This window comes from Mesocricetus auratus, unplaced genomic scaffold (genome assembly GCF_017639785.1).
Source record: "Mesocricetus auratus isolate SY011 unplaced genomic scaffold, BCM_Maur_2.0 Super-Scaffold_15014, whole genome shotgun sequence".
Taxonomy (NCBI): Eukaryota; Metazoa; Chordata; class Mammalia; order Rodentia; family Cricetidae; genus Mesocricetus; species Mesocricetus auratus.
In genome coordinates, this window is record NW_024429186.1 from 32041424 (window position 1) to 32159101 (window position 117678).

The 117678-nt window shown below is 41.1% G+C and overlaps 2 protein-coding genes across 5 annotated transcripts; one reads left to right on the forward strand and one right to left on the reverse strand.

Annotated features, from left to right (window-relative positions):
• The first annotated feature begins 4675 nt into the window (after positions 1 to 4675).
• Prox2 (prospero homeobox 2) lies at positions 4676 to 13960 on the forward strand. 2 transcript variants are annotated; one of them, XM_021223230.2, is made up of 4 exons: positions 4676 to 5968; positions 11028 to 11135; positions 12326 to 12520; positions 13730 to 13960. In XM_021223230.2, the coding sequence occupies exons 1-4, from the start codon at positions 4676 to 4678 to the stop codon at positions 13913 to 13915; spliced, it is 1782 nt and encodes a 593-aa protein (XP_021078889.1). In that variant the 3' UTR covers positions 13916 to 13960. The 2 variants fall into 2 exon arrangements, with proteins under 2 accessions (XP_021078889.1, XP_005086460.1); XM_005086403.3 differs by having other exon boundaries at positions 4676 to 5921; positions 10981 to 11135.
• A 16097-nt stretch (positions 13961 to 30057) lies between these two features.
• On the reverse strand, positions 30058 to 104590 carry Ylpm1 (YLP motif containing 1). Of its 3 annotated transcripts, XM_040742749.1 has the most exons (21): positions 103555 to 104587; positions 88143 to 88379; positions 86446 to 86625; positions 84728 to 85692; positions 68304 to 70406; positions 65578 to 65695; positions 58839 to 59256; positions 57786 to 57878; positions 57386 to 57575; positions 56569 to 56687; positions 55300 to 55454; positions 50524 to 50586; positions 50132 to 50251; positions 49561 to 49737; positions 49395 to 49478; positions 49037 to 49120; positions 45150 to 45230; positions 42135 to 42186; positions 37412 to 37542; positions 30721 to 30902; positions 30058 to 30423 (listed from the first exon to the last, which is right to left on the reverse strand). In XM_040742749.1, exons 1-20 carry the CDS (start codon positions 104422 to 104424, stop codon positions 30756 to 30758), a joined length of 6387 nt encoding a protein of 2128 aa, XP_040598683.1. In that variant the 5' UTR covers positions 104425 to 104587; the 3' UTR covers positions 30058 to 30423; positions 30721 to 30755. The 3 variants fall into 3 exon arrangements, 2 of the variants coding, with proteins under 2 accessions (XP_040598683.1, XP_040598684.1); XM_040742750.1 differs by lacking the exon at positions 68304 to 70406 and having other exon boundaries at positions 103555 to 104585; XR_005876210.1 differs by lacking the exons at positions 30058 to 30423; positions 42135 to 42186 and having other exon boundaries at positions 30764 to 30902; positions 103555 to 104590.
• Positions 104591 to 117678: the final 13088 nt, after the last annotated feature.

The following is a 117678-nucleotide window of genomic DNA, read 5'->3' on the forward strand; positions in this document are numbered from 1 at the left end:
CCCATTCTCCTGTTTCTGCCCCCCTCACACATGGCAGCTCACAACTGGCTGTAACTCCAGTTCCACAGGCCCTAATGATCTCTTTTGACCTCCACAGGCACCAGGCAGGTATATGGCACACAGACAAAACACTCAGACACATAAAATTAAATACATCTAAAAATAAAAAATGTTAAAGCTAGGCGCAGTGACTCAGGACTTTAATCCTAGAACTGGGGAGGCAGAAGCAGGTGGATCTCTGTGAGTTCGAGGCCAACCTGGTCTACAGAACTAGTTCCAGGGAAGGCTCCAAAGCTACAGAGAAACCCTGTCTCAAAGCCCACCCTCCACAAGAGAGAGAACTTAAAAATAAATTATATTAACACGTTTTATTAACATATAATATTCATTATATGTAACTAATATATAATTACCATCAGCTTCTGTGGTATTGTTGAAATTGGTGTTAATTAGCATGAAAGAGGAAAAGGGAGGCTACAGAATTATATCTGTACTACCATTTTGATTTTCAAAATGACACTATTATAAGAGATGTATGCAAATTTCTCATACACAGGGAAAATAGTTTGGGGGGAAAACCGAAGCACATCCAAATGGTCATGGTGGATTTTCTTCAAGAGACAACAAGTCCTTTACTTTTCTTCCTGATACTTTTCTATATTTGGGGAGTAAGATGAGCTCCCATTTTTCACAATCTCGGGAGAGCAACGAGGCTGTTTCTGAGGTCGTGATGACTGCATCTGTTGCGGTGCCATTACATATTACTATTAGTTAATTTTCAAACAAACAGCATCAATGTTTCAGCTGTGCTCAGCCAGACAGAGGCTCTGGACGGCACTCTGGACTTGGCCCAAGGCCGCTAGTTTCTCAGCACACACAGATGTCTTGTTTCCATGCACACACAGATGTCCTGTTGCCCTGACGGTCCTGCAGATGTGGCTGTGAACATCTCTGACCATCTGACCATATAGAGCCTAGCTGGGTTTCCGGTTTTCGGCCTCAGAGTGTCTCTGTTCCCTGTTGCTTCACTAAACACACTCTGGCCTTGGGCTGATGGTTGAGTAGGCAAAGAGCTTGCTGCTAAGCCTGGTGATCAGAGTTCAATCCCCAAGAGCCACTCGGTGGAAGGAGAGAGCTGACTCCTTTGAGCTGTCCTCTGACTTTCATTGTGTGCCATTGAATGCTCCTTTCCTCCCACCCCAATAAATGAACAAATGCTTAAAAAAAACCACTGTGTCCCAGTGTGGAGGTGCACTCCTTTAATCCCAGCATGGGAGGTATCAGCAGGTGGATGTCTTGTGAGTTCAAAGCCGGCCTGCTGTACATAGCAAGTTCCAGGCTAGCTAGAGTAACATAGTGAGAGTCTGTCTCAAAACAAACAAAAAAATCAAAAGCAAAACAAAATGCATATGCACACGAAACCAACCAACCTGTTTCCATGTTGCTGTCCTTTACCCTAGTAGTGCCTTGGGGAGCATACAGACAGACGCCTGGGACCTCAGGAGCGATACAGCACTTTAAGTACACCATGAAGAGATTTGGCAAAGGCTGTGTACAGTTCTCTGCTCAGTTAATCCATCTATCTGTCTTCAGCTTTCTGCTAATTTTCCAAGTCATCTATTTTTATTTTTTTTAATATTTACCACAGCATACGAATAAACTTTGGGAGCCCATTCCACATGAAGGGATGCTCTCTCGGTCTGGACACATGGGGGAGGGCCTAGGCGCTGCCCTGGATGACATGACAGACCCTGGAGATTCCCCATGGAGGGCCTCACCCTCCCTGGAGAACGGTGTGGAGATTGGGTGAGGGACTGGGGGGCTGGTGGAGGGGCAAGGGAGGAAGGGAGGGAGAGGGAGCTAGGATTGACATGTGAAGCAAGCTTGTTTCTGTGAGTTTGAGGCCAGCCTTGTCTACAGAGCGAGTTCCAGGACAGCTAGAGCTGTTACACAGAGAAACCCTGTCTTGAAAAACAAAAACAACAACAACAAAAGTTTTTTTTGTTTTTGTTTGTTTGTTTGTTTTTTTTTTAGATAGGGTCTCACATATAACCCTGGCTAGCCTGGAACTCATTATGCAGATCAGAGTGGCCTGTCTCTGCATCTCACATGCTGGGATTAAAGGCTTGCTTTGTTTCATGAACAGGGCTCTGTGACAGGTGCTTAAAGGAGCTGGAAAAAGCACAGTCATCCTTTGGTGTCTGAAGGGCCTGGTCCTGAGCCTCTCACTGGCAGGTACCAGAATCCTGAGATCCTCACACCGCTTATGTCTGTCATATGCTTACAAAATACACACACTAAACATAAACTTAAATCCTCTTTAGATTGCTTACAGTTCATAAAACAATATGAACACCATGTGGACAGTTGTGTGTGTGCGTGCATGTACGTGCATGCATGATTGAACCTGGAGTTCACAGTTTCAGCTAGACTGGCTGGCCAGCCAGGTTCTCCAATTCCTCCTGTCTCTGCCTCCCCAGGGGTGGGATTATATACACCACCGTAACTGGATTTTATGTGAGTATTTGGGGGTCCTCGTGCTTGTGTAGTGAGAACTTTACAGCTGAGCCATCTCTTCAAGCCCCTTCGGCCAGTATGTGGTTCTGAGCCATCTCTTCAGCCAGTATGTGGTTCAAGCTCCCTTCTTATCTCTTCTCCCAATTTCTGCTCTTTTCCTGATTTCTTCACAGCAGGTTTCACACCAGAAGCAGACTTCTGCTCTCCTTTCTAGAGCGACAGGTTCCTGAGCACAGACTATCAGTTGTCTAGAAGTTTAGCAGAATCACTATCTGTTTTTTTTTTTAAAAGAAGTCCTTTGACCTTGAAGAAACCTTGTGGAAAACAGTGATTGTTTTGCTGAAGGGGCTTTACAGCCATCCCATGACATTGATGTCTCAGGCTCACCTGAGGCTCTTGTATTATTGTGTATTGCAAACCGTACACGATAAAGACTAGAGTCATGGGGCATGTGATGCCCTCCTTTAGTAAGACTTGTAAATTAGCTTAGGGGCCTTGGTATGAGCAAATCCTTTGTGTAACACTTAATAAATACACCTGTGTAAGGCTGTTCGGGTTCAGTCCATCAGAAGAGACTGGACCTTCCTGCTGCTACACAGACTTAAATTTTCATCTTGGAGTGTCTTCTTTCTTCAACCGACCCTCGATACACGGTGCAACCCGACAGCCAGCCTTCCAGCCCTTCCACTCCCTGAAGGCCTGATACAAGCAGGCGCTTCATAAGTAGTTGGGGAGTAGTTAAGCTAAAAACACACCATCTGGTCTCAATGCAGGGCAGCATTTCATTAAAATTCAATGACTCAAACTTGTTTCAAATAAGATTCTTGGGTTCAGGTGTAGTAGCTCTCAATACTTGGGCACTTGAAGCAGCAGGATTTCAGGATCAAGGGCAGCATGAACTATAGTGAGACACTGTCTCAAAAGCCAAACAAGGCCGGGCGTTGGTGGCGCACGCCTTTAATCCCAGCACTCGGGAGGCAGAGGCAGGCAGATCTCTGTGAGTTCGAGGCCAGGCTGGACTGACAGCCTCGAAAACAATACAGAGAAACCCTGTCTCAAAAAACCACAAAAAAAAAAAAAAGCCAAACAAATCCCAAATCCGGGGGTGTAACTTAGTTGGTATAGGGCACACATATAGTCTCAGCATTCTAGAGATAGAGGCAAGAGGATCAGAAGTCCAGAGTCACTCTCAGCTACATAGTAAGTTCAAAGCTAGTCTGGGCTACTTTAGATTCACTGCTTGGGTCCTTATTGGTCTGTTGTTATTTTAAAAGATGTTTATTTATTGTGAACATAGTGTTCATTCTGCCTTTATGTATGCCTGCAGGCTAGAAAAGGGCACCAGATCTCATTATAGATGGTTGTCAGCCACCATGTAAACACTCAGGACCTCTGGAAGAGCAGCCAGTACTCTTAACCTCTGAGCCATCTCTCCAGCCGCCCCCTCAACCCCGGTGCTATTTTAAATGAGTTCCCAGGTGACTCTGTTGCTCTTGCTCATTCTGGATCTGACCAGGCTTAGTTTGACTTCAACCTGTGTATAATCTGGCCAAGACCTCGGCCAGGAGAAGCTGGCCTCCATCATCACCACTTGGCAGGGTCTCACTTTGTGGCTCTGGCTGTCCTGGCACTCATGTAGACCAGACTGGGTTATAATTCACACAGATCCATATGCCTCTCCCTCGTGAGCACTGAGATTAAGTGTGTACACCACCACATTCCTACTATCACTATTATTCTGCCCAACAGATACTCCCTGCCCCCAGGACTTTCACTTTTGGGAACTTCTCAAAGTGGGGCCCTAGTGAATATGTCTGGGAGCCAGTTGGAAACTCGGAATCCCTGGCCTGTTCCAGATTGGCTGAACTGAAATCTGTGCTTTTTCAAGCTTCCAAGGTGATTTCTTTGCATATTCAATTTGAAAAGCATCACTGCAGTTGGTGTCTGTTGTTTTCCTCCTGTCTTTCATTTCAGGAGTCTGCAGCAGAGGTTCTGTGGCCCTGGCCTTCCTGAATCGCCAGCTGACTCTCTCCCCTCTGAGTGTGAGACAGAACCTTCAACACGGTCTGGCACACCTCTGGCTGCTCAATTCAGCAACGCTCTTAAAGGCCCCGAGCTCCTTCGGGGAGCTGTGCACAAGCAGCCGGGCAGGCAGGGGATGGATCTACCTCCCGTCTTGCTTTCTCCTCAGTCCCAGACCTGCACCCACCTGGCAGAAACCTGCATGGAACGCGAGAGAAGCCCACCCACAGCAGAGCTGGGCAGAGACTCCTTTCCCAGTGGTCAGCTGCCCAGCTCCAGTCTCGCTGATGCCGACTGGTTTTGGGATGAGCACATCCAGGCAAAGAGGGCCAGAGTAGAGACGATTGTCCGAGGCATGTGTCTCTCTCCTAGCCCCGTGGTGCCAGGCAGTGCACGAGCCAGGGAGAGCTCATGCTGTCCTGAAAAAGCCCGGGAGCGGAAGAGGAAGCAGAGCCTTCCCACGCACCAGGGTCCCCTGAAATCAGGTCCTGCCTGGGATCGCGGGCCCAAAAAGAGGGGAACCCGGGTGAAGGAACAGCTCCATCTATTGAAGCAACAGCTAAGACATCTGCAGGAACATGTCCTACAGGCCACTGAATCCAGAGCACCAGCGCAGGGCCCGGGAGATACTGAGCAGAGAAGCCCCCCAAGGGCAAAGCAGAGGAACAGCTTCCTGTCTAGCCCCTGGACAGTGGAGATAAAACCCCACCAGAGTTCTAGCAAGGACGTCTATGGAGCAGTAAAGCCCAGAACCGCTGAGGTTCAACAGCAGGCGGAGGAACCCATGCTCCATCCTTCTGGACCTCGGGCTTTAGTGGAGACTCTAAGGAAAGAACTAAACAGGGCCGTGTCCCAGGCTGTGGACTCAGTATTACAACAGGTTCTACTGGACCCACCAGACCACCTGACCCGGCAGGAACAGAGCTGCCAGGGGCTAGCCTCAGAGGGCAGAAGCCAGCCTTCACCTCCAGGGAGAAGTGCCCATAGGGAACCATTAGCTCTTGCCACCCTGCCTAGGAGGGTCCAGCCGCAAGCGGGGGCTCCCTTGGGCAATTCATCACTGGCTACGCCTCTAGATTCTCCTATGTGTCCTGTCTCTCCAAGAGCAGTTCCCAAACCATATCAGAGCCCCCTAGCAAACTGTCCGCTGACAGCCGTGCCTTCCCACATGTGGGAAAATCAGATTCTTAGCCAGCTTCTGGGTCGTGGGCCCGATGGCCATTGGAGTGGCAGCCCTCCCCAGGACGTTTCGTCCCAAAGTCGCCCCTCCCCAGAGTCCGCCCAGCAACCTTGGGTTTTGAGTCAGCAGCAGCCCGCCCTGTCTTTCACCTCTGTCCACCTGGAAAGCCGGCCTCTCCTACCCCCTGTGAAGATGGAGCAGGGTGTGCTGCAGGGCATGGCTGACATGATTTCTTTCTCTTCCATCCACATATCCTTTACTGGTCGTTAATGCGTCACCACCCAGAGAAACAGGAAAAGCAGAATATGAGGAGGAAGTGGGGGACAAATATCCATGTTATACAGGAAATGGCCTGGAACTCACAATATACTCCATCTGGCCTTGAATCTTGGCAGTTCTCCTGCTATAGCCTCCAAAGTGGTAGGATTAAAAGTATGAGCTATCATGCCTGGTTCTCAGGGTTTACTTAATATGCTTTTGGCTTTTCTTCCTTGTGCCTCAAAGCCTATTAGTTTGTTTTGTTTTTTTTTTGGGTTTTTACGAGACAGAGTTTCTCTGTATTGTTTTGGAGGCTGTTGGTCAAGCCTGGCCCCGAACTCACAGAGATCCGCCTGCCTCTGCCTCCTGAGTGCTGGGATTAAAGGCGTGGGCCACCACCGCCCGGCGCCTATTAGTTTTATAACCAAGTGGAAACCATATTCTAGGATTTAGATATGATAGGACAGTTCATTTACTTTATGAAACATCAGATTCTGCCATAACTGACTTGTACCTTTGGGTCTGACATGGTTTTGTTTGCTTGCTTATAAGCTCAATTGGACTTCCAAAACAAAGAGAAATGCCCCCACAGAAGGCAGAACACTATATAACTGGGCTACCAGCTGCCATTCTCCCAGGCAGAGAGGGTCAAAGGAGTAACCTCATCTGAGGTATGGCCTCCCCAAACCTCCTAGTCCTAAACACAGAAGGTCTGCATAGCCCAGATAGTCATGATACATAAGGGACCAAGAACTAAGGGGTGAAAGGATAATTTCCCTCAGAGAATCAACCCCTCAGAAGCAGCTGGAAGGATGAGAAACTTTCAGCTTAAGAGAAAGCTGTCACCTATGTCCCAGCACTTGGACACAGAGGCAGGTGGATCTCTGAGTTCAAGGCCAGTCTGAATCTTTCTGTACTATGTTTATGATTATCAGGAGAGGCCCCCCTTTCTTTTTATTTTTCTTTCTTTTATTTTCTGTTTTGGTTTTGGAAGACAGTGTTTCTCAGTATAGCTCTGGGTGTAGTCACTCTGTAGACCAGACTGGCCTTGAAATAAAAGCTTCACACCTGCCTCTGCCTCCAGAGTGGAGATTTTCTGCCCAGCTGGAAATTGTTAAGTTAGAAGAAAATGTAGCTCAGGTAACTACTTGGTTCTTTTCTTTTCCTTTCTCTCTCTTTCTTTGTTTTTCGAGACAGGGTTTCTCTGTGTGGCTCCTGGTTAGTTTCTTAACTGTGTGATTTCCCAGAGCTTTTATTATGCTCAAGTCAGAAGTAAAGCTTCTCTTAGGGGTTTAGAACCTTTTCCAGCAAGCATCTTGGAGGACCAGTGTACCAGAAAGCAGATTTTGGATGTTACTTTTAGCAAGCTGTGGGTGGGAAGCTTCTCACTGACCTCGTGAAGCCTTCAGGTTACTGGATCTGAAGCCCTATGTTCAGGTGTGAACAATCCTGTCTGCCTGGTGGCTTCAAGGCTCTAAGCCCTGGGGGCCAGCGCCAGCCCTTGTGTCTTAAGTGCTATGAGTGCCCCCTGCTGGTTCATTGTGGTAGGAACACCCCAAAGCTCAGGTTTCCCTGGAAGGCAGAGAAACACTAAAGCAATGTTAAGAAACATTTTATTCTTCACCACTCCCTCTTTGTTTGGGTTATAAGGATATTTTTATCCAGACTAGAAATGGTAAATTCTACCTGTTGGGTCTTTGATAAGTTATCACTGGCTTAGGCTCCGTATTAAAAAAATTTTTTTTGAGACAGGGTTTCTCTGTGACTTTGGAGCCTGTCCTGAAACTCACTCTGTAGACCAGGATGGACTGGAACTCAAAGAGATCTGCCTGCCTCTGCCTCCCAAGTGCTGCGATTAAAGGTGTGAGCCACCACCACCAGGCCTCCGATCCTTCTTTTTTATTTTTAATTTTTGGTTTTTCAAGACAGGGCTTCTTTGTGTAGCACGGGCTATCCTGGAACTAGCTCTGTAGACCATGCTAGCCTTGAATTCAAAGATGTCCACCTGCCTCTGCTTCCCAGGTGCTGGCAGTAAAGGTGTGTGCCACCACCTGGGGACAGACCCTTCTTAAGAAGACTGGTTCTTGGGACTGGATAGATGGCTCAGTGGGTAGGAGTGCTTGCTTCTCAAACATGAGGCCTGAGTTGTAGTTTCCAGCCTACACACACACACACACACACACACACACACACACACACACACACACACACACACACACACACACACAGAGACAGACACAGAGTCAGGCAGGGCTGCAGGTGCCTGTAAGTCAATGGCAGAGACAGGTGGACCCTGCTTGAGAGCTTGCAGGCCAGCTGCCCTGGCTGAAATGGCGAGCTTCTGTTTCAATGGGAAAACTTCAACCCCAGCAGAAGACAGTCCTCAGATCACTAATACTTTTAGGCACCTACATATGCTTGTCCCTGCCTGGGGACATGAGGACGAACTTTAAGTTTGGGGTCCTACCCAGCAGCCCAGTTCTGACTCTGCTGTCAAAGCACAGTGGATGCACTTTGCAATGACCAGGGGCTCCCAGGGAGCGTCCTGTCACCCTCTCCTTCAATTGTCTCCTGCCCTTGCTGCCTGTAGTATGCACTGTTGCTCTCTATGGGCCATGAAAGTCACACAAAGTAGGCTTCTTTAAAAGGAAGTGTGCACAGCACCATACATCCCTAGCAGCCAGGCAGGGTAATAACGATTGGCAATATTCGAAGGCTTTCTCTGTGGCAGGTAGATCACACAAACATGCCCACAATCACACCATGCCACACCCAAATGCTCCATGGTCAATCGAATATTGCTTGGTGGCACAACTTATTGGAGGCTATTTATAGACTTTCTCCCATTCAGCCCCTGCTGCCATATTAGCCTCTTTTGTTTACATTTTATGTGAATTGATATTTTTCATGCATGCATGTCTGCATGAGGGTGTTAGATTCCCTGTAACTGGAGTTACAGACAGTTGTGAGCTGCCATGTGGGTGCTGGGAGTTGAACCCTGGTCTCTGAAGAGCAGTCAGTGCTCTTAACTGTTGAGCCATCTCCCCAGCCCTACATTAACCCTTTATAAAATGAACTCACGCCGGGCGGTGGTGGCGCATGCCTTTAATCAAAGCACTCGGGAGGCAGAGGCAGGCGGATCTCTGTGAGTTCGAGGCTAGGCTGGACCGACAGCCTCCAAAACAATACAAAGAAACCCTGTCTTGAAAAACCAAAAAAAAAAAAAAAAAAAAAAAAAGAACTCACAACTCCATTTGGCCCTGTGTCTCACATAAGGGCTATGGCTGAAGATCAGGTATCTGAAAGGCAGGAGCAAGGAGAAACTTGTCCAACGTCACAAAACAGGCAAGTGAGGATGCAGGTTCCATACCCTGGATCTAATGGCCAAACAGTTTTTAACCACTGTACATTTTAGAAAGGAACCCCAGAGAAGGTAGGTGACTTACCCTGGATCATACAGCTAATAGGTGACCAAATCAATACCATAATTTAGGATTTTGGGTTCCCAAATCCAGAATTATTTTCACAGCCTTTATGAACCAATGGGGCAAGGGATGGAGGCCTTCACATAGACTAGCCACCTGGGCCATCTACATTCAGTAGATATGGTTTCTTTTGTATAACCAGATTTTTCTTACTGTGATTGCTGTCCTACAGCTACAAGGTTACTCGTGGGATGCTCCTTAGCAGTCTTAGGACCGTCCCTGCTAACTTAGACACTCATGTGTGCTAGAGGGCAGCACCACAGGACCCGCTATTGTTAGAGCAGCAAATCCACCTTCGGGGGAAGGGTGGCTTGGAGAATAATTTCCACATGTATGTTGGATCTAATGTTGACCATCCACTCACTCCTTGAACCTGAATCTACTGGACATCTGCTGTGATCCTGGCACTGGGGTGCACATGTGGGACAGAGATAAGATCAAGCCCTTGCCCTCAGGGAGCTCACAGTCTCAGTGGGGAAGACAATACTTGTAGTAAAAGTTGTAATAGGGGTTTGTACAGTGGCTGAGCAAGACCTAATTCTGTAAGGAAAGGTACCGTAGGAAACCAAGCTTCTGAGATGCAGCTTAGCAGACAACGGTAAGTTCTGCCAGGTGCCAGGTGCCAGGTGGGGCGCAGATGTAGCCCAGGACACAGACTTGTCTTCAGAGAAGGGCGTGGTGGGAGCTGACACTTTGCCTGGCTAGCCAGGAGACTGAGGTGACTGCTCTCTTATTAGATAGGAAATTGAACGCAAGTCCCTACCCGAGGTTTCCAAGTGCTTTGTCTGTGGCAGAGCTGTCTTCTCCCATCCCGTTCTGAAAAAGCACGCAGGCTACAGGATACTGTACTGTACCATACAAGCCATGAGATGTGACTTTCATATACCAAGATGCTTGAAAATTGTGCAACTTAACGATGCAGATGGCTTCCAGCTTATCCTATCTGTTTCCAGAAAAGAAAAATACAGCAAATTCCCCATTCAATCAAGAAAAAAAGAAAACTAAAACAGAAACCACAGAGAACAGGCAATCGTTACTTGGAAAATCTGGCAGAATCATTTGATTAACAGGTTTATTATTATTATCTGGAAACAGGGTCTCATGAATTCCCCAGGCTGGGTGACCCTGAACTCCTGATCCTCCTGTCTCCACTTCCCAATTACTGAGGTTACAATTGTGCATCTATAACTTCATGATTTTCTCTTAACAAAATCAGCTTAGACTGGGGTCACTTGGCCATTTATTGCCTTCCCAACCAAAACGCTCACATCTCTTAGAGGCCATCATTGGCTTGGCTCTGCAGATAGGTTCAGTATAATCTTTAAGGTAGTTTTAGTGGAAGGGCTTAGGCTGCTCCCCCTCACCCCTGGCACAAAGGTTGCTTTCCCTGGGTAGATGGAGAATCCCTGCTTCTACAGTCCCGTGTCACTCTGTAGGGCTTGTGCTTACCACGTCTTGGAGAAAGTCTGGTGAGTTTTACAAGTGTTTCCCATGTTTGTGGATGTGCCATCAGCACAGAAGGCAAGCTGGTGTTTTCAGATGCTCTTTTCCTTGACACAAAGCACATCCAGGAAGGCCTAAGCCCTGGTCACTTGAAGAAGGCCAAACTCATGTTTTTCTTCACGCGGTACCCCAGTTCCAACCTCCTGAAAGCTTACTTCCCTGATGTTCAGGTAAAGTCACACATTGTGTCTCAGCCTCTCTATAACTCCGCAGTCGCTGTGTGTTTTGCCCAGTGTGAGGCAAGTCCTAGGTCTTCACTGCCCTTCACGCTATTGATGGAACTGGTGCTATTTCCAGTTCTGAGACTGTCTGGAAAAGTCATGGCTCTCCTTATACTATGAAAAGGTTGGGGGTTCCAGAATGCTTAGCCTTTGAGCAGTAGATAACCCAGAAGCGCATGGCAAGCTTGGGGGGGGGGATGATAGTATTGAGTGGACTCTTTGGTCTAGTAATTACTCTTTGGTGGGGACCTTTGAGAAATAATAAATGGGGCTGGAGGGATGGCATTGCTCCTGGAGTAGATCCAGATTTGGGTCCCTGCACCTGCATGGCAGCTCACTGCCATCTCTAATTCTGGTGCAGGGGACCTGATGCCCTCTTCTGGCCTCTGCAGGCACACATGCATGTGGTACACAGACATACATGCAGGTAAAACACTCACGCATAAATAAAAATACGTTTTTTAAAACTGGGGGTTGAACCCAGGGCCTTGGGCCTGGAAGGCAAGAGTTCTACCACTGGACTATTGCCCTAACCTAAATCTTTTTTTTTAAAGAATGAAAATAGTAAGGAAATAGGTACAGTGGTGCAGCACATGTCTAGTATGCATAAAGACATGGGTTTGATCCCCATTCAAAATATGTATAAGACATCAAACTTACATCCAGACCAAGTGTGCTGGTAAGGAAAATCAATCTGCATGTTGGAAGCAAACCCTGCCTGTACCACAGGTGGTTTCTGAGATCCACTACTCTAAGTTGTGAGGTAGGGGCTCTTAATACTTTGGATAAACCTCAAGCATGTAAATCCCCACGGCAGACACTGATTCAGATTTCCAGTTGTCAGGAATCTGCTCTCTGATCTACACCTTTACCATCCATTCCCCTTTGGACCCTTACTCTTCCTGGCTCTGGGGCCCAACCCAAAGTCATGCTTAGACACATGGACAATAGCCTAAAAGTCTAGTACATAAACTCTATTTTCTAGTGAGTGTAGGAGTTTTGAGTCTAACTGCACAGTGTTGGCCAGCACCTGTGGCTCCCTTTTCTGAAGGAGAAATGGTTGATGATTGAAGCCATTCACATTAGATTGTGAGCACCCATGACAAATGTGTGACCTGATGAACTCCTTGTTCACACAGTTCAACCGCTGCATCACCTCCCAGATGATCAAGTGGTTCAGCAACTTCCGAGAGTTTTATTACATCCAGATGGAGAAGTATGCGCGGCAAGCAATTTCAGATGGTGTCACAAACCCCAAAATGCTGGCGGTTCTTCGTGACTCAGAGATTTTTCGAGTTCTCAATACACACTATAACAAGGGGAATGACTTTGAGGTAAGATGATTTCTCTGAATGGTCAGCTCTCTGAAAGCATGCCCTGTGTGTCCTTAAGTCACTTAGAATTACAGCAGCCAGAGAGCAATGTCCGCATCACCAACAAAGATTCTAGCCTCCTAATCGTCCTCCAAGCAACAGGTGGATGAAACAAACACAGCCAGCCTGATCAAATCCTGGTTGGCCAGGATTTTACCATCCTGGACTCTGTAATCACCAAGTTACAGAGACTGTTGACCTTTTTGCCTCCATGCCAGGCGGTGTAGCACCAATTGCTGGGCTGTGGTGTAGCATCTACTTTTCACCTGGGTTTTCTGACAATTTCTGGCCTTACTAACACATGGCTCTTGAATTCTCTCAGTTCTTTATGTGTGGCAAATTCAAATTCTTTCTGGATATAACAAGGCTGAAGAATTCCAAACTCTTGGAGCCTCCATGAAGGTGCATGGTGGTGCCTTAGAGCCTAAGTGTCAAGTGGCATGGGTAGGCTCGTAGGCGGCTGGTGGCAGGTGTCCAGTGTGTCTGGTCACAGGCTGCTTTTCTTTCTTCTTGCTTTTCTCACTGTGATCACAGGAGTTTATTGATTCCTTCAAGAATCAATAACTGGTTTCCGTTTGGAAACTGAAGCCTATCTATGGGAGAGGAAAGGGTTAGAGACAGTGTGAGGTCGCAGCACTGTTCTATCCTTCCATGTGGGGATGATCATTTGTAGGCAGTGGCAGCAATTCCCCACCCAAGCTGCATCTGGAAGACCTGTGGGACATCCTATCTCCTATGGTGCCAGTTTGGGTGAAGGTCCTGGACCAGTCCCTTCAAATGGCTTTGGAAACAGGGATTTAAGCCCTTGGGGTCTGAGCCCTACAGGATGGTGGGGTAGGGAATGGCAGTCAGAAGCTCTTTCTCACAGCAGGTCCAGGGAAAAGAACGCTCCAGCCTCTCATTTCCCTCCGATTCATTCCTGCTTAGTTACTAAAACATGCCTAATTGGTGGAATGAGTAACTCCTGTAAGTCTCCAGTACTTTGCTCCCAAGACTGTCTCTCTAGATGGTCATCTAAGGTCTGTGCTTCACAAGAGAACAGGGCCGTCTTGGGCTGCAGAGCAGGGATACTCTAAGCCAGCAACAGGCATCGTTGCCAGAGGGCTTGCCTGGTGCCGGTACTTCCAGCCTCATTTCCTCCTTTTCTTGGGGGTGTCTTTGGGGATGCAGGTCCCAGACTGCTTCTTGGAAATTGCCACCTTGACATTACAGGAGTTCTTCAAGGCTGTCTCCGCAGGGAAAGACACAGATCCTTCCTGGAAGAAACCCATTTACAAAATTATTTCAAAACTGGACAGTGACATCCCAGAGATACTCAAATCTTCCAACTATCCCCAGGAACTGTTTCGAAGTTAAGAGAAAAAAAAATGAGGCCAAGTACAATGTCCTGTAATTTCAATCCTTGGGAGGTGGAGGCAGGAGGATGAGGAATTGGGCAGCCTTGGCTACACAGACGATCAAATAAAATGAGCAGACTGGCCCAGGATGGCCCAAGATCTGTCATAACTGACAGTCTAGCTGCAGTCATGTAAGCGGTCGGGCACAAGAGGACCCCCTCCCATGGATATAATCACCATTTTGAATACTCGTTTCCTTATCTAGAATCATCAAAGACTTAACCTTAACCACAGTGAATTAACTATGCCCATTGGTGTGCTAGTCGTATACTGGCAAAAAACCACAAGTTTGGCATCAGAAGACTTAAAACCAATGCCATTGTCATCAAGTGCTCTGACGATGATAATTTCTGGTATTTCTGCAACTCTAAAAGGAGATTCAGCCAGGTGGTGGTGGCACCCAGGAGGTAGAGAGTAACCTAGTCTACAGTTCCAGGTTAACCAAGGCTACACAGAGAAACCCTGCCTCGAAAAGCCAAAAACCAAATACATAAAACCAAGAAATTTTGAACCGTGGTAACTCACTGATCCTTCCGCCAGGGAACTGGATTGGTCAGGAGTGTGGAGGAACCCATGACCATGTAAGCTGAACTTGTGCTGCCACTCAGGATCTCAAACAGGAAGAAGTCACACCAACAGGGCACCCGCAAAGTGGCACTGTCACCTGGCAACTGTGGCACTCAGGAGTGCCAGCACCAACTTCTTAGGGGACCGTGGCACTGCTGTTGTTTGCATCTGTCTGCTGGGACAGTATGTCAGCAGCAATCCTGACAGTCCTACCTGACTATGTAACCATGTCCCAGCTGCCTGTGATAGAAAAAAGATGGAACTTCATGATGAGAAAGCCACAAAGGGCCCTTGCAGATCAGCTGGTCTATCATGTGTAACTCGTGGAAGAAACAGGTGATCACAGGCTGTACAGGACCTCACAGACCATGAATGGCACGGTTTGGACAAATGAAGAAATGGAGGTTTTCCTACTCCAAAATGATTATAGTCCATGACAGAACTCCCACAGATGAACAAATATCACCCATCTTTTTTCCCTATGGGTGTAATACAGTTTGAGACTCTGGTGTCTAGGCAAGGCGCCTATAAAGCTGAACCCAGTGGGGAAGCGCTGAAGGTGGACAGGGTGGAGGTTACTTCAGGTTTCATAGTGCTGAATAAGGGGCAACTGTGCCTGCAGTAGCTCCCTTCCCTGCCACCAATACAGAGCAAACTCCCCACCTAGCTACTCTACCTTCATGACTTTATGGACAGGGTGCTGACGATTGCTAGACATGTCAGAATGCACTGGTATGAAAAATGACTTTCCTCTGAATTTTCTGTTCACATAGTGGAGAAAAGAAACAAAACATACTTCACCAAAATTAATCCTTACAGATTCGGAAGGTTTTGGGTGTTTGTTTTCCTGGATCTTGAACCTAAGGCCTCCTTCCCTCTTGCTAAGCACATGCTTTATCATTGAACTACACTCCCTCCTGAGAATTTTGTGTATATGATCTTTCGAGACAGGGTCTATGTAGTCCTGGCTGTCCTTGACCTCCCAGAGATCTGCCTGCCTCTGCCTCCAGAGTGCTGGGATTAACGGTGTGCACCACAGCTGGCAAGTCTTAATTGAAATGGCCCTCAATATACCTAATTGTATACAACCACTGCTCTAATTTCTTACGGACTTCACAAGGCTCCCCTTGATCAAAATCAAGGACTTTGGCAAACCTGTTTTGAACATCAGCAAGCACTGAGTAGGCTGTGCAAGGGCATCAGTTGTTTGGAAACAGAATGGCCCTCTCTCTAGAGCAATATTACACAGCTATTAAGACATTCATAGGAAACAACTCCAAGTCCATATGCTTGTCCCTGTCCCAAACCCGAACTTCATTTGTCTGTCTTTAAACCTTGAGTCAAGCCATCTCTGGGGCATTGAACTTTATTTATCCTGAATTCTAATTGGAAGAAAAGCACACTAGCTCAAATGGAAAACATTTGTGCACTGCAGTCATGCCAGGAAGCCTTCTCTAACCACTGAGCTGCACACAGAAGAATGTATAAATATGTATGCTCTGCCAGCCCAAGAATTCTTAGTCCACTTTTCTGTTTCTCTCAAGTTTTTTGTCAGTGTTTGGAACTTATTGTGAGTGTGAGCTGAGCCAGTTGTAATGTTCTTTCGGCAGTCATAACATTGCCAAAGGTCTGGTCATTTTTTCCATTAAGGTATATGTGGGTGCTGATCTATCTCCAGTCAGACACACTCAAGAGTCTGGTCAAGGGCTGCACAATGCTGTGATCTTTCAGTGGCTGACAACAGGCGTGGGCTGTGGGCTGTGCTGCATTACCTATGGAGAGTAGGCAGTTCTCTGGCATTCCACACATAAAAGGTACACTAGGGACCTTCTTGTTTATGCTAAATTACCTATGAAGAGCAGGCAGTTCTCTGGCATTCCACACATTAAAGGTACACCAGGGGCCTTCTTGTTTATGCTGAGGCAAGTCTGTGGAGTCCTGGTTGGCCTAGAGTAAGTCACATAGAACAAGCTGGCTTCAAACGTGCAAGGCTTCTCCTGCCTCTCTGCAGTGGGGGTTATAGGCATGCACCACCCTGCCTGACATCAGAGCCTTTATTTCAAACATTTTCATATAAAAATTCCAGACCAGATTCAAACAGTAGGAAGCCAAAGGCACCTCCTGAGCATATAAGTGCCTGATTCATATTTATTTTTTATCAAAGTAAGGGCAGAACATAAATGGCAGAGATAAAACAATATTCTTTAATAAAGGGCTATACCCTGACTTTACTATGGACATGCTATTTCCAGAAAGGGTCTTATTGTGTAACCCTGGCTAGCCTGGAACTATTTAATGCCTTCCAAGCTCTGGGATTAAAGTGTGCACCACTATGCTTAGCTTGGATGTCCATTTTCAGAACAGTGTCAGGGATGAGAACAGCTCAATTGAAATGTGCTTGTCCAGCATGTACAAGGCCCTGGGTCCCAGCACAGGTTTGCACACACCTGGAAATCCCAGCACTTGAGAATCAGAAGGATCGTAAATTCAAGGCCACTCTTGGCTGCATAGTAAGTTGGAGGCCAGTCTGGGCAAGTTCCAGACCAGCCTGAGCTATGTTAAGTTCTTGTCTCCAGCTGGGCAGTGGTGGTACACACCTTTATTTCTAGCACTCAGGAGGCCAGCCTGAACAAATTCCAGGACAGACCCTCAAGCCACAGAGAAACCCTGTCTCAAAAAACGAAACAAACAGAAAAAAAGAAATAAGTATTTTCTCCTCCTGTTTCCTGGCCTCTGTGGTTCACTCCTCTCTTCAGATTTATTTGTCTAATACAAGAACATGTCTCTCCCTTTGCCACCTACTTTCCTCCTCAGGGGTTTGACTTAATGCTGTCCCTCTTCTTTCATTTTCTCACTCAGTATCTCTCCTTGGAAGACTATGCCCGGGTACCTACCAACCACAGCCTTGTAGCTTACCTACTGTCTTGGCATCAGCTTTGCCATTTATTAAGGGAACTCCTAGTACTGCCTGCCTTAGGTTTGGGGAAAACATTGCATGTGACATATTTAACACCCCGGTGCATGATATGTTCCCAGCAAATGTCAGCGATGTTGTCATTCAGCTGTGAGTAAAATCACACATTCGCACTGCTTTCCATGGCAAAGAAGTGAGTGGCACACATATGTGGAAGCCCAGTGTTAGTGTATCTATGACGTAACATGTACTAATGTGTTCTATGCAGTGTAAAACTTGGCTTTGAACAAATGTCAATACATTGTAAGGGTGAAGAAACTGCTAAAGCCACGCATTGCAAACTTCATGAATGCTTTCACGTTTCCTTATTTCAACCCTATATTGTGCTTGTCATGTTTGCTAGCTCATTTCTAAAACTTATCTTTTATATATAGAACAATATAACCCACTGAATAGCTGACATCCTTTTAATTATAGGCTTAGTGTATTTCTAAGATTATATATAGTGGCTGGGGAGATGGCTCAGTGGTTAAGAGATGTGAATGATCTTCCAGAGGACCTGGGTGCAATTCCCAGCACCCACATGTTGGCTCACAACTGTCTGCAACTACAGTTCTAGGGGCTCTGATACCCTTTCACAGGCAAAACACCAATCACATAACAATAAAATTAAAAAAATAAATCCACCTTTAATAAGGTCCATTGAGTAGACTTTTTTTTTTCAAAACAGGATTTCTCTGTGTAGCCTTAGCTCTCCTGGTCTGGAACTCAAAGATCCACCTGCCTCTGCTTCCCAAGTGATGGATTAAAGGTGTAAATAGACTGTTTTTAACTTGAATGGTTCCCTGGTTAACTTCTGTAGATATTCACAACAAGTGCACAGTTATTTTACTCTAAAAAGCTGTATCTTTTTAAAAAAGTATTTCTTTCTTTTGAGACAGGGTCAGTCTATGTAGTCCCAACTGGCTTCAAACTCATCTGCCTTTGCCACCCAAGCACTGGAATTAAAGGCATGTGCCATCATGCTGGCTTATGGAAGGCATTTTTAATCTTGGTTTTTTGTGTCCCCACCTCCAAGTCTGATTCTCCCTGTGCATAAGCTCTTTTGGGACATGAAGTATATCTGGAATCTGACTCTTGGATAATAAGTGAACCTTAAACTTTTGTTTTTCTGAGACAGGGTTTCTCTGTGTAGCTTTGTATACCAGGCTTGTCTCGAACTCACAGAGATTCACCTGCCTCTGCCTCCCAAGTGTTGGGACTAAAGGCATGTGCCTCCACCACCCGGCTAAAACATTTTTTCTTTTAAAGGTTTATATTTTAAAATTTATTTTTATGAGCACTGACATTTTTGCCTGCATGTATGTCTGTGCAAGGGTACCAGGCAGTTGTGAGCTGCCATGTGGGTGCTGGGAATTGAACCTGAGCCCTCTGGAAGAGTAGTTGGTGTGGTGCTCTTAACCACTGAGCCATCTCTCCAGCCCCCAACATTTATTTGTTGAAACAAAATTTCAGGTAGTTCTCAAATTTACAATGTAGCTGGGATGGGCCTTGAACTCCTTATCCCCCTACAGTGGCCTCTCAAGTACTGAGACTATAGGCATGCACTGCCACACACATACAGCTTATCTTACACATTTGGAATCTGGCAGTGGTACAGATCTGGGACTTCGGCAATTGTTTTTAATGAACACATTCTAACTTAGAGATTAAAAAAAAAAACCTCCTTTTCAAGTGTCAAATTCAGCCGCAGTTTAGACCTACCTTGGGATCTTTAAAACTTGTTAATATGCCAGGTACAGAGGCTTAAGCTTATAACCCTAGGACTCAGGGGACTAAGGTAGAAAGATTGTGAGTCTGAGGTCAGCCTGGACTACAAAGTGAAATTCTTAACCAAACCAGAAACAAAGAACAACAACAAAAATCCACAACCAACAACAACAAACCAACCAAACAAAAAACCCCAAACCAAAACCAAATCAAGGGTGGTGAGAGGGTTAAGGTCAAAGACATTTGCCACTTAGCCTGATGACATGTTGAGATTGATGCTTAGAACTGACATCATGGGGAGCACCAACTCCTACAAGTTGTCCTCTGACCTTACACACTCACTGTGGCATCCATGTGCCCACATATACACACACACACATACACCACATAAAATTGTTTTTAAAAATTACCAAAGCAGAGGCCGCATGTACAATGCAAGGCTGTAATTCAAGCCCTTAGCAGGCTGAACTAGAAAGCCAGCCTGGTCTACACATTGAGACAAACAAGTAAATAAAAATTATAAATATCTGGGTCCCACCCTAAATTCTGATATGCAATTATGAGGTACATCCAGTCTTATTCCCCAGAATCAATTTTTTTCACATGACATACTCTTCTTTTTCACTATCCCTCCAAATAGGCACAGAGAAATGAATTAATTATGTACTTAGTTTACTGACTCTGAGAAAGCTTCCCAGCATGACCTAATGGGTACACAACCCCGAGACTTCATTAATCCGTTGCTCCCCTGAACTCACGAAGATCCACCTGCCTTTGCCTCCTGAGATTTGGGATTAAAGGTGTAAACCACCATCATCTGGCACATGTTCTCTTAATAAAGTTTTTTTTTTTTAGATTTACTTACTATGTGTACAAAAGGGCACCATGTGGTTGCTGGAAATTAAACTTAGTAGCTCTGGAAGAGCAAGCAGTGCTCTTAACCTCTGAGCCATCTTTCCAGCCCTTAATAAAAAGTTTACTGTCCCCAGAAAGTTCCCGAATTTACTACATGAGGTGGAAAGGTTTTAGGGGTTGAACCCAGAGCCTGACACTTGCAAAGAATATGCTCTACCAGTGAACTATATCTTCAGTCCCAGCACTATTTAAAAGTGATACAAAATGATGGTTCCAGCGTCAAACTAATATTGAAGAGGTATGATGTTAAACACTTCCATAGCAACTGAAGTTCACTTGTGACTGCAAAGGAGACAGTGATGGGGAAAAGTTCATGATTATGAGAGATTATCTTCTCAACTGGCATTTGCTTTCCCCATAATTGAAGCACAACACATACTTTAAAAGCTTATTAATTTTGAACTATGGCTAGTATTCTGAACCTATTTTATATACCTATTCAGTCTCTCTCTCTCTATACATATGTATGTGTATGTGTATGTATATATATAAAAATCTACACATATATTCACCTATATGAAGTACACACACACACACACACGATTTAAATAAGGGCAGCATATAAAATTGTTTTGTTTGAGACAACTGTGTAGTTCTGGAACTCATGTACATCAAGTACACCTTTAACTCAGAGATCCACCTGCTTTTGCTTCCTGAGTGCTGGGACTAAAGATAGGCATCACCATGCCCAGCTATATTTTTATTTTAAAATTATGTATACTGAGAGTATGGGCATATGTGAGTGCAGTGCCTTAACCCCCCCCCAAAAAAAAAGAATCCAGAAGAGGTATTGAATCCCCTGGAGTTGGAGTTACAGGCACTAACCCCAGCTCCCCTGCAAGAGCACTACACACATCTACATGCTAAGTCATAACTCCAGTCCAAAACTGGTATTCTAAAGTATCAAGGCAACTGGGATGGTGAGATAGCTCAGTGGGTAAAGGTGCCTGTTGCCAAGCTTCATAACTTCAGTTTGATTCCCAGGACTCATAGCATGGAGAACAGATCCTGCAGGTTGTCCTCTGACCCCTCTCCCCAATGCATTTCAAAATTGTAAAAATGACAGAAAAAGGTGTTCTAAGCAAATGAGATCAGAAAATGAATAGATGCCACCACTGTGGGGGAACACCCCCCAAAAACCCCTCAAATATTGTTAGGACTGTGTCTAAAACATAATTACCAGGAAGAGGTAAAACAGAAATTATTTCCCTGTGGCCCAATATTTAGGTTTGTCTCTATCACTGGGAAAATTTGAACATACACATAAGGAACATTTGCAAGGATGGGATTCATCAAAAAGTAAAAACTGTATGTGTGTGTATGGAATGCACACATGTATGTATGCACACATAAAAAATACAGGGACAAAGGCTGGATATGGTGTCACATCCCTTCACTTTTAATCCTAAAGGAAAGTAGAGGCAGGCAGATCTTTCAGACTGCAGTGAGCCTGGACTACACAGTGAGTTCTAGGATAGCCAGGGTTAAAGTGAGACCCTCCCTGGAAAAAAAAACAAGCAAACAAGAAAAATACCCAGGAATATATATGTACCCATGATAAATGTGTATCCAAGACAGTATACGTACAGAATGTGTAAGGACTATTACACACGTTAAAAAAACTGTATACTTAAAGGTACATATACATTTGTACCTTAAAACACTTGGAAAAAAAATCAACCTTCAAAGGGCATCACTAAATACTTTTAAGATTTAATTTGAATTTAAGGAGGGGTGTGAATATTGATAAATTTTGGTTGTAATATTTAATAATTAAAATAAATTCATATCTTGTGTCTGGAATAAACACCTAAAAAAAAAAGGCCAAACACTCTTAAGAAACGAAACATCAAGTCATACCCACCTTGATGGTGACAGGCGCTAACAAGGCAGCTTTAATGACTCATCCTTCCCCAGTGGAAACAGAAAGCAGTATTTACAGCAGAAACTCTGGTCAAATTCACCAGTTCAACACAGCCATTCAGACGCTCCACTGAGCCCAAGAGCATTCTCGATGGCTCCTCTTTCGATGGCATACCACTAGAGGACATGCAGAGTGTTTACCTCTATCGTTGATACCCTGGGCCCTGGGTAAAGATAAGCCTACTGTAAATTCACTATTAGTGAATTATATTGCCTTGTTCAGGGAAAACAACTACTTTTCCAAAACATCAGAAAAAAGTGATCATAAATTTATATATGTAGCTTTATGACATAGCCTTTCCTAATGTTGTTGCCTTTCAGAATTGTCACCATTCCTTAGGATATATATCAGAAATTCCAAGATTATGGTGGGTAGTATGTGACCTCCATATGTGTGATGTTTTTTTTTCCCCCCGAGACAGGGTTTCTCTGTGGCTTTGGAGGCTATTCTGGAATAGCTCTGTAGTCCAGTCTGGCCTCAAACTCACAGAGATCCACCTGCCTCTGCCTCCAGAGTGCTGGGATTAAAGGTGTGCGCCACCACTGCCCGGCATATGTGATCTCTTTTGCTTCTAGAAGTTTCTATGTTATTTTGGAAAAAAAAAAAGAAACCAAAAACCAAAAAAACTTCACATAAAAATCCAGATTTCTGCTGGGCAATGGTGGGACACACATTTAATCCCAGCACTCAGTAAGCAGAGGCAGGTGAATCTCTGTGAGTTCAAGGCCAGCCTGGCCTTCAAATTGAATGGCAGGACAGCTATTTTGAAAACACACACACACACACACACACACACACACACACACACACACACACACACACACACACACACACAGCCCTCCTCTTCCAGGTATCTTTATCTGGTAATGGTGGTACAATGTGCACTCTGTAGCATGGTGCCCCCTACCATGTCATGCCTCTTTGCTCCCAACAGGCAGAAGGGTCAACTGCCATGTGTCCCTCTACCTCAGGTGAGGCTTTTCCTCTCAGTAGAGCTAAGAGACAATACTTGTATTTATGTCTCTCTCCAAGTGAGAAAAATAAAGCAGTCTCTACTGTTTCAAGGGAAAGAAAAAGAGGACATTTTTCCATGAGAATATTCCCATATGGCTAATTGAAATCATGTTTTTTGCTGAAAAAAATACACTAAATGTTATCCTTCTGTATTGGCCAAGTCTCTCATTTATATTGCTTTCCTATGCTCTGAAGACATTTGAACTCACAATGCCTGATTTATATAAAGTGTCTTGCCATCAACGACAAGACACAGAGGCAGTGAGAAGGCAACCACAAAATTTGGCTTTGTAAACTGCGCATATATTGACCTACATTAATTAACTTCATATATAAGTCTCCAGCATCAATGCTGAGCACCAACTGTAAAGGGTTGATGGGAGGATGGAGTAAACAGTTCTTACCTTCTAAGAGCCTGCTCTTAGGACTTGGAGAGGATGTGAAGACAAGACAGACAGGTGTCTGGTTACTCAACTACAAAAGCAAATCAAGAACACATGCATGAGAGCTGGGAGGAGGGCCAAGATGAGGATCAGTTCAACATGTGAACTGGGCCTTCAGATAATTATACTTCATAAAGACAGAAAGAGAGCACACAGGAACACCAGAGCCGAGTCCGTGTCCCTGCAGCACAGTGCTGGGAGGAGGCTGGGACTGGTGCTCTGCATCTGGTCCCTAACAGACTTCTAATGCTCAGTGGATGGGCCTGTCCTGAATAAGATGCTCAGTGGTGAATTGTCAAGTAATTAGATAAGATGCTGATGAGTAGAGATAAAGAAATAGGCTACTTACATACAAAATTACAAAGAATTATTCTTATATGCTAGCTTCATAAATGGTTTTCCCTACCATGAAAGAAAACCCCATTGATTTTGCACCATAATCAAATTAAGACTGTTATTTTTTGATAAATACATATGTTTATTTTTCAACATTCTGGAGGCTAGAAGTCTGAGCTTAGGAAGCCAGTGACATTGGTTATCCAGTAGCTGTATCGTCATGTAGAAATCCACATCAGGACACCAATCTCATCTGATAAAACTATCATTATGCATCCATTTAATATTTGATATCTTCTCAAGCTTCTGCTAATGACTTAATTTTAAAAGCTGTAAAAAGAAAAAATATCTAAGACACAATAATTATTTATGGGAGATCCTAGGTGTACAGCTCCTCTACAATTAAGAGAATTCAGGAATACCTTAAAGTGTTTGGTATTGTTCCTGAAAGAAAAATGCTGGATTACAGAACACCAGGAAACCCAAACTCCAGCCTTCTAATCACTGTAGGAAGTTAAGCAAGTCTCTTTGTTTTGCTCATCTGGGGGGGGGGGGAGAAGAGAAAGAGAGGGGGGAAGCGGAAGTGGGGTGCATGTGGCTAGAATGAACCCAAAGGTTCCTCTCATCTGGTAAATGTCAAGTGTTTCCAAGTGGTAGCCCTTGAATCAGATGAGGCAGGCAGGCTGTGAGCTAAGGCACTTAGAACCCACCCACTTCCCAAAGCAAAGTTCTTGTTGCTGAAACGCTGAAATTCTCATGTTTAAAAAAATATGAAATCAAATAAATGAAACTGTGGAAGAGGGGGTGGAAAGGTGTAGGGGCTGGAGGATGGGTCAGAGCGCTGTGAAACGCTGTCTTCTGAACATGTCGGAAGTGTACTCCTGAACTCAAGTAGCTATAGTTACCTGCACACCACCAAACCAGCAAGATTAACCCTGCACCAAGCAGCATGAAATGGAATGGGTGGATTACAAAGCAACAAAAGGAGAGGACAGATCTACCGTGCTATCCAGTGCACTACAATCAGTAACCTCTGCCTCAGGTGTCACCTGTCAATTTTATGTCAGTCTGTGATTCCTGCACATACACAAGAAGCATCCCCTGTTATTTACTCACGATACAGACTTAGCTAAATGCTGTGAAAGGAAAAACAAACGAACAAACAAAAAATATGTGAGAACACCCAATCTATTTTATGGATTAACATGTTGTCCAACTCTAGTCCAGCAACTAAAAAACTTAAAAGAAATGTTTAATTTGTGGTAATTTTGTGACAATTCTGGCAAGCACACAAAGGGACCCAAGGCCCTCTGCTGACTCTTTTTACTCATCATTCTGAGGCTCCTTGTCTTTCTTGTGAAGCCATAAAGGTCCCAAGAAAAGGGAAAGAGGGAGGGGGGAGAAGGGGGAAGGAAGGAGGGCAGGGAGAATATTTCACAAACATCATTCCTAGTCAGGAAGTAGAGTCTCACCAAAATAATAGACCTTAGTGGGACTTTAAAAGACAATGGGAGGGATTGTTTCTATTCCTCAATATTAAGATTTTTTTATTACTATCTATGATTTACCATCAAAATCAAGACTTTGGATATTTGGCAGGAAATTAAAATTTCTTAAGTGGAAGACTCAAAGTTAAGCTTTACCTACATCATAAAAGCATTAAGTTTCCAGGTTCCCTGTGGAATCCCAAATGCAAAGCACCGCTGGAATGCCATCCATCATTGCAGCAGGGCTCCTGACCTTTGGTCAGCTGTGAAAGAGCTGTCAGGTTCACTCCTTGAGGTACAGGTGCATATAAACATCCAGGCTCCAAGGACAGTGGCCTAAGGTGTCAACTCTCAAATGAAGTATGGATCAGGAGTCTCTGGCCATTCTGGTCCTCAATGGTATACTCCGATTCCTTGTTTTGTCATAATTCAATCCTGAAGGATTCTCTAGGAAAAAGTCTGCTGTTGTCACCTCATTATCGTCATGATTCCTTGATAGTTCACCACTGCGCCGTGCTTGCATGAGTGTCATCCTTTGAGGAAATCTGCTCAAAGGATACCATTGATACTGTTCCTTCATTGCTAGAAATTAGGTAGGTGCAGGAAGGCAGAGGGATTGAATATATAGGAAATTCACAATTTATAATAGCAAAAGACATTAGGAGTACCCAATAATAGAGACCTTGTAAGTAAATTTTTGTAACAATACAGACTATATGATACAGTCACAAGGGATCTAATGCTAGTTAGCAATAAAAAGAAACAAATAACTGATACACATGACAATTTGAATGAGTCCCAAAGGAATATGCCAAATGACAAAAGCTAAACACCAGTCCCAAAGGACTATATAATGCACTTTACATATATACCATCCTTTCAGTGACAATACTATACAAATAGAAAATAGAATGATGGTTGCTTTGAATCAGAAATACAGAAGGGGCTCTATTCAAGCCTACAGATGATAAAACCTTAACAGCTGTACCACAGGTTTAATGACATGATAAGAACATTAACATAGCTAAAACTATTTCTTAAAGCTTTCAGAAAACACCCATATAATAAAATGTTACCTTTGGAAAACTAAAGAGAGATAGCCAGATATTTATGTATGATTTGAATGACCACTAAGACACACTGTTAAAGGAATACAAGTAGCAAACAAAGGCCATTAGCAAAGTTAATACTTAAAGCTAACCCACAATTAAAAAAAAGACTTGTTTTATGTGCATTTGTGTTTTGCCTGCATGTTATGTCTGTGAGGGTGTCAGACAGTTATGAGCTGCCAGTGTTGGTGCTGGTAATTGAAAGAAAGTCCTTCGGAAGAGCAGTCAGTGATCATAACCACTGACCACCTCTCCAGTCCACAAATTTTTCTTAAAACTAACTTTTAATGCTGGTTACAAGCAGAGCAGTGGGAATCTGAGGGGGGACAGATGGCAGTGACTTTAATATAGACATCTTGACCCTTTCCAATTTTATACACGAGAATGTAACAATATACTCACAAAACACCTTGACTGTGTTTGAGTATGTAATGCTTTGCTCATGCCTGCAGTCTGGCAATTCAATTCTGGCATGACTCCTGCCCTTATAGGGATCCAATCAGCTTTTGCTCAAGTCTCTCAAGCCTCCATGCTGGTCCTGAACACAGGGGCCACCAGCTTCCAGAGAATGCTGGAAATGATCACTCTTCCACCTCCCCACACCCTGGGTGGCTCCTGTGACTTGGTTCCATCTAGAGCAGCTGACTACATGAGGTGGCAGCAAGTACTATCTTCAGGACAGTTGGAAACTGAGTTCAAAAGCTTGTGGGAATAAGTTAAGAAGTAACTTATTACTGATTTTTAGCTTCTATGTGGCAGGTACTACTGTGACAGCAGCAGCGTACATTATTCCGATTTAACCTCAAAACAAATCTAAGGGTTTTCACTACAGCCCATACCATGCCAACAGGTGTTTATTATTTTAATTTCTACAGACGAGGAAACTGGCGCTCAGACAGGTTCAGAAGTCATTTGAGGTCACACAGGTTCTGAGAGAGGAAGTGGAGTTCAAAACAAAAACAAAGAATCATTCTCCTTTGGTCTGCCAAAATACTTCAATTAAAAATCTAAAATCCAACTGCAACAGCTATGTGGTCTGTTTGTATCTGGGACCTTGCTGTTTTTACAGTCCTGGCAGATAAGCCAGGTTCTAGATGCCCATTAACAAGTATATGTAACTTGCAGTTACCAGGGTAAAAACACAAACACCGAGGGCCTCCAAACCAAGGAAACCTAAATAGAAAATTAGTCAATCCAGTCGGGCTGTGGTGGCGCACGCCTTTAATCTCAGCACTTGGGAGGCAGAGGCAGGTGGATCTCTGAGTTTGAGACCAGCCTGTTCTACAAGAGCTAGCTCCAAGATAAGCTCAAGAGTTACACAGAATACACTTCTTGAAAGGAACAAAAGAAAAAAAAAAGGAATTTAGTTAATCCAATTATAAATGTATGCTTTGACTCTGGATAGGCTGGTAGCCTCTGTGATTTGCTCTTACCATCACAAGAGAAATAAATCCAGCCAGAAAATTTTCCTGGGTTATTCACTAATATCTGAACCAGATGTAAACTGTTAGAAAACTGGGTCAAAAGTAAAGTTTACATACTGAGAACACAGCTTGGTTGGTCTGACACTTGCCCATCATACATGCGGCTCTGGGACTGATCCCGAGCACTGCAGGGTGAGAGAAGAAAAGTAAAAAGACCAGCTTCTGTGTACTGCTGGTATCTTATGATTGCTGCAAGAAGTCACTAGAATATTAGAAATATTCCAATTTAATTTTAAATAAATGACTCTCAAATGGGAAATCTTCTATACCTCATCTACCAAGTTCCTTGTACAGGAAGTTCACAAGTAGACCTGAATCCCTGAAATGAAAAATGTTACAGATGGCTTAAAATAGCCGAAGCATTTTCTAACATCAGACTATTTTGTATCAAGATACGAGAAACCAAAATGCATTAAAATAAAACTAATGATTTAACTACAAATGCAAAAGCACACCCAATCGCTTTCTGGAATAAGAAACACAGCATTAATAGAGCTTAAAAATACTAGCAAATGCATGGATGCTAGGTTTGGTACTATAACTTGATTTGCCTTATTAAAGAATGTTTACACAACCCAAATTTTCCCAACATATCACTGGTGGAGTTTCTATTTGGTTGCTTCTGGTGATAATAAAAGCTTAAGTATTTCTTAACAGTTTGCCATTGGTCTAGCAGAATCAAATATTAATAGGTATCTCTCTTACTGCTTTCCGGTTCCTTATCTTTTCATGACTGTCTGTACAAGGAGGTTGTTACACCCAGTTCCTAAACCAGGCAGCTCTATGTTCATCCCTGCGGCTGCACTAATTACTTCTGAAAACTGGCACAGGCCATGGCTGATGCTGTTAATTCTCCCTCCAGCTCCTGCTATGACAGCAAGACCCGTGATTTATGGGTAACCACCATTCATCTCATGGGTTTTCAAATGCCACAGAAAGGTTAAGAGTAACTGAAGAACAAAGAGGTCTTCCTTTCTTCTCAAGCAGGGAATATACTTTAGAAGACTTGCTTTGGTGAGAAAAGACTAGGGGTGGGAGTGGGGGTAGGGAAGAGGTTGGGGGAGGCTGCTCTAAGAAGTAGTAAATAAGTCTGTACAACAACAATTCTATTTGATTATCTTGCCTGCTATCTTTTTCCAGTATAATAAAGGTAGCCCATATGGGTCAGTATGTAGAAATGTGTTACAGGCCTTAGCCACTAAAATAGCTTATTAAACACTGAAAATAGTAGAAACCACTTAATGAAGCAAATTATACATTCAGTATTAATTTGTTAATGAACCTAGTCTTTTGGCTTGAACATTCCGAATTTCAAGGAAGATACTAAAGTACAGGAAGTTGTTGCAGTTTGCATTGGTGCCTTCATTCTGGTAAGATCTTTATTGAACCCAAGGTGACACTCCTAAACTGTTAGGAAGTATTAGCTCTAGGCATAGTATTTAATGTAGGTTGAAAAACTAGATTTCCATCCATGACACAATGCTGAGGTCTTCAGTGAACAGGTTCACAAGTTGCTGAACTGGCTTACAGGGAACTACAAATGGGTTTTGAGGACGAACGTTCATCTTTATCTTCCTTCATGTTAGAAAAATGACTTTTTAATTTTCAGACTGTAATAAGGGAAAGAGCCCCCTTTCTAGATTTAAAGGAGAATGCCATCTGAGTTTTAGCTCTGCTTCTGGTTGGGATTATCCACGACAGATGAAATTCTACGAAGAAGACCACCCTTTCCAATAATGAGCAATCTGGCAAGAACCTGAAAAGTGACAAGCTCACAGGCTGCTTGTCAGAGGGCTGTGCACTTCCCTCCATCCTGACTTAAAAAGCAACAATTCAAGGTCAAAGTAAGGCAGCTGCTTGAGTTGTGGCGCATATTAGTTCTGTTCACCTGAAAACAGCTAAGGAAAAGTAAGACATGAAAAAAAAATCAGCTAAAAAGTAAAGGTGAATATTTTGATTATTACTGAACCTTGAGTTTTATAATGTGCTATATAAACAGTTGTGCTAATTATTCAATAGGAAAGAAATTGAGTGTGTTCACGCAAGTAATCAGGACATACTGCATTTAAATAGCAATAAAAACAAATTTAAGAAAATAAGAGAAAAGGGCCCATGCTGTACAGCCCATGAATCCCATCGGCTTTATCATGAAAGTTTATTGTTTTTAATCCCAGTACAATCAACTACCAGTCACATACAGTAAAAAACAAAAACAACCACAAAGCAATGATGATAGTCTGTGACACTGTACAGTGGAGGAAATATTCTGTTGGAATCCTCCTGAGGATCCCCACCAGACTTCAACAGTTAAGCTAACCCTCCCTCCCCAAATTAGTTAAAAAGAAAAATTAACATCTTGCTTGGGTACAGCAAGATTCTAAAATTTCTTGGGGATACTGGGTAACTTTTAAAAATGAAAGTGGTAGAAACAAAACAAAATTGAAACGTGGAAACACAAGAAGCTTCATGAGGTCTTGGCTTCAGGTCACCTCAAAGCGAACCACCTGGAAAGAAAAGAAAACGGGGTCACTCCAGGAATTGGGACACAGAAGACTCAGTAGACTTCAGTATCTATCCTACCACAACTCCACCCTCCCCAAGAAGAGAAGCCAAGCTTTTCTTAAGTCTTTTCCAAGGTTACAAAAGCCTGCTTTCTTTTCTAAAGTCATTATTGTCAATGTTAGTACTAGTACATACTTACTTGTTCAGAACTAGAAAAATGATTTTTAGTAAAGCATGCTGTCCTCAATATTTTCGAAGCAACCACAAAATAGGCTATTTATGCGGCTGGGTACCCTTACCTTAGAGGAATAATGCTCCATTCAAAAACTAAGTCTCATATATATTTGGTTCGATTGAGGGCTTTTTCAGCCAGGTGACCACTTTCATCTGTGATCTTCTCCCAATCAGTCTGTCCGACCACAAAACCTATGGCCCTTTTCCTATCTGCGTCCTTCTTCTCTTCTAGGTCTGCCCATCTCACCTAAAGAGAAAAATGCATTAGTCTGGGTTGTTTGAAAGCAGGGAAGGAACCCCAAAGGTGCCCTCTTTGGATAATTTAGTGGGTAGATTAACAGACTTAAAAATTACAAGTAAAAGAACTCTGCCACAGTGGCCTTCTTAAATACCTTCTTGTGATGCTCACCGGTTTCAAACTTTTCCCCAACTATAAAGCCAAGTTCTAACACTAAAGCCCTCTTGCTGTGTCCTGTGAGCTCCACGGCATCTGTGGCCAGCACCAAAGGCATTTTACACAGCAATACACTTTCTTCTAGTTCTCATTTTACAGCTCTGAGCCCTGTCTACCTAGAGTCTGTCTAGACACCCTTCCCCACTTTATCCTTTGCAATTAACCACTGTTTCCCTAGGCTTGTCTGGAACTTAGCATACCTACTTTTGAATTTCCATACTGAAGGATGACTATCCATTTATAGAAACATATTATATATGAACTTTAAACAACTTAAGTTTTATCTCTGCCTAATAGCTATTTCTTGAAATTTAATCAAAGAAAAACTAGGGGGCTATAATGTCATTTTCATTCATAAGTTACCAGAGACTACTGCTTCAAATGTTACTATGGCAAGATTTCAACTGCAGATATATGGGTTCTGGAATATTCCCTATTGGTACTTTTTTTTTTAACGGTGGATTTATAAGCTGAGATATATTTATAGCATATATCTCATATTCTATAAGAATAAAAATATTTAAGGAGAGATTATGATACTGTTGCTTATACTGCACACATAATACCAAAGCATATACTATAGTGAAATATGCTATACTTTAATTAATTTTTTGTGAATTATTATGTCCCAAATATAGAGCATTGGAATTCTGTGCTCTTTACACTGGTCATGGAAATACATTATTGCTTTAAAGTATACTGACTTTCTTTTTTAACATTTGCAAGACTGACTGAAATGACTAGGCTTCTAACACATGGTCAGAGGGAATATATAAAGTAGTAGCAGGGAAAACTGGTTAACACTTGAGTCTTTAAAAACATTATTTATTTATGTATGTATATATATACACACATACATACATACATACACACACACATATATATATATATATATATTTTTTTTTTTTTTGGTTTTTTACGAGACAGGGTTTCTCTGTATTGTTTTGGAGGCTGTCGGACCAGCCGGCCTCGAACTCACAGAGATCTGCCTGCCTCTGCCTCACGAGTGCTGGGATTAAAGACATGTGCCACCACTGCCCAGCATGTATTTATATTTTATATGCATGTATGTCTGTGTAAGGGTATTGGATCCCTTGGAATTGGAGTTAAACAGTTCTGAGATGTCATATGGATGCTGGGAATTGAATCCAGATCCTCTGGAAGAATAGTCAGTGCTCTTAACTACTGAACCATCTCTCCAGCCCCCCATTTTTATTTCCACTTTTGTCGTGCATGTATACACAACTGTGGTATGTGTGCATACATGTGCACTGGTGTACACATACCTGTGAGTGTGGAGGCTAGCAGCTGATCTCTGGTGTCTTCCTCTATTGCTCTCCACCTTATATATTGAGGCAGAATCTCAGACTTGTACCAAGAGCTCTAAGAGGCCATTAGCACAGTTAGCCAGTTTGCTCTGGGACTCCTTGTTTCCATATGCTGGGATTACAGGCAGGCCACCACACCCACCTGACTTCTGATCTGGGGATCTAAACTCTGACTCTGGTCCTCACACTTGTACAGCAAGCACTTTATCCACTAAAGCCATCTCCCTAGTCCCACATTTGAATCTTCTTAAAATAGTTTATTCTTGAGCCAAATATGAATGGCCGTGGCATCAAATAACATCCTCCAACGTGGAAGCAATTTCACAAGTTTTTTATGGGAAGAGAACAAAAATAAATTATAAATTTTTCAGATGTACTGGTGGGAATTAACAAATTTGGCGTTCTCCTCTTCCCTGGCTACTTCAAACACCCATCTTCTTTTTTTGGTGGTATTGGAGATGAAACCCAGGGCCCTGTACGTTAGGCAAGTCTCTTACTATTGAGCTTTATGCCCAAAAAATATGTACTATGAGTAATTCATACATACTCATACTTGCATTTAGGAACAAAGGCACATATTTTACTGTAATGTTACTACTGTTAATGATGGATGGGCAGACGTTCAATGGCCACTGAATAAAGAAAAGATTAACTCAGCTCACAGTAAATTTAAATGCCCAGAGCATCCTCAATATTTAAGTACAGAGTAATTGTATCTAGCTACTTGAAAAAATTCTTTCTACCCTGTGTATGGGCTTTTTGCCTGTATGTATGTATGTACGCCTCATGCGTGCAATATTCTTGGCCAGAAGAGGGCATCAGATTCTCTGGAACTGGAATTAAGACAGTTCTAAGTTACCTTGTAGGTGCTGGGAACCCAACTTGGGTCTTCTTCAAGAGCAGCAAGTGCTCTTAACTGCTGAGCCACCCCTCCAGTCCTACATTTTTTAAGCTGGAGTTTAGACTCTAAACTTCAAAACTTAGACAAAATATAATTTTTACTTATTAAAGATTATATTTAGGAGAGAGGGCAGGTGGGATGGGGGTGGATTGGGATATATTTATTTATTATTTTTTAAAGAAAACATTGATTTTAAGCCAGTGGTGGTGCACACCTTTAGTCCCAGCACTTAGGAGGCACAGGCAGGCAGATCTCAGTGAGTTTGAGGCCAGCCTGATCTAGAAAGCAAATTCCAGGACATCTAGGTCTGTTACATATAGAAACCCTGTCTCAAAAAAAGGAAACAATTCTAGTGTTAGTGGTCACTGAAATGGCTGGCTAGGTTTTTGCTGTTGTTTTGTCAGCTTGACACAACTAGAATCATTTGGAAAGAGGGACCCTCAACTGAGAAAATGACTCTATCAGATTGGCCTATTGGCAAGTCTGTGGAGCATTTTCTTGATTAATGTGAGTGATGTCGCCTTGGGCGGGTGGTCCTGAGACGTGTAAGGAAGCAAGCTGAGTAAGCCATAGGGAACAAGCCAACAAGCAGCTTCATCCAGTTTCTGCTTTAGCTCTTATCTCCAAGTTTCTGCCTTGAGTTCCTGCCCTGACTTCCCTCGGGGATTGAGTGTGACCCAAGCTGCTTCTGTTGATGGTATTTTATCACAGCAATAGAAGTACTAACTAAGATAATGGGTAAAAGTGTCTGCCACGAAGCCTAACCATGTGCCCGTGGCCCCTGGGACCCATGTAAAGGTGGAAGAACAGAACCAAGTCCTCAGACTTGTTCTCTGATCTACACACACACACACACACACACACACACACACACACACACACACACACACACACACACACACACACACACGGTGGCATGTACACATACTCAGGACACACAGACATAAATTAAAAATACAACGTTGATTTAGCATAAATAACTGAATTTTAAAACATAGTTTTTTGCTGGGTGTGGTGCATTTCTGGGTTTGAGAATATCTTGGCCTACAGAGTGAGTTCCAGAACAGTCAGGCTACACAGAGAAACCTTGTCTTGAAAAACCAAACCAGCCTGGCTGTGGTGGCACATGCTTTTCATCCCAGCTCTCAGGAGGCAGAGGCAGAAGCAGGTGGATCTCTGAGTTAGAGGACAGCCTGATCTACAAAGAGAGTTCTAGGATAGCCACAGCAGTTACACAGAGAAACCCTGTCTCGACAAACAAACAACAACAAAAAAGGGAAGAAACAAAAATAAAATAAAACCCAAAACCAAACCAAAATGAACAAACAAAAGCCAAAAAACTGTGCTATTATTAGTGCTTGTGTGAAAGCATGCATGCACACACAGGCATGTACGTGTCGCAGCATGTGGAGAGTCAGAGAGTCAGACTCTCTGTGTTTTCTCATCCCACTTTTCTTGCGGGTTCTGGGGATCAAACCCAGGTAATCAGGCTTGTACCACTGGGCAGCAGGCACTTTCACCTCTGAGCTGTCTGCTGGCCAATGACTACTGATTTTTTTTCTTTTTCTTTTTTTTCTGAGATAGGGTTTCTCTGTGGCTTTGGAGGCTGTCCTGGAACTAGCTCTGTAGACCAGGCTGGTCTTGAACTCACCAAGATCAGCCTGCTTCTGCCTCACAAGTGCTGAGATTAAAGGCATGTGCCAGAGAAAGTTAATACTTAGAAACTACTGTATTTCATGCATATCTCTAATGAAACTTATCCTCTTAAAGTCAGTTATTTATTATTATTATTACAGACCTTACACATTCAAGTTTCAGAATGAATAAACTACCGTGAAAACACTAAAAATCAATTACAAGGGGGGAAAAATAACTTTGGTCAGAAACTGGTTCTTAAATGTCCAATTTCCTTCTAATTTTCCTAAAGGTACTTTTGAGATTTATATCATCATGTCTTTTTTTTGGGGGGCCATTTAACTGTAAAAAAATGTATCTAGGGGAGGGCAGGAGGGATGGAGGATGGGAGGGATGGAGGGGAAATTGCTGTCAGGATTTATTGAAAACAAAAAATTAGAAAGGAAATCATACAGAATAATTTTTGCTGACCTCAAAGGTTTGAGGTAAAGAAAAAAAAGATGACCACTTGGAATTGGATAATCCACCAGGATTCTTATCCCTGGAGAAGCCTCATTTTAGCCCTCTTAACAGTCAGTAGTTGTCGATGGCTCTTCACCTGGGGGAGACTCGGTGAACCCAGCATATTGTACTCATATGTATATATACATTAATAATTAAGGAAGAAAACATCATGAATTGAGGGGTACACACAGGAAAAACTGGAGTGGGGAGAGAGTTGGTTACAAGTGTTATAAATACAACACTCAAAAAATAATTAAAAACAAAATGACAAAAAGTTAAAAAAAATCATACAGAAAAAACTTTACTGACACGCAAAGGTTGGAGGTACATGTGTTTCCCATCCATTGCCATCCAAATATTTTTTTTAATTTATTCATTTAATGTGCATTGGTGTTTTGCCAAGGGTATTAGATCACCTGGAACAGAAGTTAAATACAGGTGTGATCTGCCATGAACTGGGAATTGAACTTAGCTTCTGGGAAGTGAACTCAGGTTCTATGCTGAGAATTGAACTCAGCTTCCCTGGAAGAGCAGTCAATGCTCCAACCGCTAAGCTATCTCTTTAGCCTGTCATTCAAATATTTCTAAGAAAGTAAAATTACTTGAAGATCAACCACTTTCTAACTCTTTAAAGAGGCACTAAATACTGCCTCTTGACACTGCTCTTTCTAATTTATGTGTGAGGAAATACAACTCCTGTTAAGAATAAAGTCATAAATAGTATTTTTGAAATTTTATTCATTTATTTGTGAAACTGGGGATGGATCCCAGAACCTGACAAACAATGCAAGTGCTTAAACACTGAGTTACACACTCAACACGAATGATATTTGAAAGCATAGTCATTTCTAATGCGACCCATTCTACAGAATCACCTTTTGAAGACAGTCATAGTTATTTGAGTAAAAACAGAAAAACAGTTCTCATTTCCAATTATTCATTGTCACCAGAGCTGTAACCCACAAGTCAGGTCCTGAGGAGAGCCACTCCTACTGTTCTTTGTGTTTTGTGAGACTGGGTCTCACTCAGCAGCCCAGGCTGGTCTCAAATCATAGGCAACCTTCCTGCTTTTATTCATTCCCAAGATGCTAAGACTGCAGGGATCCACCACCATGCCTAGCTTGAGCCAATTCCACTTTGGTTGGCCTCAGTCCTTGCATGTGGCTGGGCATAAGTGAAAGGCCATTAATGGGATTTCCTTTTCCCATCCCCTCAAACTACGCAGACAAGAGTGGGTTTACTCTATATCTTCAGTATTTGAACTTTTTTGGTTTCCCAAGACAAAGCCAGCCTGCAACTCACTGCTGCCTCTGTCTTTTTAGTGATGGAATTAAAGGTGAACCATCATACTTCACTTCTCTGCAGTTTATCAATGAGCTTTGAAATATGGATTCTTTGAAATGACAGACACCATGATGATAATCTACTAACATTTTTATTCTCTCATATTAAAATACTGTCTAATAGTCAAACACTAAGAAAATTAATTAATTAATTTAAAAGAAATACAAAGAAGGTTTAGAGAGATAATTCAGGAGTTAAGAGCACTTACTGCTCTTGCAGAGGACCCAGATTTGATCTCAAAAGTATTTGGCAGCTTATACGTATCTGTAACTCCATTTCCAGGAGGTCCAATATTCCTTCTGGTCTCTGCAGGCACCAGGTATTCTTATGGCATATATAACATACATGTAGGTAACAATCATACCAATAAAATAAAAATAAATAAATTTTCAAAAATTGACTCATCTGTGCTGAAAGGGTAGGTGTGCCTGTTAACTGCAGCCCCTTTTGTCTTTATTGGGAGCTAGAGACTGAACTTGGGTCCTTATACTTGCATGACAAGCACTTTACTGACAGGCATTTCTCCATTCCCAACTTTCTAAACACCAAATGCTATTTGGATGAGTCTTCACATTTCAGCCGTCTCTTACCCTTTTCTTCCCGGGCTCAGAAGCACGAGTTTCATAGTCATCAGGAAGCTGTAGGTAGTCCTCCATCCTGCTGGCAATCGCCTCCCAGTCACGTTTCCGCTTAGTGCCAGTCCTCAAGCCATCCAACTTGTCTGAGGGACAAACACAGAGCCACAGCATTAACAGTGTGTGAATCAGCACCCAGCACAAAAAGAAAAAGGAGGGCGAGATTGTTTCCAGAGGGCACACCCACATTTTTCAATGCAGCATCATTTTCAGATCCAAACTATCTTCTTGGCTAAGAAAATACCAAATTTTGTGTGATTCCCACGTCTGTTTGATGTTTTACAGGATAATATGTATATTTTGATGGTTTTAGCAATAAATATGGGTAAGTCTAAAAAAGACCGTCCCATCCTCAGGAAAAAAAAATCATACTTCAGCTCTTATGTTCTAAAAAGAAAAATAAAACAAACAAAAAGCCAGTTCTCTTTAAAAATAATTATTTTTTTCTTTAACATGGGGTTAATACCACTTAGTTGATCTATAATGATGTGTGATACTGTATCATATGACAATTAGATAGCAACAAGATAGTAACAAGATAATGTTTAAGGATGTGATTTTGATTATGATTTTGGCTAAGAACACTCATGAGTAGTATTTATGAGTAAGCTGACTATATGAGACCTCCTCTTTGAGCATACTGTAAAGTACTGTTGACTCACCATGCTATGGACTGGTATATCAGCCCAAGTGACTAGATCTGGTTATTTCTTTCTTAATCTTAAATCTGAAAGGTGCTGGCCTCCCAACAACTCACTATTATCAAATAAACAACACATTTAGGATTTATGAGATATGAGGTTAGGTGTCTTAAATAACATGCAATGAGAATGTGTTGTGTCTTTTTTATTTGTTGTTAATATTGATTTTGAATAAAGATGTGGATTATTACGAGTTATGTACATCTGAGCTACAGTGACGCACTTACACCCCCGAGGTTATCCAAACACACTATTGTTAAAGTGAGCTAATAAAGGAAAGCTTAACTGCTTCAGAAACAAATAACAAACATTCAAACTCCATAAAGGATGCAAAATGTGTACACTAGAAATCTTTAAGGCACCGAGTTGGAAAGAATTTTATATGGACAGTACAATGAAAGCGGTGGCAAGGAGGGAGAAGTTATGCTTTTTAATATTCAAACTCCACACCCAACTACTTGTATACAAGCTTTAAGAAGCCATTAAGATTTTGCATAACTGGCAAAGGGTTTAGGTCTCATACCCTTACCTCACAAAAGCAATTATCATTGAAAAATCAGTTATGTAATGACAACAATTTACAAACTCTAGAAAATTGTTTCATCTTTTTTCAACAAAATTTCCCTGAGACGGGCTGCACAGAACCAATCTTCTACTTCTTTTGTGGATATAATGCTGTACCAAATGGCTCTACAGACAGGTAAAGAACCTTTGGCCACATAGGGACACAATATATGGTATCAGAAAACCCAAAATATCCCATAAGTAGTAAAACACCTTAGTTCAAAACCTTAGAAACACAGTGTCTTACCAGAGAGTAAGAAGCTCCAGTACACTCATTAAATAAACTTCAAGGATTTCCAAACTTAGAACAATTGATTTGCATGAACATACTCTGAAGGGAACGTTTCACATTTTAATTCTAACAACAGAGCACGGCCAGGCAGCATTGCAGAAAGGCAGGTGGAAACTGCAAGAGTATTTCCTTGTCCACTAGGTAATGGCAGGAGGTACAGATCATGTGTTCTGTATTTGCAACTTGAAGCCCCCAAGCCTGCATTTCTAGTCAGAGCACCCTTATTTGAAACTTTTGATTTGAAATTTTATTGTACAAGCATGTTTAAAGTTTCTTTTGAGTGCTGAAGAAAGGCTGAACACTCATCCACACACATACTAGAATCCCAAACACTTGGGTGGCATAAAGTAAGAGAAGAGGAATCTGGGTGTTGGTTACAGAAGAAAGACAGGTGTCCACTTCACTTACACATCAGAGGCCTGGGTTGCAAAAGATGATGTTTTAAGAGGATGAATTTGATCCAACTTGGTGGGTCACAGAATTTGCCCACATCTTTAAAACACTGCTCATTACTATAGCGCAACAGAAAAATTCCATAGATACATCTGTATATTTTCTAAATATAAATGGTATTTGAAAACTTGTTCAAGGTGAACATACAAGAGTTATGTGCCTACACAAATAACAATTACACCTCAACTGTGAAAATATGATTCAGTTTGTCTGATGAGTAGAAGGCTAAAATACAGCTCCTAAGTACAGAAAGTGACATTAAGATGACAAAAGCAGAAACCTATTAGGATGATAACAGTCTCAAACATACTAGGTCATACAAGTGTGAGAAACTAAAACTCAACATTACTAGAATTGAAGTAGGTGTAGTACTAAATCCTAGCAGACCATGTCTATTTCCCAGTTAAGAAAGAGCAGTCAGGTATAACTAACACTGGTCATTCAATCCGATGCCAGATACAACTTAGGCCAATAACTTTTAAACTGATGTTGCTTCCGATTTAACAGACACACACAGGCTGACCTGTATATTAAGCACAAATAAAGATTTTGCAATGAATTCTGGTCAGCGGCTTGGAAGAGTAAGTAGAAAAGTGTTTTCTTACTGGGAGACTCATTTAAAAATCAAACCCTCAGCTTTGTCTCAGTTTTTTCAGCTCAGTGTGTAACACAGATAAAGCTTGTTATGCTTCCACCTCAACATAATCATGTTGCTTATAGAAATTTCAGAATGCTGGTAGAATACTCAGAGAAGTAAATTGCACCTGGTAACCAAACATTAAATCTGATGAGATATGAAAGGCAACACAAATAGGCTATTTCTCAGATGACGCTCATGAGTGAGAGGCCAATTTCAAAAGGAGTAAGCACTTTGATAAAGCTTACACTCAATTTTTCTTCTTCCCAGGCTGGATTAACTTTCAAGATAATCCAGCAGTGTCAGATGCTAGGTTCTTATACAAAACATCACAGTCACCCCTTTTACAATGAAGTGAATTTCCCTTTCTAGATTGATTACTAGTGCCATTACTGAAAAGATTTATGATAAACCCACTTCTGCAATTCACTGTGTAATGTCTTTAAAATTGACAGACTGTATAAGACACATTTCTGAGAAATAAGAGAAAAGTCATATTTCCCAGAAATCAGTACAAACATTAATAACATTTTTCTTGAACAGTCATCACGGCTATGTTCCATTTTCTTTTCTCCTCTAAAACTAGAAAGGAAAATAGAAAATGAAATGGCTCATTTTTTAAAAAGCACAATCCCACATCATGTATTACATAACACCTTGGGAGAATATTTGCTAAAATAATCATCACTCTTACAATGCCCTTATTTTTATGATCACTCTTTGACACGGAAGCTCATCACTAAATAAAGCACCAGCAGAAACAAATGATCTTCTAGTCTTAAGGGTATTTAAAAAGTACAACACTTCAAACAGAGTCAACCTAATTCAAAAGAAGTAAAACTAAGATATCATTCTTTTAAAAATGTAAGCTGCGGTTACTATTTTCTTAAATATTTAACTGCATTTAAGCAAAAAAGTATGTGTGGGAAGAGAGCTGATTACTGTTAAGTTTCTCAGAGGAAAGATTTGCAGACGAATATGATAGTCACAAACCATTTTTACTTGACACATGCTAAATTTTTTAGATTTTATAGTAAGCACCTATTCACATGATAGTTCCCATAATACTACAGTTTATGGACCTATCTTTTAAGACACAACCTAGTCAAAATCAACTGCTATCTCTAACCCAAGTGAGCCACTTTACTTCCCTTTGATGTAAAGGTCACATGACCTCAGCAGCAAAAGTGCTGCATAGCCAAAGTCAGTATATGGACTTAGGTCACTGAGACGGTTGCTTAGTTCTGGAATAACAGTCCATCACAGGAAAACTGTAGTTACCTTTCCTATCAGTAAGTCCTGGCATGGTTCCTTTAATTTCTACTGACACAGAAATTGACATGTTAAATTGGTCTCTTTAAGTGAAGAAAAAAAGACTGAAAAAAAACATCACCTTACATTATCACACTATAATACTTCAGGAATCCACTTAATACATACAATTTTTTTACTTGACTAAATCAGGCAACTCTAAGCTTTGATTTAAACAATCATTCAAACCGGTTTACCTTGTAACTTGGGACTAAAAACAGAATGAATGAAATTTTAAATGGCGTCTTCTTAAATATTTCAATTATGTATTTACTTTGAAACACAGAAACTCGAATTTATTACACAAGATATCTTCTTTTTAATCCCTAGTATTTATTATAATTATTACTAAAGTACTCACAAACAAGTTCAACTTTGGGTTACAGGCAAATATTCTTTTAAAAAAGAAATGTTAGGAGCACATTTCTAATTAATACTAAATATGAATGTTAGAAGTGACAGCATGTTACTATGCTTATCAAATATTTCTAATTATCCTAAAAACTTCGAATGATATCAAAAGCATTGTTTTTTTGTAAAAAAAACAAAAAACAAAACCCAACTTTTTACTCTGTCACAGACCTAAGTAGCCAAGGCAAAAGCTAGTGAAATGACTGAGGATGTAAGCAGAAGTTTCTGCCTTTACTCTGTGCAGTGGAGCACTCTATGACCATGACCTTCAGGTATCACATATAAAAACAGGAAAAAGGAAATACCCACCTAGCTTTGCCTCAGAAGTGTCCATCTCCCATTTGCTTTTCGGAATGTAACCCTAAATCGTACACAGAGAGAAGCTCGAAGGGTTAGAAAGAGACACATACATGCATAACACGTTTGAATTGGAAAAGCATTAAAACTGGGAATGGATTCAGTTGCCACTCACTAGTTATAAATATATCCTATGGAAAATATAACTTTATTATCCTTGAAGAAAGTTAAGTGACCAAATTCACCAAACTTGACTGCACATTTCAGAGCAGTCATCATGACAGGATCATGAAGGCACTTTGAGGCAGTGTGCTAAGGACTCAACTGTAGCCTCAACACCAGATGTGCAGCAATTATGGCAAATATGTACAAATAGTTACTGAGCCAGGATCAATATCACTCAGAAAATTTATAAACTAGCAAGTTTACTTTCTAAGTACAACTGCTATTCTCAAGTAATTGAAGCCATGATGTCCAAAAGTGTTCTTCAAGATAGCATTTCAGTGTCATTTTAAGAGGAAAAGAAAAACTGGTATTTGAACCCAACTACCCCATTATCAAGTTCACACTCATTTTAAAATGACTCAATCCATGTACCAGTTAGATCTTACACAGGCTAATTTTATTGAATTAACTTCAGAGCAGATTTCTTTCACCAGATGAAAATAAAATTATTTTTGATAGCTTCTAATTTTTATGTTTTCCTGTTATGTGATAAACCAGAAATTACCACAAGCAATTTACAGCTTACATAAGATAACTGAGTAATTTATTTTAAACAAATTCCCCAAACATTTTCCAATGTCCCAGGGTGCCTACAACTATGTAGTAATTCCTTCTGTTTATTCCTCTAGTCAGTTTATCCCATGTCATTTATTACGATTCATCTTTTCCTTTATTTGGACTGCGGTTTCAATTAGATCCCATTATACAGAAATGTTACTATTAGGACCTAGTGAACCAGACAAATTCATTGAAGATTTGTCTCCTAGGAGTCATCTCTCTACTGTTGAGAATGTTCAAGGTCATAGAGCAGACTGCCACACAGCTGCCTTGAAAACATGTTGAAGACATCGTAACAATCTCTACAGGAGAGTCGCCTGAGCATCATAATCCAGGAAACCTTTGCATTTATACATTGCTTGTCTATCAGAACTAAGAATTACTAGGTAGTTTTTCAGATTATAAATTACATTTTTTTTTTTTGAAAAACAGATCAAACCAAGAAAAGGCTGTGCTGATGTGATGGTGTTCAAAGTTAAATACTGAGGAAATGTGTACAAGTGTTACCTCAAAAACCCCTAAAATCACAAGCATCACTAGAGTAGCATACTTATAGACTCTGAACCACATGTACTAGGTTTGCAAAAGCACTAAAGGCAGGAATCTACCTCACCAACAATCCCTAAGGATTCTTTTACCTAAGAAAAGTTTGGATTTCATGAAGTACAGAACTGAAAATGTAGTTTACTGAGAATTCTGTTAAAGTGGTCTGAATGACATAAAACTCATTCATATAACCTTGGTTAGTATTCTCCAGGAATCTTTTACCCTTGGGATAGATTCCAAAAGTAAAAGAGCTGGATTCTGCTATGTGACTGGGTACTTAGAGTAAAGTATATTTATTTTCCCCTGCTGGGAACCATCCTGGTCATCCTTTAAACCATCATCCTTTAGCTTCTTAAAGTGGTAGGCCACATGGAAATAAAACAGTCCAGCAGAGTAGAATTTTAAGGCTTCCTTACCAGGTCTCTGATGCAAAACTAGTGTTACAAATGTGTTTCCCCTTTAAAAAGTAACTGTACATTTAATTAAAAGCTCTAGGTTGACTACATTTAAGCAAGTGAGATAAAGCATATCCTGAAATAAAACTACCACAAAAGGTGGAGTTCCAAAAGCTAATAATTGTGGATTTCTTTAACTCACTTTCTAGTACACACTACAAGTAGCTAGTGAGGTTATTAACTGCTATCCAGAACAGTGTGGGCCTTTAAATAAATTTCCTACTCACATTTTAGAGTATGTATGTCAAAATGCAACCTGATTAAGCAAAATAAGACTATTAAAAACCATACTGAGACTCAATTATCATTAACTTTAAAGCTTATTTTTTAATACACATTAAAAAAAATCTAGGAATGTAGAGGTCAACACCAGTGCTATATAAACACAGATTCTATCAAGAGTCTTCTATGTCACACATTCCTTGTAGACTATGTTTTAGGGGACAGGAATCAGGAATCTCTGTACATTTTCATTAAGAGAAGTATGAGAAGTAACTTTAGCAAGAGCTGAAATATCAAATAAAGCAAGTAATACTGTGGATTTAAGAAGCAATACTATCCAAAGGCATTGTTAATCTCTGTACCTCATTGGCCAACACTAAAACGTCAGTAATTGTATAGGTTTCAATTCTTGAGTGACAGGGTAAGGCAAACATCTCCAGAGGCATAATCAAAAACATTTATAGGAGGTACACAGAACTTTAAACCCACATTATTTTCTCATCAGCCTTGGTAAAAATCCATTGCCTACACAGTCATTTTTGCCATCACGTAACAAGACAAAACAAGAACAAATCCAGCAGCCAGTGGCAGCCCTTCCCCTCTTCATTCAATAAGTTCTTCTGCCTTAGGTGACAGAACTCAATTTTGAGATCTTATAGCAAAGAAGAGACAAATATGTATATAATGGATAGACTATACCACATACCTGCTGGAATGGAAAAAAATGCCCTTTCATATGTAATGTACTTTCTCGAAAGTATATTCTCTTACCACCACCCACAGCTAGCTGAGTACAAAGATGAGTTTCTTAGCACTCTTATAAATTTTTCTTTACACCACAAAGCTTTTTTGGACTAGGGAAAAATAAAAAGGATCTAAAGTCTCCATGAGGATGATTACGGAAAGTTTTACTATAAAAAGTGTGTCTCAACACTAGTGATCTAACTACAGATCTGAACATAAACACTCCTTAAGAATAACAAAGAGACACTTTGTTCAAAGTGGTTGGTCTGTCTCCTACCAGTTCGCTTTCCTCTTCTTCTGCATCTTTCTTTTCTTCCTTCTGTTCTTCAATATTTGCATCAAAATCTTCCATCTCTACCTACAATATGCCAATACTCATTTTTAAAAAGGATTGCATTAGCATTTTAAGGAAACATTGATTAACTAGGATCTGCAATAAGGACAAGACAGCCCAGGCTCCTCTGTCCCGCTTGATGTGGGACTAAGAAAACCACAGAAAGATGTTCCTGGAATTTTCATCTTTATCCTTGTAAAGTTAGGCAAAATATTTTACTCCAAGTAGATGGGTACCTGTTTTTCATACTCAAGAGATTACAGACTTTTAAAAGCCTTTAACAAGTTTTATCTAATCAAATTTCAAAATAAGAGAGACAGGGGAGGGGCACAATTACAGATATGAGAGCACAGAGATGTGAGATGTACTAGAAGGTAAAAGCATAGAAGAACATAACTAACATGCCTGAGGGAGACCATCAAAGCTGGTACAAGGAAGAGTACAACAGTGTTTCCAACATGGTGGTTCCTCCTAAAGAGACAGCAGATGCTGGAGGAGAAGCATAGTCAGGAATTCAGGCTACACTAACAAGGAATGTTTTGGCTGGGTGGTGGTGGCGCACGCCTTTAATCCCAGCACTCGGGAGGCAGAGGCAGGCGGATCTCTGTGAGTTGGAGGCCGGGCTGGACCCACAGCCTCCAAAACAATACAGAAAAACCCTGTCTCGTAAAACAAAACAAAACAAAAAAACAAAACAAGAAATGTTTTGGGGAGACTTCTGAAAATAATCATAGAAAGAATTTAAGGCACCCCATTAAAAACTGTTAGCTCTTTTTATCTTTTTTGGACAGGATCTGGTTACATAGACCAGTCTGGCTTCAAATTCACAGAGAACTACCTGCCTCTCCCTCCTAAGCACTGGGATTAAAAGCACCATCAGTCCTCATCAAAATTGTTACTTTTAAGGTAGTGATGTAAATATAACAGATGCCAGTGTTTATAAGATACATAAGAGATAATCTAGGAAGCTAGTATGGACATAAAACTTATAATCTCAGAAAGACTGTTTTCATGTGCAAAGTAAAAACTGAGCTAAGGCTGGGCAATGGTGGCACATTCCTTTAATTCCAGCACTTGAGAAGCAGAGGCAGGTGGATCTCTGTGAGTTTGAGCCAGCCTGGTCTATAGAATGAGTTCTAGGACAGCCAGGGCCACACAGAGAAACCTTGTCTTAAAAACAAAAAAATAAAAATAAACAAACAAACAACTGAGCTAAGGACAGAGTTCTATGTGATTTCTTAAGGTCTGGAAAGGCTAAGTCAGAAAAGGAAACCATGCTGAGATGATATGGAGAGAACTGGAAAGCCAGAATATAGACTCATGAAAGCCAGGAAAAGAAGAGTATGCTTTTAGAAGGTGGCATGATCAATTCTATCACCTGTGGCTATAAACTTGGGCAAAAGGAGTGTCTGTTCCCAAGCCTCAGAATCACACATTAAAAACTGCACTATTCAAAGAACAAAGTCAAACAAAACAGAAGTACACAAATCATTGAGACAGAAATTCATTCTCTGTTCATGATAAAAACTTTCTTCCACCAAACTAATAACTACCATCAAAAGTTAGCAATGGGGGTTGGAGAGATAGCTCAGTGATTAAGAACACGGACTGCTCTTCAATTCCCAGCACCCACAAGGCAGCTCACAACTGTCTGTAACTCCAGTTCCAGGGGACCAGACACCCATGACAAAACACTAATGCACATAAAGTAGAAATAAAAAAAAAAGAGTTAGAAATGAGTGAAAATGTGTTGGAAAAAAATTAACTAATAGATATTTATAGATTACTTATTACAAATTGAAAAAAGGAGAAAAACTCGATATAACCCTGGTGCCAAGGTTCAGACCAACACCTTAATCACAATGAGGTAAACTGACATTTCAAATGATGAGAACCAAATGTGAGGCACCTAGAACAGATAATTTGTGCAGCATTCCTGCCAAAGTTTTGTTTTTATACATTCATTCATTTACTTGTGTGAACATAGACATGTGTCCATTGCCCTGGCGCACAACAGGACGTCAGAGAGCAATTTGCAGGAGTTAATTCCCACTCAGCCATCTCCCCAGCCCCGTCTACTATTAATTTAAACTAATGGAAACAGACAACTCAAACTTATGGGCACTCTACAGAACAACTGGTCTATATACATAAAAATTGTTTTTATGGTAGGCTGAGAAATTACATTTTATAATGTAAGTCTGAATCTGGGATTTTTTTTTCTTTCTTTTTTCTTTTTTTTCCCAGACAGGATTTCTCTGTATTGTTTTCAAGGCTGTCCTGGAACATTCTCTGTAGACCAGGCTGGCCTCAAACTCACAGAGGTCCGCCTGCCTCTGCCTCCCGAGTGCTGGGATTAAAAGTGTGTGTCACCAATACCCAGCTAGGACAAGCAATCTTAATGACCTAAATTCAAATCCCCTGAACTGTAACAGCAGGCATAAGTGTATATGCTTCAAAGTGTGGGAGACATGTGTGCAGGTCAGAGTTTACAGCAGGTGTCTTCCTCTATTATATAGTTCTCTACTTTTTTTTCCCCCAGGTAGGGTTTCTCTGTGTAACCCTGGCTGTCATGGAACACATCTACAGACCAGCTGACCTCTGACTCCAAAGTACTAAAATTAAAGGCGTATGCCACCTTATTTTCTGAGACAGGGTTTCTCATTGAACCTAGGACTCAACAATTTAGACTGGTTAGCCACTGAGCCCCAGGGATCTCTCTCTTTTGGTTTTAACAGACAAGGTTTTTGAAGACAAGGTGTCTCTGTGTAACAGCTCTAGCTGTCCTGAAAGTAGAACAGGTTAGCCTTGACTCACAGAGGTCTGCCTGCTTCTGCCTCGAGTGCTGGTTATATAAGAGAGATCCCTGAGGATCTTATATACCCCTCCAAAGTACTGGGATTACAGGCAAGGGCCAATGTGTTCAGTGTTTGTATGAGTGTAGGATTCAAAATACAGGTCATATGCTTTCATGGCAAGCATTTTACTGAGTGAGCCATTTTTCAAATTATAAAAAGTCATCAAAGCTGGGCATGGTGGTGCATGTCTTCTCTGTGACTTCAAGGCCAACCTGATCTATAAAAGGAGTTCCGGGCCAGTCAGGGCCATACAGTGGCCCAGTTTCATCCCACACAAAAAGGTGTTATAAAGTACATCATCAGGACAGGTGATGAAATCTAAATATAGACTATTTTGAACCTAACTCAAGGAAATTCAGAGGCTGAATTAAGGAACTGGCTGTGGGGTATGGCCTAGGGGAAAAGTAGGGTTAAGTAAATTAAAGTACAAACAAACAAACATAATTTAGGAAACATATTTTACTTAATATAATTAACTATATTTCTTCTTCTTGGTTTTTTGAGACAGAGTCTCTCTATGTAGATCTGACTATCCTGAAATTCACTCTGTAGACCAGGCTAACCTTCAACTCAGAGCTCTGCTTACCTCTGCCTCCCAAGTACTGAGACTAAAGGTGTATGTTATCAGCCTGGCTAATGCTAACTTTCTTAAATTTTATAATTAACTAAATTTGTTAGAGAATGTCCTTGTTCTTAGAAGACAGCCATCAACATATTTAGGGGTGATGGACGAAGATTTGTCAACTTAACTTTCATATGGTTCTACAGTAATGGTATTATAATGTTACTAAGTATTTATAAAGAAAAATGTGGGAAAATATTAACAATCAGATTCATTAAGATCATTAAAAGGTACATATGTGCACTTACATTGCTCATGTGGCTTTTCTGGAAGTTTAAAACTTTTCAAGTAAAGAAAGTGAAATGTGTTGCTTAATCTTAACTGCATTTGAGGCAAAGATACATACTTACTTCTTCAATTGCAGCATCTTGTAGCAAGGAACGGATATCTAGACGCATCATGTGACGAGGTGCAGTTTCCCAATGATCAGCCATCTATTGAAATATTCAGGATAAGTTATCTCAGACAACTACTCCTATTAAAGATGAAATAAACTGTCAAGATAAATCCAATTAATGCTACAACAGGCTAGTTCCAAGAAGAGCAAGGCAACTCCTTCCAGTTAAAACACAGAAAGGAAGACATTTATTGAAGCAGGTAGAAAAGACATTCAGAAAGAAGAGATGAGATGGGTGACCTTAAGATACAGTGCTGATGCTGAAAGAATGATGTTTGGGTACTCCAGACCCATGTTCCTAAAAAAATCACCTTATTTATTTCTTTAAGCTTTCTTCCATGAATATTTCTCTTGCCACAAGTCTGGTTATCGGCACTCATTTCAGCCAAATACACCTAAACAGAAATAAGTAATGAGAACACCAAGAAATAGAAAACTCAAGCTAAAAGCACTTCAAAAGTTCTTCTAAGACCATACCTCAAAACCCTTGGTTTTTGCTGCACTCCAAAACTGGTCAAAATGTCTAACTCTGTCATTGATAGCATCCAGAATGATGAAAGGGAAAAAACCATCATCCAGAGTCTTTTTGAATGTTTTGAACATGCTGGTGCGGTACGTCTCCTCCATCTCAGCTTCATATTCATATTCCATCACCTAAGACCACAGAGAGATGGGGTTAACAGGAGGAGGGAATCAGACTCAGCCTGCTAACACAGAAATAGGAGGACTTTGCAGCCTTCACACCTAAGTACCAAAGCCAGTACTAGAAGACAGGAAGTAGTCATCTTCAAAACACCCTGCAACTCAAGCCAGACATGATGGTACACACCTTGAATGCTAGTAGGTGAGACAAGCAGATCCTTGTGAGTTCAAGACTAACCTGGTCAAGTTGGCGAGTTCCAGGCCAGCCAGGACTATGGAATACCTTGCCTCAAACAGCAATAAACCAACCCTGTCTCAAAAAACAAAACAAACAAACAACCCCATCTCTTCCTTAATGTATTTTCCTTAAAATTCTACCAACAGGTCTAGGAGGATTACATCATACCTTCTTCTTCACTTTCTTTCCGGAATCTGGATCTTTTTCTTCTTTTTCTACTTCAGTGATGAAATAATCATCTAGACTTAAAACCCTGGGTGCAGGTCCTCCAAATTCTACTTCCTTATCCTAAGAATACAACAGTCAAGAAGATTAAAAAAAAAAAAAAAAAGCAAACCAAGTTGACAAACACATTAAAGTTCCCACTTGTGGCTAAATAAAATAAAAATTTCTGATGGTTTTAAATCAACCAGAGGCAAAATTGTCTAAATGGATAAAAAACTTACAAGGGAAACATCTACTAAGGGCCTCTACAACTGATCACATGGGAGATACCTGTATGAATAACATACTGCCCACTAACACAAGCAAATTTTTTTTTTTTGCTTTCCCATACTCACCCGAATAAGTTTTGCAACATGTGTCTTTCCACTGCCAGGCAATCCTCTCATTATAACAACAATCTGAAACACAATGGGGGGGGGGGGCGGGTAAGATTTTGTTTTGTGTGGGGTTGAGGATGTAGCTCAGTTGGCTCTGTTTCTGTATGCTTGCTTAGCATTCAGAAAGCCCTGAGTGTCATCCCAGCATTGTGGCAAATGCCTATAATCCCAGCACTCAGGTGGTAGAGGAAGAAGGCCAGAGGAACAAGGTCATCCTTGGATGCATGGGACTCTAAGGCTAGCTTGCTATACCTGAGACCTTTTCTCAAGACAGACAAAGCGAAACAAAACAGAACAAAGGAAATGAATATGTGGACCCAACCATTTAAAAACCAATGGTTCAAAGAAACCAGAAAATATTCTGACAGGAATGAAAATAAAGACACATCACACCACAGCTCATGGAATAAAACTAAATAAATATTTGAAGGGAAGTTTTAGGTGAAGATGTCTATATCAAGGAAGATTTAGGGGCTGGAGAGATGGCTCAGCTGGAATTTTAGGCCTGCTCGTACACTTAAAGAAAAACAAACCCAACTCTCTTTAAAATACGTTTCTGAATTTTGAGAAATAGCTCAGCAGGTAAAAGCACTGCTTTCAGTTCCTAGCACCCACATGGTGGCTCACAACTAGCTGGCTATAACTCCAGTCCCAGGGAATCAGGGGATCCAACATCCTCTTCTGACCTCTGTGGGCACCAGGCCCACATGTTGTCTGCATACATACATACATACATACATACATACATACATACATACATACAAAAAAACTCATCACACAAAATTAAATAAAATCTTTGAAAACATTAGAAAAAAGATCAACATTGAAAATCTACTTTTCTACATAAAACATTAGGAAAAGAACAAGCTAAAACTAATGAAACAGAAGGAAGACAACAAAGATTAGAGCAGATGCTAATGAAATATAGAAGAAAATCAGGAAAACTTTAGGATTTGGATATGGTTATTGTACACACACACACACACATACACACACACACACCACCACCACCACCACCACCACCACCACCACCACCACCACCACCAAAAAAGCAACAAAATTGATAATCTTTTACCTAGACTAAGAAAAACAAGATTTAAATTACTATAATAAAAATTGGGGATGTTACCACCAATATTAAAGAAATGTGAAGAGATTATAAGAAAGACACATATGAGCTACATACTAACAAAAAAGATAACTTAGATTAAACAGACAAATATCTAGAATGATGCAGGCTACCAAACTTGCCTAAGAAACATAAAAAAAGGAGGGGAGGGGTGTTGGTCAAGTGTGGTAATATACATCCTTAATCCAACACAAGGGAGGTAGAGGCAGGTAGATCTCTGTGAAGTTAGCCTGGCCTACAGAGTGAATTCCACAACAACCAGGGATACATAGTGAGACCCCGACTGAAAAATAAATGAATACAAGTTGGCATGGGTGAGACATACCTCGAATGCCAGCCTTTGAGAGGTGGGAAGATCTTAAGTTCATCAAGGTCATAAGGTCATTCTTGACTACATAGCAAGTTTGAGGCTAGCTTATTATACTTTGAGACCCTATCTTAATGAAAGAAAAACAAAAGAAAAAAACAGACTATGTGAATATAAATAGTCTCAGAAAAATTGGTAAACAAATGAACAAAGAAACTCCAACAGGGCTAGAGCAATGGCTCAGCTGTTAGGAGCACTGGCTGCTTTTCCAGGAGCCAAGTTTGATTCTCAGCACCCACATGGTAGCTCACAACCATCTGTCACTCAGCTGCATGGGATCTGATGTTCTCTTTGAGCCTTGCAGGCACTAGGCATGCAAGTGGCAAAGACATACAGGCAAAATACCCATGCATATAAAATAATAGTAATAAAAATAAAGAGTACTGACAAAGAAAAGCCCAGTCCGAGAATACTCCATCATTGAATTCTACTAAGTATTTAAAGAATACCAATTCTTCAAAGGCCAGAAGGAATAATTCTAAACTTATTATGCCAGCACCACTTTTGTATCAAAACCAGGCAAAGACATGACAAGAAAACTATGACATCTATTATGAATGTAGACGTAATGATCTTCAAACCAGACCCAGCAACACAGAAAAAATTGTTCTAGCAACACCAACTGCCATGAAAATCATTTACTGTATTAAAGAAAGCCAATAAACTAAAAGCAAAAATCATACAATCATCTCTACTAATGTAAAAAACAGAGAGAGAAGCATGAACAAAACCCAACAACCCTTTGTGAGTAACAATATTCAACAAAGGAAGAATAGAAGGAAACCTCCTCAACCTGATGAAGTGCATCTATAAAAGTCCACAGATGAGTCAGGCAGTGGTGGTGCACGCCTTTAATCCTAGCACTCGGGAGAAAGAGGCAAGCAAATCTCTGTGAGTTTGAGGCCAGACTGGTCTACAAAGGAAGTGCCAGGATAGGCACCAAAGCTACACAGAAAAACCCTGTCTCGAAAAACGGAAAGGGGGAAAAAAAAAGTCCACAGCTGAGTCCAGTAAGATGGCTCAGTGGGTAAAGGCATTTGCCTCCAAGCCTTAGTATCTATGTTTGATTCCTGGGATTTACGTGGTGGAGAGAACCAACTCCTACAAGTTGTTCTCTGACTCTGATCTTTGTAAGTGTGGCACATGTGCCTCTCCACATATTTAAAAAAAAAATCCAGAGCTAACATCATATTCAATGGAGAAAGACTGAATAGTTTCTATTCAAAAATCAAGATAAAAAAATAAGGCAACGACTTCCCACTCGAGACATCTATTCAATAAGCAGATGATCTTAAACCAGAAAAAGTACAATTATTTTGCAGATGGCATAATCTTATATGTACAAACCTCCAAGAATCTGCTAAAAAGCTTTGGAAATGAAAAGTTTACCAGTGCTACACAAGATGAACACATAAAGATAACTTGTATTTCTATACCTAAAAGTCAGTCAGTCAGTCAGTCAGTCAGTCAGTCAGTCTCTCTCTCTCTCTCTCTCTCTCTCTCTCTCTCTCTCTCTCTCTCTCTCTCTCTCACACACACACACACACACACACACACACACACACACACACTGAGACGGATCAGTGGGTAAAGGAGCTTCATGGCAAGCCTGACAGCTTGAGTTTGTTTCCTAGGACCAACATGGTGGAAGTAGAGAACCAACTCCAAAAGGTTGTCCTGTAACCTCTGCAGGTGTACAGTGGCATGGTGCCCACACACAAAAAGAAATACAATTTAAGAAATAAAAATTAAAGAGCCCACAAACACTGAAAGCAGAGGGATAGGAAAAAAAAAAAACAGAAATGCCATTTTACCACTGGAAACATTCCTTTTTTTTAAAATTTATTTAACTTTATTTTATATGTTGGTGTGAAGGTATCAGATTCCCTGGAACTGGAGTTACAGACAGTTGTGAGCTGCCATGTGGGTGCTGGGAATTGAACTCAGGTCCTCTGGAAGAACAGTCAGTTCTCTTAACTGCTGAGCCATCTTTCTAGCCCCTAGAAACGTATTCTAAGGACACCTAGCAGATGCCTGAAACCATGGATAGTATTCAATTGCAAGATTTCATCATGCCGCTAAGAACTATACATGATTTTAAATTTATGAAATTATTTCTGGAATTTTTCTTTTTTCTTTAAGTCAGTGTCTTATGCAGAACAGGCTAACTTCAAACTCACAGAGATTTGCCTGCCTTTGCCTCCTGAGTGCTAGGTTTAAAGATATGTGTCACTACACTAGGCAGCGATTTTAATATTTTAATTACAATGATTGCATCACTGCTGACTTCACATAAGCAGATCTGCATGAAGTGCAACCACAGAAAAGATGGTGGACTACTGTATCATTCAAACAACAAGGACAGGATATACAGAATAGCTATAGATTCAGAGTAGGCAAAGAGAGGGCTGGAGAGACGGTTCCACAGTTAGGACCGCCTGTTCTTCTTGCACAGGACCTGGATTCGATCTTAGCACCCACAAGGCTGCACACAACCATCTGTAATTCCAGTTCCAAGGAATCTGACTCCCTCTTCTGACTTCTGTGGGCACCATACAGTGCACTACACACACACAGGCAAAAATGCTCATAAGCCGGGCATGGTGGTGCACGCCTTTAATCCCAGCACTTGGGAGGCAGAGGCAGGCGGATCTCTGTGTGTTCGAGACCAGCCTGGTCTACAAGAGTGAGTTCCAGGAGAAACCCTGTCTCAAAAAAACAAAAAAACAAAACAAAACAAAAAACATCGACCTATAATCTGTATATATGGAATCCAGATATGTGGATGAAATCTTTATTATGAGATTAAACAAATTTCAAAGCGTGTATATATATGTATACATATATATATTACATATCAGGGATGAGAGAGAATATATCAGAAATGAAACCTAATTAAGTCTCTTTTTGTTCCACATATCATAAAGCCAAACTTTTTCTTTTTTCAAAATGCAATTAATTAGGCTCTCACAAACTGTTTTTAAAAATTTCCAACATTATTCTGGCTTAGAAATTTGGCTCTAAACTTTAAGAATTTAAAGTGTGGGCAGTGTCTGAGGTTATTTGATTTTAGATGCTACAAGGCTTTGAATCCAGTGTTTTTCTGTTGCGAAAAACTGGGAAAATTCTACTCAAGATACTTAAAAATAACTAAATAAGTAAGTTGGTAAAAGAAATAAACCACCGTCTTAGACTTTTTAGATTTACAACAATGACTAGTCAAGTTCATTACACTCACTCTTTCAGGCCTGCTCTCCCGGCCTGGGGGTTTCAGAATGTCATCCACGTTCTTTGACTCAGGCTTCTTCTCAACCCGTGGAGCTGGAGGTGGCTGGTGGCCCAGGGAAGGAGCTGGCAGGGGCATTCGCTCCTCTGGGTAAGTTCTTCTTTCTCCTGAGTTGAATACATTATGATTTACAGAGGAATTATTGTAAAAGGTAATAACTTTCTGTTGTCTTCCTAATTATAATTCAGATCACATCTAAATTAAATTTAGTTAATACATAAATTTACTACAATTGAGAAAGTGAAAAAACTGCATATTTGGGGAAAACAGACTGTTCTGTAAAATACTGAATTCTTCATTACTCATATTGAATATAGGAAAAACACTCAGCAGCAGGACATAGAGGAGTAAATTATTTTGCTGGATAACGCAAGCATGACTGATCCTGTACAGGTTCTACGACTCTTTCACTTTATAGTTTAAGAGCAAGAGTCATTGATTAGGAAAGCTTATTCCTGTGAATAGGTAGGAATTTCTAGTTTAAGTGCAACTCATGGTAATGAAGAGACAAAAGCAAATTCAATGTCTAACAGTAAGTACCTTATACTTTTATCAATTCCACGGAACATCATGGAGTCACTAGGAGGTTTGAATATGGGAAAATGTATGTGATGCAATTATTAAATATAAAGACTTAGGGGTGAGGATTCAACTTAGCATTGTAGCACTTGCCTAGCATGTTTGATGTTTTAGATTTGATGCCTAGCAGAGCAAAAAAACCAAACCAAAACAAAACCCAAACCACAAAGAAAAACTGCCAGTTATTCTCAATTGTAAAGTCATACATAAGTATGAAGTGACAATGAAGGCTTTCAGAGGACTAAGGTTCAATTCTAGTACCCACATGATGACTTACAACAATCTGCAACTCCACTTCCAGGGGCTCCTTGGGTACCAGACACACATAGACGGCACACACATATATGCAGGCAAAGTACCCATACAAATAAAAAATAATAATTTTAAAAAGAGAAATACATAAAACTGAGGTTGCAATATGATGTGTGGTGGGATTATAAGTGACTGCTTCTGTTTTCAAAACTCCTTTAATAGTATAAAAATTAAATTTTATTTCATTAATTACATTACTTTTTTTAAAAATAATGCTACCATCTTCAAGTGTGGCTTATTATGACTGCTTAAATGCACAGCTACAATAAACAATACCTTCTATTTGTTTACATTTTCAACATAGTTGCTGTTATTAAGGCATTACTCTACCTCCAAACATGGATGGGCCTTCATAGGGTGGTCTATCAGACTTCCGGTCATAGGATGGCCTATCAAATCCTCCTCTTCTGGATGAGGAATGGTCTTTTTTATCTCGATATGACTGATTCCTATAGGATGTTACAAGAGTTTCTGGTAAATATGTAAACATTTGGAAGGTCTCTACTGTTCAATAACACCATTATCTACCCATTGTCTTTATGGCAGTTACTCCATAGTTAATATTTAAATTTTCACTTATATGAAAATCTCAAGAATTGTAAAAATAAATTAGTACTGGTTGCATTTTATCAAAAACATTATACAGGTCCTGGTGGTGCATGCATTAATTCCAGCACTCATGAAAGCAAAGGCAGGCAGATCTCTGAGTTCAAGGCTCTGATCTATAGAACAAGCGCCAGGACAGCCATAACTATGCTATACAGAGAAAGTCTCTCTCAAAAGTAAAACAAAACAAAACAAAACAACCCCCTCCAAGTTCCCAAAATTTACTGACTTTCCTTTTGTCGCTCTTTATTTCCCACAAACTCAGAACTCAAGTATGTACTTGCCTAGAAATTCTTTTCCAAATTATACATGATGAAATTCACTAAATTTGTTTGACATACTGACTTTGGGTCAGGCATGGTGGCATATCCCTTTAATCTCAGCAAGTTCTAGGAAAGTCAGAGCTATATAGTAGAGAGACGATATCTTAAAAAAAAAATCAAACCTCAACAAAAAAGGTCAACAAAACAAAAACCCCGGCTTTTGCTGAATTTACACAAGATATTTTACATACATAGCAAAGACATTTTTCACAGTATACCTGTCATCTCGGGGTCTGCGTTCTCTGTCAAATCGATCCCGCTCATAGTCAAGAACACGATCTCGGTCTCTATCTCGATGTGTCTCTCGGTCCCTTTTAAAATCTCGATGATCTGCTATATTACTTTGACGGTCAAAATAAGGTTCACGGTCTCTGTCTCTATCACAGCGGTCACGCGGGCCTGCATGCTCTACAAAAACAGTACAAAGTAAGAACTGTGTCTTTAGAACTAAAAGCAAGAAGTACAATTTTAACTTCAGAAGTGGTATAAATCAATGCCTCAAACTTAAGAATCTTTTACTGATGTTAAATAAAAGCCTAATCTTTCTAAGGAGGGAAATCTTGTAAAAATTAGGCTTAAAGTTAAACTGAAAATTATTATTCTCTCCGGGAATCCTACCTGCATCAAAAGTTGGTCTTTCAGGTAATGGGTCTGGGCGTAGAGTTATTCTTTCTCCATATGGTATCTGTTCAACTTTATTAGTAGGCATATCTGCAACGAAAACCAGGGATGAAATGTAAGAATGAAGCTCAGGAAACCAAACCTCAGGTTAATAACTCTTGTAGAAATCTGGCATGGTAGTTCACGCCTATAATCAGCACTCGGGAGGCTGAGGCAGGAGGATGCAGAGCTTTCATTGAGTATGGACTACATAAATGAGTTCCAGGGCCAGTTAGTGTCCCCAAAGATTTGAAATCCCTTCTCCAAAAAAACCATTTCCTGCCAGGTACACTGATATACATTATAATCCCAGAATTTGGGAGGTTAGGAGCAGGAGCTTAAGGTCATTTTCCTGGCTGGTTTTACATCAACTTGACACAAACTAGAGTGACCTGAAAGGAGGGACCTTCAAGTGAGAAAGTGGTCCCATAAGATTGAGCTGTAAGGCATTTTCTTAATTAATGATTCATGGGGAAGAGTCCAGTCCCTTGTGGGTGGTGCCATCACTGGGTGGGTGATCCGAGGTTCTGAAAGACAGCAACTGAGAGCCGTGCGGTGGTGGCACGAGCTTTAATCCCAGCCCTCAGGAGGCAGAGGCAGGTGGATCTCTGAGTTCAAGGCCAACCTGGTCTACAAAGTTACACAGAGAAACCCTGTCTGGAAAAGGAAAACAGAGTAAGAGGCTAGCAAAGCAAGCCATTAAGAGCAAGCCAGTAAGCAGCACCCTCCATGGTCCCTGCCATGCTTGAGTTCCTGTCCTGGCTTCCTTCAACAGTAGACTACAATATGGAAATGTAAGCCAAATAAACCCTTTCCTCTGCAACTTGCTTTTTGGTCATGGTGTTTTATCACAGCAAAAGTAACCCTCACTAGGACAGAAATCCTCTGCTACACAGTGAGTCTGAAACCAGCCTTGGCTAAGAGATCCTCCCAAACAAAAACAAAATCACTAACACCACCAACAAACAATTCCTATATAACTCCAACCATAGGTTCACCATCAATACTCACCTCGGCCATGGCCATAGTCAACTGTATGCTGCATTGGTGGTGGTTTGGACATTGGTGGCATACCCATAGGCACTGGGCCAGGAGGTGGAATGGAAGGATGAACAGGTGGGGGTGGTAATACCGGAGCAGACTGAATTGCTGCAGTGTCTGACTTAAATTCTGAATTCAGTCCTTGATCAACATTTGTATCCCAGAGCCCATAGAAAGAATCTTCGTCCCAGCGCTCCTGTTTCATAGATGGCTTTCGCTTTATGACTGGAGGAGGAGGCGGTGGTGGTGGAGGCGGAGGAGGCGGTGGTGGTATTGGTACAGGTGGCCTAGTCATAGGAACAGATGATCTTGCTGGTGGAGCAGAGGGTCTTACAACTGATCCTGGTGGCTTACCCATAGGAGGACGTGGTCTATAGGATCCTGGGGGCTAGAGAACAAAGTAAATGGCTTAGTTAAACTAGTCACCACAGCTGTGTGGAAATTAAAATCTACTTCTCAATCAATTAAAAAATTAATATATAAGATATATTCAAAATGTAAAGCTTTTCTGTTTGTAAAGACACTAGTAGGCACTGGGAAGAAGGTTCAGTAGTTAGGATCACTCATTGCTCTTGCAGAGGACACAAGTTCATTTCCTCATACCCATGCTGAGCAGACCATCTGTAACTCCAGCTCTAGGAGAAGCCAAGAACTTTGGTCCTCTGCACATATCTACCTCATACATATGCATAATTCAAAAAGCATGCACACAAGCGCTATCTCCCTCTTCTCTTCTCTCCCCTCCCCCATTTGTCTCTCAGCATGGTGGTCTATGCTTTTAATCCCAACACTTGAAAGAAGATTTCTGTGAATTCCTGGCTGACCTAGTCTACATATTGAGTTCCAGGACAGCTAAGAATACATACTGAAACTGTCTCAATTTTTTTACCCCCAGACAGGGTTTCTCTGTGTAGCCCTAACTTTCCTAGAACTCATTCTGTAGACCAGGTTGGAGATCCACCTGCCTCTGCCTCCTGAGTGCTGGGATTAAAGGTGTGTGCCACCAACACACAGCTTCAAAAAAAAATTTTATGTAAAAGATACCAGCAAGAAATGGAGAGATAACTCTGCCAGTAAAATGCCTGCTATGCAATATGAGAACCTGAATTCAAGTAACAGAACTAACATAAAAAAAAAAATTGGACATGGTTTGGAGAGATGGTTCAGTGGTTAAGAGTACTTGCTAACTGCAGAGAACCTGAGTTCAGTTCCCAGCACCTACACGGAGGCTTACAGCACCTGTGATTCCAGTTCTAGGGAACCTGATACATTCTGACATGAGAGCACACATGTGGTGCACATACATATAAACAAAATACTTTAAAACATAAACAAGCCGGGCGTTGGTTACGCACACCTTTAACCCCAGCACTTGGGAGGCAGAGGCAGGTGGATCTCTGTGAGTTCGAGGCCAGCCTGGTCTACAGAGCGAGTGCCAGGACAGCCTCCAAAACTACACAGAGAAAACCTTGTCTCGAAAAACCAAAAAAAAAAAAAAAAAAAAAAACCATAAACAAAAATAAGTAAACAAAAATAAGTAAACCTTTTTTCAAATTTGGAAATGGTGGTACATGCTTGTACTCCTCCAGCTGGGGAAACACAGACAGGAAGACCCTGGGGCTTTCCTGACTAGGAGGCCTAGCATAAATGTGAGCTCCATGTCTCTGAGATATCTACCATCTAACAGACAAGTATACAGCTGTGTGAGGAACAATAACTGAAGTTGATCAGTAGTTTACACACACACACACACACACACACATACACGTGTACCTGTGGGCACACACATACACAGAAACACCAGCAGGAAAATGAAGACAGGCCAGAGAAAAGGAAAAACTAAATCAGGCTTTTGAGTAAAAATGGACTTTACTAATACTAATTAACATGGCAAAAATTTGTGTGTGTGGGAGGAATTTTTCAAGATGGGAGTTTTCTGTGTAACCCTGGGTAACCTCAAACTTCGAGAGCTGCCTGTCTCTGCCTCCCAAATGCCAGGATTAAATGCATGTGCCCCTGCCACCACCATCCAAAAGCATAGAAAAATATTAATGTTACTAGTTACCAACAATGTGTACAAGGAGGCTAGAGAGATGACTCAGAAGTTAAGAACACTCACTGCTCTTCCAGAGGACCTAAATTTAGTTCTCAGCACCCTCACTGGGCGGCTCACAACTGTCCATAACTCCAGTCCCAGGGGGTCCAATGAAAGCTCTCTTCTGGCCTAGAGCACCACATAACACATGACACATATTCACACAGACATGCACATATACTTAAAATAAAAAGTGAGTGCCAGGACAGGCTCCAAAGCTACACAGAGAAACCCTGACTTGAAAAACCTAAATAAATAAATAATCTTTTAACAATGTGTGCTGGTTATGGTACAGATGTTACACATGTTATATTATACAATTATATAAGAGAGTTGTCTGAATGTATTAAGAATAAGTTTTAAGCTGGGAGGTACTGGCATATGCCTTTAATCCCAGCACTCTCGGGGCAGAGGCAGGCAGATCTCTGTGAGTTCAAGGCCAGTCTTGTCTATAGAGGGAATTCCAGTACAGTTACAGAGTTCTCAGTTACACAGAGAAACCCTGTCTCAAAAAGACAAAAAACAGGCAAAAATAAAAGAGTAAGTTTTAAACACCTTTATTATTTATTTGTTAGGTCAAGACATAATTCTATTAACAAATATGAGAACAATTGTCTCTGGATATGTCAGGCAGGTATAGATTTAAAAAGCAACATGATTTGAGCAGAGAGAATGTCTTTGTCTCTTTTTTCAAGGCAGGATTTCTCTGTGTAGTGTTGGCAGTACCTTTAATCTCAACACTCAGGAGGCAGAAGCAAGTGGATCTCTGCGAGTTTGAGGACAGCCCGGCTGAGAATGTCATATTTTTGACTTAAGTTTCATACTTTAGGAATTTAAGATATCCAAAATAAAAACCCGATACAAAGAAATTTGTTAATAATTGTGAAAGATTAAAAGAAAAAATATCTAACATAAATAGAACAGTTCAATAAATTTCTGTGCATCAACAATACATATAGTGACATGGGAGAGCTTGCTTTGTCAGATGAACAAAACTGAAGTGTGGATCTATAATCTACAGCAGTGATTCTCAACCTTGCTAATGTTCGATCCTTTAGTATAGTTCCTCATGTTGTGATGACCCTAACCATAAAGTTATTTTCACTGCTACGTCATAACTGTAATTTGCTACTGTTATGAGTAGTGATATAAATATCTGATATGCAGGATATATGATATGTGACCCCGAAGAGGTTTCGACCCACAGGTTGAGAACCATCGATCTAAAGGTTCAACTGCTTACAACAAACAAGACATGAAAATGAAAGATAGTTTTTATTCTAGGAGTTTAATTTAGAAAGGAAAAAATGACAAGAAAACAGACAAATCAAAGTACAGTATGATGAATGCTGATGGGGACCACTGTAAGATGAGAATAAACAGACAGTATGCTAAACGCTGATGGAGACCACTTTAGATGTGGAAAGGAAAATAAAATGGAAGAGCTGAGTCCTAAAGGATAAACAAGAACCAGGCAGATGACGGGGACAGAGAACAATGTGCACGTGGCAAGGGTGTCTCCAAGTGGAATGGCATTCTCAGAACAGTTAAGGGGTCCCATGTACTGGGAGAATATGGTATAGCAAGCTGCTGTCAGCAAATGTCAGGCTTGTACAGGAAAAAAAAAAAAAAACGCTTGGAAAGTGGATTTTGTCCTGTGGGTGATCAGAGAATACTAACAATATTTTCTTCTAGTCAGGGTCTTATAAAGCACAGGTTGTCCTTGAAGCTACTATGGAGCTGAAGATGATTCTATAACTTTTGATTCTCCTGCCCCTACCTCCCAATTGATGGGATTACAGGTATGTGCTACCCGGTTCTATGTGGTACTGGAGACTGAACCCTGGGCTTCATGAATAATAGGCAGGCACTCAGCTGTTATAAGCTAGGGAGCATTATGGTAAGGCTGATGTTTTAAAAAGTATCTGGAAGGCTAAGTGTGGTGGCATATGCCTTTGATCCCAGTACTCTGGAGGCAGAGGCAGGCAGATTTCCATGAATTTGAGGTCAGTCTAGTCTATGCAGTGAGTTCTGAATTTGTTATGGCTACAGAGTGAAACCCTGCTTAAACAAAAAGAAAAAATGTTGGGTCAAGCAGTGGTGGTGCACACCTTTAGTCCCAGCACTCAGGAGGCAGAGACAGACGGGTGAATCTCTGAGTTCAAGGTCAGCCTGGTCTACAGGGTTAGTTCCATGACAGCCAGGGCTACACAAAGAAACCCTGCCTAGAAAAACAAAACAAAAATGTCATTTGAAGGATGGTAAAATGGCAGAGCTGGTAAAGGTGCCTGCCTCCAAACCTGAGAATCTAAGTTTAATCCCTAGACCCACACGGTTAAATGGAGAAAACCAGCTCCTAAAAGTTATCCTGACCTCCACACATGTACTATGACATGGGATTCTCTCTCTGTCTAACTCCCTGTCTCTCCCTCTTTCTCTCTCTCTCTCTCTCACACACACACACACACACACACACACACACACACACACACACACACACACACACACACACACAAAATAAATAAAATGTAATTTAAAATGTGGGCTGGAGAGATGGCTCTGTAGCTGCGCTTGCTGTTCTCATAGAGGACTAGAGTCTGGTAGACAACACCTACCAACAGGCTCACAGCTGTCTTCAACTCTAGCTCCCAAGTATCTGACATCACTTTCTGAGCTCTGAAGGCATCCACAGCATGTATATCAACTTCAACACATAGATATATACTCACACACATCAAATAAGTCTTTTAAATGTCTGTTTGGCTAAATCCATATTAGTACTGCCTAAAATAGAGTAGGGGATAGGCAGCACTGCCCAAAATACAAGAGTATGAGAGAACATTTTTTGATGTGATGGAATTTATTATCTCAATACAATTACTAAACATTGGGGCTGGTGAGTTGGTTCAGTGGCTATGAGTACCTGCTACTCTTACAGATGACCAGGAATTACTCACATGGAGGCCCACAACCATATGTATCTTTACCTCCAGTTCGGTATCTGACACCCTCTTCCAACCTTCATGGACACCAGGTAAGTTCATGGTGCAAATACACACACACAGGCAAACTATTCACACACATATAGTGAGTAAGTCCAAAAACAATAATAACTTAAAAAGTAGTAAGGGCTGGTGACTGTAGCTCAGTGGCAGACCACTTGCCTACATGAGTGTCACTCTGGGAGCGACACACTGGACTCAGTCCTCAGCATCATACTTCCCTGCAAATGCCCACATTTTAAAGTACAGAGCCTGGCAAGACGGTGCCGGCTGCCAAACTGATAACCTGAGTTTGATCCTTGGGGATCCACATGGTAGAAGGAAAAGAACTACTCTAAAACGCTATTCTGATTTTCCCATGGGCACTATGGCACGCACCCCCACTCTAAACACACAAAACAGATAAATAAAAGTAATTCTAAAAAGTAGTTCATCACCAACTTAAAAGGTGAAATAACAAACAATGTAAGAAAAAAAACCCAATAGAACTTAATCACTCAGCTTTTTTCTTTGAGACAAGCTCTCATACTATATAGTGGAGTTGGTCTGGAATTCACAGATGTTCACCTGCCTCTGCCTCCCAAGTGCTAGAATTAAAGACGTGTTCTACCATAACTGGTTCACTCAACTCTTTCTAGCTACTGCTTGAAGGGCACTGTGTGCCAAGCTATAATGTTAAGAAACCTTCTCTCATCTAAATGGGAAGAGAACACTATGAGTTCCCATCTAGCCCTACCTAGATGGGACACAGGACTATCTGAAATAAGCAGATTAGATGGCAAGGGGATGGTAAGATACTTGCTGTGCAAGCAGAAGGACCTGAGTTCAGGTTCTTGACCATTCAAGTAAAAAGTAGGCATAGCAGTATGAACAAATAATAACTACAGTCTGGGGAAGTGAAGGCAGGTGGGTTCTGAGAGCTGGCTACCCAGACAATCTAGGGGAAAAAAAGGTTGGGCAAGACAGAGGAAGCAAACTCAAGTTGATCTTTTCTCTCCCAACTTTGCACATAAACAAGCATAGATATACCACACAACACACACAAACACACAAGTATTAGGAAAATCCTACAATCAAACACCAGTTACTAGCTTGGCAGCAAGTACTATTTTGCCAGCGAACCCTTGTACTTGAAATGTGGGGGTTTTGGGAAGAGTGCAGTTCTGATGAATAAATTCAGTGAACATGAAGCTACATAGCACAGGGGTGCTTGGTCTATTTGCCAAAGCCTAGGGAAAGGAGCGATTGTTGCATATGTCTACTTTGAAAGATGTTCAAAGCTTTCACTTTCTAAAATATATGCTTTTTTTTTTTTTTTTTTTTTTTTTTTTTTTGGTGGGGGAGGTTTCGAGGCAGGGTTTCTCTGTGGCTTTGGAGGCTGCTGGAACTAGCTCTTGTAGACCAGGCTGGTCTCGAACTCACAGAGATCTGCCTGCCTCTGCCACCCTCCCTCCCCCCCCCATGCTAGGATTAAAGGCATTCGCTACCACCACCCAGCTAAAATTTGTTTTTACTGTGGAAATTTATGCTATTTGCAATTTTAAAAATCCAACATCATATAAACACATAAGGTAAAAACCCTTTCATTTTCTGAGCACACATTTTCTCATACCGGATAAATCCCAGGTCTTGATGCATTCTGTAGTCTTGAGTCCTGGGGTGGTGGATGGTCAGCCATCTGTGGCTCAGCTCCAAAGTCTTTCAACTTTTGAAGCTGTTCTTTCTGTTCTCTGTAAACAAATAAAATTGCCATTGTACTTAAAGCATGTTTACACCATCCCTAAACAACCATGATTAAAACCAACTTCTAAAACTACAAGAAAGAAAAAACAGCAAAAAACTTTATCCTAAAACTCTGTGCAGAGTCCATACTGCACCTCTGTGGTAACATTTTCTTTCTTTTACACAACTAATCCATCAGCCCTCTGAGACCTACAGTCATAAATTATCAATGATCTTCAAGACAGACTCTACAACCTGCCTCCATAGTACACTGCCTACCCATCATATTTCACCTTTAATCAGTCCCAAGTTTTCTCTTGCTAATTTTTGCAATACTTCAAAACTCACAAAATAGACTGTGAGTAAAATATAGTCTAGGAAGGCTTTTGTAGGAGGCCTGTTTTGCCTGGGAGATGGGGGAGTGAAGCAGTCTCATGTACTCCAGGCTGGGCTCAAACTGGTCAAATAACTTTGAACTCATCATTCTTCTGCCTCCACTTCCCAGGCACTGGGATTCAGGTATGTGCCACCACACTTGCCTCATTATTTACATTGTGATCATTATTTACAAAGGAAATACTTTACATAGACATTGAGCTTCTAAAGAGTTTTGATTCATATTAGGCCTATATGCTCCCAAATCAACAACTAGCTATGTGGAGCCATGGCTGACCATGGTAGATGAAGCAGTTCATCAAAATCCTCACCACACTCCAGAGTTCTACCTGGTCCACTGTCATTCATTTTTGTTACTCATCTCTTAAAAAAACTTTTTTTACATTATTTATTTTTATTTTGTATAAGTGTTTTGCCTGCATGTGCATGCAGTGCCAGTGGAGGCCAGAAGAGGGCGTTGGATCCCCCTTCGAACTGGAGCAACAGACAGTTGCTAGCTTGCCATGAGGGGTGCTAGGAATTGAACCCTGCTCCTCTGGAACGAAGTCAGTACCTTAACTACTATGCCATCTCTCCAGCCCCACTTGCCTGATTCTTAAGAGCACTTTAGTTTACTATCTGCTTTAGATGGTGAGAACATTCACCAGCCTATATTCTTAGAAACAGTACTTTGTATTCCTAAACATTTATTTATACTGTTTGTTACTTTTCCTTACAATTCCCACCTTCTATATTTACAATGTCTACTACAACCTCTCCAGAATTTTTACAATCTCTCTTTTTATACAATATTGTCACTTAAAAGGACACAAAGTATATAAGGCTTGTTACTGGCTCGTGTAAATATTGCTTATGGTATTCCTTGTCTTTATGGCATACTATAATGTATATATTATCAATTACAATCACTAGTATCCATTACTCCACATATTTAGATCAGGTTTTGTTGCTTAGGAAGAGGGTGAAGGGAAAAAAAGATGAATAAGCAGCACCTTTCATTCGGCAATTCTATGCAAAGCAACAATGCATGAAAAAGTAATGTTTAGTAATCAATCGCCATTCAGTTTCGCCATAAAAGCATAGATTTTAGAGTCAGAGTTCAAATTCTGGGTCTGCATTTAATAGTCAAGTGAATCTCAGCAAGTCTTAGTGCTATCTGTGAAACGAGAATATTTTCTCTGAGAGTCTTCAGACAGATAAGGTTATTTAAGATGGGAGGACCAATGCAGTGCCCAGCACAGAGTAGGTGTGAATTAATAGTGCCCATAATTTAGAAGCAAGTGGCTAAATGTTCTAGAGCAAGCCTTACATCATGTTCATGAGTAACCTAGAAAAAAAGACCACCTCAGACTCTTCTATAGGTCAAAGAAACCATTTTGCCACCTGGAACATTATCTTTCATTTTAACCTACAGTTATGTTTTGTTATCACATTTTTCTAGTACTAATGTTTCCGTTACAAATTCACTTAGTATGACCGCAAATGTAGACCAGAATGAAAGATGAAACACATTAGAATCTATCAAAACTTAACCATTTATTTTCTCAAAAACCTGTTTGGAAACAAAACAAAACAAAAAACCTTACTATTGCAACTATATGAGGAATATTATATAAAACCCACAAGCTGATTATAAGTTAAAAAAAATCCAACTACTCAATGAAAATACAGGGAAGAAATACCTGCTTCCAGGTAAAATGAAAGATGAACATTCCCAAAACAAAGTAGTCTACCAAATCTGAAGACACTCCCAGGTAAACCATTAACACCAGCAGAGAAAAATAAAGCTCCTTCCGCCATCATTGAAGACTAGGGACTATGAAGCCTATCAGATCCAATGCCAAAGAACCAACTGCCTACTGAAAACAACCAAGACTCTACGGAAAACAACCAAGGCTCAATATACGAGCCCTGTGAAACCCAGAGTCCCGAAAGGTTGAGATTTAACACTTGAAACATGCACACTCAAGGCATGCCAGAAATACATCTACAAAGGCCAAGAACAGCAATCAATTTACACATCCTAGAGCATATTGTATAATTAACAGTTTCCAAGTACACATCCTAATCCACAAACAGCACTGAATAACCAGAAACATAAATTCAAAGTGACAGGAATTAAGGTTTTAAAAAGCACCATTAAAAACACTTCATTAAAAAAAAATAACAGTATGAAAATCTGTTTGAGCTAGAAGAAACGATCTTAAGGAGTGAACTTACCGAAGCATTTTCAATTCCTGTGCAGCTTTCAAAATGATTTCATGCTGCCTCTGACTGAGAACCATTACCCCTCCAAGGCCTTGGTCAGAGTCTAAATTTGCATCGGACCCCATCATTTCAGAGGAATGATGTGAGGATGGCATATGTTCCGCCATGGGGGAATGTCTATCCACATCAGATGGGTACCATCTGTCTGACAACCGTTCTCTTTCCCAGTCCATTCTGTCAGGAACATAATCTCTCTTTTCCCGCCATGTATCTCCTCTTTCTGGATATTCTCGAATCCTCAACTCACCCCTATCACGAAAATCCCGGTCATACCCATGGTCTCGATTTCTTTCTTCTCTCCATCTATCATCCCGGTATCTATCCAAAGGTGGAAGAGGTGGGAGGGGTGGCAAAGGTGGAAGAGATGGAATATCCCGTTCACGAAACTGTGATTCTTGTTCATCCAGTGGTCTCCCATAATCTCTGTCCCACTCATTATCCACATTTCTATCATATATATCCATGGGTCTTCTAATCCGATCCACGTCTCTGTCTAAGTCCCTGTCCATTTCCCTACCATAACCCTCATCCATATCCTGATCTCTTTCCCAATCATCCCACCAAGGGTCTCGCCTGTCTCCATCATGAGACCGAGACGGTGGTGCTGAGAACCTGTCCTCTCTGCTGTATGTATCTAGTGTATCATCTTGATAATCACGTTCACACTCTCTCCAGTATTTATCTCTATCCCAGTCATCGAGTCTTTCTCGCTCAATTGGAGCACTTCTACCATCTAATGGAAACTCTTCGTGTCCTCTCTCTTCTCCATGGTTCCATGGAGCCCTTGGAGGCTCATCTCGGTGATAAGGATACATTTTTTCCCCACCATCTCCCAGTTCTGATCTGAATGGAACTCTATCATGACCAAAATCTGGTCTTCCTAGTCCCCTTTCTCGACTGCCTGGCCCCAGAGGTGGTCCCCTCTCTCTGCTCCCAGCTCTTCGTGGGGGTACTCTCTCTCTACTTCCAGCCCTTCGAGGAAGTCCTCTCTCCTGACTGCCAGCTCTTCGAGGTGGTCCCCTTTCTCGGCTGCCAGCTCTACTGTCCTGGCTGTCTTGTGGACTACCTGGTACTTTATTCCGACTGCTTCCTGGCCTTACCAACACCCTGTCCCGACTACCTTCTCCTCTGTTCATTTTCTCATGACTGTCTTCTCTTCTACCCATCATCTTATCATGGAAGTCTTCTTGTTTGACCAGCCCTGGACCTTGACTAATTGTCTGGCAATGGCCTCTGTCTACTAGTCCTTTATCCCGTGTACCTTCCACTCTGTTTTGCTCAGGACCTCTGTAAGATGAGTTGCTGCCTTTATTGTCTTCTAATCTATTTTCTCTGCTGTCTGGCTGAGGCAGACCTTTTCCTTGGTTGTTTTCTGAGTGGGGCAAACCAAAACCCAAAGGTTTGAAATTATCTGCAGTCAATGCAGCTAATGCTTCTCCTCCCTCTATGTTCTCTAGTTTGAAGGAAAAGGTAGATGGAGTAGGTACAGGTTTATTTGCAAGGAATACAGGTCGAGTAACACCTTTGGCTTTGTCCATTTCAGTCTCCATAGTTTGAGAATTCTGGTTCCAATTAGAGGGCTCTACGGGCCCTTCCGAGACTTGGCCTTTAGGTGGCTCTTGTTGAGAGTCGCTTAGATTCTCATTCGACTGAGCCGCCTTGGTATCCTTGACATCTGCAGCAGTGGAAAATGCAGCTGATTGCATTTTAAAATTCTTCTGGTTACTACTTGTGTCTGCTAATGGTTCTTTGTTTCCTGAAAGAGGCTCTGCTTGTGACTTAGGTTGCTGCTGATGCTGCTGTCCAACAGTTGCTTTGGGGCCTTTCCACTGTGGTCCACTCTGTCGAGGGCTTAGGGATGTACTGGGAGTTATATAAAATTGAGATGCTGGACCCCGGGGGATTGTTCCCCATTTGCTTTTAGTGCCCTCTGCTGGGTGACTTTCATATCTGGGTCTTGGCCCATCGGGGTGATTTCCTTCAAAACGAGGCCCTTTGGGTCTCGGTCCTTCACACCTTGACCCTAAATCCTCAAATCTTCGAGGACCATCAAATCTACAAGTAAAACAAAAGATATTACTCAAGACAGTAAAGCAGGAAAAGGAAATTCTCCATGTAAGATTATTTAAGGCACTCTTGCCTCAGACTTTGCTTATAACAGTGACTCAGTCATTAGCAAATCCCATGTCACCTATCAGAAACTGGAATGTTAAGGCAACAGTGCCTGGAAGATTTTAGGTCTAGATTTAGAAAGCATGCCAGCATTTTCTAACCCACTTCAACCAATCTGCAGCAAGCCATTGATCTAATGAAATGTGAAAAAGCAATTATAAGTGTTGTGCTTTAGTACATAGAATAGTCCACTCCTTTTTAACAGGAAAAAGATTCCAAACTATGAGTACTTTTAGGGTTAAATATTATAACTAAAAACCAAGTATGGAACAATTAGCAGGAAAATGCAATATAATTATAAATATTGTTGGAGCAAGAACTAAAATCTTGATTAACAAATGTCATACATACACACGCACGCACGCACCATATTTTAAGTGTTCTCTAAAGTTTTTGAAAGTTTAGACAGAAATTTTATGGCTATGGGCCACTCAATATATTATTAAAGAAACATTCCTTCCAGCAGGCAGTATACTACTCATGAGAAATAATAAAATGCCGGGACTGGAGAGATGGCTCAGGCAATTGAAAGCATGGGCTGCTCTTCCAAAGGACTCAGGTTCAATTCCCAGCACCCACATGTCAGCTCACAACTGTCTGTAACTCAAGTTCCAGGGTATCTGACACCCTCATACAGACATACATGCAGGCAAAACCCCAATGTACATTAAATAAATAAAAAAATTTTTTAAAAGGAAATAATAAAATGTCATCAGGGCCCTCAGAATCTACAATCAAGTAAAAAATAATAAGTGTACATAAAGTGTCAACAGATAAAAAGACAACAAGCAGAAAATGGTCAGCACTATCCAGGAGAGAAGAGCACCACCTGTAAAAGGTTTATACAGCAGAAATGCTTCCCTTGAGACTTAAAGGCAACTTCTGACAGGACGGCAAGGGTACCTCAGGCTAAGAAAGCAATAGAGAGGGAAAAAGCAGAGAAGCACATACCATGTTTGCAATGGTTTAGTGTGTCTGAAGCAGAGGGAGTGGGGAAAGTGAGTAGAAAGACAGCCCACTAAAGAATAAGGTAAAGAGGGAGGTGACTGTCAGTCTCCAGAAGACCTTTGTTTGCCTTGTATGTAGGTACTACTGATGAAATCCAATACTCACTCTCCCTTCTCCAACTCTAATCCAGCCTCCACACTTTCAGTCTTACTGTAGACTCTTTCTCAACCTCTCAAGCTCTAGCAAAAGGACTAAAAATGACTTGGACACACACATCCTTCTGGGTAGTGCCTATATGTATTAGAGCTTACCCTCACACTTCCTCTTTTTATGCTGCTTCCAAACAACTATACTGCAGTATGTAAATAAGAGCAATGCACAAGGATGGTGAAGTAAATAAAAAAGGAACCCAAGTTTCTAAGCCATTGTATAAATCTTGAGAGAGAATGAATTTCTAATCTGTCAAAGACTTTTGCCTTTGGATCTCTGTAAGATTGATTAATTAATTCAACTGGTTAATACAGTTTAGAATAATTTAATAACTGCTTTAGAGTCACTAAGCACAGTCCGACTTTTAAAAGATTCATTTAAAAAAAAGATGAAGAGCAAAATAGTTGATCTTGTTTGTTTGTTTGAGATAGGGCCTAGATACAGGCCTACCTGGTCTAGAACTCATGATCAACAATTTAGATAATAATGAAGGTGATACCAACATAACAACTGATAAGAAACTGTAAAAACAGAGATCAAGTAAGTGATGTAAGTTAGGACTAGTAGCATTTTGTAGCCAGTGGGAATTAAGCGTGGAAAAGAGAAGCATTTAGAGGGGCTAAAGGGATGGTTCAGTGGTTAGGAGTGCTTTCTGCCCTTGTAAAGGGCCCGGTTCAGTTCCCAGCACCCTTATGTTGGGTATCTGCAATTCCCTCTTCTGACCTCCAAGGGCTCCTACATACACACAGAACATATACATATGCACAAGCACATAAATATTAAGGAGAGAAAAAGATTCCAACAATATATAATTCCCAAACTAACAAATAAGATTATATGAGATTACAAAGCTGTGTAGCAAAGGGAAGTATCAGCAGAATGAACAGACAGCCTAGCAAGGAGGCCATCCCATGGCCTGTGGGTTGTATGCATCCAACAGTAGCCATGAGTGAAGCCCCCCCCCACACACTCACACAGCATTTAGGATGACAGCAAAGTTTCTGGTTTTGGTGCCTAAGGGACAATTGACATTTTTCATGTTTTTAATAAAGGACTTTGATTCATTGTGTGGGAAGACAATGAAGAGGAATAAAATTAATTTCAGCAAAATATTTAGCTCCCAATATCTGTCACATTTGGCTTTGTTAGTGTAAAAGTCTTAGTTTCCAAGGGGGGACTACTTCTATAGCATGAAGTCAACACCACTTTACTTTGAGGTTCTGAATGAACAAAAATGGAGGGTACTGAACTGGTTGGGAGTAACTGTTTGTTTGTTTGTTTGTTTGGCATAGGGTCTCATCATGAGCCTGTGCTGGCCTAGAAGCCATGACCCTCCTGCTTTGTGTAAATTCTGGGACTACAGGTGTGTACCACTACATTCAGCCAATTCTAACTTTTGGGGATCACATGAGTTAAAGAGTAAGTTTGAAATTCAAGAAATTCTTCAAGACAGCTCTGATGACTTCTGTGCCCCATGATTAAAGTCAATGGAGGGATTGTAGAGATAACTCAGTAGGTAAAACGCTTGTGGTGCAAGCATGAGGACTGGAGTTCAGAGCTCTGGGACCCACATAAAAACTGAACGGGAAGCTGGAGCAATGGCTCAGTAGTTTAGCAGAGGACCTGGGTTCAAAGTCCCAGCACCCACACTACCCATAACTCCAGTTCCAAGGATCTGACATTTCCTTCTTACCTCTGCAGGTAACAGGCAAGCACACAGTCCATAAATGTATATGAAGGCAAACACGAATACACATAAAATATAAACAGACAAGCAAACAAACAGAAGATGAGCGGACGTGGCAGTCTATGTGTGCCCAGGAGGCAGTCAGGGATCTCTGGGACAAACTGGCTAGATTATCCAGCTCTGGGTTCAGCAAGAGATCCTGTCTCGTAAATACAGACTATGAAAGGAAAACACCAATGCCAATCTCTAGCTTCCAGATACACACCCAAACATGTGTATCCACATACAGGTAACACACCATACAAAGACATACCCACAAGGTAAAACAGGCCGAGCAGTTAGTTAAGAGTGACAGCTGCTCTTGCAGTTCCCAGCATCCATGTCAGGTGACTCATAGACACCTGTAATTTCTAGTTCCAAGGAATCCTTTTTTGGCCTCCACAGGCACACACATACATGTAAATAAAAATATAATAATTAATAATAAAGGACAGAGGTATTGGCCCTCTCTCTATTTGGGTCCACAAGGGACCAGGATTAGCTGAGGTGTCTGCTGAGAATAAAGGGGATACAGAATGGCAGCCAAGAGAAGATAGGTGTAAGGATCACCTATAGTCACTTGAGCAGTTGTAGTAGAAGTAAGAATTCTAGGGGCTGGAGATCTGGCTCAGTAGTTAAAAGCATGTACTGCTCTTACAGAGGACCTGAGTTCAGTTCCCAGAACACACGTCCACAGTGCACAAATGCCTATATCCTGAGCTCTAGGATATCCTTTGGTCTCGTTTACACAGGGGTAACTAAAACATAAAACATATTTTAAAAACTCTAAGAGTTATGAGTATTTCTTAGTTTAATACCATGTATTGGAATATATCCAAACATATTAACCAAGTATCTTTGTTTCACTTGTTTTATTTTCTGTCATCTAATAGAAGATGTTTTAGCAATAAGCTTTATATACTAGTCTTAAAGCTACAGAGTATTAAAAAAATGTGATCAGCAACAAGTGAACACTATGCCAAAGACCTATTTTGAGGGAAAAGATTAGAGTGTTTTTGGTTGTCCAGCTATAAGTTTCACACTAGGTATAAAAATCTCCATATGGACCAGAGCAATCAGAAACATATAGAAAGGAATTCTGAGAAATGAAGGTCAGCCCACTTTGCAAACTTACAAGAAAGTGGAAGATACATAAACCCACAATAAAGAGAGGGCGACCATTAGTAGAACAGTCTTAGGTTTGAGGTATTTTTAAATTTTTGTTTTGTTTTGTTTTTATAGACAGGGTCTCTAGCCCAGGCTGGCCTTAAACCTCCTTATGTAGCCATGGATAACTTTCGGTCCTCCAACCTCGCCAGTGTTGAGATTATATAACGGCATAGTCCACCATTCCACCTTGTGGAGCTGCTGGGCATCAACTAAAGCCTCTATCTACATGCTAGAGAAATACTCTGCCAACTGACGGATATCCTCAGCCCTTGTTTTTAAACTCTGGAAGACAAACAACACAATATACAAGCAGCAACTTTAAAGAACTGTGTTGAAAGCAGGAAAGGATAAAGTAAAAATGTGGCTGGCAGGCATGCAGGCCTACGTGCAGATAGAGTACTTATACACAAAAAATAAATAAATCTGTTTTTAAAAGTGTCTGGCTTGCCTGTTGAACCCAAGGAGGTCAATATTCATAAGTACCAGAAATATGGAGGAAAGACAGTAGTTAAAATGCTTATTCAGCTCCCCAAAATAAAAGGTCAAACAAGCCTATCAAGTGTAGTGGTTAATGGTCCTGGAATAGAAAGTGCTGTGGATCCAGGCCTGGATCAAAGCAGACAAAGTCCAAAGAAAACCTAAAACTTAGCACCTGAGCTCTGCTCCCCACTCTAAGAGGAATTGCTTAGCGCAGGAGGAGCCAATCATAATTGTACTGGAAATTATCATCTTATAATAATTGATATTTATTCACCAGGAGATGACATACCATCCAAGAGTTGGACTGGGAACACATTTCAACAGCATGGTTACTGTGTAACATTCAGATAACAATGAAAGTTGTTAAAAGTGCTCAACATTGTACTGAGACAGCACTGATCCGAAATTCAGACTGGAATGGCCCAGTAGGCAATGCTGCTCAGCTACTAGATGACTAAGAGATCGTCATCAATGGGACATGCATCCTTTCAAGAACTTACACCTTTAAAAACCAAACAATACAATTTCAGACATGTATTAAGTATTTTGATCACATATACTCTCCATTATCTTCTCTTGCCCCACCTACTTCCAGTGAACCCCTTCTTCCTAATCATTACCTCCCCCTTTCATATCTGTGTGCACATCCCACTGAATTTAATTAGGGCTGCTTGGATAAGCATAGACTGATGGTTATTTATCAGAACGTGGGCAGTTCTCAACCTGTAGCTCAAATGACCTTTTCACAGGGGTCACATATCAGATATCCTGAATATCAGGTTTTTGTATTACAATTCGTAACAGTAGTAAAATTACAGTTACATAGTATCAATAAAATGATTTTATGGCTGAAGGTCACCACAACATGAAGAACTATAATAAAAGGTCAAGGAATTAGGAAGGTTGAGAACCACTGAGCTAGGGAGATGACTCAGTGGTTGAAGAGAACATATTCTTGAAAAAGAAGCAGAATCAGTTCCCAGGACTCACATGGTGGTGGTTCATGACCACTCATAATTCCAATTCCAGGAGATCTGACACCATCTTCTAAACTCCAAGAGCACCAGGCACAGAGTCTGATGACACACTCCTTTAATCCCAGTACTCAGGACAGAGGCATGTTGATCTCTCTGAGTTCAAGGCCAGTCTGACTAGAGAGTTCCAGGAGAGCCAAGACTCCACAGGCAGATCTTGTCTCAACACTCCCCATGCTCCCCAAAAGCACCAGGCACCATGCAGTATACATATGTGCAGGCAAAGCATACATACATATTAAAAAAAAGAAGCCCCCCCAAGTCAAAGATATCGTTAACCCTTAATTTTCTGTTTGTGTACTCTGTTTTAGCTAAAAAAAGTTAATGGTTATAGCTATAGATAAAAACATATTTCTAGACCTACATACGAACAAACAGAAATTTTAAGTTTTAAAGAATAGAACAGGGTCAGCAGGAAAGCTCAGCAGGTAAATGTGTTGGCCAGTAAGCCTGAGTGCTGCCTTTGGGACTCACCTGATGGGAGGAGAGCCCCAATTTCAGCAAGCTGTCCTCTAATCTCCTCCCACACAGCACAGGTAAATGCAAGAAAACTAATGTGTGCATTTCCCTGCAGCTATCATTTGGATCCAATGGATTCTTTCTTAAATATACAAAAACTGAGATCTTAATGATTTCCCCCTATATCCTGAAATACTCCATAATTTATCATTGATTTAATTTCTCAATTATGCTTAAATAGATCAAAATAAATAGACAACTACAACAAAAGGAATTGCCTAAGAGAATGGACCAAAGGTAAAATAAAATGTTATCACCTTAGAATTGCCCAAAATATTACACACTGCTTTTGGGCTTCATTAAGCCCAATGAAAATTCAATTTTTTTATTTCCTGATTATAATAATAAAGAGAAGAAAACTGGCAGATAAAGTTGTTTCAAAATTATTACAACCGGGGAGCTGAAGAGATGGCTCAGTGGGTATGAACGAGCACATGGCTCACAACCACCTGTAACTGCAGGTCCAGGGGATCCAACATCCTCTTCTGGACTCCACCAACACCAGGCATGCACGTGGTTCACAGATATGCATTATAGGTAACACACACAGACACATAAAATGGTTTAATTATTGTAATAATCTTTTTAGTTATTAGAATCAAAAGGTATGTGCAAAGTGAACAGCATTCATTCCTGGCTCTAAAAAACATATCCAGTTCATTATAAAAGTGAATTTGCCAAGTGTGAGTCCTCGGATGACACTATTCTAGATGAATTTTCTCAAGCTCAGTAACTGATAAGCAAACAATAAATTCTACTTATTTGTTTGTTTATAGTGTGAGGGTATTTTGCCTGCATGCATGTCTAGGAGAGTGTATGATCTCTATTGTGAGCTGCCATATGGGTACTGAATCCAGAGCCTCTAGAAGAGTAGTCAGTATTCTTAACTATCAATCCATTTCTCTAGCCCTGCACACTTTTAATAACAATACATTTTTAAAAGACTTTATTTATTTATTTATTATGTACACAGTATTCTGCCTGCATACACACCTTCAGGCCAGAAAAGGGCACCAGATCTCATTACAGATGGTTGTGAGCCACCATGTGGTTGCTGGGAATTGAACTCAGGACCTCCGGAAGAACAGTCACCTCTCCAGTCCAACAACTTTTTTTTTTTTTTTTTTTTTTTTTTTTTGGCTTTTTCAAGACAAGGTTTCTCTGTAACTTTGGAGCCTATCTCAGAACTCACTCTGTAGACCAGGCTGGCCTCCAATGCAGAGAGGTCCACCTGCCTCTGCCTCCCAAGTGCTGGGATTAAAAGCATGCACCACCACCCAGCCCCAACAATATATCTTAAGGGCAGAAGACATGCAGTACTGCCACCACTTAGTCATTAAACAGGAAAGGCTTTTAACACATATTCTGTAGCAAGAATCTGGATCACTGATTTGCTAAAAGGGTACATGATATTTCTTTTATGATTTTATGTGTTCAACTATTTTATACAAAGTAAATTTACTCTCTTAATGTTCAGACCAGACCCTACAATAAAACAATTCCAATCCTTTACATAAACTGTGTTATAGCCACACAATGGAAAACTGTATAAGAACAAGAGTGAACAAACTACTGTAACCCACAATATGGATGAGTCTGACAGTAACATGCCAAGTGAAAAATGACAAACTCAAAAGGTATATACAGTATGATTACAACCTACACATGCAAAATAGACAAAATCATACACATGCATTCAGGCATACGCCAAGATATATGTAGCACCAAAGGACATATTGCAGACCAGCGAGATGGTTCAGTGGGTAAAAGCACCTGCTGCCAAAACGCATGACCTGAGTGCCATCCTTGGAACCCCTACAGTGGAAGGAGAGAACTTAAAGGTTGTCCTCTGACTTCCAAAGCAGGCTGCAGCAGTACATATGCATACAACACAAAATAAACATAGACAGACTAATAATAAGGGACATGTTTCAGTACTTTTAATCATAACTGAAAAATAATCAGTATTAGAATAAACAGATTATGGTAAAATCATATTAACAGACTATTCCCCAGAAAGAAGACTGTTACACATGACACAATTTTACAATATAATATCAAGACACCCTAGTCAAAGGAGTATGTAAAGTATGATCCCATTAACAATAAAGCTCAAAATAGGCAAGCATAGTGGTCATCTTTGGTCTGGGGGGGGTGACTGAGAAGGAGGATAAGGAGGACTTTTTAAAAATTAGATTTATTCCTTTTATGCATGCTTTGCCTATATGTATGTTTGTGTACCATGTGCATGCTTCATGACCACGGAAGTCCGAAGTGGGCATTGGATCCCCTAGAATTAGAGTTAAGGATGTTTGTGAACCACCATATGAGTGCTGGGACTCAAAGCCAGGACCTCTGCAAGAATAATTACTGAGCATGCCTTTAGACCATTGAGGAGGACTACTTAAACACTAGTTACTTTTATTTCTTGATCTGAGTAGTGATTACATGAACATGGCTTTGTAAAAATTCACAGAGCTGTATATAATAACCTGGTACTTTTCTACATTTACTTTCAGTAGAAAGTTTTATTATTGAAAAATAAAAGTTCTAGTCGGGCATTGGTGGCACACGCCTTAAATCCCGGCACTTGGGAGGCAGAGGCAGGCAGATCTCCGTGAGTTCGAGGCCAGTCTGGTCTATAGAGCGAGTTCCAGGACAGCCTCCAAAACAATACAGAGAAACCCTGTCTCAAAAAACCAAAACCAAAACCAAAAAAGAAAAAAAAAAGAAAAGAACCAATGAAGAGAGGACACACACAGACATTGTCAAACCACTACCATTGATGTGCAACAATGCAATATACTGTAGTTGACTTGGAGAAATCTTCAGTATTTTAGAAAGCTGCATCAGTCTGGATATCTGCAAATCTTCAATACATTTCAATAATGTATAAATATTCTGCCTCTGTATTTTTAGTTAATTAGTTTACCCAGTTTTGTTTAAATTTTTTCCTGTGTGGTTTACCATGTCCCTTATGTATTTATAACAAAACCTGAAATAACTAACAAAGGAAGTTCCATTTCCTTAAAAGTGTAGATTGCTCTAACTCAGTCTCCTTGACTAATCAGCTGACTGTTTTTGTTTTTTTAAACTCAAGTTATATAGGAGAAAAAAGATGTTTCTGAGTAACAGTTACTAACTAGTCTCTTTAAGAACCATATGAGTAGGCTGAATCTGGTGGTACACAACTTTAAGTCCAGCACTCAGGAGGCAGAGGCAGGCAGAGTTCTGTGAGTTTGAGGCCAGCCTGGTCTACAAAGCAAGTTCCACTAAAGCCAGGGCTACACAGAAAAAACCTTGTCTCACAAAACAAAACAGAAGAATATATGAGTAAAAGAAGTAGACGGGCAGAAATGGAAATGAAAAACTAGTTTTAGGGAAAGAAGCATAAGTCAATTTCAGGGCTAAAACCCTCAATCTTATCAAAATTGCAACATGTTGACACATGCCCATGACCTTAGCACTCAGGAGACTGATGCAGGAGGATCAAGAGTTTGCAACTACTCTGAGCTATATAATGAATTCCACGTCAGCCTGAACTAAGTAGCAAGACCCTGCATCTGTCTCAAGAGATGAAATCACATCAAACTAAACTAATCAAAAAGAAAAAAAGAAACCAAGTTGCAGTTGATAAAGCTCTACATCTGCAGAGTAACACAAGCAGCACTAACCAAGATTTCAGCAGACGAAAATGGTTGCTCAAACCCAAATCAATCAAATGCAAAATGAGTTCAGTGTAAAGTCTTCAGAAAACAAAACAACTACAAATATTCATGATGAGAAAGACCCAGCTCAATACAAATGTAAAGACCTGGCAAGCAAAACTGATGTTTAGTTCAAAGCAGTCAATGCAATAGAGCAACCAAAAACCTGTCAAACAAAACACAACAAAAAACACATGAAAATAAGGAAGTGGGAGCTAAAGAGAAGACCTCCTGGTTAAGAGCACTTGTTGCTCTGGTAAGAGGAACAGAGTCTGACTCTGAGCACCCATATCAGGTGGCTAACAGCCACCTATAACTCCAGCTTCAGGGGATCTAATGCCTTCTTCTGGCATCCTTGGGTACCTGCCTGCATGTTAATATGCACACAAATATAAATTAAATAAATACTTAAGTATAAATAAAATTTTTAAAGTGTATGGAGCCGGGCTTTGGTGGCGCACACCTTTAATCCCAGCACTCAGGAGGCAGAGGCAGGCAGATATCTCTGTGAGTTCGAGGCCAGCCTGGTCTACAGAGCGAGTTCCAGGACAGCCTCCAAAACAATACAGAGAAACCCTGTCTCGAAAAAACAACAACAACAAAAAAGTATGTACACAATATGTAGAATTAGGTTGTAAGTAGGTCCGTGATCCTTCAGGCCCTAAGTAAGTGTTCATTCTGAAGAAGCCTAACATCACTGATCCTTAAAAATATCAGGAAAAGGCTAAAACCAAAACCAATGATTGTGAAAATAATTTGAGTTTATATGTCTGGAAGAGCATAACAGATAAGCTAAGACAGTGAGACATAAAAACAATTTTTAGTATCTGTAGTGATGCATTGTAGAAAAGGAAAAGATAATCCATTCTTTGTTGCTTCAACAAGGTAGATCTAGAACCAGCAGGTAGACATTATGGAAACATATTTGGATTTAATGGTTTAAAAACCTTTCTAAGACACTCTCAATGTTTTATAGGCCAATGTTCCTTTATTAACATGTCAATATTTGAGCACAACCCATCAACTTCTTGCCATAAAAAAATACAATAAACTTACAAGTGGACCAGAAGGTTGTGGATTCTAATCTCATCTCAATTAGAGTAATTCACTGAGACAGCTTTTTATTCTTTTAATAGTTTCATATATCTTAACATGTATTTGTGCTGTGCATACATGTGCAGTCACAGCATGCATGTGGAGGCTAAGGACAACCTGTGGGAATCAGCTCTTATACTACATAGGTTCTGGGGCTCAAATGCTGGTCATCATGTTTGGCCAATCACATTTGCTACTGCACACTTTCTCACTGGTCCTGGCAATTCACTTATAATTACCCCAAATCTCAGCATTTTTACCTATTTACAATCATGAAATCACTTACAGATGATTTATATAATAAAGGCAATGTATACAAGACCTATCATAACAAGCTAAATTACAACATGAATATAGTTGCCAGAGAGGGAGTACAATAGACCATTCCCAAAATTCTTCTAGCACTAAGATTATTAATTTTATCTTGAAGTAAGAAAAAACTTAAGATAGGTCCTACTTGGTAGTCGGAGAAAGAAAACATGAGAGAAATCGTGGGAGCTGGAAATATGTTTTATGAGGTGGTAAGAGTACACCTCTCTGATAACAAGATGCTAAAAGGCAATGCTCAATCCAGGAGACAGACATGAGTTCAAATCAACAAGATGAGCTATACTGCAAATAAACGAAGAACAGCATGAATCTGAATGGCAGCATTCAGCACAGTGCTTAAAGAGGAGTCTGCTTTGGGTAATGACTTAGCTCTATTCTTCATATCATGCAATTCTAACTTAGCAAATTAGTGATCTTCTCAGCTCCAGGTTGTAAAGGGTGATATGAAATAAATCACCTAGCTTTACAGATTATTTAGAAGAATCCCTGAGATAAAAATGGATATAAAGTTTCTCACATGTCTTCACAGAATATAGAGGAATTCATGTTAACCACTTAACTTTTTCTTAGCTTCAATTACGGATGGAGTTTTGTTCATGTTAGTTTCACAATTTTAAATTGGGGAAAAAATCTAAAATAACATGCCCAAGCTGTCTGTCTTCAAACTTACTCTCCACCCGAGGACGAGCTTAAACATCTTAATCGTCTTACCTCCACCTCTCAAATGCTGGGGAAGCAAGTATATATCACCATACTCAGTTAATGTGCTGTTAGGGATCAAACCCAGGGCTTTGAAAGGGCAAGGCAAGTACACCATCAACTGAGCTACAAACCCAGACTACATATTTTTGTTTTTAAATACTAAAGTAAGGCTTTAATTTAAAATGACCTTAATCTATTGACACCAAAACCAAAACTAAGTAATATACAGATAAGTAACAGAAAGCAAATTATAGCTGAGCAGTGGTGGTGGACACCTTTAATCCCAGAACTTAGGAGGCAGAGATACAGGGAGGCGGGCAGATCTCTGTGAGTTGGAGGCCAGCCTAGTCTACAGATTGAATTCTAGGATAGCCAATGCTACACAGAGAAACCCTGTCTCAAACCCAAAACAAACAAAAACCACCACCAACAAACAAAACAAAAAGCAAATTATAAAACATTCAGTATAATCTTGTATTTATATTTTAAGTCTCCCAGCAATATGGGGCTGGAGAGATGGTTCAGAGGTTAAGAGCACTTGACTGCTCTTCCAGAAGATTCGGGTTCAATTCTCAGCACCCACGTGGCAGCTCACAACTGTCTGTAAGTCCAGTTCTAGGGGACCTGCCACCTTCACACAGACATGCATGCAGGCAAAACACAAATGCACATAAAATGAAAATAAATAAATTTTTTAAATCTCCCAGTAGTAGAATTAAATTATATACATTTTTCTATGCTATGAATTTGGTATAGGGAGTATGGTATGCATTTCTACTATAATTTTTGACTGGAGAAAAATAACCTGATTAAAATATTTTTCCAGCTGGATATGGTGGCACACACCTTTAATCTCAGAACTTGGGAAACACAGGCAGGTAGATCTCTTGAGTTCAAAGTCAGACTGTTCAACATAGCAAGTTAGAGGCCAGTCAGGGTTACACAGCAAGACCTTGTCTCAAAAAATTTTCCATTGAAAACTTGCCATACATGTCACCTTGGCAGAAAACTAGATTCTTCTAAGCTTGAAAGCATGAACTTAACATGTTTGAGAGAGACTTTATGTGTAGACCAAGCTTGCCTCACCATGTGGCCTAGGCATTTGATTCCCCTACCTCTGCTATCTTTTATTTTTTTATTACACTCTGTATGTATGTGGGTGCTCATATGCCTGCACCCATATGGAGGTCAGAGACCAACTTGCAGGAGGGAGTCAGTTCTCTCTGTCCACCATGTGGATCTTAGGGCTAGAACTCAAGGCATCAGACCTAGGAGCAGGAACTTTTAATGAGCTCATGGCTTAACCTCTTGAATACTAGGGTTATAGGCATATACCACCATACCCTGCTGCATTTAATGCTTTTAAGGAAAACAAAACAGCAACCACTATTTTTTTTCTTTTCTAACTATACATGTGATCTAAAGAAAAGACAGACATCTCCCAAACTAAGGGTTTTGTAACTTCTGTTAACTACTGTGAGTACAAAGCAGGAACCTGACAGGCAGTGTATGCCTTTATCCCAGCACTTAGGAAGCAGAGGCAGGTGGATCTCTGAGTTCAAAGCCAGCCTGGTCTACAGAGTGGGTTCCAGGACAGTCAGGACTATACAGAGAAACCCTATGTCAAAAAACATACAAACCTATGTCAACAAACAAACTAAAAAAAAAAAAACGGAAAAAATTTTAATATTTTTACAAATTAAAAAAACAAACAGGAACTTGGCATTTGTAGAACAAATCGTTTTCTAAAACATCCTATTTACCCTTATACGAATCTAGCAAATGGTATTTACTAATTCAGTTATCTGTCAAAAGGAGAAAAAAACAAAACTTATCCTCTGTCTTTTCCTTTTTGTTTTATGAGGCAGTGTGTCATAGAGGGCCTAAGCCTGGGTTTGACTTAATATACAGCTCAGGATAGCCCTGAACTCCTAATTCTCCTGCCCCTACTTCCCAAGTGCTGGGATTACAGAGTATTACACTATACCTAGTTTAAATAGTATTTCTACTGCTGAAAGCCAGTAAGAAGTGATCAGCATTACTTTTTAAATATATTCATTCTAGACTGTTCTAGCCATGGGTAAGATAAAAGTAGTTACACATCAAAGAAACAGGAACACACAATCTTTTCTAAATTATGTCAGGCTGAATTAGCAAATAATACTAACACTTTTACTATAAACCATGAGTGTATACAAAAGCAAACACAAATATTGTACAGATTAGTCTTTTGATTCTATCACAGCTTATATAACATTAGCCAAAATAAGAAAGTTGACTTACCTGGGACCTTTTGGACCCTCCAAGAAATTGCTTCTAGATTCTGTAAGCGGTCCACCTGACCTCAATGGCATGTCCTTATTTGTAGTGACAGACTGAGATGGAGCAGAGGGAGGTTCAACAAGTCCTTGCTCTGCTGAGAAGGAACTGAATGCCTTGTTCAAAGGTTTGGAATTCACTTGTTCTGAATGAGGTGGGGGGTGGTAAGTTGAAGGTAGGTTTGAACCAAAAGACATAGGTGTAGAAAGCAGTGCTTGTTGAGGATTTTCTGGGACTTGTGAGCTTTGGGAACCGGAGGCTGGTGGAACTGGGGCTGCTGTTAACTGAGGAGGCATCCCTTGTGGAATTCCAGGGGGAGGTATTCCTGGAGGAGGTGTGGCTGAAGACAACGGTGGGAGGGGCAGCACAGGTGGAGGTGCCCCAGAAGACAGAGCTGGCGGGGGGAGGACCGGCGGTGGCCCTGCAGAAGAGAGGGAGGGCGGGGGGAGGCCCGGCGGTGGCCCCGCTGAAGAAAGAGATGGAGGCATCCCTGGTGGGGGCACAGAGGTTGGTAGAGAAGGTGGCATCACAGGTGGGGGCATGCCAGGTGGTGGCACAGTAGCAGGCAAAGCAGGGGGCATCACGGGTGGTGGCAAGGATGGAGGTAATACTGGAGGGGGCATTGTTGGCAGAGGTGGAGGCATCTGAGAATATGGGACAAATGGAGGTGGCATTGACATGTTCCCCATATACTGGTTCTTCACATTCTGAAGTGAGTTGACTTTCTCCTGGAGGTAAGTCTGAGTGGCTTTCATATGTCCTTGCCATGTTTTCCACTGCTTCTCATACTCCTGAAGCTGATCTTTATGAGGATAGGAATGGAGCTGTTCCTCCCACAGCTGAAATTCTCGCTCCCATTCTTGGTAGAGATGTTGAAACTGTTGCTGCTGCATCTCATAATGCCGCAACTGCACCTCTAGAGACATGGTCTACAAATAAGGATAAAATTTCTTTCAAGACAGCCATGTAAGAATCAGTTCTAATTTATAATATTAATGAACCAAGATTACACGAAATTTTAGGAAATAAAAAATTTTCCAAGGGGAAAGATAAAATTGCTAGATCCTCTCGGTGATGATCATTCTTCTTCCCTTGGGCTATTTAAATAATATCAGACAACTAAAAAAAAAAACACAATCAAACCCTGAGGCAAATAGCTATCTCAGCAATGAGTATTTTTCAAGATTTTAATGTTATTAAGGACTAAGGATCATCTAAAGAATTTGAAAATAAAAAAGTTGAAAATCTATTACTATGATATAGACAAAAACTATACCTCAAATGTATTAAGACAAATACCTAAGTCACTTTATCACTTATAGTATACTACTTAGGGTGTGTGTGTGTGTTCGTATCTGTGTGTGTGTTGACTGCCTTGGGCCTTTTGGTGAGTTACACACTTCTCTGTTTTTTAAACATATCAGATTAACTTGTAGTTATGTAAAAACAAGTTTTAAACGTCTTAGCAACAGTACTCTAAGAGATAAATTCTGTCAAACCCTCCCTCCTCAACAGATTCCATCATAACACCTACCCATTCACACACCTTCAATGATATGAAACACCTAAGTGTCAATACTGCTTTATCTGTAGTTTTTAATTCTCAAATCTCTTTTGGAAATAACAAATCCTTTACTCATTCTTGGGAAAGCTTCCTACCCACTTATTTTGGAAGCACTTACCTGTATATGTGGTGAATGCTGGATGACTTGTTGGTACTGCTGTAGGATCTGCTGTAACTGAGTATGCTTCTGCATTATTCCCTGATACTGAAAGCCAACTCGATGTTGCTGGTGCTGTTGCCAGTGTGCTGCTGCAGCCTGCAACTGTTTTAACCTAGCATCCTCTTCTGGGTCTTCAGACTAAAAGGTAAGAGAAAACACAATTTTTTCTAAGTCATAATAGCAACCAAATCAACCAAGTCCAGAATGCCTACAACTCAGGCTGACTATGAAATGTTATCCTATATTTAGACAAAATACTAAGTCCTATGCCCAATATTCACTAGGATAATTTCATTCTTCTTAAACAGGACAATCATTTCCCCAGCAGGGAGTGAATCTACAATTATAGCATCTTTCAACCTATGAGAAAACCCTCCTATCTTCCCTTTCTCCCTTCCTTTCTTCCTGTCACATTTCACCAGAAAAATGAAAGTTAACTGTAGTTCAACAAAGTTGTGAGAACAGCATTTGGACTAATGTAGGAACTCTCCACACTATAGTCATTATGCGTTATGTGACAAAGATGGTCATTTTTAAGGCTTCCACATCTTTCAGATAGCTACTACCTGAACATATCCATTCTGCAGATGAGTAAATTAGTAGAGAATGATTACCTAGCCTGTCCAGAGTCACCACCGTTAAGTGGCAGTGATTAGCTAACCTGTCCAACAGTCACTACTGTAAGTGGCAGGGTTTTAGTGGTTGAACCTAAAAGCTAAAGATCTAAACTATTGTGTAGTGGTATTTGCTTGCCTGACAATCAGAGAGCAGAACTAAGCCACTAATTAGCGGACATGCCTTTAATCCTAGTACTCAGGAGGCAGAGGCAGATGGATCTCTGCAAGTTCAAGGCCACCCTGGGCTACACTAGACTGATGCAGTCTCAAAAACAGAGTTCACACCTTTGATCCCAGCACTTGGAATCTGGTGCATTTAATCCCAGCACTAGGGATGTGGAGACAGGAGTGATATGGCTAGTTGGGAGAGAGGAATACAAGGCAGGAGGAGACACAAGCTCAGTGCAATCTGAGGTTTGGTGGAGACAGATGGAGTCTGGAGATGCAGTCTGAGGACAGGATCACCCCTTCAGTCTGAGCATTGGTAGTGGTAAAAGAATTCTCTAGAAGCTTGCTGCTCTGCTTCTCTCTCTCTCTCTTTTTTTTTTTTTTTTTTTTTGGTTTTTCGAAACAGGGTTTCTCTGTATTGTTTTGGAGGCTGTCGGTCCAGCCTGGCCTCGAACTCAGAGATCCGCCTGCCTCTGCCTCCCGAGTGCTGGGATTAAAGGCGTGCGCCACCAGCGCCTGGCTGCTCTGCTTCTCTTATCTCACAGCTTTCACCCCCTAATATCTGACTCTGGGTTCCTATTAAGACCAACTAGAATTCATGCTACACTATTGCCCTGTGCTGTAATTATGAATATACCTGGGCATCTTTCTTTCATGTTGAGACATCCCATTCAAAAGAGTATCTAATTCTTCACTTTCAGTCAACCTCCACAAAATTCCTTTGCTAAACCTCATTAGCTGATATCTGATTACTTTAAAAGTGGAACTGTATAGGTACCTGAACATATAGCATACATGTCCATTTAGATAAAAGTGTTCATAAACAAATCAGACAAAACTTACATGACTGAATAAACACTACACAATTACCTGGGGTTCCTCAGGTGGGAGTGGAGGTGGTGCCTCTTCATTTGGAGGTGGCAATGGGGGCTCTTCAGCTGAAAGAGGCTCTGATATTTGACTGGTGGCAGGCACTGGAACATCTTCTTTTATGGTTTCAGGTACATCCTTTGCTGTGACAGGACCCTTTTTGTGTCCTGGAAAATGCACTTTTGTCCTCTGCTGCAAACTAAGCAGATGCTGACGATACCAATATTGTTGCTGTTCCTACAATACAAGCCATTTTTAAGAATTTTATTCTATTTATTCAGTGTGTGCATTTGTGTGTGGGCACAGGCTTGCCACACACAAATGTGGAGGTCATAGGACAATTTTGGGGAAATGGTTCTCTCCTGCCGTGTGGGTCCTAGGGATCCAACTGAGGTCAACAGGCTTGAAAACAAGCACGTTTCCTGCTGAGCCATCTCTCTCCGGCTCATTTTTAGAATGTTAATTGATAATCACGTATCTCTGCGTCTGGTGTTGACAGAACTACATTTATGTGTTCACGTATCTAATAGAAGAACAAAGCTGAACTGAAAAGGCAAGTTAGCAAGATGGAGAAAATTATAAATTCTTCCCCCAAATTTATAAATTTAAATTAAACCATACATCATAGTTGAGCATGCTTCTGGTTTTTCCCCTTCAATGCTAAGTGCTGAGCCTAGGGTTTTCTGCAGGGCAGGCAAGTGTTCTACCACTGAGCTACAGACCCAGATCTCCTCTTACTCTTCTAGACAGACTCCCACTAAATGGTCCAGATTGACCTTGAACTTGGTCGGTAGCCCCAGCATCTCTGGAACTCGTGACATACTTATCCCAGCCCACCCCAGCCACAGGCTCCTGAGAAACGCCCGGCTTGTTGGTTTTCTTGAAGCATTGTTTCTCTGTGTAGCCCTAGCTGTCCTGGAACTCGATATGTAGACCAGGCTGGCCTTGAACTCACAGAGACCCACCTGCCTCTGCCTCCTGAGTGCATGTCATACCATGCACTTTTATCTTTTAAAAGAACAAAAAGAACTTCAGCATGGAGAAAAAAGTTAGAAAATAGATGGGTATGGTAGAACACACCTGCAAACCCAGAACTTGGGAAGGTAGAGGCAAGAGACCACCCAGAGATACATAGTGAGTATGAGGACAGTTAATCAAACAAAACAAATAAAAACAGGGAGAGAAAGGGCTGGGGTGACAATTTAGTGTATAAAATGTCTGCTATGCAAAACAAGGACCTGAGTTTGGATTTGTAGAACCCACAAAAAAGGAAGGCAAGGTAGTGCTGGTCCAGATTCCTAAGGCAGCTTCAATTGCCCTTACAAAGAAAATGCATGTTCTGTAAATTCATTTAAGCAAGCACCACTGTTTACCAAGAGCTGAATGCTAATGAATCAACAATATCTACAATCAGAAGATCAGGTTCATCTGTATTTTTCTTAGAACAAAGGTTCACTATTCATTAATTGTTTGTGGTGACTTTAAAGACCAGAAACACTTCCCCCATAAAAAAATACTAACTGTTCAATAAGTAATAACAATTAATTAAAATTAATTTGTAAAAAATTCGCTACTCAAATGAAAATCTTCACATCCTAGTATTTTCTTATACAATTCCCCATGGTTACAAAGCTACATAAAGAAAAACAGAAGTTGTCATGGCAATACACTGTGTGGTGGTACAAACTGTAATGCCAGCACTCCAGATAACAGGAGGACTGGGGCCCAAAGTCATTCTTACCAACACAGAGAGTTAGAGGCTAACCTGAGCTACAAGAGACTTTGTCTCAAAATTTTTTTCTTCACAATCTGAAATATACACTAAAGAACTAACCTATATACTGTTATGATAAACATTAGTACATATTTGCCCTATAGTTATAAGTAAGATTTTTATGAAAGAGATGTTGAACATCAAGCAAGCTAGAGTTACACGACAAAACCCTTTCTCAAAAAAAGGACACAATCTGCACACCAAAGGTAAGAAAAACAGGCTCCAGAAAAACTGACAAATCCTTAAAATACACTTATTGAAAGATTTAAAATGATAGATAATGATTATGTAAAATTTTGTCACAAAATTGTAGGCTCAAGAGCCAGGGTGGGGGCTGGAGAGATGGCTCAGAGGTTGAGAGCACTGGCTGCTCTTCCAGAGGTCCTGAGTTCAATTTCCAGCATCCACATGGTGGCTCACAGCCATCTGTAATGAGATCTGGTGTCTTCTTCTGGCCTGCGGGCATACAGACAGATGCCGTATACATAATAATAAATAAACAAATCTAAAAAAGTGTTTTTAAGAAAAAGAGCCAGGGTGGCAGCTCACAACTTAAATCCCAGCCCCACAGGAGGCAGAGGAAGGCCTAAGTTTGAGACCAGCTTGGTATACAAAGTGAGTTCCAAGACAGCCAGCATTACACAGAAAGACCATGTGTCAAAAAAAAAAAAAAATCACAAATAAAATAAACATTTAAGCCAGGTGTTGGTGGTGCAGGCTTTTAGTCCCAGCACTTGGGAGGCAGAGGCAGGTGGATCTCTGTGAGTTTGAAGCCAGACTGACCTACAGATCGAGTTCTAGGATAGGCTCCAAAGCAATACAAAGAAACCCTATCTCCAAAAACAAAAAACAAACAAAAAATTTTTTTGAATACACAGCACTGAAACCCAATCTAGTAGGGTGTGTTGATGCATGCCTTAAATCCCAGCATCTAGGAGACAGAGGCAGAAAGACCTGTGAATTTGAAAGGAGTCAGGTCACTGAGACCATCTCAGAGGAAAAAAAGCAATTCAATCTGCAGGGTAGGGGTGGGGGAAATGTTGCTGCACCCTTTTAGTCCCAGCACTTGTGAGGCAGCCAGATCTCTGAGTTCGAGGTCAGCCTCAGCTACAGAGCTAGTTCCAGGACAGTCAAACCTACACAGAGAAACCGTGTCTTGAAAAAGAAAATAAACCTCAATCTACACTTTATTCTTTATTCATTCTAAAATTCAAATATAATTTCAAATTACAAAAACCTAATACAAAAAAATCTATTGTTGTAATTTTAAGCTCTGTTTATCTAGATTAAATCAGAATAGTTGGTCCCCCCCCCCTTTTTGGTTGTTTTGAGACAGAGTCTCACTATGCAGTCTGGCTGTCTTAGAACTTCCTATGTAGAACATATTGGCTTTGAACTCAAAGATCCACCTGTCTTTGTTTTCTGAGTACTAGACGTAAAGGGGAGTGTGTGTTTGTGTGTGTGTAAAATGGGTTAATTTCACATGCTCACTTTCCTTTCCTTTATTTTATTTTTTGGAGACAGGGTGGCCCTGGATATCCTGGAACTCAGAGAAAGAGATCCACCTGCTTATACTTCCCAGTGCTAAGATTAAAGGTGTGCACCACCACACCTGGCTACATGCTCACTTTCTAACCCAATTATCTTGGGAGAACAATAGCTCCTATATTGTGAATGTTTTATTTTATAATTTCTCTCAACTTCTTATGTGCAAAAAGATGTATGAAATATAAACAAAATATACTTTGTTCTCACCAACTAGACTGATTTGTTATCTGTTCACTCAACATAGTTAATTTTCTTGGGGAAAAGGTATCTATTTTTTTTTTTGTTTTGTTTTTATGGAGGCAGTGTCTCACTATGTAGTTTTGATTGGCCTAGAACTCACTGAACAGATCAGCCTAGCCGTGAGCTCGCAAACTACTAGGATTGAAGGCATGTGCTACGTCTCAGCTCATCTTTTGCTATTTTTTGTTTGCTTGTTTGTTTGGTTTTTTTGTTTTGTTTTGTTTTTCGAGACAGGGCTTCCCTGTGTAGCTTTGGAGCCTGTCCTGGAACTAGCTCATGTAGACCAGGCTGGTCTTGAAGACCTCACAGAGATCTGCCCTCCTCTGCCTTCCAAGTGCTGGGATTAAAGGTGTGCGCCACCAATGCCTGGCTCTCTTTTGCTTTTTTTTTTTTTTTTTTTTTGGTTTTTCGAGACAGGGTTTCTCTGTATTGTCTTGGAGGCTGTCCTGGAACTCGCTTTGTAGACCAGGCTGACCTCGAACTCACAGAGATCTGCCCTCCTCTCCCTTCCAAGTGCTGGGATTAAAGGCGTGCGCTACCAACGCCTGGCTATCTTTTGCTGTTTTTATCTAGTCTTCTAACTTCAGCAAAGTGCTAGAGCACAGACAGGATATCAATGAGTGATACTGACTACCATAAGTCACTCATGTGATCTGAAGCTTTTCTAATTTATTGACAAGAATAAATCCTATCTCACTAACTCTATTTTGACTCTTATTATATAATACATATAATCCTTAGTTCTCAGAACAAGAATACTTTTACTATTCCACATTAAGAAAAGTGTGTGGTGGCACACACCTTCAATCTCAGAGTTTGGGAGACAGAGGCGCAGACAATGAGTTCCAGGGCCCTCTGATCTACAGACCCCATTCCAGGTCAGCCAAAGCTACATACACAGTGAGACCCTGTCTCAAAAATACTACTAATAAAAAATAAAATAAAACTCATTAGTAAGTTGGGCATGAGGGCACATGCCTTTAATGCCAGCACTCAGGAGGCAGAGGCAGGTGGATCTCTGTGAGTTCCAGAGTTCCAGAACAAAAGCCAGAGCTGTTACACAGAGAAACCATCTCGAAAAACAAACCCAACAGAAAACCAAAACCAAACCAAACCAAAAAATAACTCAGAAATACTGTAATATTACATAATTTTCAGCCAGGTGCTGAAATGTCCTTGGGAGACAGGGACAAGAGGATCAGGAGTTCATTTCACTACACAGTAAGTGCAACATCAGCCTCGGTTACATGAATCCCCATCTCAGAAAAGCAAGAGAAAGAAAAAAAAATTCAATTTCCTCTATTACTTAAATAAAATATCAATAGGCTCTTCACTCATCTAAAAAAATAAATTCAGGGTCTGATAACGTGGCTCATCAATTGATAAGAGTATTTTCTTCACCGGGCGGTGGTGGTGCACGCCTTTAATCCCAGCACTCAGGAGGCAGAGGCAAGCGGATCTCTGTGAGTTCGAGGCCAGGCTGGACCGACAGCCACCAAAACAATACAGAGAAACCCTGTCTCGTAAAACAAAAAACAAACAAACAAAAAAAAGAGTATTTTCTTGGCAAGCAAGAACTAAGTCCTGAGTTCTACTCCCAGCATGAAATAAAACCAAGAGTGCCTATGATCTTGGCACTCAGAAGGAGAGAACTGGCTCCACTAAATTGTCTTTCAATTTCCATATGCAACACAGCACATGTGACCATATCAGACAGACACACACATACTCATACAATTTTTTAAAATGTTAGAAATCCAAGGTCATATGTTCAAGCTTAACAGTCAGTTCAATGTAGTGATATTTTGTGTTTTAACAAATAAAGCTTGCCTGAAGATCAGAGTGCAGAGCTCAGCCACTAGTTAGCCATTGAGGCCAGGCAGTGCAGGCACACATCTTTAATCCCAGCACTTAGATGGCAGAATAGACGGATGGCTGTGAGTTCAAGGCCACCCTGGGCTACACTAGATTGACCCAGTCTCAAAAACAGAGCTCACACCTTTGATCCCAGCACTTGAGATCCCATGCCTTTAATTCCAGCGCTAGGACGGTGGAGACAGGAGTGATATGGCTGGGTGGAGAGGATTATGAGGCAAGAGACCACAGGAGCTCAAATGTAGTTTGAGGATGCCATATGAAGTTTCGTAGAGAGAGCATCACCCCCTTGGTCTGAGCATTAGTAGGGGTAAGAAGTCTCTAGTGGCTAGCAAATCCTCTTTTCTGATCTTCAGCATTAACCCCTATATCTGACTCTGGGTTTTTATTATTAAGACCAATTAGAATTTGTGTTACAGTTCAAGGCTAGACAGGTCTACATGGATAATCTGTCTCAAATGGGTGACGGGGAGCTAGAGAGAGCGCTAATGGTTAAGAGTACTAGTTACTCTTCCAGAAGACCCGGATCCAATACCCAGTACCCATATGGTGGCGCATAACCATTTATAACTCCAATTCCAAGAGTTCTGATACCCCTTTCTGGCTTCTATGAAACCTAGCATGCACGGGGTTGACAGATATACATGCAACCAAAACACCCATATAACATAAAATAATACTTTTTAAAAAGGACAAAGATATGAAAAAGCAAAGCAACTGAAACCAAAGGACACTCTTCCTTTTTATTTGAGAGATAATTGGCCTCAAACTCTTGCCTGCTTCCTGATATTGGCACTGGAGCCTGGGCTGCCATGTGTGCTGGCTGTTTCAGTTGCTTAAAGCATCACTAAAAGACACAAAGAAGCCATCTTTTTCACAAGTTAAAAGATAGTGGCTACAAACAGAAAGAGCTATAGATAGAATCACTGCACCCCCTGTGTGTGTGTGTGTGTGTGTGTGTGTGTGTGTGTTAGCCAGAAATTAATGTCAGATACCCTACTCAATTTTTCTCCACTTTATTTATTTATTTATTTATTTATTTGGTTTTTCGAGACAGGGTTTCTCTGTAGCTTTGGAGACTGTCCTGGAACTCACTTTGTAGACCAGGCTGGCCTCGAACTCGAACCCACAGAGATCCGCCTGCCTCTGTCTCCCAAGTGCTGGGATTAAAGGCGTGCGCCACCAACGCCAGGCTCCACTTTATTTTTTTAAACAGGGTCTCTCACTGAACCTGGAGCAAACCAATTCTGCTAAACTGTGTCTGGTTGGCTGACTAGCAAGCCTGGGATCTTCCTGTTTCTGCCTCCTCAGTATCTGCTGAGATTACTGGTGTCTACCATACTGGCTCTTACATGGATGCTGGAAGAAGGTCTTCATCTACCCTTGACACAGGTCTTTAATAAAGAACCCAACCTTTTCTTATGCCTCCCATCTTCAACTTAGATCCAATCCAGTATATAAGCCTTGTTAGGTTTTAAGCATTTGTTGATTCACTGACAGTGTGCTATGTAGTCATTTTCTATTATGAACCCTGCAAGCAAGAAACAAAACTAATTCAGTCTTACCATTAGGCATCAACAAGTTTCTGAAGCTCTACAACGAATAAGAATCACATCACTCAAAAATGCCCTCAGTGACCTCAAGAAAAGAGTGATTTTCTCTCTTTTAGAAAGGAAAAGTTATGTCTGAACTTGCTAATAGACTAGGAGCCAGTTCTTTCAAACAACCCAGAATATAAGATAATTTCATGTCTTATGGGATGTTAGTTTACAGATGGAGGAACATCATAGCATATATTACCTTTAAGAGACTGAATGGGGGCCAGAGATATGGTTCAGCAAGTAAAGCACTTACTGTGGAAACATAGGGCCTGAATTTGGATTCCTAGTACCCATGTAAATGCAAATGAGCATGGTAACTCACCTATAATCCCAGCACTTGGGAAACAAAGAACAAGCTAGCTAGCTAGACTAGCCAAATCACAGAGTTCTGAGTTCAGTAAGAGATTCTGCCTCTATATATGTGGTGGGCAGATGAAGAAGACACCCAACATCAACCGCTACCTCCACAGCACATGAATACAAGCGCAACACCACCACCACCACCACCACCACCACCACCATTCAACACAGAGACATAGTGAACTTTAGAACTATTTGCCACAAATTCTGTTGCTAATAATGACGCTGATTTATTCAGGCAGCACTTACTGACTACCTGCTATTGGCACAGCAATAAAACCAAGGACTAAATGATTTTGCAAGGAGGGATATGCTACAAAGTGTGTCTGTGTGCAACCTTTTAAAGCTATCATCCCTGTCTAGGTAATTACCAACACCTGAAATAATGACTATTCTGTATGTAGATCTTAAAAGGAAGGGAGAAAAACCTGCATATCCAATCAGATATCTACTTCTGAAATGGATTTAAAAATGACTGTTTTAATATCATTAGCATTCAGATTCTCCATTCTTAAAAGAATGCTCCTTTACTTCATCACTCGCTCCAGTTCCTACCCTCACTCTCTTATTTCCCTTGAGTTAAAAACTTCTTGAAAGAGTTGTCTGTACTCACCATCCCATCCTCACCTTCCATCACTCCTCAAATCAATGCAATATGGCTTCAGTCACTATGAAACTGCTCCTGCCAAGGTCAACAATAATCTACATGTCAGTAAGGGGAAAAGATAACTCAAAATCTTTATCTTGCTTGACCTTTTGGCAGCACTTGACACATCTGGCCACTCTTGGACCCAGAAAGTGTGTTCCTTTACAATCTAAAGCACTAATCTGGCCTTTCCTTCACTGGTTATTTGGATTGTGTGATTCTGAGGCAAGCCACAATGTTCTTTAACCTCCATTCTTATTCTACACACACTACCCAGAGGAACTTATCTATTAATATACCTTAGAATACCATTTTTATACTGATAATTCACCAGATTTGTTTCTGAATTCTATATCTAAATAGGCATAAAGCTTAACTCTTTTTTTCCTCACCATCCCTATGCCTCTTGTCATCTAAGCTTTCGTATTCTTGTAAGTGGTACTATTATCCAACCCAGCAGCCCATCCCTAAACCCACACATCCTTGATGTCTTCTCCTCGCTATGACTACTTGAGTGGTCTCCAACTGGATGGATTCTAGCAGCTAAACATGTCTTCAGTTTTTCTACTTCATCTCCACTAATACCACCCATATCCAAACCACTATAATCTCTTGCCTGGATTACTTCACAACTATTTATCCTAAATCATTCTTTTGCTTTTCAGTTTCATTCTCCACACTGAAAACAGGGTAAGCTTTCAAAAATGCCAATTGAGGGACTGGAGAGATGGCTCAGGAGCACTTGTTGCACTTGCAGAGGGCCTGGACACAGTTTTCAGCACCCACATTAAGGCTAACAACTGTATTTAGCTCCAGTTCCAAAGAATTCAACGTTCAGTTCTGGCCTCTGAAGGAAGTGTATCTTGTGGTACACAGGCACGCAGGCAAAACACCTATACACATTAAAAATAAATAAATCTGCTTTTAAAATGCCAGGGCTAGGGTGATAACTTAGTGGTTAAGAGCACTGGCTGCTCTTGCAGTGGAACCAGGTACGGTCCCCAGAATCCACATGATGGCTCACAACTATCTGTAGTTCCAGGTATAGGAGATCTCAAGCCCTCTTCTGGCACCACAGGCATCAGGCATACAGGTAGTGCACAGATATACACACAGGCAAAACACCTACCCACATAAAGTAAAAATTAATTTTAAAAAGTTCTAAATGCCAATCTAGGATGGGAGGTGCAGCTCAGGGGTACAGTGCTTGTCAAGCAAGTTTGTGCACCACTAAATTACAATAGCCATTGTATCATCCTTGCCTACATAAAATCCCTCAGTGGCTACACACATCTTTGAAACGAAATTTTCAAAGTATTTCTTCCTATCTATTACATGCCTATTATCTTGAACCTGTGCTGTCAGACACCCTTACTGAACTTGTTTTTGGATAATTCCTGCCTACTTTTTAGGGTTCATTTGTATACATAAAATTTTTGTTTTGAGACAGGGTCTCATGGAGCCCGAGTTGGCCTCAAGCTCTCCGTGTTGCAGAAACTAGCCTTGAACTCTGATTCTGATTACTAGGAGAAAGGGGTTGCCACCAAGTCCAATTAAATATTACTTTATAAAGGTGACCTCTTTAACTAGGCTAAAGCTCCCAGTTACAATCATTTAAAAGATACCTGTTCTCCACTTCCAAAGTGTACAAAGCACTGTGAATACAACAATGTGTGTGTGTGTGTGTGTGTGTGTGTGTGTGTTAGTACATGCCTGTAATTTCAATTCTCAAGAAGACAGAAGGATCTAAAGTATTCAGGATCATTCTTGACAACGTATCAAAACCAACCTGGGCTACATAAACCACTGTGTCAAAAAAACAAAATAACAGTAATAAAAACTTTTGAGGGGGACAGGGGTAGTTTTTTAATACAGGGTTTCTCTGAGTAGCCCTGGCTTTCCTGGAACTCACTTTGTAGACCAGGTTAACCTTGAACTCAGAGATCTATCTGCCTCTGCCTCCCAAGTAGTGGGATTAAAGGTATTCCACCACCACAAGGCAACCTTTAAACCTCACCTTTTCTAGTTTCTTATATAATAGTCTGGTTATTTTACACATTCTAATCCCATAGCACTCTGTATTTATCTTTAGTTATTAAAATAAAAACCCACTGACACCAAGAACCATGCCTATATAGTTCACCATTTTATCTATAGTACTAAGCACAGCACTTCACATTAAATGACACCAATATAAACTATAGTCAATGTCAACATTTTACAAGAGTTATTTGGAGAATGAAAGAAATAAAACCATAACTCATTAAAAAAGACTACTATACAGTTTAATTAATCAACCCATTAAACACAGAAAAGCTAATTCTTCAAAAAGAATAGATCATTAAATCATCAATGCTTTATTCTGGTATCTAGAAAATAAATGGGAAACAGCAAAGTGTTTGTCCCTATACTAACTATAGTTCCAATCAAATAGCTCTAGCTTACAAATGAACTTTTTCTTCACATAATTTCATATACTAAGGTAGGAAGAAACTGCAGAGGGAATTTAAAATCACTGCTGAAAACTTCAATGAAATAATTTACTAATGCAGAGACCATCAATGGATGAGTCACTAGGTTCAAATGCAAGATTGGCAGAGCTTAACAGAGAGGGGACCAGACTGACTCCACCTAAATCCATCAACCGAGCTCAACATCAGAAGAGTGGGACAACCAGGCACTCATGATGGGTACAAATATAGATCATGCAACATTTATGTACCACACCTGGCAAATTACAACTCTGAACACCAGTGTAGCGTTTGTAGCTATCATCTAACTTATAAAAAGGAAATAGAAGACTCAGAGCACGTAAAATGACACTGTAAGACAGAAGCAGAATCAGAATGCTCTAGAGGTTGACAAATTTTTCATCAAATTCAGGGGCATGCAGTGAGAAACAAAATAGGAAACCTTGATCTAGATCAGGGGTCCTCAAAGAAGGGTGGCTCTTCCCTCCAGAACTTATAGTCACATATCTCTCAATGTCTAAAACCATTCTGGCTCTCAAAACTGGGAAACTACCAGCATCTAGTCGGCCATGGTTAGAGACATTAGTAACCATTCTGCAACTAACAGGACAAACATCCCTCAACAAAAAGGTCCCATATGTTTATAGTGATGAAACTGAGAAACCCTAGTCCACACAGTAAGAATCTTCTATTTATCCTATGTTGGATTTTAATTTGAACAAATCAACAAAATATAACTGAGACTATTAGAATTTAAACAAGGAACTCCTTTGAATTCTGCTAGAACGAGATGAGGGAAATCTGAAGAGATTAAGTGTTAGAGGATACAAAAAAGACTTACATTTTTGTAAAGTGCTTAACCTAAAAAACATCTTGGCGGCTGGGCAGTGGTGGCACACGCCTTTAATCCCAGCACTCGGGAGGCAGAGGCAAACGGATCTCTGTGAGTTTGAGGCCAGCCTGGTCTACAGAGCGAGTTCCAGGACAGCCTCCAAGACAATACAGAGAAACCCTGTCTCGAAAAACAAACAAACAAACAAAAAAAAAAAAACAACAAAAAAAGAAAGGTCGTCCATCCCTCTTTTCTTTCTTTTTAAAACTAGGTACCCGAAGCCTGAGAGATGGCTCAGCAGCTAAAGGCACTTGTTGCCAAGACTGAAGACCTTTGAGAGAGCCAGATACCACAGGTTGTCCTCTCATCTCTACATGTACACAGTAGTGGAGCATACTTGTACCCCTCCACCTCTGCCACACATACACAATAAATAAATAAAATGCAATAGAAAAAAATGTTTTTGCTGGGCAGTGGTGGTGGCACAGGCCTTTAATCCCAGCACTTGAGAGGCAGAGGCAGTTGGATCTTTTGAGTTTGAAGACAGTCTGGTCTACAAAGCAGGTTCCCAGGACTGCTAGGGCTATTACATAGAGAAACCCTGACTCAAAAAGAAACAAAACAACAACAAAAACAAACAAACAAACAAAAAATATAGGCACACTGGATATGAGGATGTTAACTTTTTAGTAGAATACTCAATTAACATGCACAAAACCCTAGGACTTGATCACTGTATGAGGGAAAAAAAAGCAAAAAGGAAAAAATGATTGATTAAATGGCATAAGATATAAGATTTGCTTTAAAATGTTTTAAAGAACCGGGCGGTGGTGGTGCACACCTTTAATCCCAGCACTCTTGAGGCAGAGGCAGGTGGATCTACCTACAGAGAAACCCTATCTTGAAAAACCAAAACGTTTTATAAAGACATCAAAATTGCAATACCTATATAAATGATGGATATTCATGATATTTTCTCTACTTAATGTTTAAATCTTTCACCATAAAACAAATTTAGGGGCAGCAAGTAAAAGCACAGGACAAGCAATCTTTTTTTTTTGCTGTTTTTTTTTTTTTTTCGAGATAGGGTTTCTCTGCATTGTTTTGGAGGCTGTCCTGGAACTAGCTCTTGTAGACCAGGCTGGTCTCAAACTCACAGAGATCCGCCTGCCTCTGCCTCCCGAGTGCTGGGATTAAAGGCATGCGCCACCAACGCCCGGCAAGAATGATAACTCTTGAAACATTCAACAATCTTTATAGTGGGTCTACAAAACACAAGGCACTGCTGCAGAGGACTAAGATGATACGCACAGCAAAGACCTTACAACTTGAAAGACTGAACCAAACCACATGGCTTATAGAGACTCTGAATTTTTTGTTTTGTTTTTTTTTTTTTTCGAGACAGGGTTTCTCTGTATTGTTTTGGAGCCTGTCTTGGAACTCGCTCGGTAGACCAGGCTGGTCTCGAACTCAGAGATACACCTGCCTCTGCCTCCCATGTGCTGGGATTAAAGCAGTGTGCCACCAACGCCTGGCTGAGACTCTGAATTTTTAAATGTGCCTTGAAAGGTTTCAATTTAAAGGGAAGAGAGAAGTTAAGAACACTCGAATAAACTCCATAGAGTTAAGAAAGTAAAAAACATCTCAGACTGGCTTTGAACTTACTATGTAAGGCCTTGAACTCCTGATCCTCCTGCCTTTACCAACTGAGTGCTAGGACTTCAGGTCTGTATTATTATGCACAGTTTATACAGTGCTAGGAATATAATCCAGGGCTAAGCAAGCACTCCACCAAATGAATTCTATCCCCAGCCACAGGTAAGGCCCTTCTTGACCTGGTCTACACCCAGACCTCAAACTTTACCCTTCCATTACTTTTTGTCTCCCAGCAAGAATCAGAAGCACTGAATGTCCAAAGCATTGAAAGGAGTTCATTTCAGACTAAGGCAAAAAACCAAAAGCAGTGTTTACAATTAAGTACTTACATAAGGGTAGTCTGACATGCACACCCTTTCTTTTCAAATGCCAGAGCTGGAGGTAGAGTTGAATAGAGCAAGTGGCCAGCATATCCAAGGCACTGAGTTCAATCCCAAGTACAACAACAGCAAGTCAGATATACAACTCATTTGTTTCTCTTCATGGTCAGAAAAAGTCAGGCCGAGGTCATAGTTTGCATTAACTGAGTTGGACTACAAAACACTGGATGAAGAAAGAGAAGCCATGTAGCTCAGGCTGGCCTGGAATGTATTATATAGCACAGGCTGGCTTCAAACTTAGAATCTTCCCACCTCAATATCCCAAGTACTAGGATTATAGGTATGTGCCACTGCATCTAGCAAGAAAGTGGAAACTCTATCCTATAAGGGGGCAATGTGGAGGAATAACCATGATGAGCTAGTGCAAACTTGGTGTAAGACAGTAAAATCACTGATGCTACTGTTCTATCAGTGTCTCCTATGCAGACCTTGTATCTCTTAAATATCAAACCATTGTCAAGTTAGAATAGTGTACACTTAACGCCTGGTGGTGGCAGCACACCTTTAACCCAACATTTAGGAGGCAGAGGCAGAGGCAGGTGTATCTCTGTGAGTTGGAGGTCAGCCTGCTCTACAAAGCAAGTTCTGGGACAGTCAGACTGCTACACAGAAAAATCCTGTCTCGAAAAAATTTTTTAAAAAAAAGAAAGAAAAGAATAATGTACACTTACTTATCTTTTGGAATCTTATACATAACCCTGAGCTTGCATATCACTAGACTCTGGTTTTCCCCTAGTGAATTTAAGGTAATGAGTATTTACTGTGTTTTCCAGATCAGATAATCTATTCCTATTTATTTATTTTTGAGACAGGGTTTCACTATGTAGCCCTGGCTGACTTCAAACGCTCCATCCTCTTGCTTCTGTAGCCCAAACACTGGAATGCAGGCACGGGTTAACATGCCCAGCATCTATTTTCCTTTACCTTCTCTCCTACAGAAATTCATCTGTTCCTGCAACCCTGTCACTGTTCTGCGGAAAGCACATTCTCAAAGAGTTGTCTAAAGGTATGGCTCTCAAAGGAACAGCTATCACAAAACCTGTTTTAAAACCTTAGTCAAATTCCAAGGCAATTATTTTGGAATGAATGGTAACAACAATGAAATGTAGCAAATTAACTACATATTAAAATTATCTTTAAGAGCTGGTGATGAGTCAGGTAGTGGTGGCACACACCTTTAATCCCAACACTCCAGGGGCAGAAGACAGGTGGATCTCTGTGAGTTCTGTTAGGCCAGCCTGGTCTACAGAGTGAGTTCCAGGACAGTCTCCAAAAATACAGAGAAACCCTGTCTCAAAAAAAAAAAAAAAAAAAAAAAAAAGAGAGAGAGTCGGTGATATATGAATCAATTCCTAAATTATACCAACAGATCCTCAATAGTTCACATGAACATGCAGCATCTTTCATCTTTCATGTGTTGAGAACTCAATTCTGGAAACTGACAGCTATCTCTGGATCCTGGTCAGGGCTTGGAGAAATGGCTCAGCAGTTAAGAGCACTGACTGCTCTTCCAGAGGACCAGGGTTCAACCCCCAGAACCCACATGGCAGCTCACAACTGTCTGTAACTCCAAGATCTGACACCCTGACACAGACATGCATGCAGGCAAATCACCAATGCACATAAAATAAACTATTTTTTAAAATTAACTCATCATAATTTGTATGCATCAGTCCTTTTGAGAATTTTCCTTTTTATACTGCGCCTTCCATGAAAGCCTTAGTTTAAAAACAAAGCTCTCTGCAATCAATCTAGAACGCTGGTCAAAGAAAAAGAAGGCACGGCATACATCTGAGAGATAAATAAATCTAGTGCCAACCCACCATTCTTCAAGAGTCTGGTATCTTTACTGTTCTTTTAGTAACAAACAGTGTATTAAAAAGGCCTCACTCTCAAGGAATCTTCAGCAGTATGAACGAGCTGGTCGTTGTGTGTTGTGTGTAGGATAGGTGCTGGTCGGTTAAAGCCCCAAGGCCTGCGCAAGTAAGACTTCTAAGTGAGGATTCGACTCCGGCAGGTGACTTCTTACCTGTGGAGTCATAGTGGAGGGATCTGGCTCAGGAGCAGCTGGTTTCTGTTCAGCACTCTTGCTCTTGGCCCCATTCTCCAAAGGCTCTTGCTGGACAGTCGTCTTATTCCCAGAAGGGACGGACGGTGGTGGTAGGAGCTGGGGTTTAGAATGGCCCTGGGAGGAGCGGGAAGGAGACGCCTGACAAGGGGGTAAGTAGGGCTGCGAATGGCTCAAATAAGATTGCGAAGAGGAAGACGAGGAAGAGTAAGACGGGGTGGGCGCCAGATAGGGTTGGGAAGGTGGGGACTGCGAAGGGGACGGCTGAGCGGGAGGCAGGTAGGGCTGAGAGGAGGAAGGAGGGTAGTACGAGGGTGGTGGCTGCGGTGGAGGCATGTACGACTGAGACGGAGGCATGTAGGCTCCGGGAGGCACAGGGGGAGACTCAGGAGGGGACTCCAACTCCATCGGAACCAAACCAGGAGGCCCGTCTCGGTGGTGGAGTATCTGGTGTTTGTACTGCTGTTGCTTCTGATAGCTGAGGGCTGGCCCGGGTGGCGGGGGCATCGGTGGCGGCGGCGGCTGCCAGTCTCCGTAGCCGCCCCCCGGCATCACCGGCGGGGGTGGCAGCGGGGGCGGAGGAAGGTGGTGGGGCTGGAGAACGCACTGCATTTGTTCCTGGTGCATCTGCTGCAGCTGCTGGAGCTGCGCCAAGTGCTGCTCTCGGAAGCTCATGAAGCCCGAAGAGGAAGGGGCCGCCGCGGGGGCCGTGGAACCGGAGTACCCGGGCCCCGGCGAGGCCTCAGGAAGCGCCACTGGCGGCGGCGGCAGCGGGACCGGCGGCGGCGGATAGTGGCTGCTCCCGCCATACCGGCCCCAATTCGGGTACATATCGGAAACGAAGGCGCGGAGCTCGTCCTGGCGCCGTTACTCGTCGCAACCGACCTCCAGGAGCAGCGGCGGTGACGGGGACAGCCGGAACTCGCGGCGCCAGCAGGCCGCGGAGCGTGTGAACGGAGCTCGCCAGTGCGCCGGCGCTACCGTGTTGGGCCCGCGGTCGGAAAGGCGGGGACCGTCCTGAAGCGACTGCGCCTGCGCAGTAGCACCGAGAGGAGAACAAAGGCCAGATAGAGGGGACCTGTACGCGGCTACTCGCTGTTGCCGCCTTCCTTCAGGTTCGGAAAATGTAGGCGGGAATAGAACGTTGTCATGGAACCGAGAAACCATAGAGTCTCACAGCCAAAAGAAGTAGTAGAGATCCTAGCGCCCGCCGGGTTCAGTTTTAAATGGGGGTGGGGGGGGGTGGGGGAGGAAAGATTCCATTTTCCATTCACATTGGCAACAGGAACATAAGCAGGGAGGAATGACTTATAGTTAGAAAAAGTAAGAAGCTATATGAAGAAAACTGCGGAATCATACCTGAGAATAAAATTAAACTTGATATAACAGGGAGGCTTACAGTAATCGTGAGTTAAAAAAAAAAGAGGGAATTTTGTAAAGGTGACACTTCTTCCAAGTTAAATAAATTGGTTTAACTCAGTCAGCCCACAGTCCGACAATATGAAGAATGGCAATGGATTCTGAAGAAAAAGACAGTCCCGATTCTTTCGTTCAGGTAACAAGGATGTTTCTACAGGTACAGTAAAAAGAAAGAAATGGGATTATTTATGTTGAATCTTTTTTTTTTTAATTTTGGGGTTTTCATGACAAGGTTTCTGGGTGTAACAACCTGGCTGTCCTAGAACTCCTTGATAGACTAAGCTGGTCTCGAAGTCACAGAGAACCTCCTGCCTCTGCCTTCCGAGTGCTGGGCACCATATACAGCTTAGATTGAATCTTTTTTTTTTTTTTTCTTCTTTTGGGTTTTTGGAGACAGGGTTTCTCTGTGGCTTTGGAGCCTTTCCTGTTAACTAGCTGTCAGACCAGGCTGGTCTCTAATTCACAGAGATCTACCTGCCTCTGCCTCCGGAGTGCTGGGATTAAAGACGTGTGCCACCACTTAGACGGAATCTTTTAACAGGTAAAGATTTCTTGTTTGAAGAATCCTGAAAACTAAAGCAAAGCCAGGAAAAGGGGTAATTTAAAGGCTAATCTTCTAAACCCTAGCAACAAAATATTAAAGAACTTCTTTGGTTTTGGTGGTTGCTGAAAATTAGATGTGGTACAGTGAAATCTAAGGGGAAAAAAACTACACCAAAATTTAAGACTATTAAGTGTATCAGCATGTCAATTGTGTTCCCTTGAAGAAATGACTTGCTTTTTAGCAACCAGATTTTTATCTGTCTAAGGTGGATATGGATGGTAGGTGTGGGCTAGGAATTAGGTTTCTTTTAACATTTTATTGAAGTAGCATAGAAATACATAAAGCTGCACGTCATACGTATAAAACAATGAATTTTCACAACCCAATCACATTTGTCCCAGCTCAAGACATAGCTGTGTGTTGTTTGACTTTTCCTGAGAAGATACATAGGTATACTCAGCCCAGAAGGAAGACCAAAGCATGTATAACACCAAAGTCCAGTAAAACAATGAGTTTTATTGGGGCTACTTAAAGAAATATGGGAGAGTTTTGGGAGCACAAATGATTCAAGGACAACTGCATCACCAGAGCTCACCCCAGCATGGGGAACAACAGCTCACCAAAGCTGGAGACAAGGAGCGTGCCGCCCCACAGCCTCCAAGCTGCTCAACAAGTCAGAGGGTCAGCTTCCAACACCTGCTTCTGTAACTCTTCCAGACAGCTCACCTGGTTTCCACTCCTTCCAGGTTGCTTATCTTGTCTGCGCGTCTTCTTTGTGGCTGGGCTTGTCTGAAAGTGACTCTGAAGTTTTTAGTGTTTACTCAGGAAGGAGGAGCCTAGTTAATCTGGTCAGCTTCAGGGACTTCCTGACACTGTTCTGTGTTGTTTCACTTTCTGTTTGAAGGATCTTCCTGAGTGATGGAGTGTTTCAGTCTGGAAGGAAACTGCTGTACATTTATCCCAATTGGTAGAGTGCTTGTTATCTACCACACATGGGATCCTGGGTTCGGTTGCTTGGCATCAAATAAAAGTGGGTGTCGTGGCACACAGCTGTAACCCCTTACCAGCAGTCTGGAAGTAGAAGCTGGAGGGTCAGAAATCCAAGGCCATCCTCTGTTACACAGTGAGTTCCATGAGCTACTTCAGACCCTGCTTCAAAAAGAACAGCTACAAAAATGAAATAGTTGGACTTGGCAGCCTAGACTCATAATCTCAGCATTCAGAAGAATTCCAATCTGAGTGTGAACTACAAAGTATTCTCCAGCCTGGCCTGTGCTATGCAATAAGATCCTACCAAGAAAGCAAAAACTGGAGCAAAACAAAATAACACAGAGCATTGATTATCAGCAAGGTGGCCAGACCCTGCAACGAGAATGCGTGTTCTAACTTTGTGGGTGCTTAGATGCCTAAAAATAAATTAAACTTCTAAGACTATAAGCCAGCCCCAATTAAATATTTTCCTTATGCCGGGCGTTGGTGGCACACGCCTTTAATCCCAGCGCTTGGGAGGCAGAGACAGGTGGATCTCTGTGAGTTCGAGACCAGCCAGGACTACCAAGCGAGTTCCAGGACAGCCTCCAAAGCCACAGAGAAACCCTGTCTGGAAAAATAAAAAAAAAAAAATATTTTCCTTATAAGAGTTGCATGGTTATGGTGTCACAGCAATAAAACCCTAAGACAAGAAACAAACAAAAATTGATTTTTATCAAATTATGTTTATTTTGTTACAAGATCTTTAAAATTTCATGCATATGGGTATTTTGCCTACATGTATGTCTGTACACCACACACATGCAGATGCCAGATGAGGGTTAACTGCTGAGCCAACTTTCTAGCCCCTTGTTTTTTGTTTTTTGTTTTTTAGTTTTTTGTTTTGGTTTTTCGAGACAGGGTTTCTCTGTGGCTCTTGTTTTGTTTTTTAAATAGGTTCTCACTGTGTAGCCCTGGCCAGGCTGGAACTTGCTATGCAGACCAGGCTGGCCTCAAACTCAGAGATCCAGCTGCCTCTTCCTACCAAGTGTTTGTCACCATGACTGGCTTTTGTACAATGGTAAAACATAAAAATAAATGCCGGGTGGTGGTGGTACACACCTTTAATCCCAGCATTCAGAAGGCAGAGTGTTGTGCCCAAAAAGAGAGGGACCCCAAGGCTTCAAGGAGTTTAAGGACACCTGAATGCAAGTACAAGAAGGTTTGTTTATTTCCAAGGAAAACCAGCTAGCTGGGACTCAACCCTATTGGGAGAGTTGAAGCCCCAACCACAAATGCAAGGCACTTTTCAGGAGCAAAAGAGGAGTAAAAGAGGGGGAGAGGGCCATGAGACCCTTGATCTCATGTCACAGAGCTTTATATAAAGTTACAGAGTTTCTATACAAGGTTATCACAAGACAAATGGTACTGAGCAAAGAAGCTGTGACTGTCATTTATTTTAGGTGGGGACTGATTAGCACATCCTGTGGTGGGGAATTTATGACCAGAAGATCAAGAGTCCATCTAGTTCCTAGTTTTCTTAGAGACAACGGGCTAGGGGCCGATTTTTACATAATTGGTGATATGCTGAACTTCCCTTTTCTGTTTTGGGAAATGCTTGGTCAGAAGTTTCTTGCTTAGTTAGGGTCTTTTTAATTTGTTTATCACAAGAGACAGGCAGATCTCTCTGTGAGTTCAAGGCCAGCCTGGTCTACAAAGCTACACAGAGAGACCCTGTCTCAAAAAAACCAATAATAATAATAATAATAATAATAATAATAATAATAAATAAATAAATAAAAACAAAAACCAGACCATTACCAAACTCAGAAATCCCAGTTAATTTTATTTTTAATATTTTCTTTTCAATTTTTTGAAAAATATTAAAAATGCAATTTGCCATAGTTAATAAAGGAGAAAAATCATATAATTGCCATCTTAGATGTATAAGACATTAATAAATTTGGTTTTGGTTTTTTTGGTTTTTCGAGACAGGGTTTCCCTGTGGCTTTGGAGGCTGTCCTGGAACTCGCTCGGTAGACCAGGCTGGTCTCGAACTCACAGTGATCCGCCTGCCTCTGCCTCCCAAGTGCTGGGATTAAAGGCGTGCGCCACCAACGCCCGGCTTTGGTTTTGTTTTTTGGGACAGGGTTTCTCTGTGTAACAGCTGGACTGTCCTGGAACTAGCTCTGTACACCAAGCTAGCCATGAACTCACAAAGATCTGCTGCCTGCTTCTGCCTCTGCCTCCTGAGTGCTGGGACTAAAGGTGTGCACCACCACTGCCCAGCAACTTCAATAAATTTTTAAGATTAAATTTTCATGATTTTTTTAAAAGCTCAGGTTATGATTTTGATGTTAAACATCTCTCAAAGGAGCTGGGTGGTGGTGGTGTAAACTTTTAATCCCAGCACTCTGGAGGCAGAGGCAGATGGATCTCTGTGAGTTCGAGGCCAGTTTGGTCTATAGAGTGAGCTCCAGGACAGCCTCCAAAGCTACACAGAGAAACCTTGTCTCAAAAAAATCCACAATGCAGTCTATACACCTACATCCATAAAGCATGTACCAAGAGATCCTCCTTCCTTAAGTACTTTTGTTGGGTGTTTTGTCACAACAATGAAAACAATAACTATAGTTAGGTGACTGGGAACTTACTCTTGAAAGGGAGCTTGGGACCCGGACACTTCCTTTCTCTTTGCTTTTTGCAGCCACAAGAGAGTAGGCCTTCTTTGCTCTACACTCCTGACGGACTGTGCATCCACAGGCCCAAAGCAGCAGGGTCCAGTGACCATCATGATGAAACCTCTGAAACTCTGAGTCAAAATAATTCCGCTGTCTCTTGTGGAATATTAGTTTACACTGAGTGAGGATACGTCATTGTGAATGGTTTAATAAGAAGCTAAACAGCCAATAGCTAGGCAGAATTTGGGGGCAGAGAGGATGATGGGAAGAAGAAGGCAGAGTCGACAGCCAGACGCAGAGGAAGCAGGGAAGCAGGATGGACAGTGCGTAGATGACGTAAACGAGCCTCGGGGCAGCACAGAGATTCATAGAAGTGGGTTAATTTAAGTTAGAAGAGCTAGCTAAAAACAAGCCTAAGCTACCAGCTGAGCTTTCATAATTAAAATAACTCCATGTGGTTATTAGGGAGCTGGCAGTACCAGTTTACTTCAGAGGTGATGGGTATCGTAGATACTCCATATGGAGTTTGCTTTCAAAGTGGCAAAACTAGCCATTTGGCCAAGAAACTGCTCTTGTCTTGCCTGCTGACAGTATACTGGACAAACTGGACAAGCAGGACACAAAGGAAAAAAGACTGTTGAATTTTGCCAAGGTGAGGCTGGAGAATCTTTCTTTTTTTTTTAAGATTTTATTTATTTATTACATATACACCAGATTGAATTGTAGATGGTTGTCAGCCACCATGTGGTTGCTGGGAATTGAACTCAAGACCTCTGGAAGAGCAGTCAGTGCTCTTAACCTCTGAGCCATCTCTCCAGCCCTGGAGAATCTTTCAAAATTCCTTCTTCATAAGAAAGTCTGTCAGACATTCTGCAGGACACACAGGAATGTGATTACTGAACTTTGCCTAAATAAGGAAGGACAGTCCTTCAAAATTCCTGCTTCTTAAAATATCTGCCAGTCCCCAGCACTTGGGAGGCAGACGCAGCCAAATCTCTGAGTTCGAGGCCAGCCTGGTCTACAGAACAAGTTCCAGGACAGCCTCCAAAACAATACAGGGAAACCCTGTCTCAAAAAACCAAAAGAGAGAGGGAGAGAGAGAGAGGGAGAGAAAGAGAAAAAAGTATCTGCCAGACATTCTAGGCCTGTAGGCCAAAGATTATATGCCCCAAATGTTGCAGAGGAACCTTGGGTAACTGTCCAGGCAGTCAGATGTCTCTGTCATTTTTTTAGTTTTGGAAGTGACTTGCACTACACTTTCTGGATTTTTGAGACAGGGTTTCTCTGTGTAAACCACTCTAGCTGTCCTGGAGCTAGCTCTGTAGACTAGACTGGCCTTGAACTCACAGAGATCCTCCTGTCTCTGACTTCTGAGTGCTGGGATTAAAGGCTGACACCCTGAATTCACAGCCACAAGCTAGTTCTCAGATTAGACAAGCTAGGCCTCATAGTTCACTGACACTATCTGCAGATTTGGTAAGACTATTGGGAATTCTTAAACAAAAGGAATTAGCTAAAAAAAAGAGAATTTTTTTCTCACACTAGAAAATGGGAAACACTATTACAATGAAGAAAATTAGAACTAAAGAATGATTTAAAAATCGAACAATTAAATGAAGGGATAATTAATCAGGATTTAGATACTGTTAATTATCATTTTGATAATGTTTGTTGTCAATTTGATAATTCTTGTTACATGTCTAAAAAAGCTGGTTGACATGAGTGCCAAGATGGAGGCCTTAGAAAAACTTATTAAAGCAGATCATTGAGATATTCAAACTCGGACTGAGGAATTTAATGGAGAGCCAAGTTCAACACTGAATTATAAAGTTAAAGAGTAACAGTCTAAGGTCTTTAGAAAACCAACCTTAATATACCCAGTAACCTTATAGGAAATGCCAAATAATAGAGGTTCTGTAAAACTAATTGAACTCCTGTGACATTAGATTTAGGGAAATTCAAGGAAATGGTAGTCTCCTATGGCATGCATTCGCTTTTGTGAAGCAGATGTTAAACACGTGGTCAGTTTGTAACAGAGTTATCCCTGCAGACTGGATAGACTTGGTTAAAACTGTTCTAGGGCCTGGTCCACAATTCCAATGGATTTCCTGATTCAAAGAAGAGGCTAAGACTATTGAACGCAATGAGCTAAAGCAAGGGGTATGAATATCTCCCAAGATCAACTTCTTGGAAAAGGAGATTATGCTACTTTAGAAAGGCAATGTCTATATGATGACCACCTTTTGGCTTTATGCCATGTAGCAGCTTTGAATGCTTGGGACAGAATTGGAGAGGTAGGAATAAAAATTGAATCATTTACAAAAGTTATACAGGGCCCAAAGAAAGCCTTTTACAGAGGTTGGTAGAGTATTAAATAGAATGATATGAGATTCAGAAGCCAGAAAAATAGTAATTGAAACTCTGGTGTTTGCAAATGCTGATTTTTAATGCAAAAGTGTAATTAGGCAAGGTCAGCACCTTTGGAGGAATGGATCAAAGATATGATTAATATTGAAATTCATGACCATGATGATGATGCATGGGTAGGAGAGGTCATTTCAAGAGGTTTGAGGAAAAATCTAAATGTTAATGTTGTAATTGTGGCAGACAGGATCAACTAAAAAGGGATTATAAACAGGGCATTTCTAGAAACAATGATTTTTATAAACATAATCCAAACAAAATGCCCCTGTATTATACAGAAGTTGTGGCACAAGCAGGCATTGGGCAAAGAAATGTAGGTCAACAAGAGATGATCAAGGCAATACTTTGCTGTCGGGAAACATCTTGTGGGGCTTCTTGCAGGCCAGTCTTCCAAATTCAGTTCAATCATTCCTGTCATTGTGGAAACTCCTTCCCAGAGCAATTAAAGAACCTAACATAAGAAAACACACTGCTCTGGATGATAGAAGAGCTTTAATAGCTAAAACAAAAATTTCAGGAGAAACCATAAATCAAAATGGATAAAGATTAGATTAGAAACCTCCTCAAAGTTAGGATTGGGGAAGGGTTTTGTTTGGTCTTTTCAGGAAATTAAAAACAACTTTACTGAGGAATTAAAGACTTCTGGACAAATAAGCATCCAAAGAAGGGATAACTACTCAGAAAAAATTACCAAGAAAAGGAATAATCTGATCTAATATGATCTCTGAATTCTCCAAAAGGAATATGGAATCCCAGCCATTTGGTGGTGCTGCATGCCTTTAATCCCACCACTTAGGAGGCAGAAGCAGGAAGATCTCAGGGAGTTTGAGTCCAGCCTGGTCTACAAAGTGAATTTCAGGATATCCAGGATTGGTAATACAGAGAAACCCTGTAACAACAACAACTACAACCACAAAGAAGATGGAATCCCTCAGGTGACAATTCCACCAGGACTATGATAGCATCAGTAAGGTGAACAACACCAACTAAAGATCAGCTTTGGACTACAAACTACTAGGAGGCCCGCGGAGATGATCCGCCCTTACAGACACTGCTCAGAACAGTTTCGAGGTAGCCAGCTGAGGTGATCCAACCTCACAGAATACTTTATCCAGGACTTGAAACAAACCCTGCACTTTCCCATTTTGCAGAAACTGAACAAAAATGGTACAGCTTGACAACCCAAATTTTTCTTTTCAGGATCTCTTTTTTTTTTTTTTTTTTTTTGTTTTTCGAGACAGGGTTTCTCTGTGGCTTTGGAGGCTGTCCTGGAACTCACTCGGTAGACCAGGCTGGTCTTGAACTCACAGTGATCCGCCTGCCTCTGCCTCCCGAGTGCTGGGATTAAAGGCATGCGCCACCAACGCCCGGCCTTTTTCAGGATCTCTTAAAGATGTCATTGCCACAAGACAGCAGGGTATAACTTTAAGAACATGATTCCCAAGAGGTGGGGTGGGTGGGTTTTGGTCTTTCATTGGGTTATGGATATTTATCATTGTCTAGGGCCACTGGTTACAAGTTATTACTGGTAATGGTCAAAAAAATGGGAGGTGCAGATATGATAGGATAAAATGGTAGATTATTGAATATACTCTGAAAACAAAAAAGGGAGGATATAGATACGGTAAAATAAAAAAGATATTGAATCTACTTCTTAAAAACAACTACTAGTTTTAAATGTTTTATATTGTATATTGTATACAAATATTGTATATTGCTATGAATTTGAGATTAATTGCTTAAAACATACTACATATACATTTCTAATCTTGTTCAAGTTATTGTACCTATACAGCTCATTTAACAATGTAATGCAAATTTATAGTCCTTAATAGTTATTGCCAACTATATAGGATAATAAGGAAATGCAGGTTAGTAATTAGTCATCTGTTACAATTGAACTTGTAGTCACATTAGGTATGTTTTCAAAGTCAAACAGATATATTTGAGAAAGACAGGTCATCTTCAAACACTTCACAGATCTACAGAATATCGCATTTAAGATGTTTTGCCGTTCCCAAGTTGCAAAATCCCCAGAGACCACCAGGAAGACCCACCGAACTGCAAAAACAAGGTTTAATGATTGTTCATCCAACCATAACAGGGACCCCATCTAGCAAGCTGATGCAGCAACCTCCAGAGGGAGTGAAGTTCCCGGTCTACTGCTAGGTTTTATAGACAAAAGTTACAGGATTACATCAGTAGGTATGGGTTGGTTTCTGATTGGTTGACATTTGGGAACAATTAGGAGCAGTTCTCAAAGTCATATTTTGGCATGAAATACCCGTGTACCAATTATTCTCATTGGTCAGTGCTGAGAGGGAACATTCTGTGGTTTCTATGGCATTGTCTTGTTACTTGTAGGTGGCCTGTTGTACATAGATACCAATAGTTTTCAGAACTATATCCTGGAGACTACAGGAGAGGTTTTGGTCCCCCCTGGAGTTTCTTTTGTGGTCAAACAGTTCCCAAGAACCAAGTATCTAGGAGGCTGGGGGGTGATCTGGAGTTTCTTTTTTTTTTTTTTTTTTTGGTTTTTCGTGACAGGGTTTCTCTGTATTGTTTTGGAGGCTGTCCTGGAACTCCATTTGTAGACCAAGCTGGGCTGGAACTCACAGAGATCCGCCTGCCTTTGCCTCCCGAGTGCTGGGACTAAAGGCATGCGCCACCAACGCCTGGCTGGAGTTTCTTTGTATTCAGTTTTGGCCGTAGGCTCTGGGAGGCCAGAGGATCTGGAGTTTCCTTGTGTCAGAGGCCTATGTGTCTTTTCTGTCATGGCTGCTAAAGCAGGGGGCTGAGTGAGGGTCTGGTCCCTTTATTTCTAAATTATTAGAAGTGAAGCCCTTGAGTTTAGTTTACGCCTTTTAGTTTTAATAACATAGTCTTTTTTTTTTTAATGACAATGGGACATGTCTGCTCCTGGCAGCACCAATCTACTTCAGAGAAGATGATGGGCATCAAGGAAACTTCACATGGAATTTACTTTCTTTGCAGCAAAAGTAAGCCACTTGGCAAGAAAGTGTTCTTGCCTGGACTGCTTACAGTATACTGCCCAAAAGAGAACGACTACAAGGTGGGACAATCCTTCAAAACTCCTGCTTCACAGATAAGTCTGTCAGCTATGCTAGGCCTGTAGGCTGAAGATGGCTCTCCTAATGTTGCAGAAGAGCCTTGGGTGACTTTCCAGGCAGCGAGTTGTCTCAGTCATTTCACACATTGTTCTGAAGTCCCTTGCTCACATTCCTGCTTACTCAGTTATATTCCTTCTTGGGTCTCTGAGGGAGCTGGAGAATAGAGAGTATAGTTACAGCTTTCATCGTCTACCAGACTTAGAAAAAAAATAACTCACTAAAGAAATGTGAAGTATATAATGTTGAGAGACATTAAAAGATAATTTGATAATGCAAATTAGAATAGAAAGTAATTTCATTGCAAGACTTTGAACTCACCAAGATAGGATAGATAATGGGAGTATTTTCTCTGAATTTGTCAGGTGCAAATGAACTAGACATTGTTGATGTACTTATTGCCTGTATATATTGTATTTAGTTATTGTATATAGTTTTTCTTATGTTAGTTGTAGCCTTGTCTTTACATTAGATGGAAAAGGGGAATGGTGGTGATATTATTTATATATAATCATAAAGCCACTGGAGATCAAAATGCAAAGCTAGCCATAGCTAGAGCCAGGCAGTGGGGATGCACACCTTTAATCCCATCAGCCACACTAGCTAGCCCTAGAAGGTAGGTGGTGGTGGTCCACATCCTTAATCCAAGGATTTCAGAGACAGATGGGTCTCTGTCAGTTCAAGGTCACACTGAACTACACAAGAAATACAGGAGAATGTCTTTCATCTAATAGAGTTGTTAAAAGCAACTCGATGGGCTGGGCAGTGGTGGCGCATGCCTTTAATCCCAGCACTCAGGAGGCAGGGGCAGGCAGATCTCTGTGAGTTCGAGACCAGCCTGGTCTGCAAGAGTTAGTTCCAGGACAGCCTCCAAAGTCACAGAAAAACCCAGTCTCAAAAAACAGGAAAAAAAATCAAAAACCAAAAAAATCCCCAAAAACAATTATATGCTGGTGTGGCAGCACATATTTGTAATCCCAGCCCTTGAAAGTCTAAACTGGGCTACATAGTGAGAACTTGTCTCCAAAATCAAAACAAACACAACCAAAAACCTATAGCAGACCCCAGTCTGAGGAGTAAAAAGTTTAGTTTTCTCACTAAGATCAAAAGCAGATATCCATGACCATCACATTCGAGATGAGTTGGATTTTGCTGTTAGAACATATTTAAGTCCTAACTTCTGTACCCCAAGATGTGACCCTATTTGGAAATAGGATGGTTACAGATGAGGTCAAACTGAAGAAGAGTGAGCGCCTAATCTACTATGACAGGAGTTCTTAAACTAAATATGGCCATACGAAGATACCTGAGACAACACAGAGAATGGTGGAATGCCACTATAAACTAAAAATCTCTTCATAACACAAAATCTATTTATTCTGTCTCTGGAGAATGCTGGCTGACACAAATAGTGATGGGGGGTCACAAAGGGAATTTCTTTTTTAACCCCATCTCCTATTTTGGGGGGGTCACAAAGGGAATTTCTCTTTTTTTAACCCCACCTCCTATTTTGTTTGTTGAGACAAGGATTCATGTACCCCAGGCTAGCATGGAACTTACTATGACCCTGACCTGATCTTCCTGTCTCTGCCTCTCAAGTGCTGGGATGTGATGTGCTATCATGCTCTCCTAAATATTTGATTTTACCTCGGGTAAGTCAGTTCCATAGGTAGCTCAGTTTAGAAAAATCCCTTAAGCTGAAGTACTTAGGGTTTATGCACTTTGTGATCCTGATGCTTAATCTTGACTGTCACCTTGGGATTAGTTCTGTGAGAACTAGTTGAGGCATGAAGGGCCCACCTTATAGGAGGGTTGCACCATCCATGGACAGGGATCTCAGACTGAATAAAACAGTGGTTCTCAACCTTCCTAATGCTGTGACCCTTCAATATGGTTCCTCATGTTGTGGTGACCCCAAACCATAAAATTATTTTTGTTGCTACTCTGTAACTATAGTTTTGCTACAGTTATGAATAGGAATGTAAATATCTATGCTTTCTGATGGTCTTAGATGACCCCAGTGTAAGGGTCATTTGACCCTCCAAAAGTTAAGAACCGTTGGAATGGAGAAAGTGAGCTGAGTATCTGTAGTGGCCACAGATCCCAGATGTAGAGTGACCATGCCTTCTGCACAATAATGAACTGAAAGTTTAAACAAAACTTTCCAGCCTTAAGGTGTTTTTAGTCACAGCAACTAAGCATGTAACTCAGAAAATTGGCAGTGATAATGTTTTGTTGGGAGTTTGGAAGATCAGAATGCTATGAAAAACATCATGAAGGCTAGACTCATGAGGTTTCAAAGGGACACAAGACTTGGGAACCCGGGGAGAGGTCATTCTTGTTACAGTATGGCTTTTCTGCCTTGTTACAGTATTCTTTTGGGGGGAGTAGGGGGGGTTGTTTTTCAAGACAGGGTTTCTCTGTGTAGCTCTGGCTGACCTCAAACTCAAGTGATTTACTTGCCTCTGCCTCCAGAATGCTGGGTTTAAAGGTGTGCACCACCACCACAGGCAATCTGGTTGTATTCTGCTTGTGTCCTAACAGCTGGATTGAGCAAGCATACAGTCACAGGCAATGAACCAATTTGCTTAGTGAAGGAAATCTCAAGACAGAATAGTATTCAGGCTGGGGTGCAGCTACTGCTTACCAGACCCAGAAGATATGAGAAATATGCAGTTGGAGAAAAGTAAGTTCAGTCTTATGACAGGCAGGTTTGAAAGCATTATAATTGTCAAATAGATTATCACCATTAACTGAACAACCTGAAAGCTGTCCTGAGCACAAGGCTCCACTCATCAAAGGCTACATCTTCTGCAAGTGAAATTTTATTTAAAAGGACCTCATGATATAGTCCAGGCTAGTTGCCATGTCATGGTGTCTCTTCACTGAAGGATCTGACTTATAAAAGATAAACTGGACT

Bases quoted from the DNA above. Each gene is read 5' to 3' on its own strand.
- Prox2 (XM_021223230.2), top strand. From the start codon at position 4,676: ATGGATCTACCTCCCGTCTTGCTTTCTCCTCAGTCCCAGACCTGCACC. The intron at 11,136-12,325 runs GTAAAGTCACAC...TTGTTCACACAG, and splicing joins CTTACTTCCCTGATGTTCAG to TTCAACCGCTGCATCACCTC. The intron at 12,521-13,729 runs GTAAGATGATTT...TTGGGGATGCAG, and splicing joins ACAAGGGGAATGACTTTGAG to GTCCCAGACTGCTTCTTGGA.
- Ylpm1 (XM_040742749.1), bottom strand. From the start codon at position 104,424: ATGTACCCGAATTGGGGCCGGTATGGCGGGAGCAGCCACTATCCGCCG. The intron at 55,455-56,568 runs GTAGAGTAATGC...TATTCAACTCAG, and splicing joins AGGCCCATCCATGTTTGGAG to GAGAAAGAAGAACTTACCCA. The intron at 50,252-50,523 runs GTGAGTATGGGA...TTGTATTCTTAG, and splicing joins ATGTTGCAAAACTTATTCGG to GATAAGGAAGTAGAATTTGG.